The sequence below is a fragment of the Cryptomeria japonica genome, chromosome 8 (assembly GCF_030272615.1).
Source record: "Cryptomeria japonica chromosome 8, Sugi_1.0, whole genome shotgun sequence".
Lineage (NCBI taxonomy): Eukaryota > Viridiplantae > Streptophyta > Pinopsida > Cupressales > Cupressaceae > Cryptomeria > Cryptomeria japonica.
Genome location: NC_081412.1, coordinates 699,677,742 through 699,821,920, shown reverse-complemented (window position 1 = coordinate 699,821,920; position 144,179 = coordinate 699,677,742). Strand labels below are relative to the sequence as shown.

Here is a 144,179-nt window from a genome sequence, read left to right as displayed (position 1 = left end):
TGGTCTTTATCATTTGCGAGCATTGAGTCCTTCTTCTGCATTCCTCATTTTTCTCGCTTTTGAATTAGGTCTTATCGATAGCGATCTTCAGTCATGATTTTGGTCGATCTTATCTTGTCACATCATGGTGCGTGCTCATTTATCATCATTTTGGACATCGTCAATCCTAATTGATGATAGAATTAGGGTTTTGTCCTCTTATAAATCTTTCAATCATCTTTAGCTTGTTAGTAATCATTTGCGATTATCAACTTTTCAATCTCGTCATTTTGCAATCGATTTGTCATCGATCCTTGTCCTTGTCAACCTTGTCATTTTGTGATCGATTTGTCATCAATCCTTGTCCTTGTCAATCTTGTCATTTTGCGATCGATTCATCATCGATCCTTGTCCTTTTCAATCATGTCAATTTGGATCAATTAGTCATTGTTCCTCGTCAATTGGCGCCTATCAATTTGATCTCCTTGTCAATCTTGGTCAATTTGTCATTGATTTTTGTCAACCAATCTCAATCATTTATCAACATGGGTCCTTTGTCAATCAGAATCATGATCGAACCTACATTAATTTCTTGTTGTCTTGACCTAATTCCTTGTCCTCTTATTTCTAGGGTTTTATGATTTGTTCATTCAATCCTTTTCTTCTTCTTTGTGGGTTAAATAAATCTATTTATTTAGTCCTAAGTCTCTTTCATGAATTAATTAATGGATGAAAACCTATTAATTAATTCACCTAATTTATATTTCATCTTTTTCCTCAATTTTCTAATTTGCTAATTTCTCCTAATTCCTAATTTGTATTTCTCCTATTTTCTTTAATTTTTCTAATATTTCCCCTAATTTCATTCCCTCATTTTCTCCTATGTTTATGCTTCCATTTGTTGCAATCATGGAGGCTATTTTCTCTCTTCCCTTTTGTCATGGGAATGGCATTTCAATCTTGTCATAATTTGTCATACATCTTGCATAGCAACTTGCCATAATTTGTGCATAATTTGTCATACATCTTGCATAGCAACTTGCCATAATTTGAGCATAATTTGTCATACACCTTGCATAGAAATTGTCATACATTTGTCATAATTTTGCCATTCTTGATTTGAATTTCCTTTCAAATCTCTTCATGCTAATCTTATCCTCTCTCCAATTTGTCTATAAATTGGATGATTTTCTTCAATGAAAAGGGAATCAATCACATTTTTTAGTAACCTTATACTGCAAATTTCATCAATAACTTGCTTTCCACTTGCATTTTGCACTTGTAGGTGAGATCCACATCAAATTTGAAGGTTAAAGAAGAACAATGGAGCCACATGAAGGAGATATCTGCGTTGGTTTGCTTTGATTTCATTTGATTTGAATATCTTGTCTTTAGGTCTTCATTGATTGGATTGGGATTGCTTTCATAACAACTTTAGGTTTTGTGGTTGTCCTAATTGCTATTGTTTTGATGATTTTCAATTTCTTGATCTACAGTTACATGCATAACAAGTTACATTGTTTCTCTGAATAGCCTTTCCATAACCTTGACCGGTTTGAGTTATGAAATGATTAGATAAGTGTCCAAATCTACTACAAAAATAGAATTTCACATTCATTCTGCAATTGTCTGAGTTATGACCATTTTTATTGCATTTGGAATATTGACCAGTGGGTGATTTTGTATTCTGATTATTCCTAAATCTGCATTGATTTTCTCTATGACCAAATTTGTTGCAATTAAAACATTGCCCATTAAATTTATAAGCATTAGGCTGCCTTACCAATTTGCCATGATCATGATTGTTTGTAGTCCCAGAGCTTTCTCCATGTTCAAATCCAAGTCCAACTGTATCTCCATCAGGTTTCTAACTTTTCAGCATATCATCTAGATTATCTGAACTTTTCTTAAATTTGTCTTTGTATTCATTTGCACTGACCAACTCACCTTCCAAAGTGCTAACTTGTCTCATAAGCTCCTCTTTGTCATGTTGCATATGAATCAAAACAATTTTAAGCATATCATATTCATAACTAAACCTTAGAGATTCATCAGATGTTTCATTAAGTCTTCTGGCCAAATCTTCTTCATTCTTCTTTCTATCTTCAATATCCTTGCATAGTGTCATGGTTAAATCTTGCATCTCATTCTTCATGTTACTATTCTCTTGTCTCAATTTGTCTGCAATATCTCTAAGAGTTTCTTTTTCTTCATCATCTTGATTTTGCAATTGTACATGTAATTCTTTTCTCTTGTTCTTTGCTATAACCAGGTTATCTTGAAGTGCTTTGATAAATTCTCAAGCAGTTCTGAGTTCAACTTCCAATTTGATATTCTTCAAATTTTTTGCATCAAAATCTTCAAGAGCTCCTTCCAACTATTGTCTCAAGCTTCCCATTGATACCAATTTCAGACTCTTCCTCAAGCTTTTAGGATTTTGCAAATAGATGATGAAGCTCTGATACCAATTGTTAGATACTTGATCAGTCCCAAAGACACTTAGAGGGGTGGGGGGTGAATCAGTGTCTAACCAGTGGATGAAATGTTTAAAATTGTTTGCAACTTTACAACCCAAATTAATGTATCGTTAAACAAGCAATAAAGCAATAAAGAGAAATAAGAGAGACAACATCAATGCATACCATAACACAAGATATTTTGGTGAGGAAACCTGGTAGGGGAAAAACCTCGGTGGGATTTGTGACCCACAATATTTACTTACTGGCCAATATGAATAAATATTACTGATACAATAGGGGCTTGCACATGTAGGAAGGCCAACGGCCTAGAGCTCACTACTCAATACAAATTAGGAGTCACACTGACTACAAAATTGGATGATTAAATCCAATTACAATGTACTACTCAAAATAGCATCTGCAATGCTAGATTCAGTACTGGTTTAAGCTTTGTCAAATACCTATGCCATAAACCTTTCTTTGCTCTGCTCTACTCTTATTCACTCATCAATTTTTTTGCATAAACTTCTTCTTCACTTACATACCATACATACTACCCAAAAAAATGCCTTATAAGATCTCATACATGTATGAGTCTTTACAATACATCATGTCGACTACAAATAATTAATTATATTACAATAATTTGCATAAACAAAACTTTATCTTATGTCAGCCTAAGTGCCAGTATGGTTCATTGTCGGTGTAAACTCGATGCCAGTGTGAATGAACTTTGTGTAGCTGTCGGTGTCGGTATGCGAAGTTTGTTGCCGATAAAATCGATAGAATTTTGTAGAACCCTGTTACCAATTGGTTTCCATCAATGATAATATCAACCATTCTCATCTAAGTGTGTAATGCCAACAATGGATTGTTAGGGCTTCTAGCTCTCTCCTCAGATTTAGCTTTTCACCATTAAGTTTTTCAACTTCTTCAACCAATGCATCAATGTTGGCCTCATTTGAAGAACTATTATCATATATCTCCAATAGTTGCTCAGTCATCTCTCTCTTTTTAACTTGTGAAGCTTTAAATCTAACCCTCAGAGTTTCAATATCTTCCTTGGTTGCATCAAGCACTCTAGCCATCTTTAAATAACTCATATCTCCCATGGTGGCTTTAGGGTTTCCTTCCAAGAGATTAAGCCTTAAGAAAGTTAGGCTTTGATACCAATTGATAGACTTATAAAGCACTAAGAGGGGGGAGTGATTCAGTGACAACAAAATCAATACCACTGGAAACACAGATCGGTAAAGACAGTTAAACAGTTTACTTAATACTATGCATGCAATCCAAAGTGATATTAAAGCATGCACAACAAGTAAAACATCCACCATAACACAAGTGTTTATACATGGAAAACCCAACTGGGAAAAACCATGGTGAGATGGGACTCACAAGTTAACTATCTACAGTAATAGGTAATTGATCGGTTAAGGTCTACAAAAGTGCTCTGCTAGGAGCGAATCCTATTAAAGATCTCAAAGCCTTGTTAGGAGTTATATCCTATTAAAGGTAGTACCCTATTAGGAGTAACCTCGGTAGAGGATTTCAAACCCAAATTAATGGATCACCTGGTTAGAGGATCTGTACAATGAAGCTTGTTATAGCTTACCCGATTAGGGGATTTGACTGTTGTAGTGATTAGAAAACAACAGGCGGTGTGATCTAGAAGTAGCACATCTTGCTTGAATAGATACTTTTCTACTCACTCAGAACTACATCACTGACATAGTCTGCAACGCCTTCAGTAAATCGCAACAACTTAACACTTCTATCTCGCATCATAAAAATTCTTCATCACAATGTCATTATATAGACATTAGATTTCATGTCAACTCAGCAACCTCATCATAATTTCCTAGCTGTAGTGTATTTGGACAATCTAACATAACACATCATATATTTCCACCAAATCTATTGGTTGGAACACAATCATCATGATCAGTGATAACTCATCACACAATCAGTGAAACCAGTTGGAACACTGATACTAGTTAAGAGTTAACCTCTTCCAAGTCATAGACCGATTGTCCTCAATTTTCTCCTTTGCTGATCTCTGAAGTATCTCCAAACTAGTGTCATTCCATTCCTACATATACCGGTTGTCTACATATATCGGTTAGACACCCTCAAAACTGATTGGACTTCTCTATACATATAATACCAGTTTTGCAATACAAAAACTTAGGAGTAATACCAGTTTGTCTTAACTAAGATGACTATAAAAATGTGAACATATGTGTGTGTATACATGTTCTATCAATGATAATGCATGAAGTTGTCCATTACAAAAATCATCATCAAGCCAACATTCTAATGTTGCAATTTGATTAGATGAATTGGTGTAGCCTATGTAGTGTAGATGAGTTGATGCGATTTAAAGGATTTCTGGTATATTGTCTGTAGATGGTTCACTCCCATTTGCAAAGGTCTGCATGATGATTTGATCAAGTTATGAGATCCGATATTGAGGATTTTATGTAGTTGTTCATATTATTTGGTATTCTAGTGTGTGCTCCATATTGCTCCAAAATTTCTATATCTTTGGTTGTGGATGTTTGGGATGTATTCTAGACATTGTTGTGTATCCTTAGTTCGAGTGGTTCATCATTTGGAGGTCTACAATAAAATGTTTTAGTTTGACAGTCAGTTATGGTGATGTTCTTGTGCTTCATTAGAAAGATGATGATGATTCCAGTAATCTGAGTTGTTGCAGTTGTTTTGATGCAATTCAAGTTGCTTTTGAATGTCTCTAGATCATTTTCTATGCATATTGGTGGTCCACATTGATTATTGTGTGCGTTATTGAAGATTTTCACTGTTCGGTGATGTTCTTCATGTTATGCAATATTCTCAATGATTGTAGTATATTGTGGATGATCGAGGCATCATTATTGGAGGTGTTTCATATTTGTGGTATTGATTTGGGTCAAGACCATGTCTTAGCCAACATTGTTTTGGTTTGCATGTATTGTTGTAGCATGTGAAGATATAATTTTATAATTTGTATTGAGGGTTTGGTCGACCTCCATTTCATGGGTTGATGTCTTGTATAAATATATGTAATAATCATGTAAGATGTATGTCTGCAAGTGTCTGTGTTGTGTATGTGAGTGAAGAATTGAGTTGGATGTGCAAACAAGTGATTTGATCTTTCAAAAGTGTGAAGGAGAAGAGAAGTTTTGCAGACTAGACTATGTGCTTAACTGAAACTGTACTCAGGCATATGGAGATGCTATTTTCACAATTCAAATGATCTAGATTGTAGTCCAAATGTTTTTCTAAGTCAGTGAGACTTCTTGTAAGGTAGTGGGCCTTCCCTGAATGTTTTAGCCTTTCTGGGTTTCTTATTTTGAGTAGTGAGCTCTAGGAAGTGTGTCTAAATGCATGTGCACTCTAATTGTAATATTCACGTTTACTCCTAACAAGGTATTATCTCATTGTGGGTAGGTTCACACCGTGTTTTTTCCCTTAACTAGGTTTTTCATGTCAAAAATATTAGTGTTATGTGTGTTACTGATGTGGTGTTGTTTCTTGCTTTAACAGTCAATTAGCAGATCTAATTTGTGGTTTAAGTTGCAATAAGCTTTGGAGCAAACTAATTCACCCCCCCTCTTAGTTTGTTGCATTGTTGCCAATAAATGGTATCAGAGCTAGATCCTTCAGAAGAAGCTTGATTACTTGAGGAGATCCAGGATGAAAACCTTTACTTTCAAGAAGGATAGTTCAAGATTTGATGGAACAAACTACACTCTCTGGAAGAGCCGGACGCAAGTTCATTTGAGATACATTGGAGAACAGTACTAAAAGATTACTAAGAATGTCTATAATGTTCCTCAGAATGGTCTTACCACTTCAGATGAGATAAAGGAAGCATAATACAATATTAGAACCAAGGAAGCATTGTTGAATACCTTGTGAGACTCTAAAATGAATAATGTGATGGATCTTGAGACCGCTCATGAGATCTGGATAAAATTGGAGACCTTGCATGAAGTTGATAGTCATGTGAAAGTCGCTAAGTTACAGAGCTTAAAAGGAAAATATGAGAATCTAAAGATGGTTGAAGATGAGAATGCTACTTCTTTTATGTAGAAAGTGAATGAGCTTGTGTATGGAATCAGATGTATCAATGGATTTTTAGAAGAGTTTAAGATTGTTGCTAAGGTGTTGAGATCCTTGTCTCCTTCTTACAAACATAAAGTTGTTTCTATTGATGAGATCCAAACTGTGACAAATGTGACAAGAGATATGTTGTTTGGTAAGTTTGTTGTGTTTGAGCTGAGTGAGTTTGGAGACCCTCTTCCTAAGACTGGATCTACATTCAAAGCTACTATTTTTGGGAAGTAGAGATATGATTTGGGAGAAATTTCTACAAGGGTATCTAGATATGAGAAAGAGATGAAAGAGATGGGAGATGAAGAAAGAGAGATTGAGGAGATTCAAACACTTATTTCCAGAAGATTGTCTAAAGGTGTCAGTAAGTATGAAGGAAAATTACCTCTTAAACGTTTTTGATGTAACAAGATAGGACATTTTGCATCAAGGTGTCTAGAAAGAGATAAAAATCTTAAGAAGCCATTTAAGCCATATAAGCCTAAATATCAGAAGAAGTGTTATTATGCTACTAATGAAGGTGTGATATATGATGAGTCAGATAAGGGTAATTCAGGAGATGAATTTGTGTTCATTGCTATCAAGGAAGATGATCCTATAACTACAGATTCTACAAGCTACACTAATGGAGAGAAAGCTTCAGCTGCTAAAGTTGAGGAGAAAGACGAATGGGTAATTGATAGTGGTTTCTCACATCAAATGATAGGTGATAAGATTAAATTTGTGAACTTGGAAAGATATGATGTTGGTATAGTTATATTTGGAGATAACAAACCTTGTGTAATCTATGGTAGAGGTTCTATTTCTCTTGATGGTAAGCATAATATTGATTATGTGTTGTATGTTGTAGGTTTAAAGCATAATCTTTTGAGTGTTGGTCAGATGGTTGATAAGAGATATAACTTGCAATTCAAGAATGAGAAATGTGAGATCTTGAGTAGCTCTAGAATTGAGATTGCATTAGGGACAAAGAATAAAGGTAATATCTTTCACTTGAATGATGGTAGTAAAAGTTGTCTAATTGCTCAAAATTATGAAAGTTGATTATGACATAAAAGGATGTGTCATGTAAATTTTGATTGCATGGTTAAGATAAGTTCTACTCAAGTAGTGAGATATCTATAGAAGTTAATAAAGCCTTCTAATCTGATATGTAAGGAATTTCAATTAGGGAAGCAAACAAGAGTTACTTATAAGAGAAAATAGTATAATTCTAATGGATTGTTGGATATTGTGCATACTAATCTATGTGGTCCTTCTAGAGTGAGAAGCTTATAGGGTGATAGGTATTTCATGTTGTCTATTGATGACTATTCAAGGATGATGTGGGTTTGTTGGAATCAAGGAACACTAAGAGGGGGGATGAATTAGTGTTCTATCGGTAAATAAATCTTCAAACTTATTCTTAGACCACCAGACGAAAATATAAGAAAGTAAAATGTAGAAACACTAGATAATCAACCACAAAATCATAACACCAATACTTTTACGTGGAAACCCAGACAGGGAAAAAACATGGTGGGATTGGAACCCACAATATTCATATACTGTGAATAGGAGTACATAAATATTACAAAGGGGGAATGTACATGTATTCAGGCTCACTGCCTAGAGCTCACTACTCAGATTACAACATGGAAGTCTCATTGAATTACAGATCATTTACACTGAGAACTACAATTCTTGGATGAGTTCTAGTTAAGTGAAAAAAATTCTGACTGTGACACCTCTTCAACTTTGCTATGTTATGCTTCTCAGTCAGCTACTGGATCAAGAATGCGCATGTGAAACTTTACTAATTAGGTTTCTTGATCACTTCTTGCTTATACCATCCCTCAAAATGATCTTTCACATTGGTCATATATATTTGTAATCAAAAAATAAAATATTTGTCAAGTCGGCCAACCATAATATGCAATATAATGTGTAACAGGGTGTCAACTTAGACCAGATCTCTGAAACATATGTGGATCAACCAAATAAAGTCTAAATGATTTCTACATGTCATCCTTATCATCCCATGCATGAATCTCACCACTGCAATCACCACAAAGATTCCGAACCAAAATTGCTTTGCTTATCCTGAAATACCAGTGATAGATTATCAGACCACTTCCTCTACCGGTTACCAAAAACCATAACTATTGGATAGAACTTCTTAGGAGAGTTGCCATAAATGACAACCCTAATCCCTTATCCATGCACTAGAATCCATCGGATGAGTGTCAATTTCCAATAATCTCCCCATTTGGCATTGATGGAAACACTTGGGAAAAATGACTAAGTGTCAACCTGTATGCCGGATCAAAAATTTCTAAGGGCCCCCTTAGACCAAAAACTCAAAACTTATATCATCTCTGTATATTTTTCAGTCTACTCTCCCCCTTTGACAACAATGCCAAAGATGGGGTGTTGCACACAAAACTTATATACAGGGCTATATATTGGATATTCTATACATACTTGAAGATATCTGCAAAAATGGTCTTCAAAAATCCTAAGTGTGTATCCCACCCATTCTTCAAGTTTTCCAAAACTGTGATGAAAGCACTGAAAACATATGCATATATCTCTACATCTTTCAACTCAGTTGGAATTGGTTGTTCCATTGTCTTCATTCTATCAACTTTATGACTCAGTATGGTATCCATCCAAGGAGCAATAAGGTTCCATATCTCACCAATCTGCCTCAATATTCTCTCCTTTTATGATATTAGGCTCAATATTTGATCGATTGGAGCCATGACTTGCCCTTCTATGCTGCTGGTATGGGATACATTGGAGTCAAATGATTGAGATATATTATCAAGCTTACCCTAGCATACACTAATTTTCTTATCTATGTTTGATGTGAATTTAGGCAGTATAAGCCATGACGTCTATATCTTGTTGGCATTTGATATAACTGATATAGGTAAGGTGATGCAGTTGAAGATGGATGACTACACTGTAAAGGATAGTAGTCTCTTTGTGATAAAGAGATTGAGATTCTATGAATAGATGACATGATCAAGTGTTTGTTTTTTCATTGATGTTAATTGATGTTTCTAATGTTCCTAATGATTTGTTTTGTCATTTAAGTGATTTGGTTTACCGAAAGACAGAGTTTACGGGTAGTGAACCAAAGTCTGTGAAATAGAACTTTAATCGATAAAGCAGAGTTGTTTTGATTAGATCAGTTGATCGATGATGATTGGTGATTTGTGGTTTGGATTGTGAACTTGTATCATGGAAAGGTGTATATGACTAGAATCGGAACTTGTGGAGATTACCGAAAGGCGTGTTTTAAATTTATGATGAAGTTTTGCTAGGGTTTTAGTAGGCTTTAAGGACTGGTGAAAGAAATCATCAAGGTAACGATTTTTGTTATGATGATGATTGACAACGAGTCTACATCAAGTTAGTAACACGACACAACCCACATGAAATATTTAATTATTATTTTGGCACGATTCAAGGAATATTTTCTTGGGAATCAATGAAATGTTTAGTAGAGTGTTTTGAGGATACAGATCGGATTTCCATGATGGGATATGATCAACAAATGGTTGATATTGTATTGTAATTTTTTGTAATGATCTGTATAATGATCTATGATGATATCTTATTATTTGAATTATAAATTCATGATGTAATTAGGTTTTGTGGCTGACCTAGTTGAGATGGCTCTTTATGTTGACACAGTTGATGTTTATTGTGTCGGTGGTCTTAGAGAATGTGTTAAGTCATCCAAGTGAAGTGTGAGATCTTCCTAAGAGTTGCAGAGTGTCATGTGTATCTGGATCTGATCAAGCAAGTAGAGAAGTGCAAGTAATAGATAATTCTTTCACTGTTATTCCCTAACAATTGCAGCAAGTTAAATCCCTTAACTAGGTAGGTCCTAACAAGCCTTAAACATATAAGTCCCCTAACAAGGAAGCTCTCAAAAGACTATTAAATCCTCTCATAAGTTTGATCCTAATAGATCATCAAGCTCCTAATTGGGCTGCAAGGAAAATCCCCTAATCGGGTGACTCCTAACAAGGTTTGCTCCTAACTGGGCATATAGTAAGCTCCTAATAGGGCATACTTTGAAAGAGTACAAATATGTGTTGGTGCCAACTCCCATTGTGGTTTTTCCCTATTTGGGTTTCCACGTCAAAAACTTCTAGTGTTCATGTGTGGAATGATTTTCATGTGATGTTCTTGTTTATGTTTGATTTCATGCATTATTTTTGATACATCGGTTATGATGTTTAATCGGAATTTTATCAATGGTTACCAGTACTGATAAGAAGTTGTTTGATAAAGTTTTTGAACTGGTTGATAAGGTTATTGAGTTGGTAAATGATCAAGTTTATATGATTTCTTTGGTGGTGAAAGTATTGGTAAATTATTTGATTAATATGTTAAGAAAATCTGATAAAGAGGGTATTAGATCTGATTACACAAGTTGAGATATTTGTTAAATGGTTTTAGATCTAAGATAAGTTTGTTTTTGAGTTAAAGTTTCAATTGGTCTTAGTATTGATTCACCCCCCCTCTCAGTATTAACCAGGTCCTCATAGGATTAACATATCTTTCCTCCTTCACTCAATGCCTCAGAGATAGTCTACAGTCCTTTATTCAATCTCACTCGATCATCTTCAATCATCTTTTGGAAGGTCTGCATACGCAGCTCTTTGAATCTGTCAAATACTTTCTTGGTGGTTTCCTTCTCCAATGACTCAAAATTGGTACTGATATTGTTGATTAAATGTAAGAGCTTGTCGGAGGGGTTATAATTTGGATCTAGTTGCAGTTCTGGTACCACCTTTTGCAAAATGCCTATAGACATCTCAATTATCTTTTTGTTCTTAGTCTCTGATTTAACCAAGTCCTGACTAGCTTGAGCCTAGACTACTGTAACAACCATGAACCTTTTAGCTAGAGACATCTGACCAATATCAAGAGGTCTATCAAAATTGATGGAGATTTGCGGGAGAATTCTTTTCCCTTTGTCCTTAGGAGTGTCAATTGCCATGATTATCGAGACATCATCAGATTTCTACTTTTCCTTATTGACCTCTTCTCCCTTGTCCTCTACCTTGTCCTTCTCTATTTCACCTTTACCTACATCCTTTTCTTGTTCTACAACATGTGCACCGGTGTCACTATTTGGCATAGTCACTACTTGGCACAGTATCAACTTTTGGTGTCTCTTGGGCCTCGACAACTTTCCTTTCCATTATCTCTGGGTTGTCAACCAAAGAATTTTGACTGTCGATTACATCCTGGACTTCCAGATTAGTCTTTGTCTGAATTTCATCCTTTTGAGCACCTTCCTATACTTTTGGATGGGAAGTATCTTCCTTCTGAGATTCATCATCATACTTAGGGTTGACTGGAACCTGATTGTTCTTTAGAAACCTTTTCCATATCTCTACAGTTTTTTTTATCTTACTTCCTCAACTCTGCCAACCATAAGCATGTTTACTCTATTTTTGCTTCGGAATTCTTTCTTGTTGGCTAGCTCCAAGTGTCTATCAAATTCTTCTTGTGTGATACAAGAACTGATATTGATCAATTCATGCTCTTTCCTTTCCTTGTCTAATTGGCTTTTAGTTAGCCTTCTAGCATCAAGAATGTTATATAAATCTTTTGGAATACTGTGTTCTAACTCAATTAATGATTTGTTGAAGTTATGTAAATGCAACACAAAAACTTCCTCAATTTCCCTATGTTCATTCTTATCAGGATTTTCATAGTATGCACTAATGTTTTTGAGATTATTATCAATAAATATTTCATCAGTCCAATCTTTTGCAGTCAATGGGGGAATGATGGTATATTTACCTCCCACCTTTCCAGATTCAAGATCTTCATCAAGCTCTGTCCTTAGCCTTCTTCCTCTTTTAGGCCTGCTGGTTAGAGAAGGTTTTTATTTTATCTTTTTTCTTGGTTGTACACCACCAGACTGCGGTTTCCTAATTACTCTGACAAATTCTCCTTTCTTCTTTTCTTTCTCTGCTTCCTCATCTGACTTGGTTTCAGATGCAATGGGAGATACAACTACATAATTTCTTTTTGGTTTCTTCTTCTGCTTCAACACTCCTTTTTTTGATGAGCTTTGAGTTGTTAATGACTTCACCAGAGTAGGGGAAGATTTAGTCTCCTTAGGCTTTGACTTGGAGGGAACCGGTTTAGTTTTAGGCTTCTTTCATTCCATCTCTACCTCCATCTAAGCCTTCTTCTCCTTATCTTTCTTGATAGCTTCTTTGGCAAAGACCATCTGTTCAGCTACAGCCTCAACCATTTTTGTTACTTTCGTCTTCCTTTTAGGCTGAGCGAACTTCTTATGCAATTCCATATCTTTTTCCTTGAATGTGCCAATATTTTCTTCTTGAGGGTCAACTGGTTTTCTTAATAGATGTTGAGCATAGCTTTCAAGAGTTTGAGCATCAACCTCATAACACATTGGCATTATCCATAATTTTCTAGGCTCAACTCCCTCCATATGAAACTAGTCCTTGTCAACCATGAAATAAATAATATCTGCATATTTGTCCACCACTTATTTAGGGATCCTTTCCCTATTCTTCATTCTTCCTTAGAAGGTTTTGAAGAAACTCCAAAGGGCCGCTATCTAATTTTCTCTATTTCCCAATCTTTGCAAACCTTGATTTATCTGAGTGGCTACCAGTAAGTCATATGCCCATTGGACCCTACCTATCCCGGGGATCTCACTCATGAAGTATAGTGCTAGACAAACAATCAAAGAACTAAATTTGAAAATATTCTTCTTATCTGTTTTGATTTTCTTTAGATTTCTCAGGAGCTCTTCAAGAACGACTGTGCACAAATCATACCACATATCCTCTTTCACCATCTAATAAGTTGTATATATTGCAATATTAGAGATCAAATTCAATTTGCTAGAATGATAAACTCTGTATCCAATAATCATTGATGCAAATCTAACATAATGATCTAAGATATCATCAATCATCACTGGTCTACTATCAAATTGAGCACCTATTAGTTTTGTGATAGTTGGGTTTGTTACCTTCCTCAAATTAGGCTTTCCACCAGTTTGATGTAGACATGTGACTACATGAATTGCCTGCTTAGTTATCTTGTAGGGTTTTTCTAGCCATATGAATTCATCATGGACACGGCTCAAAATATACCTCACCCATTCATCCTCATCAAATGTCAAAAAATGAACAAACTGTGTGAAACCCTTCCTCTGTAACTATGCATATTCTATTTTCGGGTTTCCCACTTCATCCATTATCCGCTCAGTATACAAGGTTAGGATTGTTGGCCATTTGGTGAAATTGATTATGTATTGCATTGATGTTTTGTCATTGATGTCAACACTAGCTATTTGGATGCTATACCGACACCCTTCTAGTCCCTATAGGTTGAGTGGTTTCTAGTTGGTTTGGATCTGGTATGATCTGGTAGGCTCTGATATAGTTTGGTTATAGAATTTTCTTGTTCATGATACTCATGCTCATATTTAGTCAATTGGTTATAGTCAGGTGATCAGATGCTATCTTGTTTGCTTGGAAGCTTGGCTTGTGGTTCCGGTGAGGGTTTCACTAGCAGAGCTTTTGATGAAGATCTTTGGTGATATACATATGTGGTGTTGGTGCAACTTTTGGTGGAGTTTCAAGACGTTGTTGGTGATCATGTTCGTGACTTGGTGGATGAAGATCATTTTCATAATGTGTGGACCTATATTGAGTCCCGGTTGATCTAGGTTATGGATCGGCTTTAATATAACATGTGGATTGGACCCCTCGATGTGTTTCCAGGATGTCTTATGTGTTGGATATTATTTGTTTGGTCTAAGGCCGACATGTTTTGTAATTATGTAATTGGTTTATTGTCTGGTTTCTGACCTAATTGTTTATGGTCGAGGGTTTGCATATATATAGATGTAAGATCTCATTGTAGATAACATGGTAGAGATCAAGGGAATGGGATATGGATATGTAATGTGCAAATAATGTAATATCATTTAGGAAAAAGGATTTGGTCGATCATTGGAGATTGAATTGGGTTTATGTAAGAGGATTTAGTCCTCTAGTATTGAGCTTAATTAGAACTATACTCAGGCATAGGTGATGCTATCTTTGCAGTTCACCACTTCTCCGGATTGTAGTCTAGATTTCTATGTAGTCAGTGAGACTCCTTTTGTGATGAGCAGTGCGCTCTAGGTTGTTGGCCTTCCTATGGGTGTAGGCCGCTTGATTGCAATTCACATACTGCAGAAGTATTATCTGACTGTGGGTAGGCTTCCCAGCGTGGTTTTTCCCTTTATTGGGTTTTCCACATATAAATCTTGGTGTCATATGGATGGTATTTATTTTGTGATTATTGTTTATGCTTAATTGGTTTGACTACTATTCTAGTATTTGGTTTAAGCATTCTGGTATTTAAGTTTTAATTTCTTAAGATTTCGGTAATCTTTGACAACTGATTCACCCCCTTCCCCTCTCAGTTGTCTTCTAATTATTTGAATTGTCTAACAATTAGTATTAGAGCTTTGGTCCTCTCTGTAGAAAGCTTAACCGCTTGAGGAAGATCCTATCGCGACTAATAGTTGAAGTTCATCTAGTTCATCTGGAGCTATCTTTCAGAGAGATATTCCTAGGCTTGATGGAACAAATTACACAGTATGGAAGATTTGGATGGAGACTCACCTAAGATGTCTAAGCAAGGAGATTTGGGAGATCGCGTAGAATGGTGTTACACCTTATAATATGGCATCTTAAAATCCTCATTTGGCAAACCTGGATAAGGAGCTTGAGAATGATTGTAGAGAAAGAGAAGCCCTCTTGTGTGCACTTTTTGATAAGCAAATAATGGGATTAATTGACAAATAATCTAGAAAGGCTATATGGGATGAGTTGGAGACTCTTAATGAAGGTGACCCTATAGTCAAGATTCCTAAACTTGATGGTTACTGGGTGAGATATGAAAACCTAAAGATGGAAGATTATGAAAGGATTACTACATTCATAGAATGGGTAAATGAGATTGTTATAGGAATTCAATGTTGTGGTGGAACTTTGAGCGAAGATGAAATTGTTTCTAAAGTTTTGAGAGCCCTACCACTGTCTTACAAGATGAAGGCTACTTCTATTAATGAGTTGAGAACAATGGCTAATACATCTGTAAATAGAGATACCTTGTTTGGGAAACTATCTTCTTTTGAGCTTGAAGAATTTCGACCTTTTGGAGAAGTAAAGACTGAACCTTCTTTTCATGCATCTACATCTGCAATCGGTAAGAAAGATTGGAAAGCTTTGTATGCAAAAGAATTGGAAGATATTAAGAGAGAAGATGATGAGTTTGAGCAACTTGAAGCACTATTTGCTAGAAGAGTACCTAAAAGATCAATAGGAAGTAAGTATGAAGGAAAAGCACCTTTTAAATGTTTTGCATGTAATAAGATTGCTCATTTTGCATCTAGATGTCTTGAAAGGAATTCAAGATTTGAAGAAAGAGTTAGAAGATCTTTTAAGCCTAATCCTGGATATCAGAACAAGTATAATTACAAGAAAAATAGAGACAAATCATGCTACATAGCAGATGAGGAAGGCATTATTGATTCTGATAATGAACTGGCAGAAGACTTTGCTACTGGTTCCAACAATGGGAAGGAATGGGTGTTCCTAGCTATCAAGGATGATGTTTTGGTACTGAAAGAGAATGTACCTGAAGAGAAGGCACTTGCTGCTAAAATTAAAGACAAGGATGAATGGGTAATTGACAATGGTTGTTCACATCATATGACTAGAAACAAAGGGAAGTTTCTATCTTTGCAAGAATTTGGAGATGACAAAGCATGTATGATCAAAGGAAAAGGAACCATATTATTGGATGGTAAGAACAATACTGGCAATGTTTATTATGTTGAAGGTTTAAGGCATAATATTTTGAGTGTAGGACAATTGGTGGATAAGGGATTTCAATTACAGTTCAAGGATGGAATATGCAAAATCATTAATAGATTTGGTTTGGAGATCACAACTGGTACACAAAAAAAAGGTAATATATTTCATTTGAACTCCGGTGACAAGACATGTTTGACTAGAAAAGTTGATGAGAGTTGGCTAAGGCATAAAAGGCTTTGTCTTGTGAATTTTGATTACATTGTAAAGATCAGTTCAACTAAGGCAATTAGAGATATACCTAAGATTATGAAGCCCTATAATCCGGTATGTAAAGAATGTCAAATGGGGAAATAGGTCAGAACTTCTTTTAGGAGTATACAACATAAATCTAATGACGTTCTTGATCTTATTCATACTAATTTGTGTGGCCCTACTAGAGTTAGAAGTTTTCAAGGTGATAGATATTTCATGCTAATCATTGATGATTATTCTAGAATGATGTGGGTTACTTTTCTAAAAGAAAAAACTGAGGCATTTGAAAAGTTTAAAATCTTTAAGGCTAAAGTGGAAACGAATACATGATTGAAGATTAAATGTTTTAGGTTAGATCATGTTGGAGAATTCACATCCAATGAGTTTAATAACTTTTGTGAGAAATGTGGTATAAGAAGACAGTTTTCTGCTCCCTCGACACCTCAGCAGAATGGAGTTGTGGAAAGGAAGAACAAAACTATCTTGGATGTTGCTAGAACAATGATGATGGAAGCTAGTCTACCTCATATCTGCTACAAAGAAGAAGTAAGCACAATGGTTTATACATTCAATAGAATACATATCAAAGGAGAAACTAGTAAGACACCTTATGAATTGTGGTTTGGCAATACACCTACAGTTAAGTATTTTAGAATCTTTGGTAGTAAATGCTATATGAGGAGAGATGATATCATTGGCAAATTTGATCCTAGATGCAATGAAGGCATATTTCTTGGTTATTCTAATGAAAGAAAGGAATATAGATGTTATAACAAGAGATTGCAGAGAATTGTGGAGAGCACTAATGTTAATGTGGATGAGCTGAATAGAGGTCAAATTAGACTTTATGAGAAGGAACCGGCAGTGGAAATGATTATATTTGAACTGGTAGCACATTTACCAAAACAGAGTGTTGAGCTAGTTACTTTGGTAGAATCAAAAAATTCTACAGTAACTAAAGATCAAGCAAGAGGAACAGAGAGTCACAAGACTCCTAGGTATGTGAGATTGAATCATTCAGAAGATCAGATCATTGGGGATAAGAACAATGGAGTGATAACAATAAGATGACTGGAAACTAATGGGGTGTGTTTAATTTCACAAGTTGAACCGGTATCATTAATTGAGGCATGTAAAGATGAATATTGGTTGAAAGATATGGAAGAAGAATTAGATCAGATTGATAAAAATAGTACATGGACTTTTGTTCCCCGACCTAAAAATAAGAATGTTATTGGAACTGAATGGGTTTTTAGGAATAAATTGAATGAGGATGGTCAAGTTATAAGGAAAAAGGATAGATTTTTTTGTAAAGGATATTCTCAGAAGGAAGGAATTGATTATGGAGACACTTTTGCACCTGTAGCTAGGATTGAAGCTCTAAGATTATTTCTTACCTATGCTGCTTATAAAAACTACAAGGTTTATCACATGGATGTTAAATGTGCATTTTTAAATGGGGATCTTGATGAGGAAGTTTATATTGAGGAACCTAATGGTATTTCACTATTAGATGATACAAGAATGGTTTGCAGGTTAAGGAAAGATTTATATGAATTGAAACAAGCACCTAGAGCTTCATATGCAAGGTTGGATAAATATATTTTGAAGCTTGGTTTTGCTAAAGGTAATGTTGATAGTAATTTATATTATAAGATCACTGATGATCATATACTGATTATTGAAGTATTTGTTGTTGACATTATTTTTGGAGGTGAAGATAAGTTATGCATAGAATTTTCTAAGAATATGGAGAAAGAATTTGAAATGTCTATGATTGGGGAAATGAATTTTTTCTTAGGTTTGCAGATTACTCAAACTGACAAAGGTATTTTCATCTGTCAAACTAAGTATGCTAAGGAATTGTTGAAGAAATTTAGTATGGGAGATTCTAAACCGGTAAGTAATCCTATGGTTACAAGTGAGAAATTGACAAGGAAATATGTTTCTGCACTAGCAAATCCTACAAGATACAAATCTATGATTGGAGGTCTACTTTATTTGACTGGACTAGGTCTGACTTAATGAATATTGTTTGTATTGTATCAAGATTTCAGAGTGATCCTAGAGAGAATCATGATAGTGCAGTGAAAAGTATTTTTAAATACTTACAAGGTATATCATAATATGGTTTGTGGTATCCTTAGGATGATGACTTTACTTTATGTGTGTTAGACACAATGGACCACTAAGAGGGGGGGGTGAATCAATGGTTCTCAAACTTTTCCCTTAAACTATCCCTATGAAAGTATACCAATTAACAGTTCTAGCTAAATGCAAACTTACCAGTTAGTGAGGAGACTAAACACAAATGCATTCACACAAAGGGACATAATATAACACCAATATATACGAGCAAAACCAAAGATGGGAAAAACCTCAGTGAGAAATGTTGCTGGAGTCTACTTCTCCAATCCAACCTCACAATGAAATATGTTACAATGTTTAGGGATACAACCCAAGGAGCTACAACCCCTGATTTAGGGTACCAACCCAAGGAGTAGCAACCTCTGCTTTAGGGCACCAACCTAAGGAGCGCCAACCCCTGACTGATTTATGGGCTATAACCCAAAGGAGATACAACCCCTGCATTGAGCTACAACTCAGTGACCTCAATGATATCTTCAAATACAAAATTAATAATACTGTTACAAGCGAGTCTTGTAAACATTTCATATACCTCACTCTGCCGATGAGATACCTTCTTCACTGCACTGGCTCACTCTTCTGCTACTCTTATCTACTACTGTATTACCTATAAACTCTACCAGTTCACCTTTTCTCTTCTTCTTCTCTACCAGATCTCCTCCTTGCTACTCTGATCTTTAGTCTTCTCAACTATCTACCTGCTGGTACAAGATCCTACTGGTTATCTCTTCAGATGCACTCTAGTTGCTATACTAGTTGCTCAAACCATACTAGTTAACCCTTTGTTAAACACTATCACCAGTTTAACCTTCACTCCCTTAGTCCCTACCATCCTTAGTGATTTTCTTTGTGACTGATCTAGCTCTCTTATAAAGCACACACACACTTCACAACAACTCTATCTTATTCTATCCAGCAACACCCTTTAATAATTTTGGCTTCCTTATTTATAACTTGGTTTTCTTGCCAAAAGCCAATTCAAATTTCAAGCAGTTAGGGTTTCCTCATCAACCTTGAGTCAAACCAAATCTAATCAGATCCTATCCGATCTGATCGCCTGGATAGTTGTTTGCACATCACCACCATTGTCATGACTTCTAATACACACTTTCCAAATATAGAAAACACGCCCCTATATCTCAACCTGCATCTGTCAAAGCCCCATTAATACCTCTACTGTTTCCTTCTCAAGGTCTTCTCACAAACTGATTTTCTTGCTTCATTCTAGGTGCCAACAACTCTTTGATTTTTCTCTATCATTCATTCTTCCTCGAGGCACACTCCTCTGGTCCGATCCACAAATCATAGGTTCCATATTAAATGCACACCTGTAGAAACACCTATCACTACACGACACTTCACTGACCTCTGCAAGCTTACCACTTCATCTCTACGTGGCATCTACATCAACCAACTACTAGCTTGGATCTTCATGTTGGTCCAGATAGGATCACCGACCAAACACTTTACTGGTTCCTCTTTTCTATCGGTTTACTAACCTTGCCGGTATCTTACACTATAATGGTAATTCTTCATGTCTTCTCTTTTGATAAACTACTGGTGTAACATCTTAACTAGTCACCAGACATCTCTACCCATAGATGCTCATCTTCATCAGATGGGAGTCTTCTGTATCTACAACTTGTCTGTATTACCGGTGGACATACATACCGATAAATGCTCTTGATAATACTATGTCATCAACCTTCACTAGACTCCATCTTCAATCTGGCCATTTTCCTTTGACTACATTTGCATAGCCTTGCCTTCTCCCTAATCAACTCTGAGCATATCTCAACCAGTTTATCAAAGAGACAAACTCAACATACTTCAACTACATTGGCATCCCAACATGCCTTCTCTTTCGGTCCAGTGAATAACCCTGATTTCATGCACTTGAGGTATTCCTTTGTTTCACCGATAGATCTAGTGTGAGCCTTAAGACACTTGCCTTAAACTCTTCTTTCTTATCTGACAGAACTATAATGCACATTATGCATAATAGGAGATAATCTCCACTTAAGGGTGGAGTGACACCTTGTCATCTGCATCCTTCAATGTACTCCCATGGCTTCCCTGTTTGTGCAGCATATCTTCAAATAGGCACATGTGATCCGGTGTGGGCACATTCACTATCAGTCATCTCTTCACATGGTGACTACATCTTCATCTGGTGGGAGTCCTATTGATCTGCAACCTCTCAGTATATCGGTGACCTATACATTCTTCTCCTTTGGTGTTGATGTGATTAAGTTAACATTCTGTCTCTTCATCACAAACAACAACCAAGCATCATACCCATTGTCAACACTTTACTTATTAGTTGGAATGCTCTCCTTATAAGTGATACACTATACCAGTACTGGTAACCTTACCATTCCATCCACTTAAGGGTGGAGTGACACCTTGTCATCTACATCCTTCAATGTACTCCCATGGCTTCCCTATTTGTGCATCATATCTTCAAATAGGCACATGTGATCCGGTGTGGGCACATTCACTATCAGTCATCTCTTCACATGGTGACTGCATCTTCATCTGGTGGGAGTCCTATTGATCTGCAACCTCTCAGCATATCGGTGACCTATACATTCTTCTCCTTTGGTGTTGATGTGATTAAGTTAACATTCCGTCTCTTCATCACAAACAACAACCAAGCATCATGCCCATTGTCAACACTTTACTTATTAGTTGGAATGCTCTCCTTACGAGTGATACACTATACCAGTACTAGTAACCTTACCATTCCATCCATACAAGTCAGGCACTAACTTGTCTACCGATGACACCAGTGGTCATTACTCTGAATGACATTCTCTTCCTTACCTTACCTGTGTTCTACAACACAAGGTGATATCAAAGATATCTCATCCTGTACTCCTCCATGACAGTATTACACATACATCTCTCATATCGGTAGTTATCCCATATCGATTGACATCAATGACAACACAATGCCAACAATGTGCATATATAGATGTTGATTGGCCTGGAGATGTTGATGACCAGAAAAGTACTTCTGGTGGAGCTTTCTTTCTTGGAAAGAAAGTTGTTTCATGGATTAGAAAGAAATAGTCATGCACTTCTTTATATATTGTTGAAGCTGAGTATGTTGCTACTGCTACTAACTGTACAAAAGTTCTATGGATGAAGAAAATGTTGAAGGATATAAAGGTGGATTGTAATGCATTGGTAGTTATTCACTATGATAACTTTGTTGTTATTGACATATCAAAGAATCTGGTATTTCATTCTAAGAGAAAGCACATATCTATAAAATACAATTTTTTGAAGGAAAAGGTGGAAGCAAATGAAGTTAGACTAGTTTATGTGAACACTAAAGAGTTGATTGATGTGGTTTGGCATCAGTCCGGTATGCATTATCATAGATACTTTTTATTCCGGTATTGATGTGGGGATGCTACTTCTCAGGGGGAGTAGTCAGCTTTGTGATTCAGGGGTTTATGTTTTTGCTTTGATATTTTTGTCAAATTTCTGGCATTGATATCAAAGGAGGAGAGATATTGATGTGAAAAAGAAAAACTTAAGGATTTGTATACATCAGGGGGAGAGATATATGTATATTTCAGATCTTTACAAAGATATAATTCACAGGGGGAGTTTGGTCTTTGTTTTAGAACTTCATTGCTATATCTTTGAGTGGGAGATTGTTGGCTGTCTTCCAATGGGGGAGCCTTGTTTGGCATTTCTTGATACTTAGATGTTTTTCACATCTACTGTTTCCATCAATGCCAAAGAGGGAGATTGTTGGCCATTTGGTGGAATTGATTATGTGTTGCATTGATGTTTTTTCATTGATGTTAACACTAGTTGTTTGGATGCTTTACCTGTTGGCATATGGACACTCCAATGAGACATTGTGTGTGATTGAAGGTTTTGTCATTGATGGCGACCTTGCAATCCTATGGCACCAGCAAGACATTCTACCGGCAAAGCATTATTCAAGAAAGACAGTGCACCGGCATCAGCAAAACCACTTTACACCAGCACCGCCACCGGCACAGAAGAAAAGATGTATACCGGCATAAAGGCCGATAGGATTTTTGATACGTAATATTTTGATTATTATTGCAAGCCAACTTGGTAAATTGTAAAATGAAACTTGTATATAAAAGAGATCATTATAGACATTTGTAGGGATAGGTAAGAGAGCATAAAGAAAATTATTAGACAGACCTAATGTGTGAATTATAGGTCAAGGGTATATGTAAAGAACAGAGCAAGAATCGGTATTGAATCTAGCATTGGAGATGCTATTATAAAGCAGTACAATTTATTGGATTAGTTTAATCCTTATTGTAAGTCAGTGTGACTTCTCACTGAGCAGTGTGCTCTAGGCAATTGGCCTTCCTGCATGTGCAGGCCCCTATTATAAGTAATATTCTCTTATTGGCCAGTAAGTGAATATTGTGGGTCACAAATCCCACCAAGGTTTTTCCCACACCGGGTTTCCTCATTAAACATCTTGTGTTATGGTGTTCTTTTCATGTGGATGTTTTTGATCCTGTTTATTACATTAATTCTTACATACCGGTACACTATTACTTTATGTTTTGTATGTTTTATCACAAAGAAAATTTGAATACCGGTCAGATACTGATTCACCCCCCCGCCCTCTCAGTATCTGTGGGAACCCTAACAATTGGTATTAGAGCCTGGTCCTCTATTTTCAGTAGCCTAACAGCTTGAGGAAGATCTTAACACCGGTAAAGATGGAAAATCTGATGAAGCAACTTGAAGGAGCTCTTACTGACTATGATGCAAAGAAGTTGAAAAATATCAAATTAGAAGATGATTTAAAAGTAGTTCAGGATATCATTCAGGCACTTCAAGAAAATCTTACTGTTACAAGAAATAAGAGAAGAGAACATTGTGAAAAATTGCAAAATGAGAATGATGAAAAGGAATCACTTAATGATATGATAAGCAAGTTGAAACAAGAGATCATGACAACAAAAAATGAAATGCAGGATATGACTATGATATTTTGCAAAGAGATTGAGGATAGAAAGAAGAATGAAGAAGAATTGACCAGAAGACTAAGTGATGCAGCAAATGAGAACACAAGACTTAGCTATGAAAATGACATGTTGAAGACAGATCTGATGCATACTCAAAATGACTCAAATGAACTAATGAGACAAAAAGAAATCTTGGAAAGGGAATTGGAAATTGCAAATCAACACAAAGAAAAATTCAAGAAAAGCTCAGAAGAACTTGGTACCTTATTGAAGAATCAAAAACCCAAAGGTGACACTTCTGGAATTGGATTTGAAGTTGGAAAAAGCTTCGGTACTACAAATACTCAGGATCACAACAAAGCTGTAAGACCTCCTAATACTTATAAATTCAATGGAAAATGCTTTAACTGTAATAAATATGGTCATAGGACAAATGAATGTAGATCTAGGAATTATCAGAATATCAATCCTCCCACCAGTCAATGCTCCAAATGCAACAAAGTTGGTCATAACTCTGAAAACTGCAGAATGAATGTAAGATGTTATGTTTGTGGAAGATTTGGACATTTATCAAATCAATGCAGAACACAAACCGGCATAGGTTATGGGAAAGCTATTCAAAAAAATAATGTAACTTGTTATGCATGTAACAAGATTGGTCATATTGCTAAATTTTGTAGAAGTAAAGGTACACCGGTAGACAACAAAATTACTAGCTTGAAAGGTAAAGAAAAGGTTGAAGAGGTTAAGCAAGAATTCTCAAAGCAATGGATTAGAAAAGCTGATCTAAATATTGGGAATACTCCTCCACCAGTAGAACCAACAAATGCTCCACCGACAGGGCAATGTGATGCTCCACTGGCAGGAGAGAGTAGTGCTCCACCAGTAGGAAGTTCTTCATCTAATTGAAGAAAATTATCTTGAGGGTTTGGCAATCTAATGACACATGTGCTATTATTCCCTCGATTAGAGAAAAGAAGTTGAAAATCACTTATTACCGGCAAATAAAGTTAAGTGAATACATTACCGGCATGCAATTAATGTGGTAGGTAGCGAAAAAGACTTTATAAAATAAGGTTTTGGCTCCATTTCATTTCACCATGATTTCAAACTTTCAGAGAGAACGAAGATTTCCAAGCTAAGGCATTTCGAGCAAGAAGCAAGCACACTCCAAGCAATCATTCATCCAAGACAGAAAAAGGTATTTTATCATGGCATCCACCTCTGCAATTGAATACATAACAAACCCTATAGTTATGGAGGTAATTAAAAGACCTAGGCTTGTATTTCAGTTGGTCCCCAAAATAGCAAAGAAAGATGATACCTTAGGTGCATTCTCTCAAATCCCTAAAGGTGTTGTATATGCTGAAGACCCTAGAATGTATATTCACTGTAATATTGAAGTGCTAGGAGATGAGGAAATCAAAACTATATACAAAACCGAGATATGTGATGATACCAGCAATATCAAAGCTGAACACAAAATCATTGAAACCCTAGGATTCACAGAAATCCTTAGTATTCCTGAATTTCCTAAGGATGTGATTAGGATTGTATTAAATAGAGTTCATGGAGAATTTTTCTGGTTAGATACAATTCATAAGATCACCAAGCATGTGGTAAAGGTTGTCACAGGGTTATCGGCCACCGGTAAAAGACCAGATAAAAACAAGAAAGTTTCAAATGATTTAGTCATTGACCTAACAGGTGCAACATCTGATAAAAGATCTTTAAGGGTTAATGATGTAAAGGATACAAATGTGAGATTCATAAGCATGATATTAGGTTACAAAGCCACTCATGCCAATAGACTCAACTAAGTTTCAAGTTTATGCATCAAGAGTGCTTATGACATAATAACCAACAATGCAAAAATTGACATCTGTGAATGGCTAAAGGATGAACTGATAGACAGCCTTGGAAAGATAAAGAAGGATAAGAAAGGAACCTTCATATTTGGAAATCTATTAGTGTGTCTAATGCTTCATATAACAAAATAAGTTCCCTGTATAGGATATAAAGATTTTGGATATGACATACCAGTAGGAAAGCAACTGACAGAACTGTTCAATACCATGGGCGAGAATAACGAAAGCATCATTCATGACTTTTTCCAAGCACTAAAGACAAAAATGAAGAAAAGCACAAGGTTATCACAGAAGATTGTAGACAAATACAAAGATGATATATGCTTTGTTATCAAAAAGGATGAAATATGGATGGAAGCAGTCATCCCCAAGACAATCTGGGTAACAGAAATGGGCTATGAAACAGATGACCACATAGTTGAAACTTATGCCAAAGAACTTCTGAAAACCCCAATGAACCTAAAGAAGAAATATTTGGTAGTGTTGAAACCATAGAAAGCCAAATTCAATCAAAGAAAAGAGTGAAAAAGGTTGAGGCAGTTGTGAGGAAAGGATCCAGACAAGCAAAAGCCATTAAGGAAGATGTATTAAAGAAAACCGGCATAACTGAAGATGAGTTGGCAGCCCCACAACTTGAAGCTCATCTATCACCAGTAGGTACTTCCTTAGAAGGAGATATGCCAGCAACCTTTAAAAGAGTTGTTAGGAAAAGAGACCCCTCACCGGCAACCACTCCTTCACCTAGAAGGACAAGGTAGAAGCAACAAGCTATGAGATCTCTGGTCAGAAAGGTCATACCTAAAAGGAAGATGACCCCTAAGAAAAAGAAAGAGGCAAAAACTGACTTTGCACCTCTAGACATTTTGTTAAATGAGATCACAGAGGAAGGAAAACTGAAGAACATAAAGAAAAGTTATGACACCCTATCGGCTGGTGAGAAAGGGCAAGTTGAGGAGAGTGTAATACTACACATGGACATGTTTAAAAGGGTTTTGATGGAAGTCTTAAATGAAATTCCTGATGACTTATACAAAAGACTTGAGGCCAGAAGGCAAGGAGTAATTGAACTGGACAAGAAAATAAAAGTAGAAAAACTACTTGTTGTATATCCGGTAAATTCCCCAAAAGAAATTGATGATCTGATAGCTCAGGCCAACCAGATAGTTTTTTCCACTGCACACCGGCATATTTCACTAATGGCAGGTAGAGTTACAGAAGTTTTAGAGGAAACAAAAGATGGTTGGGACATATTTTTGGTTGAAAAAGAAAAACAAGAAGAATATCGGAATCCCAAGCCTATTAAGGTATATCAGAAGGATAAGGACAAAGGGAAAGGGAAAGTTGGTGGACCTCCAAGCATAAAGATTAAAGATAACCTACCTCCGCCTATAAAAATTGCAATCCCTGAAAACTAACCGGCAACTGAAAGCATGGATGCAAAGGATAGCAAAACAAATCCTGAAGTCTTATTCACTGTAAATGTTGATACCCAAAAGATCAACATAACAGTTGATAAAGACCCAAGTGAAAAATCAGATATAGCTAAAAAGCCTCCGGTAACAGGAAATACAGAGCAACCGATAGTGGATACAGGGGAAAAGATGGAATCTGAAGCACAAACAGAGAAACCAATAGAGCTAAAGGCTCCAGAACAGATGCCACCGGTAAGAAATGAAGCAGGAAAACTAGTGCTAAAGGAAATGCAGACACAAACTGACTTGCCAGAGGTCAATACAAGAATGGTCGCTTCCACCAGTACTTAGTTTTTTGGGTCACCATCAAAGTCAACAAATGTGACTGAGGTATTACTTGAATCCATCAAGAAAATAACTGACTATAGCTCACAAGCTTACAAAGCAATAGATGATTCAATACCAATTTTGAAAACAATAGCTCCTAATTGTAATATAGATAATAAAGATTCTTTAGGACAGTTGGATACACTATGTAAATACATTTCTGAAAATATTGAGCAAATAAAGGTAGAATTTGTAAAGGACATTGTAGAAAAGGAGAAACAGAAATTCTTTGAGGAAGAAATTAAGAAGTGTAACGAAGATTTTGACACACATCTACCGGAACTGTGTAGTTTGTTAAAAGAGTACAAAGACACATGCAAAACAAACTTCCTGACTATAGATATAGACAAGAAGATAAGCAAGACATAAGAAGAGATAAACAAGCTTGCAGACAATTTTGTCAACTCACCGGATTCATTATCTATTTTTGAAGATAAGTTAGCAAATTTTGAGGCAGAATTACTTAAATAGGAGAAATAGAAAGAGCCAATAATAAATAAGGAAAAATACTTGAGATCTAAACTGAGTCCAAGATTGGATTATCTAGCATCTCTACGGAAGGAAATCTCAGAGGCATTATCACCAGGAAGTAAAACACCGACAAAGCAATTGCAGCATCTCACTGGCACTGTGAAGAGAACTGAAACAACAATAAAAGATAGCAAAAAGTTTATGGACAGTATAAACTTAATTTTGGGCGATCTTTTTCAAATAATAACTACCCAACTACAAGGTTGAGGTCATGGACTGGTATAACTACAAACTCTACTAACACCTTGACAACCTTTGTCATTGATGCCAAAGGGGGAGTAGTAGGATGAGAAAATTCAAAACACAGGGATCATATGCTCAGGGGGAGTCCCTCATTTTTTTTGGTAAATTTTTTGTCTACAAATTTTTGGACATCTTTTTGAAATTTCTCATGAGTGTTGCCATCAATGCCAAAGGGGGAGATTGTTGGCATATGGACACTCCAATGAGACATTGTGTGTGATTGAAGGTTTTGTCATTGATGGCAACCTTGCAATCCTATGGCACTAGCAAGACATTCTACCGGCAAAGCATTATTCAAGCAAGACAGTGCACCGGCATCAACAAAACCACTTTACACCAGCACCACCACTGACACAGAAGAAAAGATGTATACTGTCATGCCCAAACTTTTGGGCACAAACAGAATAATTTTTTTTTAACAATACTTAACCAAGTACCATTAACCTATTAAAATAATGCAATAGTAGTTTAGTCTTAACTATGTTTTGAGTGAATCAGACAACTAAATTAATTCTCCAAAAGAGTTATTACTAACTTCCATTAATAAATAATTAAAATCTCAAACTTAACAAATAATCTCAAAATTAATTGATCAATAATCTCTTATAGTTCTTTAATTACCTAGGGTCTAAATAAATTGTCCTATTTATTAGATTAAACAAACCTATTAAATAAAATTTCCATAAATTAAAATACCTTATAATTTAAAATTTAAAAGGGCCAACTTGACCCTACATATATCATTTTATTTTTCCCAAGGGTTTATCCTACCCAAGAGTTTTAAAATCTTCTTATTAAAATGCTTCTACATTCATTTATTAATTAAAAGTGCATTACTTAATTTACAAATAACTATTTTGATTCCATATAAATATAGAATATATATATATATATATATTCCAAAGAGAAGGGGGGGGGAGTTTCTATTACCTTTTTTTTTTTTTTAAATTCTACAAAGTCACATGCTAACCCTAACCTCCTCTTTAACACTCTCCACACACATATCTTATTTTAAAATCTATGTGTGTTTGCCCTAACCCGAAATTAGGGTTAGGGCATGTGTGTTATAACATTCATTTTTTTTTTTTTGTACTGTGTGTGTGTGTGAATTTTCTCTTTTTATTTTTTTTTGTGAGTGTGTGTGTGCAGGTGTGGACGCGACGGCCCGAGCTCTATTTCTTGGCAGAGCCGAAGAGGGAAATGGCGGAGGGGGTGGCGTTTTCCACGGGGCTGCACCCGCAGGCTGGGGAGAGCTCTGCCCACGGCTGCGGGCTCCGCAGCCTGTGGACGTCGCCACCCACAGCTGCGGCTCCTGCAGACTGTGGACGTTTTTAGGGTTTTTTTTTTTTGTGTTTAAAATATGTTAAAAACATTTATATATATTTATATATATATATATAGATATATATTTGTATATATATATATATATATATATATATATATATATATCTACCTTTTTTTTTGTTTAAGAGTAATATGAGTTCCCAGAATAACATATTTAAATGAAAAAAAAAATATAAAGTTATATAATTATAAATATATATATATATTTCAATAACACACAAACAATCTATGATTTTTCCTTCTTTTTAAATAAATCTTAAAACACATATAGAAATTATTATTCTATCAGTTACAACAAGATAATGGGTGACATGTTACTTTCTATTAGGCTGAAAATATGAGATTTATATTCTGTTCTCCTTTTTTTTTAAAAGCATTCTGAAAACTATTATTTAATATACACCTAAAATAGCAACTTAAATGTAATCTTTTCTAGTAAACAAAATAAAACTAGGTCTATATGCTAATCTTTTCTTTGATAAAATAAGCTACTACAATAAGATTTATTTTCTGCATTAAATGGAAAAATAAATGACAGATTTATTTTATTTGCAGCAGCATAAATAAACATAATGAACATGTAGTAACAGAATTAATTTATTTGCAGAATACACATAAATGCAGCTACTTTATTTCTTTTTTTTTTAAATGAAGATTTAAATACAAGTTCATATATTTCATCTTCCCTTTTTTTTCAAAACTAACCAAATAGGAGAAATACATTTCTTTAGCAAATTAAAATACAAAGTAAATAATAATACAAATGGGTTTGATACCCCAACTAGAAATTTCCTTCCTTAGGACTATGAATAAATACATACACTTTTTTTTTTTTGGAAAATAAATACAACATTAGCTCTCATTTTTTTCTTTTTCTTGCTACAAAATAAATACATTCTTTTTTTTTTTTTGAACTATTTCTGCAACTTAGAACAACAACTAATCCCTTTATCCTTTCTTTTCCATCCCCAGCAACCTGCAATAAAACACAACTTGACCATGGAGAGCTCACCTCCCAGCCTAGGCTTACTAGAAGCCACCTCCGAGCTTGGAGAACCAAGCACTAGACGGGTCACAAACAAACAACAACACAACAAACAAAGGCAAACACTCAACATGCATTTTCCCATCCCAAGCTACACTCTCACCACAACTTGTGATGAACTTTCCACGAGTGGAAGTGGACCAAGTACCATTGGGGAGATTGCAAGCATAATACAACTCAAGCCACCTCATGGCAAAACAAAATACAACAAATTTCATCTCCACACCTTATGCCCCCCAAAGGCATAAAAGCCATATTTTCTCCCCTTATGGCCCCCAAATGCATACACAAGGCTATGTAGCAAGGGTCACAAAGGACACCCTTGAGATCACTCTCCATAAGGAGAGCCTCTCACCCAAGGTTGTCATACTTCTTCCACCCCAAGACCATCCTACTCTCCCAAGAGTAGGAGGCCTTGGACACTCCCAAAACAAGAACACATAAACAAAGAACAAGGAAATGAAAATTTATATTTATCTCCTACAAAACATTTTACATATACACATCTCCTCATACAAGCATTTCTTTCTTTCAAAACAACATAAACAACTTAACAAAAAAAAGTAAAACCAACCTTAATCTGCCAATAGGTATGTTAGACTTAGTTGGGGATGAGCTGCCCAAATCCACACAAACTTTCCACCAACACTTCACCAAAATTCTATCCTACAACTAATTTTAAAAAAAAATGCATAATCTCCAACAATGGAGAGTGGGTGATTACTCACTAAGTCCCTAATCCTTGCCTAAGAAGGCCTCTCTCACACTTCCCAACCCCTTGGGTAAGGTGAGAGTTCCCATTGGTTGCTTTTCCCAACCTCTTACATATTACTAAAACTGGAAAGGGAAAAGGTGAGAGAGGATGGGAAGAGAGTTTGACATCAAAAGGGAAGGTTGTCTATCCTAGGAGGAACCTTCTAAGTTGAATTTTCGCTCACCTTGGGAAAACCACTTTTTGAGGTGACTAAACAGTCACATGGGAGTAGTCACATGGTTAAAAATACCCCTAACCCATAGGTCTACCCTTTGAACCTTTGGAAAAGCCCTAAAAATGACCCTAGGAGTCCATTTGACCCCTTAGAAACCCAACTGAAGTTAACCTACGGGTCAAACCTGAGTTGACCACTCCCAAGACTCCCTACCCAAGGCAAATTTGGGACCACACTCATGTGTTTGAATGGCTTTGGTAGAAACAAAACTCCCTCCAAAAGACAAGTCAAAATCAATGACACTAATCAGCACGTGTTAAGTGACACAATAAAATACAATATAAAAATCACACATGGAATTTGTCTCTTCTAGATTTACACAATTACATAAAATCAAATTAACACACATGCATCATTTACTTTCACAAATAAAATACATTACAAATGGGGTGTTGTCTCTCCAAATAGGCAACCTCTGGCTTAACAAACGTACATTGGTCTAGGTTTGGTTCTCCATATTAATTCCATGGTCACATGGATAATTTTCCTGCACATCTCAATTAACACATTAGTAATTCCAAATAATCACAATTATATATAATTAAATACATGGATTTAATTGCACATCAAAAACTCATACATTTGACAATAATAATTCAATATCCCATTCATTCAAATTCGATTCCACATAAGCAATTATCATAATTCTCAAAATTGAACCATTCATAAAATAAGCATCCTTTTTCTATCATCAAAATGAAGTCCTGCAATTCCAATAATGGCATTCACCATTTCAAAGTAATTCTATTCTAGTAACATATAAAGTTTCATCATCATAATGCATAAAATGAAGCATCAATATACGTCAATGTGATCCAAATCATGGAATCATATAGGTTCTAAATCCATAATGCATAAAATAAAGCATCCATAATAGTCTCAATATGAAAATAATAGAAATGTCAAGATGAGTCGGGGTAGGGCCTCACATATACCGGCACAAAGGCCGACAGGATTTTTGATATGTAATATTTTGATTATTATTGCAAGTCGACTTGGCAAATTGTAAAATGACTCTTGTATATAAAAGAGATCATTATAGACATTTGTAGGGATAGGTAAGCGAGCATAAAGAAAATTATTAGACAGACCTAATGTGCAAATTATAGGTCAAGGGTATATGTAAACAACAGAGCAAGAACCGGTACTGAATCTGGCATTGGAGATGCTATTATAAAGTAGTACAGATTATTGGATTAGTTTAATCCTTATTGTAAGTCAGTGTGACTTCTCACTGAGCAATGTGCTCTAGGCAATTGGCCTTCCTACATGTGCAGACCCCTATTGTAAGTAATATTCTCTTATTGGCCAGTAAGTGAATATTGTGGGTCACAAATCTCACCGAGGTTTTTCCCACACCGGGTTTCCTCATTAAATATCTTGTGTTATGGTGTTCTTTTCATGTGGATGTTTTTGATTCTATTTATTACATTAATTCTTACATACCTGTACACTGTTACTTTATGTTTTGTATGTTTTATCACAAAGAAAAATTGAATACCGGTCAGATACTGATTCACCCCCCCCCTTCTCAGTATCTGTGGGAACCCTAACATTACCGACACCCTTCCAGTCTCGATAGGTTGAGTGGTTTCTGGTTGGTTTGGATCTAGCATGATCCCATAGGCTCTGGAATAGTTTGGTTATGGAATTGGCTTATTCATGATACTCATGATAATATTCAGTTAGTTGGTTTTGGTCTGGTGATCGGATGCTATCCTATTTTCTTGGAAGCTTGGCATGTGGTTCCAGCGAGGATTTTACTGGCAGATCTTTTGATGAAGATCTTTGGTGATATGCATAAGTGGTGTTAGTGCAACTTCTGGTGGAGTTTCAAGATGTTGTTGGTGATCATGTTCAAGACTTGGCAGATGGAGATCATTGTTGTAGCGTGTGGACCTATATTGGGTCCTAGTTGATCTAGGTTATGTACCGCCTTTAATGTAACGTCTGTATTGGACCTCTTGATGTGTTTCTGGGATGTCTTATGTGTTGGATAATATTTGTTTGGTCTAAGGCTGACCTATTTTGTAATTATGTAATTGCTTTATTGTCTGTTGGTTGACCTGATTGTTTATGGTCGAGGGTTTGTATATATATAGATGTAAGATCTCATTGTAGATAATATGGTAGAGATCAAGGGAATGGGATATGGATATGTAATGTGCGAATAATGTAATATCATTTAGGCAAGAGGATTTGGTCGATCATTGGAGATTGAATTGGGTTTATGTAAGAGGATTTATTCCTCTAGTATTGAGCTTAACTAGAACTGTACTCAAGCATAGGAGATGTTATCTTTGTAGTTCAACACTTCTCTGGATTGTAATCTATATTTCTATGTATTCAGTGAGACTCCTTTTGTGATGAGCAGTGTGTTCTAGGCTATTGGCCTTCCTGCAAGTGCAGGCCCCTCAATTGTAATTCACATAGTAACCCGAGAAATCTAATTGTGGGTAGGATTCTCACCATGATTTTTCCCGTTACGAGATTTTCCACATATAAATCTTGGTGTCGTATGGATGGTATTTATTCTATGATTATTGTTTATGTTTAATTAGTTTAACTACTATTCTAGTATTTTGTTTAAACATTCTGGTATTAAAGTTTTAATTGCTTAAGGTTCTAGTAATCTGTGACAATTGATTCACTCCCCCCATCTGAGTTGTCTTCCGATTATTTGAACTATCTAACAAGGATATCCTTACTTCTGGTTTCCTCAATTGTGCAATGAATGTATGCCCTAAAATAATCAACGTGCAAAACTCTATATGGAATGGATGGAAATGCACCACTGGGATCATCCTTAACAGACTTAAATGGATGTCTTTTAAATTGAGGCCTTTCTCGCTTAGAAATTTCTACTACCAGAGGATTATCTGTTGGAATACAATGAATCCAAGAACACTAAGAGGGGGGTGAATTGGTGTTATGTTGGTAATACAAGATTTTAACTTTTTATAACATACACATATAAACTGGTAAATGAAGAAACATATAACATGAAGTAAATAAACCACCCACATGAATGAACATCATAATACACTAAATCTATATGTGGAAAACCTCAAAGAGGAAAAACCACAGTGGGATTTGTGACCCACAATATCAATTCACTGGCCATATGAAAGGTATCACATAGCATGGGGGCCTACACATGCAAGAAGGCACACTACCTAGAGCACATTGCTCAACACAAAAGAGTCTCACTGACTACAAGCTTCTGCTAAGATAAAACAGTAATGGTGAACTCACAAAATGCATATGCAATGCCAAAAAGAGTTCCAGTTGTTTTGTACCGGTTCATAAACCCTAAACCCTTCTACCGGTATCTCCTTTCCTCCAAGAATTATTTACAAACTATCTACTGATCATAGCATGATATTACTTTCGCATACAAAATGACCTACATACATATCCTTTGCATCACCTTATTCTACTACCTAGTCATCTTTCAAAATGACCTAATAGATTGACTTATATACCCTTTACACATAATACACCTTATGTCAGCTTACAATACAAAGATATTCAATGTCAACCCTATACAATAATTACAAAATTATTTTACAAATAAAACCTTTCAGATCCCAGATTGATGTCGACTTCACTGAAGTGTTGGATGTCAGTGTCGATGCTGGTGATGACCTTGATTACTCCAATCCTGATATCTTCTGGTATATGCCTTAAATAGAATCTTGTTGCCATCAATGACAACATATGAATCCAATGAGTGTCAATTTCCAACAATCTCCCCCTTTGGAATTGATGGCAACACTCATGTGAAAAATGGATTCCCTACTGGTTCAACTGAAACATGCTCCCCCTGAGTTGATTGACTATGTTTGCAATATACTCTCCATCTAATATCCTCCCCCTAGGATTATATATTTTTCACATACATATACTCCCCCTTTGGCATCAATGCCAAAGACCGGTGAAAGAATTGAGAGAATTGTTACACATTATTTTACTGGAGCTTGACCAATTTCAAGATTTCTAGGTAAGCGTTCTCTAGAAACTATATATAGGTATCCCAACTAGTTTTGAATGTTTCAGATATGGATACAAGTCCACTCAGTAAATGTGCAAGTGTTTCTTTCTCAGTGACTTCTGTCAGTGTGGGATTTACAAGCATATCCATGCATTCCCTCTTATGTATACCAATTGAATCCAATCTTGGACTCACCAAACCTCTAAGAATCCTTGCTCTCTGAATAATCTTGTCTCTTTCATTTTCCAAAGAAAAAATTTGGTTCTCCAAAGTCAAAATTTGTTCATCAATGGACATTGTAAGTGAAGTTAGTCCATCAAAAGAATTAGCAATATTAGCAATCTATTCATGTAACTCCTTTATCCTCTTATCTACATTTGTTATAAGAATTTCTATATTACAACAAACCCTGTAGATGTTAGTACACTATTTCAAATAATTTTCAATAAGTATAAGTTTCTCTTCAACGTTCCTCTTTTTTGTCTCAATAATCTGGTCAAAAGTGACTTTCTTGGCTAAAGTAAATCTTTCAAGTGTTTTCCTGTCAGAAATTTGCTGCAATGATTGAAAGTTTTTAGATATGTGCTTTGCCAATGCCTTAAGCTTTCCAGAAGGGTTTGCTTCATTTTCAATCATACAATCAGGAATCAATCTATGCAAAACTGTTATTGATTGATCTATTATTCCTTTGTCTATAGATCCTTCCTTCATTAGCTTTTGAGTAGCCATCATCATTAACTCTATGGGACTCATCTCTGTGATTGATTTCTTCTCAAATTGAGAAGTGTCAATTGCCAATTTTTTTGCTAGGGAATCAACTGCCAGTATGGTACTGGGTGTCTTACTAGTCTCATTTTCCTTATCCTCTCTCGATGTATCCCTTTTCTCATCCTCTTTTGCACTAGTGGCTTCACCACTTGGTGTAGTATCTATTACTGTAGGTGGAGTATTATCCATAATGTTATCAATATCCTATACATTATCTATATTACCTTGCTCAGACTGTACAAATATAGTCTATGTCAATTTAGTCTGTACACTCTCATCAGTTTGAGGTTTAACTACCGATTCATTCAAAATTTGATCTGAACTTCCCAAAATTCCTTTCCCTTTAGATCTGTCTAGAATAGTGGGAGTTGTTTCCTTAGCAAATTCTTCTTGAGAAGTAAGGAAATTAGGATTCTTTTAGAAGAATTTAGCCCAACCATCTCTGGTCTCATTTATTATTTCATTGACTTTACCCATCATTAAGCTTATTTGTCGAGGTTTTCTGCTAAAGATTGTTCTATTTGTAACTTCTATACATCTTTTCATTTCCTCATTATTTATAGAACCACACATACTCAAAAGTTCAACTTCTTTAATATCTTTGTTCCTCCTGATTGCATCTAATCTCCTTGCATCTAACTTATTATACAATGATAAAGGAATTTCCTTCAAAATCTCTACCAAAGCCTTCTTATATATATATATATATATATATATATATATATATATATATATATATATATATATATATATATATATATATATATATATAACAAAATTGCTTCTTCCATTTCATTTTGCTCAATATCATTTAAATCTTAATATAAATTTGACACATTCTTCAAGATTCCATCTTTAGTTACCCCATCTATCAATTCTGCACAAGCCATTAGGGGGACGATGGTAACATTACTAGATTCAATTTCTTCATCTACCACACTCTTTCTCTTCTTTTTGGGGGTTGTAGGAGTGGATGGAGCAAGCTGCCTCTTCTGAGTTGGTTTCCTTATTGGAGGTGTGGATGTTGTTGTTACCTTTCTTACTAGCTTCCTCCATGGTTCCACCTTCTTCTCTTCTACCAGAGGCTTTTGAGATTTCTTCCTCTGTACCCTTCTAAATGCAAGAGGTTGATTATCCTCTAGATCAAAGTCATAAGTGATAGAATAAATGAAAGTATCAAGCCTCTTTACCTCAAGAGAACTAGCCACTATCAATTGATCTACCAGTTTAGATCCAAAACCTAGTTCTATATCTATCCTGTGAATTATACTTTGAGAAAATGCAGACATTTTGTCTATTTTATTTTCCCTCCTTTTCTTGTTGAAACCAAATTTAACCTCAAGAGCCTTCTCCTTTGTAGTGACAAAGTGTTTAGCCTTATCATCCAAAGGAGAAACAATCAACATTTTAGCATATAGATCCAAGATGTTGTCATCAACTTCATACCCCAATTCAGTGACCCATATTGTTATATGTTCCATTGCTTCCATGAGTGTCTCATCCATTTTTACCATGAAGAAAATATCAGTGGAGTATTTCTCCACAATGTGTTTTGAGATTCTCTCCCTTAGTCTTATATTCTCTTGAAAAGTTTTAAAGTAGCCCCAAAGCTTCTCATCCCTGTTACTACCAAGACCGGTGATTGTATCTTTGATCTGCATAGCTATTGGTATGTCATGAGCCCAACGTTTCTTTACCAAACCTGGTAGCTCATTCATGAAGTATAACATCAAGAAGATAATAAGATTGCCAAATTAGAATGTTCCTTTCTTAACACCTTTGATCTTGCCAAGATTTAAAATTATTTCACTCCTTAACCATTCACACAAGTCATACTTTTCATTATTCTTTATCATTTGATATGCAGCATGGATACAAGAACTAGCAACAAAGTTCAATCGACTTGATTGAGTTACCTTGTATCCGATGATCATGCTCTCAAATTTCAGATCTATATCTTTAATGGTGTTGACCCTCATCGACCTTCCATCATGGGTTGTGTCGGTGAGATTCTCAATTTCAGTGTTGGAGATCTTCTTTCCTGGTTCCTATCCAACTTTGGGTAAGTTAGTGACTGCCTGAATTGCTTCTTTGGTGATCATGTGAGGTTGGTCTAGCCAGATGAATTCATTATGGACCCTTCTTAGAACATATATGATCACTTCATCCTTGAATTTTGGTATATATAGGATTTCAATTAATCGTAGGTCTTCAATGATTTGATATTTTGGCTTGATTGTTTAAGATCTGTCTAGTATCACTGATTGATACATTCCCTTGATTTCCTCAGTGCCTAAATCCTCCAAGGTATAGTGAATGTAGGCCCCGACATCTTCCATATAAACCATGCCATCGGGAAACCTCAAAAATGTGCCAGTAGAGTCTTCCTTCATTGCAATTTGAGGAAATTCCTTGAAAATAGGTCTAAGTCTATCCTTAACCTCAACAACAGTGGGATTTGCAATTAAAGTAGGAGTAGATGATGATATGGATTCCATTTCAAAGAAATACCTGGATAACGATCGTCGATTGAAAGTTTTTGATTACTTCTCAGATAACTACTTGAAATTCTTTAGAATGCCTTTGCTCGCTCTTGATCGCCTGTAATTTTCCTTTTCTTCACTCTATTTTGCTCGAGTGTTGGGTCAATGAAAATGAGTCCATTTTCCCTTTTTATCAATGAGTAAACTCTAATCCTTCACTGTCATAAATGCTTAGTGATGTACCCTACCAGATGTCGGTTTCATAGTTTTATGTTAGATAAACCTCCATCAATGATCAATACCACTCTCCAAATATCTTTCTAGATGTCCTTCGGGGAATATGTAATATTTGAAATGAATTTTCCAACCCCTAAGGTGTATGCCTAAGTTACTAGTAGAATTTTCTGCTGGTGCAAGAATGCTTTGGTCTACCTATGGAGTTAACGGTGTAGATACCAGTGTAGTTGCATCTCCACTTGGTTCTTCATTTTTTCTAACCCATCTCTTGGTGTGGTCTTATTGTATTTCATCTACCTTATGCTTTCCTTTCTCATTTGCTTTGTCATCACTAACTGGTGTAGTCTTGCTTCTGCGGTACTTAGCAATATGACCAATTTTTTTGCATGCATAACATATAACATTGTTCTTTTGAATTTATTTGATATAACCGGTGTCATTCCTTGACCTACATTGATTAGAACCAAACTTTCCACATGCATGACATTTAACACTCATTTTGCAATTTTCTGACTTATGACCATATTTCTTGCAATTTGTGCATTGACTGGGAATTGAATTGTAGTTTTGATTTGCTCTATTTATACATTGTCTAGCCATATGCCCAAATTTATTACAAAGTATCTACCATTGAATTTGTAAGAATTAGATTTCCTTATCAGTTTCCTTTGGTCTGATGAGTTTTGCATACTAGTTGTCTGATCTTCATTTGCAATATCAGAGCTTTTGCCTTGTACAAATCCAGGTCCTCTAGAATTTGCTCTATGCCTTTGTCTTTCCAATAAATCATCCAACTGTGTAGCAATAATCCTAAATTTTCTTTATACTCACTTACAGTAGTCAGATCATCTCTCAGAGTCATTATTTGTCTCTCTAGCTCTTGTTCATTATTCTGGGATTTCAGTTCTCAACAGATTATTTTCATGAGTGAATCTGCCACATTCTTCAAATTTATTCTTCAAAAATATAAAAAGATTTTTCTTCCTTCTTCTTTCTGTCCTCAATATCTTTTGACATCCTCATAGTTAGGTCTTGGATTTCATTCTTCACGAGCATGTTTGCTTGACTCAATTTCTAACATTGTTCCTTAAGTACATTTTTATCTTTATCATCTTGGTTTTGCAAAAGTTCCTTCCTCTTAGCTTGAGAAGATGATAATCTTTCTTGCAGAACAAGAATGAATTCATTAGCAAAATTCAACTCATCTTGCAGTTTTAAGTTATTCATCCTTTCAGCATCATAATCCTCAAGTGCCATCTTAAGTTGCTTCTCCATAGCCATGTTCAAAGATTCCAGTTTCAGGATCTTCCTCATGCTATTAAACTTCCTCCGAGGTACTAGGCTCTAATACCAATTGTTGGAATACACTGCATCCAAGAACACTGAGAGGGGGGGTGAATCAGTGTTCTGCCAGTAATACAAGATTTTAACTTTTTATAAAATACACATTTAAACTGGTAAATGAAGAAACATATAACATGAAGTAAATAAACCACCCACATGAATGAATACCATAATACACTAAATTTATACATGGAAAACCTCAAAGAGGAAAAACCACGATGGAATTTGTGACCCACAATATCAATTCACTGGCCATATGAAAGATATTACATAGCATGGGGGCCTGCACATGCAAGAAGACACATTGCCTAGAGCACACTGCTCAACACAAAAGAGTCTCACTGACTACAAGATTTTGGTGAGATAAAACAATAATGGTGAACTCACAAAATGCATCTTCAATGCCAAAAAGAGTTCTGGTTAAAGCTTTGTTCTGTACCAGTTCATAAACCCTGAACCCTTCTACCAGTATCTCCTTTCCTCCAAGAATAATTTGCAAACCATCTACTGATCATAGCACGATATTACATTCGCATACAAAATAACCCACATACATATTCTTCACATCACCTTATTATACTACCTAGTCATCTTTCAAAATGACCTAATAGACTGACTTATATACCCTTTACAAACAATATGCCTTATGTCGCCTTACAATACACAAGATATTCAATGTCAGCCCTATACATTAATTGCAAAATGATTTTACAAATAAAACCTTTCGGATTCCAAATGGATGTTGGCTTCACTGAAGTACTAGTTGCCAGTGCCAGTGCCAGTGATGACCCCGATTACTCCAATGTCAGCATATGTCGGTGTATGTCTCCAAATGTCGGTATCTATCGGTATATGCCTTAAATAGAATCTTGTTTCCATTAATGATAATATATGAATCCAATAAGTGTGAATTTCCAACATTATCAACAAAATAAGATGCCATTTCCAAAAATTTAGGGTTTAAAGGATGAATGCACTTTGATAAATACCTTTTTCTTCTGTTAGATGCACAAGAAATTCTTTTCAGATCACCTCAAGCCTTCTAATCACCTTGAAATCTAGTTTGCCTTTCTCTACAGCTTCAACTCTTCACTTGCAATGTGAGAAATGATTCATATTTTGCCCCTTTTAACTTAGAAAACCCTAACTTTAAGTTGAAATAAATGCAACTATAAAGGTCAACCAAATGTCCTATTTAATATAATCTAATCAACTGGATTCTAAAATTGGCATGATGAATTCTGGATAATCATCTCCAAGCATCTGCAATTAACCTTGATTGATCACAGATCTCTTTAAGGGGGCTTTGCAAGATTGTGCATGAAGATGCCACCCCCTAAGGACACTTGCCTTAGTTACCAGATGAAGATCTTCCACTAGATTCAAGAGAAAATCCACTGTCTATTTGGGATTCATCTTTCTTGACCCACATCTTCTCATTGTTTTTCTTGATGTCTTTTACCTTCACCTTTCCCTTTTCATCAGCGTTGTTCTTGTCTATTGAAAATTCTTGCTTCTACAAAATTTTGCAATGTGACTGGTTTTGTTGCATGCACAGAAAAAAACATTTCTCTGAATAGGTCTAAAATTCATCTGATTTGGTCTCATCCTGCATTTGTTAGAGATATGTCCAAACATCCCACAAGCATAACATCTCTTGTTCTGAAAATTGCTCATTATTTCTCTGCACATGTTTGTGATGAATATTAAGAGGGGGGGTGAATTAATATTCATCAATTGGTATCAGAGCCAACCTTTCTATAAGTCTAACCACTTGGAAGGAGATATGGGGGAATACAGTGTGAGGGAACTTACTCATCATCTCACTTAGACTGAGAGAGCCTATGATGAACTCAAAGTCAAGTATAAAGCCTCTTTGGCCAAAAGAAGAGAGCATGCTAAGAAACTGGTGGAACTCATTGAAAATAGCTCTTCTGATGAAGCAGACATGGATGCTCTAGTTGAAGAAGTTGAAAAATTGAATGAATCTAAAGCCAATCTGAGAAAAGAGTTGGAAGGACTGACTATCAGAATGTGTCAAGAGCTTGAGAATAGAAGGAAAGCTAAAGATTGGGTAAGAGATAAAGATCATGAGATCTCCAAGCTAAAGAAAGAAATCAATACCCTTACCACTCATCTCCAATAGAGTAAAGTGGAAAAAGAAGAAATGAAAGGTGAACTAAACATGGCTATTTCTGAAAATGCAACCTTGATGGAATCCAATGCTACTATTTCCAAGGAACTTACTAAGTCAAAGGAGATACTTGCCAAATTCAATCAGAGTACTGCTAAGCTAGAGCAAAAGTTGGAATTGGCAAAACCAGTAAAGAATACCACTGGACTTGGTTTCTCTAGATATGAGGAAGGTGAGACCTCTGGAACAAAAGTTGAAGCATCAAAGAAGCAAGCAACATCCAAGGATAAAGGTAAGAAAAAATTTAAACCTATTTGCTTTAATTGTCTCAAAGAAGGACATACTGCCAATGTGTGCAGAAGCAAGGCCTACAACAATTTTCTTTATTTTCAAAACAATATGCCTAGATCCAATAGATTTAATGGAAACTGTTATGCATGCAACAAGTTTGGGCATATAGCATTTGAATATAGGTCTATTTTGCACAACACTGGGAGATATCCTCCAAGGACTCAAGGAGTTATCCTGGAACCTTCTATGAATCGGAATCCTAACCAGTACAATACCTATGATCATCGGTCAGGTGGTTATCAAGCAGCTACTAGTTGGAGAACAACTTGTTTGATCTATCGTGGTAGCGGTCACATTGCTGCAACATGCAGAAGGAAGAATGGTAGTATGAATAATGGACCATGGAGAACACCAGGGATGGTATGCTATCATTGCAACAAACCGAGACACACTGCCAAAACTTGCAGACTGAGAAAGAACCTATCAGATGATATACCGATCACTCCAGAAGGGAAGATTAATGTTGAAACTGTTCAAACCAAAATGAATAAAACTTGGAAAAATAAATCAGAAGAAGTGTCATATAATGAACTGGTTTCTACACCTAGTGTGGAAGTCTTTGAATTGGCAAACTGAGCTTCAGAAAAGCTTAGGGGGAACATATCAGTGAAATATTTTACCTTAACCGATATATGTTACCTTTCAGTCGGCAAAAGACGTGAAGTGGTAAAAGGCAAAACTAGGGTTTGAACCCTAGCAGTGATGCATTTATTGTGATTGGTAAGACTTGTTTAAAAGGGATTTTCATCATCATTTTCTCGTATCTATTTTTGAGAGAAGAATTTTCAAGAGCAAAGCAACAAAGAGCGATTCATCTAGCGATTCAAAGTGAATTCAAAAATCTTGTAGGGGAATCTAGAGATCTTTTTCAATCTATCAGTGAAGAACACCAAGCGGTGATCTAGCAACCGAAGAGGTGTATTGTGGGCAACATTGGCAAACCATAAATTTTGGATTGTAAAGGTATTTCTCAAATTTCTTTCTTATCATGGCTTCTACATCGCACTCTAGTTCTAGTGCACCTGTAGATTCAGCTGAATTCCTTCAAAAGAAAATGAAATACAATGCCCTATCCCAAATACCCGCCGGAGTTATTGTTGAGGGAGATATTTTAGGGTATATAGACTATAAATTGGAAGACCTAGGATCCCTAGTGATTCATTCCCAGCTAACTCTGTTCTATGGGGATGACGAGAAGATCAAACCTGAGTATAGTGTCCTTGAGAAGATGAAACTGCACAATGCGGTATATTTTTTGGAAGAGTTCATAGAAGATCATACTCAACAAAGTACATGGTGATAAGATGTATCTCATGTTGGAATTTTTGATGTTTATGGTGTGATTGTCATTGATGGACACACACTTGCATTGAGATCTCCTTTATATGTATGAGTTAGAGCTCAACCAAAATATGTTCCAACCGGTATGTTGTATTATAGTCTTTAGACTATTGGTATTTTGCAGAACATGTTTACCGGTCTAAAGCAACATTTTGACCCCAAGCGGTATGAGGGATTAAAGTAGCATAGCACATTTTTACCAGTCTTCATTTTTGTCAAACTGGCAACCGGCATTTTGCTTAAATCAGCATATTGTATGAACCGGTAATACTATGTGATGAGTTACCATCCACTGATTGTTTGACGGTGCCGACACGTTAACAGTGCTTTTTGTGTTGTGTTACCAGATATGTCCAGGTTCATTGAACCTAGGAAATTGTAATGTAATCCTATTGGACTGACATGAAATCAGATTCCTTTATAAGGACATCATGTCTAGGGTTTTAGGTTGTTGATGTGGATATAGGGAAAGTTTATGTTGTTGCTAGGGTTTAAGGTGATTGAGGAGTTGGAGAGAATATGAATGTGTAGAAGACTGAATTAATGCTAGAGTGCATTAGGAACGAGCTATCAAGGATCTAACCGAGCAGTCTATATTATTATCTAGATCAAATGCATGTTGATGACTCACATCTTTGACAAGTCTGTAGCCCTTAACCGGGTAGGCCCAAAAGCCTTTTGTAAATCCTCTAACAAGGTGGTTCACATCTGTGGATCTAAAATCCTCTAGCAAGCTAGTCTTTAATCGAACTTATCTCCTAATAGAGATTGAGATTCCTAACAGGATCTATTCTAGTAAAGAACATTGTAAGACCTTAATCGGTTTGACCTTAACCAGTCTGGTTCCTATTCTGTAGATAGTTACTTGTGAGTTCCATCTCACCGAGGTTTTTCCCATTTGGGTTTCCACGTCAAAATCTCTTGTGTTATGGTGTTTGTGCTTCTATGGGTGAATGCATTATTAGCTATTTGGTTTGCATGTTTGTTAACCAGTTTGTCTGCTAAATTGTTTTCCCTATTTACTGTCAATCTTGCAAAGTGTTTAAGTGCAAAGATTTTTGGCATACTAATTCACCCCCCCTCTTAGTAATCATCAATTGGTATCAGAGCCTACATTTCTATAAGTTTAACCACTTGGAAAGACATATGGGGGAATACACATTGAGGGAAATTCCTCATCAGCTCACTCAGTCTGAGCAAGCCTATGATGAACTTATGGCTAAATATAAGGTCTCTCAGGCAAAAAGGAGAGAACATGTTGAAAAGATAATGGAGCTATCTGAAAATAGTTATTCAGATGAAGCAAACATGGAAGCCCTAATTGCATAAGTAAAAAAGTTGAATTAATCAAACTCCAACCTGAGAAAGGAGTTGGAAGGACTGACTATCTGGATGAGTCAAGAGATTGAGAATCAGAGGAAAACTAAAGAGCTAATGAAAGACAAAGATAATGAGAACTTCAAGCTGAAGCAAGAGATCAGTGCATTAACTGCTCAACTCCATGCAAGCAAAGTGGAAAAGGAAGACATGCAAGGTGAAATGAACAGTGTCATCTCTAAGAATGAAAACCTGATGGAAACAAATGCTGCTATTTCCAAAGAACTCTTTGAGTCAAAGGAAATACTTGCTAAGTTCAACAAGGGTACTGTCAAGCTAGAGCAAAAGCTTGAATCTGCCAAACCTGTCAAGAATACCAATGGACTTGGTTATTCCGGTCATGAGGAAGGTGAGACCTCTGGTACAAATTTTGGAGCATCAAAGAAACAACCAGCATCAAAGGATAAAGGTAAGAAAAAGTTTAAACCTATTTTCTTTAACTGTCTTAAAGAAGGACATACTGCTAATGTGTGTAGGAGTAAGGCTTACAACAATTTTCCCTATTTTCTAAATGATAAGCCTAGATCCTATAGATTCAATGGTAACTGCTATGCATGCAACAAGTTTGGGCATAGAGCATCGAAATGCAGGTCAGTTATGAACAACATTGATAGATATCCTCAGAGGACCCAAGGAGCTGGTCCTGAACCTTTTGTGAACTGGAATCACAACCGGTTTAATGCCTTCAATCATCAGCCAAGAAGCGGTGGCTATCAAGCAGCAACCGGATGGAGAGAAAACTATTGGATTTATCATGGTCATGGTCATGCTGCTGCAACATGCAGAAGGAAGAATGGAAACATGAACAATGGAACCTGGAGAGCACCTGGAATGGTCTGCTAGCACCTGGAATGGTCTGCTATCACTGCAACAGACTGGGTCACATAGCCAGATTTTGTAGATCAAGGAAAAGTATATCTAATGATATACTGATCACTCTGGAAGGGAACATTGATGTTAACACTGTTCAAATAGACATTAACAAAATCTGGAAGAAGAAACCAGTGGTGTTACAAGAGGAACCAGTTTCTGCACCTAGTGTGGAAATCATGGAACCGACAAACTAAGCTTCAGAAAAGCTTAGGGGGAGCAAACGGTGAAATGCTTTCAAACCCCCAATTGACACCGGTAAAAGACCTTAACCAGTGTGTGATACCTGTCGTTTGACAGAAGACTGAAAATGGTAAAAAGGCAAATTAGGGTTTACACCCTAATGGAGGAGCATTAATGATTGTAGGTGAGGAAAATACTTAAAAGATTTTTAAAATCATTTCTCACTATCACTTTTCGAGTGAAGAAAAGTTTTTCAAAGAGCAGAGCAACGAAAAGGCGATTTGAGCTAAGATTTTGAGAAATTGAGAAACCACGAAGGAGATTCAAATTCAAACTGCAAACGGTCAAGCGGAGAACACAAAGTGGTGATTCAGCAACCGACGGAGTGTGAAGTGAAGGAGAATCTGCAAGCCCTAATTTCACAAGTTTCAAAAGGTATTTCTCGAGTTCTTAAAATTTCTATCATGGCTTCCACATCTCATACTAGTTCTAGTGCATCCGTCGAGTCTGCAAGTTTTATTCAGCGGAAGTCCAAGTATAATACCCTATCACAAGTTTTGGCTGGTGTGATAGTAGAAGAGGGAATTTCTAACTACATAGATTGCAAGATTGAAGACCTAGGGTCTCTAGCTATCCACTCCCAGGTAGGTTTATTTTGTGGAAATGATAAGAAGATCAAACCAGAGTATAGTATTCTGGAGAAGAAGAAGCTCCACAATGTTGTTTACTTCCTGGAGGATTTCACAGAGGATCATATAAGAATCATTCTGAGCAGAGTCCATGGTGACAAGATGTACCTAGAGTGAACGCATGATATTACGCCGTAGGCAATTCATGTCGTCACTGGTTTCTACAATACAGGGGAAGTGCCAGCCCAGAGGACGGTAAGCAAAACTGAAATGTCCAAGCTCACCAGTTCAGTGAGCAACTCACGAGGCATGACAAGAAATTCTATCAAGGATGACCTAGTAAAGTATGCATGCATGGTGATTGGATACCGAACATTCTCAGCCATCAAAATTAACTCTATATCTACTGCAGTGGTAAATGTTGCTTACCGGATGATAAAGGAGGATGCATCATTTGATCTGTGCACCGGTATGCAGAGACAACTCCTATTGAATCTAAAGTCGATCAAAGAGGATAATGCACTTAGGTTCAAGTTTGGACAACTACTGGTTAGGTTGTTCTTCTATTTCCAAGGCTACTTTCTAGGAGTAGGAGATGTCCAATGGTCTATTGACCAACCAGTGACTAAACAAATCAAGAAAAGCATTCAAGCAATTGGAACTGGCTACCCTAATGTTCTAAACAAGTATTTTGATGAGTTCAGATGGAAAATGAGCCAAAGGATGAGGATATCAGGTGACATCATCAAGAAATATGAAGGTGATATCTGTTTCACCATCAAGGTGGATCAATGCATAATGGAGGCTGTTGAGCCCAGATAGGAAGAAGTGGAGCCAATGGGCTATGAGGTGATGTACGATATGCTGGAAGGGTATGCCTCTACCCTTATTGCCTCACCTCATGATCCTAAGGCAAAGAGGAACGAAACCTATCTGGAAAGGGTTCCACCGGTCGAGGAACCCTCTACAAAGAAAGGAAAAGAATCGGCAGCAAAGAAGGCAAAGGCAGTGCCTGCAGCATCAGCATTGGTTACTCCTACAACTCCAAAAGTGACCAAGTGGTCACCTACCAAAAAGAAACTAGAAGCAACACCGGCTAAAGTGTTCAAGAGAAAGAGGAAGACAAGGAATACCTCTCCAGACTCAGAAGAAACTGTGTCTAAGGAGCAGCCCAAGAAGGCGAGACAGACAAGAAAGAAGACAAAGAATGAACTGGCATCATCTGCACCAGTAAATATAGATATCTCCTCCTATAAACCTTTGACACATTGTCAAAGAACAATAAAGAATATTAGGAGAAAAGTGCTAAATGATTTAATTGAGTATTTTGAAGACTTTAATGATGATGAAAAGGAAGCGGTTGAAAAGGAAATAATTCAATATTTATGTGTTAATGATCGGTCACCCTTAGAGATTAAATCTCAGACACCGGATTCTTTATACATGTTATTAGATAATAGATGGCACATTGCCATAGAAAAGGAACAGGAAATTAGGGAGAAATTTTTTGCACAGTACTTTCCCGACCTGTCAAACTCAGAATTATTTGATGTCATTGACCAAAATAAAGGACTCTTCTTCACTAGAAGAAGAAGACTCTAGCTGTTAGAAGGAAGAGTTGATGATATCGAAAAGGACACTCATCAACATATGGTAACCACTATCCAGACTCACAAAGTGCATCTAGCCAACTGGCAAGCTGAAAAAGAACCGGTTATATCCAAACCAGATGAAGTATTTGATGATGAAGGAAATTTGGTTGTTGAACCGATCGACACCATTGATGTCGATGCTCTAGATGTTGAGGATGTTACTCAAGAAACACCATCTGAGGCAATAGGGTAGAAGAAACAGGCTAAATAGGTTGATAAGCAAACTGAGGATAGACAAGAAGCGGCAAAGGAAGAGGCAGAGCAGAAGAAAAAGGATGAAGAAGAGAAGTGGAAAAGGGATGAAGAAGAGAAGAAGAAGAAAGATGAAGAAGAGAGAAAGAAGAAGGATGAAGAAGAGAAGAAGAAGAAATATGAAGAGGAGAAGAAGAAGAAGTATGAAGAAGAGAAAAAGAAGCAAGAAGATGAAAAGAAAAAGAAAGAAGAAGAAGATAATGAATAGGAGAAGAAGAAGGAAGTAGAGAAGAAGAAGAAGGAAGAGGAAGAAAAAGAAGAGGAAAAGAGGAGAGAAGCAGAGAAAAGGAAGAAGGAAGAGGAGGATAAGGAAGCAGAGAAGAGGAGAGAAGCGGAGAAGAAGAAAGAGGAAGAGGACAAGGCAGGAGAAGTGGAGAAGAGCACCTAGATGGAGACTCCGAAGGCAACCGAGAGTCAAGCCAAACTAGCCGATATCACCAGTCCTATCGATCTCCAGTTTGCAAGTGAAACAGAGCTAATGCGGAGCATCAAGGTAGCTCAAGAGCACCTTAAAATCATTCAAAGGAAGAAGGAGCAAGATGTAATTCAAGATGCTATGGAAACTCTTACTAGTTTGATACCTAGTACAAATCTTCCCAACACCAATTCATCACTAGCTAAATTCAAGCTCCTATGCACAGTAGTGGATGATCAGGTACAGAGCCTTGAAGAGGCAGCAGAGGCTAATGTCAAGAAGGAGCATCAAAAAGCTCTTTATATAGCTCTAGTGAAGAAGTTGAATGAGCTCCAGATTGAACTGAAGAAAGAACAAAAGGATATAAGGGATGCTCTAGATGAGGGGAATCTACTACTCAGCAAAATCTTCCAACCCCATATGTTCTATGCTGATGTGCTAGCTCAGAAGTAAAAACTTGAAACTGACTTGCAGTCCTACTTGAGCACATTCAAGCTGCCTTATGATTCCTTTACAACTTATGAGCAAACCATTCACAGGTTTCACATCCAATTAGCAAAAATGGAGCAAGAGATCAGCACTCGGTCTAGAGATTTGTAGGAGCTACAACTGGTTCTACTCCCACAACTACAAATTCTTCAGAAGTGCTATCTGAACCTGGATGCCTTGACAATTTCACAGGAGATGAGCACAATTGATGCCATGGAAGAACAGGTCTCCCAAATGTAGACAGAAAAAGAAGTAGCCACCTCCCTACTTGAGTCCTGGTCTTTGTCGATGAAACAATTCTTCTAGGACTTTAAATCCATTTTTGACAAGTATTATTCCTTATTGTCATAAACTCTTATTACTTTAATATCAAATGAAAATAGGGTTGTTCAACTATACTTTGTCATTGTTGGCAAAGGGGGAGAAGAATACTATTTGGGAGAAGTATCTGGTAATCAAAATTTTAATATATGCTCTGAATATCTCAATGTTTATGCTCTATATGCAAAAGTGTTATACATTATATTGTTAAAGGGATAGTATATATGCTTAGGGGGACCAATTTTGCTAATGGCATGATTTTGTTGTAAAACACTTAGATGTCAAAATTTTATTTTCCTAAGTGTTGCCATCAATGCTAAAGGGGGAGATTGTTGGCATTTTTTATGTTTATGTTGTGATTGTCATTGATGGACACACACTTGCATTGAGATCTCTTTTATATGTATGAGTTAGAGCTCAACCAGAATATGTTCCAACTAGTATGTTGTATTATAGTCTTTAGACTATTAGTATTTTGTAGAACATGTTTACCAGTCTGAAGTGGCATGTTGACCCCAAGCGGTATGAGGGATTAAAGCGGCATAACACATTTTTACCAGTCTTCATTTTTGTCAAACCAACAACCAGCATTTTGCTTGAACCGACATATTGTATGAACCAGTAATACTCTGTGATGAGTTACCAACTGGAATTTTGTGATGAGTTACCATCCACTGATTGTTTGATGGTGCCGACACCTTAACGGTGCTTTTTGTGTCGTGTTACCAGATATGTCCAGGTTCATTGAACCTAGGAAATTGTAATGTAATCCTATTGGACCGACATGAAATCATATTCCTTTATAAGGACATTATGTCTAGGGTTTTAGGTTGTTGATGTGGATATAGAGAAAGTTTATGTTGTTGCTAGGGTTTAAGGTGATTGAGGAGTTGGAGAGAATATGAATGTGTAGAAGACTGAAGTAATGCTAGAGTGCATTAGGAACGAGCTATCAAGGATCTAACCGAGCAGTCTATATTATTATCTAGATCAAATACATGTTGATGACTCACATCTTTGACAAGTCTGTAGCCCTTAACCGGGTAGGCCCAAAAGCCTTTTGTAAATCCTCTAACAAGGTGGTTCACATCTGTGGATCTAAAATCCTCTAGCAAGGTAGTCTTTAATTGGACTTATCTCCTAATAGAGATTGAGATTCCTAATAGGATCTATTCTGGTAAAGAACATTGTAAGACCTTAACCGATTTGACTTTAACTGGTCTGACCTTAACCGGTCTGGTTCCTATTCTGTAGATAGTTACTTGTGAGTTCCATCTCACTATGGTTTTTCCCATTTGGGTTTCCACATCAAAATCTCTTGTGTTATGGTGTTTGTGCTTCTATGGGTGAATGCATTATTAGCTATTCGGTTTGCATGTTTGTTAACTGGTTTGTCTGCTAAATTGTTTTACCAGTTTACTGTTAGTCTTGCAAAGAGTTTAAGTGCAAAGATTTTTGGCATACTAATTCACCCCCCCTCTTAGTATTCATCATCTCGAGTGGATGCATGACATCACATCGGAACCAATTCATGTCGTCACTGGTTTCTACAATATTGGAGAGGTACCAGCTCTACGAAAGGTCACCAAAACTGAAATGACAAAGCTCACTGGTTCTATGAGTGACCAATGAGAGATGACCATCAACACCATCAAAGATGATCTAGTGAAATATGCTTGCATGGTGATTGGTTACTGAATATTCTATGCTAGTAGAATGAATTTTGTCCCTACTGCTGCAGTGAATGCTTCTTACAGAATGATTAAAGAAGACACTACATTTGACCTATGTACCTATCTACAAAAGCAATTGTTGTTAAATATGAAGTCCATCAAACAAGATGATTCTCTAAGGTTCAAATTTGGCCAACTTCTAGTCGGTTTATTCTTCTACTTTCAAGGTTATTTCCCTAGAGTAGGTGATGTCAAATGGTTTGCTGACCTATCGGTTTCCAGGCAAATCAAGGAAAGTCTACAAGTAGTAGGAACTAGATATCCTGAGGTTCTAAACAAGTATTTTAATGAATTCAAGCAAAAATTGAACCAGAGAATGAGGATATGTGATCATATTATGAAGGAATATAAAGATGACATCTGCTTCACAATAAAGGTAGATGCCTACATAATGGAAGCGGTGGAACTGAGAAAGGAAGCAGTTGAACCTATGGGTTATGAAGTGGTGAATGACCTATTGATCGAGTATTCCTCTACCCTACTTGGCTCACCATTGGATGCAAAGAAAAAGAGAACCGGTACCTACTTGGAGAGGGTCACACCAGTTGAAGAACCAAAATAGAAAAAGGACAAAGCAGTGCCATCGATATCTGCACCAGTTACCTCTGCCAGTCTGAAAGTGACCAAGCGGTCACCAACTAAGAAGACACCTGAGGTTATTCTAGCAAAGGTATTTGAGAGGAAGTGGAAAACCAAAACCAACTCATTGGAGTCAAAGGACACTGAATGAGAAACTCAACCAAAGAAGACAAGGCAATCAAGAAAGAAGGCGAAGTCTACCGGTAATGTTCCTGCAACTTCAACACTAGTAAATATAGATATTTCCTCTTATAAGCCAGTGATACATTGTCAGAGGACTCTAAAGAATATTAAGAGGAAAGTGCTTGATGATTTAAAGGAGTATTTTGATGATTTTACTGATAGTGAGAAAAAATAAGTAGACTAGGAAGTCATCAAATATTTATGTGTTAATGATCAGTCACCATCTGAAATTAGATCGATTACACCAGATTCTTTGTATAATTATTTAGATAATAAATGGTGCATTGCCATTGAAAAGGAACAGGAGATCAGGGAGAAAATTTTTGCACAATACTTTCTTGATGCTTCTAATTCAGAATTATTTGAGATAATGGATAAGAACAAAGGCATCTTCTTCATGAGAAGGAGAAGACTTAGGCTAATAGAAGGTAGATCTTTTGAAGTGGAAAAGGACACACATACACATGCTAAAATTGTTGTCAGAATGCATCAAGTATCAAAAGTTGCTAAGCAAGCTGATCAAGCATCTGACCTATCCTCAGGTCAACCGGATGAGGCATTTGACAGTGAAGGTGAAAGAGAGACAGAGAAAATTGACACTATTGATGTTGATGCCTTAGATAATGAGGATGTCACTCCTGATAAGGAACAAGCTGAGAAAGAAAACCAGGACAAAGAACAAACGAAGAAAGAGTAAGAAGAAAAAGCAAGGTAGGAAGAAAACAAGAGAAAGGAGGAAGAGAAGAGGAAAGAAGAGGAGAAGAGGAGAAGAGGAAAGAAGAAGACAAGAAGAAAGAATAAGACAAGAAGAAAGAAGAAATGGAAAAGCAAGAAGAGGAGCAAAAGAAGAAAGAAGAGGATAAGAAAAAAGCAGAAGAGGAGAAGGAAGCAGAGAAGAACAAACAAGCAGAGACTCCTAAGGCAACTGGTGATCAAGCCAAATAGGTTGATACCACCAATCCTATTGATCTTCAATCAATAGATGAATCTGAGCTGCTTTGAGGCATCAAACTTGCACATGAAAGACTAGAAGAATTGTGAAGGAAGAAAGAAAAGGATGTCATACAAACTATGGTTGACACCCTTACCAGTCTAATTCTCAGTACCAACCTCTCAAGTACCGATTCCTCTCTCTCTAAGCTCAAACTTCTTTGTACCATAGTGGAGGACCAGGTAATATGCTTGGAAGATGTTGTTGAAGCCACTACAAAGAAGAATCATGAAAAGACACTCACACTTCCTTAGTCAAGAAAATGAATGAGCTTCAGACACAACTACTAAAACAACAGAAGGATATCAGTGTTTCTATGGATGAGGGAAAATCACTTTTGAATAAAATCTACCAGCCCCATCTATTTTGTGACAATGTGCTTAAACAAAAAGATAAACTCCAATCGGAGTTCCAAGCATATATCAACACCTTCAAGATACCCTATGATCTCTTAACTACATATGGGCAAATGGTTCATCACTTTCAGCGTCAAACAACCAAGATGGACTCAAAGATCAGCAACCGGACTAAAGATTTGCAGGAGCTTCAACTACTCTTATTGCCAAGACTACAGATTCTTCATAAATGTTTTCTCAACCTGGAAGCTATCACGGTAACTCAAGTGATGATTACCATTGATGCAATGGAAGAACTGGCATTCCAGATGAAGATTGAAAGTGAGGTTGCTACCTCATTACTTGAGGCATGGACATTGGTCATGAAAACTTTTATGTAGGACTTTAAATTTGTTTTTGATAAATTTCATTCCTTATTGTCATGAACATTTACTCTATTTTTTGTATAAGGAAACAGGGGTTATTTTGCATTACATTGTCATTGTTTGCAAATGGGAAGTAGTGTACATTAAAGTTTTGGTGAATGTTACCATTTCATGTATACTTTCATGTTACCATTTTGGGTTGTAGTGTACATTGTAATTTCTGCAAAAGGGATAGTGTATATGCTTAGGGGGGGTAATTTTGATTGTAGCATCATTTTGTTATTGTTGTAAAAACACTTAGATGTCAAAATTTTCCTAAGTGTTGCCATCAATACCAAAGGGGGAGATTGTTGGCATTTTGATTATGTTTTGATTGTCATTGATGGACACACACTTTCTTGATGTATGAGTTTGTAACGTCTTAAAATTGTGACACTTACAATTTCGACTGCATTTGGGTCTTCACGATGGCGATGCAACGTTAAACCTGAATGGAGACCCCAAAACCTGCTTGTGACACCAAAAACTGCATTTTTCTGCACCTTGGCATGATCCCTCCTTGTACCCTGTTGTCCCGGGAGGTGGGACCATGGCACCCAGCGCCCTGGTCCCTGGCCCTATTTTGGGCTCGGTCTCCTTTTGGGCATCGGGTCTTGAAGTTTGCAAATTGGAAAATATTGTTTCTAGGTTGGCCTAAAGTCAGGAAAATCAGTCTATCAGCCCTAATTGACAGGTATATAAACTACATTTCCCCTCTCAAAAAGGAGGACATATGTGTGCAAAAAGGCGGAAGCGATATTCAAACATTCAAGCATTCAAGCATTCCTTCAAGCAATTGAGCATTCTAAGTCTCCATTCAAGGCTAAGTGTTGCATTCAAGACAAGGATTCAACCATTGAAGAGGAGATCACTTACAACACATTACATACAACATACATTACACCTTCGCATGTAAGAATACAAACATTCTTACAACAAGGTATCAGTACTTGTTTACATTACAAACATTTACATTTACAGCATTCTCATTTCTTGGTTAATTCCAAAACTGGGGTTTGACCTAAAGGCAAACCCCTAATCCCTAACCCCCCAATCGTCCTCTCTTTTCTGTGTGTAGGTTGTAGGTACGCAGCTGTAATTGAAGATCTGGAATCCTTGTGCAGAGACGAACAGATCCACCTTCGTTTCGTGGATTTTTCGGAGGACCGTGTGCACGCCGGGCACCATCGTCCCGTCAACTTTCGCTCAAATTTGCAAAACAGCACCGTCTCGACATTTTACTACTAATTCCAAGTCCGCAGCTTCATCCCGTATCCCTATCTCTGTTTATAAGTGAATCTTTCTTACTTTACATACATTCCTAGTTCAATCATTCTATCTACATTTCTTTACAAAAGAGGGTATCCTTGATGTCTTAACCCTTGAAACTCATTTAGAATCCAATCCTACATGGTGTGGGATTGGATCTTGTGGGTTTCAACCCCTCTTTTGAATGTAAAGTCTTTCCCAAGTGAAAACCATCAACCCTAGTGACCTCCCTTCTCTCTCCTTGGAGTTGGGGAGGGGAGAACAACTAGGGTTTGATTTTTCCGCTTTACAGAGTTATGACTCAATCGGTAATTGTTCCAACTGGTACTGTGTATTATTGAATGTATAGTCTTTAGACTATCAGTGCTTTGCAGAAAATAGTTTACTGGTCACAGTTTGACTAAAGACCCCAAGCGGTATGAGGAGCTCAAGCGGTATGGAGATCCCAAGTGGTTCGAGGATCACAAGTAGTACGAAGGAACCAAGTGGTAGTCAACTTTTGATCGGAAAAATTTGATCTACCAGTATTCTTTTTATACAATTGGTAATTGGTATATTGTATTAATCAGTATTCCTCTATGATGAGTTACCAACTAAAATTTTTGTAATGTGTGATGAGTTATTATCCACCGACACTTTGGTGGTGATTTTGTGTCGTGTTACCAAATGTGTCTAGATGCACTAAACCTAGGAACTTGTAGTCTAGTTCTATTGGACCAACATGAAATCAATTTCCTTTATAAAGACTTCATGTCTAGGCTTTGTATGAGAGATATGTGTGATAGAAAGTGTTATGTGCGATCATTGTAGAGAAGATTAGGTCTATGTGAAGAGATAGAGTGTGGAGATATTGAAGACCGAAGTAATGTTGAAATGCACTAACAATGAGCTGTCAAGGATCTAATTAAGAAGACTATGCTATTAGCTAGATCACTCACTTGTTGATTACTCACATCTTCGACAAGTCTAAAACCCTTAACAGGGCAGGCCCATCAAAGCCTTTGTAAATCCTCTAACAAGGTGGTTCACAACTGTGGATCTGAACTCCTCTAACAAGGTAGTCTTTAATAGGACTTATCTCCTAACAAAGATCTGTTCTGGTGAAGAACATTATATGACCTTAACCGGTCTGGTTTCTATTCTGCAGATAGTTACTTGTGAGTTTCTGCTCACCGTGGTTTTTCACATTTAGGTTTCCACATCAAACATCTTGTGTTATGGTGATTGTGCTTTTGTGGGTGAATGCATTGTTTTCTATTTGGTTTGCATTTATCTTAACCGGTTTATTAGTGAATCTTTTGTACCGGTTATCTGCTAAACTATTTAAAAGTTTGTTTACAGTATTTTTTGGTATACTAATTCACCCCCCCCTCTTAGTATTCATCAGTTTGACTTGTGACCAAAGTTATTACATATAAAACACTAACCAGTAAAGGTAGGACCATTGTTCATATTATCCATTTCATTGTTCATCCTACTTCTATATTGATTCTCCATATGACCAAATTTATTGCAAGTAAAACATCTACCATTGAATTTATAAGCATTAGGTTGTCTTACCGAAGGATTCTTTCTTTTCTTATGATTTACATTGCTCTTTCTAGAACTGGAGGATTCTCCTTTCTCAAATCAAAGTCCTCTCATGTCCTTTCCATGTCTCTGATTATCCAGCATCACATCAAGCCTTGCTAAACTATCATTGAATTTTTATTTGTATTCATTTGCAGTAGAAAGTTCATCTCTTAGGGAAACAATTTTTCTTTCAAGTTATTGTCCATTATTCCTTGATTGTGTCAACTCAAGATTCAACTGATCATTCTCATAGGTGAGTCTAAAGCATTCATTTGATCTTTCTTTTAATTATCAAGACAAACTTTCTTCATTCTTCTTCTGGTCTTCAATCTCCTTAGATAGCTTCATCACAATGGATTGCATCTCATTCTTCAATACAACAATCTTTCTAGCAAGCTTATCACATTCATCAGCTTTGTCCTGATTTTCCATGTTTTGTTCTTCTTTCTCCTTCATCTCATCCATTAGCTCTTTCCTCTTGTCTCTTGAAGTGTTCACTTGATCCTTTAAATCTTTAATGAAGTCTTCTACTGCATTCGAGTTTCTCTTTAAGGAACTTATTTTATTTCTTGTTGCATCAAGATCCTCAAGTACCACACAAAGTTGTCTCTACAAACCGAAATCCATTGATTCAATCTCTTAGACCTTCCTCAAGCAGTTAGGCTTCCTCAGAGGAACTAGGCTCTAATACCAATTGTTGGAATAGAGGAACACTAAGAGGGGGGGTGAATCAGTGTTCTACTGATAAATAAATCTTCAAACTTATTCTCAGACCATTGGAAGAAAATGTCAGAAAGTAAAATGTAGAAACACAAGATAATCAATCACAAAATCATAACACCAAGATTTTTTACGTGGAAAACCAGCAAGGGAAAAACCACAATGGGATTGGAACCCACAATATTCTTATATTTTGATCAAGAGTACATAAATATTATAAAGGGGGAATGCACATCCATTAAGGCTCATTGCCTAGAGTTCATGCTCAAATTACAATGTGGAAGTCTCACTAACTTACAAATCATTTACATTGAGAACTACAATGATTGAACTCCAAGATAGCATCAAACAATGCCTGGATGAGTTTCAGTTAAGTGTAAAAAAGTCTGACTATAACACCTCTGCAACTCTGCTTTGTTCTGCTTCTCAATCAGCTACCGAATCAAGAATGTGCACGTGAAACTGCACCAAATAGCATTATTGATCACTACTCATTCATACCATCCCTCAAAATGATCTTCTACATCGGTCATATCTAACCACAATCACAAAATAAAACATTTGTCAAGTCAGCCAACCATAATATGCAACGTAACATGTAATCGGGTGTCATCTTAGACTGAATCTCCAAAACATATGCAGATCAACGAGATAAAGTCTAAATGATTTTTACATGTCAGCCCTATCAACCCATGCACAAATCTCACCACTGCAAAGATTCTGGATCAGAAGTGCTTTGCTTATCCTAAAATACAGGTGACAAATTACCGAACCACTTCCGCTATCGGTTACCAAAAACCATAACTACCAAATAGAATTTCTGAGGAGAGTTGTCATCATTGACAACCATAATCCATTATCCATGCACTAGAGTCCACCGAATGAGTGTCAATTGCCAATAGGGTTACCTTCTTAAGGGAGAAGTCTAAAGCATTGGAGAAGTTCAAGATTTTCAAGGCTAGAGTTGAAACCAAGACTAGATTGAAGCTAAAGTGTTTGAGATCTGATAGAGGTGGAGAATTCACTTTTGGTGAGTTTAATGCATACTGTTAAGAGCATGGAGTTAAGAGACAGTTATCTTCTCCTAGAACTCCACAAAAAAATGGTGTTGTACAAAGGAAGAATAGAATAGTTCAAGAAGTTGCTAGAACCATGATGATTGAAGGAAATGTCTCGCATGTATTTTGGAGAGAAGTTGTGAGTACTGCAGTATATACTCTTAACCAGGTAAATGTCAAAAGTGATATTGGTAAGACTCCTTATGAGTTATGGTTTGGTTATGCTCCTATTATTAGATATTTAAATTTTTTGGGTTGTCAATGCTATATCAAAAGAGATGAAGATCTTGTAAAGTTTGATGCTAGATGTGATGAAGGAATCTTTCTTGGTTATTCAACTAAAAGTAAGGCCTACAAGTGTTATAATAAAACAATGAGAAAATGGTCGAAAGTGATAATGTGAAGGTTGATGAAAGTAATGTGAGAAAGATTAAATCTTGTAGATAATATGATTATGATGATCAAGATGCTAGTTTAGATAAAGGAAAATCGGTGCAGAATCATGTTCAGGTTGATCTGGAAAAGACAAAAAATCAATGAGAAGTTGCAAAAATAAATACAGAAGAAAGAGTTCAAGAACCTGAAATTCAAGAGAATCCTAAAACTCCTAGGTATGTGAGATTGATTCATTATTCAGAAAATGAGATTATTGGAGATAAGAATAAAAGTGTGATGACTAGAAGAAAACTTGTTGAAGAAACTTGTTTGATTTTTAATATTGAGCCTAAGAATGTTGATGAAGCCTCCAAAGATGAAAATTGGATTAAATCTATGGAAGAAGAATCGAATCAAATTGAGAAAAATGATACATGGATTCTTGTTCATAGACCTTAGAATAAAAATGTAATTGGAACTAAATGGGTATTTTGGAATAAGTTGAATGAATAGGGTGAAGTTGTGTGCTTGATGATTATTGTAATGTATTCATCACTTGTTGTCATTGATGAAACACTCTCACACACACATGTTATTACATTGATTACCAGTGTAACTTCATTGATTTACACTGTTAACTGATATGTTTAAGGTCTATCTCTAATCGGTACTCTGTGTCAACCGGTATGTGCCTAAGAGATAACCCGTGGTTACATTAACTCAGCATCAAAATGAAGATCAAGATCAAGATCAAGCAGAAGATTCCAGGACAATGGTTCACATATTTTGTTCCAACCGGTATTGACTATTCTAACTAGTATCCATTTTTTGTGATGAGTTACCAGTACCATTTGTTTGGCAGTCATTTTTGTGATGAGTTATGTTTAATTGTCTAGATATGTTGTACCTAGGAAATTGTGTTCCTATGACTGACATAAGATTTGTATGTCTATTTAAAGAAATCTTAGTGAATCATTTAAAGAGACAGAACTGATATAGAAGAGGAGATTTATGTGAATATTGATATGCATAAAGAGTGAAATCTTTTGTTGAAGAGAGATAAGTGTTAAGATGAAGAGAAGTGTTGAATGTACTTAGAATGATCTAATCGAGAAAGTCTTGTGCTACTCAGAACATATCAAACCTTTCTTGTTGTTTTCTAATCATTACAACATAATCAAATCCGCTAATCGGGTAAGCTCTAACAAGCTTCATTGTACAAATCCTCTAACAAGGTGATCCATTAGTTTGGATTCTCAAATCCTCCAGCAAGGTTACTCTTAACAATGTAGTACTCTTAACAGGGTATAAGATTCTAATCAATATTGGGATCTCTAACAAGATTCTCTCCTAGCAGAGTGCTTTGTAAGACCTTAACCGATCATTTATCTATTACTGCAGATAGTTAACTTGTGAGTTCCATCTCACCGTGGTTTTTACCTATTTGGGTTTTCCACGTATAAACACTTGTGTTATGGTGGATGTTGTTATTTCATTTTGGATGGCATGTATTTTGTTTAAATGCTTGGTTAAGTTCATCTACCGGTTAGTGTTTGAAGTTGTGTTTGTTTTGGTGTCACTAATTCAGCCCCCCCTCTCAGTGCTTTTCAAGACAATCAATTGGTATCAGAGCCTAACTTCTTTGAATCCTAACTGCTTAGAAGGGTATCTTGAAACTACCATGGGGGACAAGAGCTACTTTGAGATGGTTAGAGAGATAGAAGCTAGCAAAAATGAAATTGAATCCCTTAGGGGCAAACTAAAAGTTTCTCAAGTTAAAAGGAGAGAGCTATCTGAAAAATTGCTGGAAATATTTGATAATAGTTCTTTAGGTGAAGCCAACATTGAAGCTTTAGCTGATGAAGTTGAAAAGGTGAACGATGAAAAATTGAATCTAAGGAGAGAGCTAGAAGGTCTCACTATCCACATGAGTCAAGAACTGGAAGCTAGAAGAGTTGTTGAAGATCTTATCAAGGTAAGAGATCAAGAGATCATAAAGATCAAATGGGAAAAGGATACTATACATGAGGACTCGATTGCTAAAACAGAAGAAAAGGAGAACCTAAAGCTAGATCTTGAGTTGGCATTGTCTCTGAAAGAGAATCTGTCTAAGTATAATGAAGATCTTGTCAAAAAGCTTATTGAAGCCAATGATAAATTGGAGAAGTTTGTCAAAAGTTATATCATGCTAAAAGAACAAATTCAATCATAGAGAATGAAGGGTAATATCTCTGGACTTGGTTTTCATACAATTAAAAAAGGTGAATCCTTCGGTACAAAGAACAAAAATACTTCTAAAGTTAATAAGACTACTGGTAAGAAGGTTTTTAAACCTATCTGCTTTGTTTGTCACAAGCCTAGTCATACTACAAATGTTTGTAGAAACAAACCTAACAAGATTGCAAATTACAATACTAATGCTAGGTATGTGTCTATAAAGTTTGAAGGTCATTGCTACACATGTGGAATGTATGGGCATAGACATATTAAGTGTAGATATGAATCAAACAATCCTATACCACACATGCATCCTAGACCAAAAGGTGACCGGATAAGGAATTTTGATAACCGGGTAAACCGGAACTGGCAAAGATCTTATGGAAACTAGTTTAGTCCATTCAAAATGGAAAAGGAAACAAATGTTGTTTGCACCTTTTGTAATAACTTTGGTCATGTGGCTATGAACTACAAAAGAAGAACAAGAAGAGGAAATACAAGACCCTAGAGATCATCTGGTATGTTCTGTTACCATTGCAACAAACTAGGGCACTTAGCAAAGTTTTGCAGATCAAGAAATAATAGACCAGTCAACTCCTTTAAGGATCAGAAAGGCAAATAGAAAGTTGATATCGAGGAAACCAGAGAAGATATGAATCAAATTTGGAAAAAGAAAGGCGATGACTCACCTGGAGAAGAAATTGTTCCTTCACCCAGTGAAGAGAACCCAACACCGGTGACTTAAGCCTATCTAACACGGCTAGGGGGAGCTTAATGGTAAAACATCTCCAGACCCCTTGTAAAATGAGCGGGAAAGAATTTTTGAATTATAAATTTTTTATGACTTTTTGTTAAACTGTTATCAACTGGTATTTCACTTAAGCGGTAAATAAAATTAGGGTTTGTAACCTAAAGTGCGAGGATTTATTACAGTTGATAAAGAGGATAAAAACAATTTTTACTTTATCATTTTTACCCTAACTCTTTTGAAAAAGAAATTTGAAGCAATTGTAGAGCAAAACAAGATTGTCTTCTTATCAATTGGAAAGTTGTTTCTCGTTTAGAGAAATAAAGTTGAATCAAAAGTTATAGAGAGGGGAATGGGTGTGCATTTGAACATTTCAACTGGGAAACGGAGCGACGTGCAAGATACAAGGTATTTCTTTGTATACCGCTTTGAAACTTGTTTATCTAGAATGACATCTACTTCTAAGCCTATAGAGAGGTTGATGATTATTGTTGAGCCTAAGGAAGATATAAAGGAAGATGAAATTATGTCTTATAATGCATTATCACAAGTCCTGAGCGGTGTAATGGTCAAAGGTGACTTGTCTAGCTATATAGATTGCAAAATAGAAGATTTAGGAACTCTACACATCTATACTCAGCTCAAATCACTTTGTGATAAGAGCGGAAAGATTGAAACCAAATATGCTAGGGTTTTTGAAAAAGGATTTCATAATGCCGCATATTTTCTTGAATATTTTGAGGATGAACACATAAGAATCATCTTGAGTTGAGTCCATAGAGAGAATATGTATTTGGAAAGGACCCATACAATAACCAAGGAGGCTATTAGGGTTGTAATGGGTTATTGTTCAACCGATGAAATTCCTATTTTAAGGAGAATTTCAAAAGATATTGTCTTCAAGTTAACTGGTTTTACATTTGATAAGCGTGCTTCCTCTATCAACACTATTAGAGACCCTGTAGTGGAACTTGCAGCAATGGTGATAGGCTACCAGGTATTTGTGATAATGTAGACTATGATATTTTTGAAGCTATCAGAGACCAATTATTTCAAAATTTGAAATCCATTAAGAAGGACAACACACAAAAGTTCAAATATGGTCAGCTATTAGCCAGATTATTTTTCTATTTTCAGAACTTCCTACCGGGTATTAGAGATATTGAATGGTCCAAGGAACAACCAGTCAATGCATAGATCAAGAACAACATTAAGGATGTGAAGAATAATTTTTTAGCTACCATGAACAAGTATTTTAAAGAATTTCAGAAAAAGATGAGCATGAGAATGTGGTTACCTGAAGATGTGGTAAATCACTTTGCAAAGGACATAATCTTCACTGTTACCACTAACTTTTTCTTGATGCAAGCAATTGAACCCAGAGAGGAAGAGATGGAAGATATGAGCTATGAGGTTAATCATGATTTACTGGTCATCTATGCTAATACCCTATTAGCATCGCCTAAAGATAAAAAGAAGGCAAAATTGGACATTGTGGTAGTCCAAGTTTGCATCAATTGAAACCGGTACTACACCTGTAGCTAAAGTGAAAGGAAAGAAAAAGAAGTATGATAAAAAATCTCCTATGAAAAAGACCACAAGGGTGACTTGGAGTGTCCTAACCAAGAAGGAACCAGCACCTAAAGTATATATAAAGAAGGAGAATGCACCAAAGAAGACAAATCAGAAACTGATTTTGTAACCATAGTCTGAGGGTACAAATTATGAAGAAGAACCAAAGAAGGAAAAAGGAACTAGCAAGAATACCTAAGAAGGTAAAGGTAGTGCCAAAGGAAACTACACCTATAGATATTTCTACCTACAAACCTAACACAACCTTTGAGAGGACAATGAAGTCATTAGGAAGAAATAGGTTTGATAATGTCAAAGAACATTTTGATTCTTTTACTAAAGATGAGTAGAAGAAAGTAATCCAACAAGTAATTACTTATTTGGGTCATTACAATAGATTTTTGCATGATTTGGAGAAAGATATTTCAATCTCTTTATATAATACTTTGTTAGATAAAAAGGAGGAAGCAATTCAATTGGAAAAGAAAATTTTTGATGAAATATTTGTACAGTATTTTCCCAATCTATCATCGGATGGAATTAGTGCTCTAATTGAGAAATACAAAGAATATTTTGATTTTAAAGTGAGAAGATTGAAGCTTCTTAATGCAAAAAAGTCAGTGGTTGAGTCTGAGACACATCACCTAGCCTATGTAGTTAAGCAGAGGGAAGAAGTCTTCCACTCTAGCAATAAGGATAATACTACAGATGATGTTCCTCAACCGGAAATAGATGAAGAGAAAATTGTTCAAGTTGACATAGTCTATCCAACCAAGAAGAAGGATGATTCCATTATTCTTGTTCATGAAGATATTCAGGACATAGTAGACCTATCTGGAGACATTACTACATCAGATATGGATCCTCCTACAATCACTGCAGTACAGGTTACATTACTTGAACAATTGGGCATTCAACTCACAATGGATAATGAACCGACAACAGAACAACTGGAGAAACCCCAATCTCCACCAATCATTGAGACTACTCAAAATGAGTCTACTGAGGAAGCTATTACTCAGCAAACTAGAGATACCAAAGAGAAGAACACAAGAAGAGCCACCATTAAGAGTGTATCCCCTGAACCGACGAAGCAGAAACTACTTGATGATGATGAAGATTATTCAAGTATCTCAGGACCCATTGACATGAACACCTTGAGTGCATCAAAAATGATGAAGATTTCTAATTCTATGCAATCTCGAGCATACAAGAAGTGACTGAAAGAGAAAAGGATTGAAGCAGAGACAATCTAGAATGCAATAGAAATTTTGTCTAGTTTACTACCGGAAACAGTTGTTGCACATCTTCCCACTCCCATTAGAAAACTTGGTCAGTTAGTTGTATATGCATCTGATCAAATCAAATCACTTGAAGATGCTTCTCAAATGTTTGCTGAGAAGAGCCACAAGAAGATATATGGAGATGAACTAGCTAAGAACATTGAAAGTGGCAAAATGGCTTTATCTCATAATGGAAGTCTGTTGAAGAAAGCTATTGAATTTGGAGGGAAGTATCTTGCCTCTACCTCCAATGTTACATTCTTTTATTCTGATATTTCTAAGAGTCAAGTTGAAACTAGGCAGGAAATTGAAAGGTTATGCAAGGCATATGTCCCACTCTAGGACTCCATTCATGCCTTTAACCAGTCTATAGATGATTTGCATGAAAGATTAAATAGGAATGATAATGAGAAGGCTAAGAGATTCTGATCTCTAAGAGAGATCAAGAGTCAGCTCACCTCACAGGTCGACATTCTTCAGAGAGCCTACTCCAATGCAGAAGCTATTCTTGCTACTCCTGAAACCTGCATGCTAGACTCAATGGAAGAATTCTATTCCCAATTGATGTCTACCTTTAAGTATACGGATAACATACTGGAATCATGGGAAAATGTTCTATCCCAGATGAAGTAGAGTTTCAATGATATTTTTATGCGACTAGCCAATGCATGAACTTGTTTAAAATTGTAATATATGATGAACACTTTGATACAAATTTTCTATATATATGTATATATTTTACTTTATCATTTTGGCATTGTTGTCAAAGGGGGAGTAATAGTATGTATGTGTTTTTTTGAAAATTTTGTATTTATGCATGCATTAAGGGGGAGTGTTGCATTAAAAAAGGGGGAATATGAGTACATATGTATATATGTTGTGTATGCACACTTAGTGGTATTGTATTACTTTGAATTTTTTTTCTAAGTGTTGCCATCAATGCCAAAGGGGGAGATTGTTGGCTTGATGATGATTGTAATGTATTCATCACTTGTTCTCATTGATGAAACACTCTCACACACACATGTGATTACATTGACTACCAGTGTAACTTCATTGATTTACACTGTTAACTGGTATGTTTTAGGTCTATCTCTAGTTGGTACTCTGTGTCAACTAGTATGTGCCTAAGAGATAACCTGTGGTTACATTAAGTCGGCATCAAAATGAAGATAAAGATGAAGATGAAGATCAAGTAGAAGATTCCAGGACAACGGTTCACATATTTTGTTCCAACCTGTATTGAATGTTCTAACCGGTATCCATTTTTTGTGATGAGTTACCAGCACCATCTATTTGGCAATCTTTTTTGTGATGAGTTATGTTTAATTGTCTAGATACAGTGTAGCGAGGAAATTGTGTTCCTATGGCCGACATAAGATTTGTATGTCTATTTAAAGACATCTTAGTGAATCATTTAAAGAGAGAGAACTAATATAGAAGAGGAGATTTATGCAAATATGGATATGCATAAAGAGTGAAATCTTTTGTTGAAGAGAGATAAGTGTTAAGATGAAGAGTAGTGTTGAATCAACTTAGAATGATCTGATCAAGCAAGTCTTGTGCTACTTAGAATAGATCAAAGCTTTCTTGTTGTTTTCTAATCATTACAACATAATCAAATCCCTTAACCGGGTAAGCTCTAACAAGCTTCATTGTACGAATCCTCTAACAAGGTGATCCATTAGTTTGGATTCTCAAATCCTCTAGCAAGGTTACTCTTAACAAGGTATAATCTTCTAATCAAGCCTAGGATCTCTAACAAGATTCACTCCTAGTAGAGCACTTTGTAAGACATTAACCGGTTACTTATCTATTACTATAGATAGTTAACTTGTGAGTTTCATCTCATTGTGGTTTTTACCTATTTGGGTTTTCCACGTATAAACACTTGTGTTATGGTGGATGTTCTACTTTATGTGGATGTTGTTATTTCATTTTGGATAGCATGTATTTTGTTTAAATGCTTGGTTAAGTTCATCTACCGGTTAGTGTTTGAAGTTGTGTTTGTTTTGGTGTCATTGATTCACCCCCCCCCCCCCCCCCTCTCTCAGTGCTTTTCAAGACCATTAGAAGTTGTCCAAAATAAAACTAGACTTGTTTGTAAAGGTTATTCACAGATGGAGGGTATTGACTATGAGGAGAATTTTGCTCCGATGGCTAGAATTGAAGTTGTTAGATTATTTCTTGCCTAGGTTGCTCATAAGGATTTCAAGGTTTATCAGATTGATGTCAAATCATGTTTTCTTAATGGAGAATTGGAAGAAGTCTACATTGAGCAATTGGATGGATTTCAGTTGACAGATGAAAAAGACACAGTTTGTCAGTTGAAGAAAGCATTGTATGGATTAAGCAAGCCCCTAGATCCTGGTATGACATATTGGATAAGTATTTGATGAAGCTTGGATTCAATGAAAGGTATTGCTGACAGTAATATTTACTTCAAGATTGATCAGAATAATATCTTGATTATTGAATTTTTTGTTGATGGCATTATCTTTCGAGGAAATTATTGCCTATGTAAGAAATTTGTTGAAGAGATGCAAAATAAATTTGAAATATCTATGATTGGTGAAATGAAATTATTTCTAGGATTGTAAAGTAATCAGTTGGATAAAGGTATTTTTATATCTTAGTCTAAATATGTGAAGGAATTGTTGAATAAATTTGGTTTTGAAGACTCTAAACCTATTGGTACACCTATGGTGACCAGATGTAAGCTGACAAAGGATGATGATTCTCTGAAAGCTCATTTGACCAAATATAGATCTATGATTTGTGGTTTGTTGTATTTAACTCAAACTAGAACTGATATAATGAATGTTGTGTGTCGTGTTTCTATATTTCAACCTAACCCTAAGGAATCTCATGCTACTACTATAAAGAGGATATTCAAATATTTGAAACGGATAGTTGATTTTGGTTTGCACACTATTCTAAGAACGGTGACTTTACTTTGAATGCATTTATAGATGCTGATTGGGCAGGTGATGTTGATGATCAGAAAAGTAATATAGGTGGTGCATTCATTTTGGGAAATAATTTAGTTTCTTGGACAAGTAAGAAGCAAAATGTTATTTCCTTATCTACTACAGAAGTTGAATACATTAATGGTACTAGCAATTGTACTCAGGTAGTTTGGATGAAGTAGATGTTGAAGGATATAGGAGTTATTTATGATGAGCCTATTTCTATCTATTGTGATAATTCAAGTACTATCAATATTTTAAATAATGTAGTGTTACACTCCAAGACAAAACATATATCAATTAAGTTTCATTTCTTGAGAGAGAAAGTTAATGAGAAAGAAGTCGGATTAGAGTATGTATCTACAAAGGAAGAGATTGTAGATATCTTTATGAAACCTTTGCCTAAAGATACTTTTGAGTATCTTAGAGATAAGTTAGGGGTAATTGCCCTTCCTAATGAGAGCTAAGGTGCAAGGATTTGCATCAGTCCGGTGAATTTCACATAGGTATTTTATGCTCTGGATTAGTGAATGAGTGTGGTACTTAGGGGGAGTAGTCAGTGCTAGTGTTGGTGGTTTAGATGTATAGATTTGTGAAGATAATTAAAGTGGGGAGAGAAGCCTAATTCTTGAACCTTTGTCATGGATACCAAAGGGGGAGAGAAGCATGTGAAAAACTATGTAAGAGAGCAGAGCATTTTGAGATTTAAGTTGTTTGTCAAAAGGGGAAATTGTTGAGAGTTGATTTCTTTCTTTGCATTGATTGTTTTTCACATTCATATGTTGCCATCAATGACAAAGGGGGATATTGTTGGATATTGGCTGATATGTTTTCATTGATGTGTTGTCATTGATGTCACCATAGGTGGATATTGTTAATGAGGAGTGATGAGTTGAGATATTATCTCCTTTTATTCCTAGAACTCATAAGGTTTTTTCATGTTTTAACTTGTATAATGGGACAGTAATGATGTATTTAATTTTGACTATATGCATTTCATATGTTAGATGAACCCATTAAATCATGTTTTGCCTTTGCCAATTAATCATGTTGCCATGCCAGTTATTCCTGTAGCCATGTGATTTGTTCGTGTTGTCATATGGATTGTCATAGGTGATATTATGTGTGAAATGAACAATTTTTATGATTAATTAAAATAGATATGTATATGCTTGTATGTTCTCTCTTTTTGATTGTAGGAATAAATGAGATGTTGTGGTGAAGGTTGTCCTGTCACGTCAAGAAGGAAGCTTGTGTTATTCAAGGGGTGACTAAGAGTTAAAATCAATGAAGAGGATAATGGGCATGTAGAACGACAAAGGAGTAGTAGGGCGTACAAGATTCATTTATTTCTGACTTTAGTGAGCATCAATCTTGTAATACCACCACGCTATATTCTTGGTTGTGGTTTGGTGTAGATCCACATTTTTAGTGGTTGAACTCCGACTGTTCTCCTTCATGAATGATATCCACCTCTTCTCATCGGCGTGATCTTAATCGTAGGAAGTTATTGTAATTTTATTTAAATAGGTTTCTTTGTCTCTTCTCTGGGGTTAGAAAGAAAGAGAGGGACAAACAAGAAGAAGATTTAGAAATAAAGTTGCAGAGTGTTTTAGTTTTCTTTCATTCCGAATGATGTATTGACTTTTGAAAAACAATGAATAAAGTTATGTTATTCTGAGCACTTAGAGTTATTTTGGAAGCCTGGATACACTCATCCAAGGGGCCCCACTTGGTGAGTGATCTTGTGCCTTTGTTAAATTTAGTTTTCTTTTTTTGCCATAGTAGACATCCTAGCATTGACTATTCCTACAACCACTGGAAACATATCCATTGATTGTTCCTACAGCCAAAGCAAATAGAGTAGTTCTTGTTTGACAGCTCTGGGCTTAGTTAATATTTCTTTAAGTGAGTTTTACATTATTGCAAATTTTTCCTGTAGCCATTCAATTGTTTTAATTCTTGCTTTCTTTTCCCAAATAGATTTTAGTTGCTGCAGTGATGTAGGATAGCTATCGCAGGAACTTAGTGCATATATAATGCAGACCCATTTCAAGTAATACATCCCTGGGTTGACAATCAAATGAACTTCAGTTATGGAGATAATAACTTCACATCGTGAATGTCCAAACTTCAGGTTGACACTTTAACTATAGTTATTATTCTTATTAGTGGAGCGAACAAGGAGATTGTTGGAAAGTTTTATGTGTATTCCAGTGTTGTAGTTTGATTGGATGAGTTGGTTTAGCTTGTGTATTATAGATGAGTTGATGTGGTTTAAAGGGTTTCTAGCATATTATCTATAGATAGTTCAATCTCGTTTGTGGAGGTCCACATGATGATTAATTGAGTTATAAGATCTAGTATTGAGGATGTTATGTAGTTGTTTGTGTTATTCAGTATTCTAGTTTGTGCTCAGTATTGCTCTGGAATTGATATATATTTGGTTGTAGATGTTTGGGATGTGTTCCATATGTTGATATGTATCCTCAATTTGAGTGGTTCATGATTTGGAAGACCACAAGCAAATATTTTAGTTTGATAGTCAGTTATGGTGATGTTCTTGTGCTCTATTAGAAAGATGATGATGCTTCTAGTAATCCGAGTTGTTGCAGTTGTTGTGATGCAATTCATGTTTCTTGTGAATGTATCTAGATCATGTTCTATGCATATAGGTCATCTACATTGATTATTGTGTGTTATATTGAATGTTTTTCTTGTTCAGTGATGTTCTTCGTGTTGTGACATTCTCGATGATTGTAGTGTGTTTTGGATGATCGAGGCATAATTATTGGAGATGTTTCATATTTGTGGTATTGATTTGGGTCCAGACTATGTCTTAGCTGCCATTTTTTTGATCTACATATATTGTTGTAGCGTGTGAGGATATTATTTTTTAATTTGTATTGAGGATTTGGCCGACCTCCATTTCATGGCTTGATGTCCTATATAAATATATGTAATAATCATGTAAGATTTATCTTTGCGAGTGTCTACATTGTGTACGCGAGTGAATAATTGAGTTGGATGTGCGAACAAGTGATTTGATCTTTCAGAAGTGTGAAGGAGAAGAGAAGTGTTGCAAAGCAAACTGTGTGCTTAACCAAAACTGTACTCGGGAATATGGATATGTTATTTTCATAGTTTATATGATCTGGATTGTAGTCCAAATGCTTGTGTAAGTCAATGAGATTTCCTATAAGGTAGTGAGCCTTCACTTAAGGTTGTAGCCTTTCTAGGTTTCTTATTTTGAGTAGTGAGCTCTAGGCAGTGTGCCTGAATGCATGTGCATTCCCATTGTAATATTCACATTTACTTCTAATAGGGTATTATATCATTGTGCGTAAGTTCCCACCATGTTTTTTCCCTTAACTGAGTTTTCCATATCAAAAAACTTGGTGTTATGTGTGTTATTGATGTGGCATTTTTCATGCTTTAACTATTAATTATCAGATTTGATTTGTAGTTTAAGTTGCAATAAGTTTTGGTGCAAACTGATTCACCCTCCCCCTCTTAGTTTGCTACATTATTGCCAACACGAAAAGAGGTTGAAGCTTTTGCAAAAAGCATGGGAAACCAAAAGAGGTAGTCTGGAAATCTAGAAGTACTACTCCTATTTCTCAGCCTTCCAAGCCCAGATCATCAGTTAAGCCATCCGGTGGAGTTCAAGGGAAGAAATCAATCAGATTTATGGTAGTTGATGAGGAAGAAACTGAATCAGATGAGGTAGTAAGAGAAGTAAAGGTAAAATATCCTAAGGCCACCAAGGTCACTAAGGAGAAACCATTCGACAAAACAAGATCCAGCAAGAAACCAAAATTTGAGCTTGATGAGGCATTGAAGTTACGATAACTTCAAGGTAATTACACTATTGTGCCCCCTATTACATTAGAATGGATGGTTAATTTAGTTGTCAAGAACAGTAATTTGAAACCACTATCTGAGTGTTATGATTTTTTTAATGAAAGTGGGATGAGGACATTATAAGAAGCTATAGTTAAATATATGAATGTATATAGTAAAGCCTTGATATAGTTATTATCTGTAATTCCAAAGATTTTGTATGACATTTTGGATTCTTGGAGACTAACAACAAATAAAGAAGATGAAAAATTGAAGGAATATATATTAGTCAATTTAAGTTCTTTTATTTCTAAGGAGGAGATAGTTAGATTACTCCAGTTGGCCGAGGATAAGTTTCGAAGTAAGCACAGAGTAAATAAGATCATGTTCGGTAAAATTGATGAAAATACTAAGAAAACAAAGAAAATTTGGAGAAAAGTTTTAGAAGAATCAATATGAAGTCAATCCGGCAAAGGAACAAGATGACACTCATCTAGAAATAGAGTAGCCCAAGGTGGATATACCTTCAATTCTTGAAGTGCAGTTAGTTAAATAGATAGTGGGTGATACTTTTTTTCTAGAAGATCAATCAGCAAAACATGTAGAAGTCAATTCTTTGGGAGAAAGTAGAATGAAGAGTGATGTAGGTGTGGGTAAAGCTGATATAAAAGATAAAGTTGAGATCCCTCTGGTGCCTGAAAAGGAAGTAGTTGCAGAAGAAAATGTGGGGAAGAAAGAGATCAAGGTTGACGTTGGAACTGAACCAAGAGATACTATAGAGAATATGAAAGGTAAGCAAGTCATTGATGGCCCATAATTTATACAAGGACCAATCAATCTTGCTTCTCTTTCTCCCATATAGAGACTTCAGTTGGCATCTTTTACTCAAGCCAAAGCCAATGAAGATCTTCTAAAATCTCACACTTAAGATATCTTTTTAATGAGCATGGCATTCATTACTTTGGAGAATTTAATGCCCTCATTCGAATAGGATATATCTAATACTTCATTCAGGCAATTGAAAAGTCAAAAATCTTTTGAGAAATCTACAAAGGTAAAGGTCTGAAATGAATTTGATGCTAAAAGGCTTCACACCTTGAAGAAAATAATCTCAAATGATAGACCCACATTAAGAAATTGTGTGAAAAGCATGAAGGATGAAATAGTAACTTATATAAATCATGCTTATCCCTGAACAAATTCACTGTGGATATTGAGAAGAAATCTCATGATTACAAGGTTCAGTTGGAAAGGTTATCTTAGTTAGTTGATCCTTCATCAAATTCATTAAGACAACATGAAAATCAAGTAATTTCATTGCTTGAGAAGATTTAGAGTCTAAGCTATGATCAGGAAAGGTTAATTGGCAAAGTTGGAGAACTTAGGAGTCATATTGTCCCTAAGTTGGATGTAATGCTAAATGCTCTTCAAAATGCTCAAAGTTCTCTCAAGACAAATGATTTGGTTGATCTCAAGACCGCAAAGCATAGTCTTATCTTCTCAGTGGGTTTATAACAGTTTTTGAGAATCTACAAAAGGGTTGGGATAGTCACTTGGACTCTTTGAAGAATTTGTATGCAAATATTTTCAAGTTTTTGTGAAGTCTGTATAGCATTTTTGGCCTCAATTCTTGATTTTTGGTATCTTGCCTTTGTCATTGATATCAAAGGGGGAGTGTATAGGAGTGAAAAATATTGATCTAAGGGGGGGATCTTTAATTCTTTGATTATTTGGAATCCAGTGATTAGATTTTTGGTTGTGGTGTATATATTTTGGTCTCGGTCTGACACTTAGTCATTTTTCACTAAGTGTTACCATCAATGCCAAAGGGCAAGATTGTTAGCAAGAGAAACTGCATGTATGTTGAGATGTGTCATTTATGGAAAATCATATAAAAATTGGCATATGTACTTCATTTTTCATCATTCTGGAAGATTGATTGAAGATTGATCAAGTATTGGTGAGGTTCGGTAAGAACAATGTATCTGACAGAGTGTATGGTGTTATGGATCTAGGAGATGTATTGTGGATATGCAATTTACCTTATTCCAATTTTGTGGTCTCCAGTGATAAGTTTTGTGTAAGTTAGAAGATACGATAATCATGTTTTGGCTAGAACAATGGTTATCAGTGGTAACGTGTGATAATTCATTTTGTGGATCTTGCGGATCAATTTTGGTGATTGATTATGTGTTTGAGGTTGATGAATTGACATGTGGGAAGTGTGTGGACATTTTGTTTTAGTCCTCCTAGTTGTTTATGATTAGATTGAGCCGACTTGTGTACACATTTCATCTTTTGTAACGTGTTCTTGAAGTGGACATGGTGGTGACCTAAATTGGTGATGCAGATATATAAGACAAGTTTATTTGTTCATTTTGGTAATAGGTGATTATGTGAGATATGTGTATGAGAGATTTTGTACACTTTCACATACACAAGGTAAAGATTGGTGTTCTGGTATGTTGCAAAATATTAGAATAGAGTAGTATTCCAAAGTAGAGTAAGAATATGTTTTGTGCTTAACCAGAACCTGTTGGAATCCAAGAACACTAAGAGGGGGCGGTGAATTAGTGTTCTGTCGGTTTCTGTATTTTTAGCCGTATTAAAAAATCCACTTATTAACCAGTATGCATAAAAGAGAGGAACAACAAGTAGAAGTGATGCAACCACAAGAACATACACCATAACATAGAGATATATACGTGGAAAACCTCAAAGAGGAAAAACCACAATGGGATTGGTAACCCACAATATCTATCCACTAGCCAAATGAATAAATATTACAAATAGGGGCCTGCACATGCAGGAAGGAAAATAGCCTAGAGCACATTTCTCATCACAAAAGGAGCATCATTGACTACAAACACCAAATATGGAGTAACATACAAAATTCTTAATTCAAGAAATGCATCTACTATGTTGGATGAGTTCCGATTTAAGCACTGTCTGTACCAGTTTTCACTATGCCCTCCCTTACTAGTAACTTACTTCACTTCCCAAACCTCTAAACCAATAATCAAGACCGACTAAAAAATATTGCATTCGCAATCTGTCAATCAAGATCACTCACACAATATCACTTCGCCTATATCACATGTATATTAAAATAACCTAACCTAACTAACTTAAATACCCTTCCCAAACATAAACATAAATGCCTTATGTTGGCTTACAATGATATTAAAAGTTATTTTCATGTCGGCCTGGACAAAAATAAATGCATTAAACTTTGTGACTGATGTTGTTGATCATTGTTGTGTAAACCTATCGGATCAATTTCCTATGTCGGCCTCATGTACCGGTTCCTAGTTTGTCGGTTTCCCTTATTTGTCGGTTGCCAGTTCCTTTGTATGTCAATTGCCAAACAATGAATACCAGTGAGTGTCAGTTAAGTGTCCAACCCAAAATGATGTGTTTTTCCATCAATGGCAATACTGGAGACACCTAAAATTAATATTTAATTAATTTAAGCCTATCAACATAATTAATTAACTTAATTGTGTTATCCTTATTCCTCTCAGAATCAATTAAATCTAATTTAATTAATCCTGACACTATTGTCCAATAATTAATTTATCAAATAAATTAATTATTCCCCTATTCTTCTAAAGTCATCTCAATAATTATTTCCTCTAAAACCACTTAGTTAATTAATTCTAATTAATTAACCTAGTCATGTGATTCCTACAAATCACTTTTCCTAATCCCACTCAACCTAATTAATTCTTTTGGAATCTCTCATAATCATGTTTATCATTATCCCTCAATTTTTAATTCCCACTCATATCACATCAACATTGAGCCTCTCAAAGAAATTCACATTTCTTTGAATCCCTCAATGCATCCTTATTTTGGAATTTTTAATTCCTCAAATTTGAAATTTAAATTTCTCCCCCATTTTTCCAAAGGAATTTTATATTCCTGTTTATTTTCCCAAGGCATCCTTGATCCATGCCTTCTATCTAAAATCAATCTCAACCCTTCATAATCAAATCAATCTTGGCCCTCCATTGGCCTTCTCCAATCTATAAATTGGAGCATATTATCCTCACAAAGGGATCTACTTCTCAGGCATTGTCATGTTGCTCTTTTCTTATCTCTTCTTATTCCTCTTTCAAATCCATGCATCCTTAATCTTCTAATCCAAATCCCCCTATCCATCACTCAAAATCCAATCCAATAATCCATTTACCTTTTTGAGCATTTGGAGAGCATTTCACATCCATCAAGAAGGAGCCCATCCAATCAAGTTAAAGAGAGGCGCTATTCAACTTCAACAAAGGCTCAATCCAAAGGAGAAGGTAAAATAGCAAGGTATAAATGGTTTTGTTTGCATTTTGAATGTTTCTTTGAATTTCTAACCATATAATCTCACCTTGCATTTTTTCCCCTCTTCATTTTGGCATGCCCAGTGGGACTCACATCTCTGAATTTAACCTCTTTTTGCAAGTTTTGTCAATTTTTTTCGCAGGTTCTACTTCAGCGCGAAATCTCTTATGAGTTTCTATCTAACTGAGAACGACTCTATTTCATTTGTCATATGGGCCTCTGAGATTTTTCATATAGGCGACTGAGAAAACTCATACGAGTTTATGTATATATGTTGTGTTCATTCTTTTCTTTCTACTTTTTTCCCTCTCTACTGAAACTCGTATGAGTTTCAGTCTTACATAGTATGAGTTTCTGTGTTTTGTTGTATGGTTTTTTGGGATTTTTCATATGAGCCTATCGAATAACTCATATGAGTTTATGTTTTTGTTTACTCGTATAAAAAACAGAGATTTTTTTTTAGGAGTTTTATATATGGAATATAACATTTAAGTATAAGTTACATTTTCCTCTTTTCTTTTCTCTTTCTTATACTTTAAGTTATATTCCATATATATTGTTAGGATGTTTGAGAGGGGTTTAAGACTTCTAGGAGTTATAATGTAAAATCTAGTTTTTGGAGGTTTTTCCAAATTTCAAACTTAGTCAAATTTTAGGGCTTTTTCAGGATCAGGAGTTTTTGGATGTTTTGGTAGTCTAACAAGTGTTTGCAGATCTCATTTGTCAAAGGAATCATCAATCAAACCTACACTTGTCAAAGACTTCATTTTGAAACTAGTGACCAAGTGGTTTTGCAAGTTGCCTAGGAGGTTCAAGCAAACATTTTGTTTCTTTTATTAAGCACCTAGATCTAATTAGGGGGTAAATAAACCATTATCTTTTGTGTTTGTGAAAAGCGTAAAGGTAGGAGAGTATGCTCTTGTATATCTAGATGATCAAAAATCTAGACCCTCCAAGCTTTTCATGTTTGTTGCATGCTTACCTTTAGCTGGCCTACCCTCCCAACTTTCTTTTTGAGAAGGTAAGAGGGGAACGACCCAAGTGAGTACACCCGGACTTGGGGTTCCCAACTCACTATAATAAATAGGCCATTGATTATGAAAGGGTCAATGGCTGGGGCTATATGAGAGTTCACTCTCGCATTGGGTGCTTAGTAGGATCCTAGAGATCTCAATCACGCTTGCATGATTACTAAGTTCTTGGTGCTTCGTTGGGCTATAGGCCTCAATTGCGCTTGTGAAACTATGAAGGGTAGCTCCTAACAGGAAGCCATACTAAACACCTTGTGTATAGTGGCCAAAAACCTTCTAGTCATTGGTGTAGGAGGTCGGACCTCCAAAGCCGCCCATATTTTTACAACCCTTAGTAGAGACAAAAAGTTCATCATGAGGATTTTTCATGGGAATTGATGCTTGGCTGCCCTGGAGAAGTGAATTTCGTGGAGGGGAGCCAGTGGGGTCAAGCATCTAAGTGTCCACTCTGGGTAAGCATAGCTAGGAAACCAATTGGGATCCATTGACTATTGTCCTTTCTCGGTATAGGTTATGTTGTGAAGGAGCATGAGTGTCTTTTGAGTCTAACATCTTTTGACCATTATGTTTTCTTTACTTGACATCTCTTGCCAAGTCCATCCCCCACAACCAATCAATCATGCCTCTTTCAAAATTCCATCTTGCCATCATCAAATATTTAATCCATTTCTATCTATCCAAGAAATTCTCCAATCTCCAATCCACTTTCATCCATTCAAACAATCATCCTTCCTCAACTAATATTCATTCTTCCTCTAATCCAATCAAATCTCCAAAATTCCAAATCCATCCATCTTTCTAATCCAGTTATCCAATTCCAATCCAAACCAATCCAATCCAATTCCAATCCAATCCAATTCCAATCCAAACCAATCCAATCCAATTCCAATCCAATCCAATCCAATCCAATCCAATTCCAATCCAATCCAATCCAATTATAATCCAATCCAATTCTAATCCAATTCAATCCAATCTAATCCAATTCAATCCAATACATTCAATCAATCAACCAATCCAATAAAATCAAGTCCTAATCAAAGGACTAATCCAATCAAGTCCTAATCAAAGGACCAATCCAATCAAGTCCTAATCCAAGGACCAATCCAATCAAGCCAAATCCTAATCCAAGGACTCATCCAATTCCAATCCAAATCAAATCCAATCCAAATAAAAATCCAATCCAAATCTAATCAAATCTAATCCATCATCTTTACAAGACAAGTCCTAATCCTTATCTTCATTTAACATTATCTTCATAATATTTCCCCTCCAAAACATATTCATCCCATTCCAATCTAATCCTTCACTCTCAACATGACTACCCAAAATTTCAAAGCTTGGTATGATAAGATGCTCATGCAAATTCACAAACCTTCCTACCAAGTTAATCCCATGATCACCCACTCTCCTATCATACCTTCATCCATCCCATCTCAACACATTACACCCAATCCCAATCTATACCATATCTCCTATCCTTCCTCTACCTTCGACAAGGGAAATCCTTCTTATTCCCCATCCATATCTTCATATTATCCCTCATCCACATACTCCTCTAATCCAATATGTATACCTCCATCTCCCCCCCATCTACATTCCAATCCCCATCCTTCTACAATGCATTCATTACCTCTACTCCCCATCTAAATCCTTTACTCCATAGTCCTCCAATCATTAATCATAATTCCCCAATCCATTATCCTAATCCTCCATCCAATCCTAATCCTCCATCTAATCCTAATCCTCCAAAATCCATATTATCCACGTCTTCCAAATCCATCATCCATAATCTTATCCAAGACATGCTAGCAAAGGAGACAAAACCCTCATCTCAAAGCAAAGTGGCCAAGTCTCCTCAAGTCCTCCATCCACCCCAATCACCTACACCTCAAAATAAATCCCAATCCCCCACACTTAATGATACCCCCATTTCCCCATCTACTCACATCAAATCTTCCATACCTTCCTCCATCACACAATCCCCACAACTCCAAACATGCCAAAAACTTCTTCCAAAGCATGCTAGCATAGAAATCCCTCCATCTCATGATGCATCTCCCTCCAATCCATCTAATGATCCCATCCCCTCCACTTCCTCTCATGATCATATGATTCCTCTATCATTGCATGATCCTCTTCCATCTCATGATCCAATCACCCCTCCCACTCCATCTCATGATAGCCTCCCTATTCAAGATCAAAGTATCCCTTCATCTCCATGTCATGATCCCAATCCATCTAAAGATCCTAATCTTCCTTCCATATCTCATCCCCCTCAAAATGGACTCACATCTTGTTTCTAAAATAATAAGGGTCCTCAAGATAATGCTCCAGATGTTGATGCATCCTCTATTCCTCCTAAATCCAAATTTCCCTCATACAAATCAAAATCCCATTATCCCTCATCTTCCACATCCATTTTGGGACCCTATGTTCCAAAGTTAAACCCTTCATTCCTTCCATCCATTTTGGGCCCCTATGTTCCAATGCTCAATCCTCCATCCCTTCCATCCATATTGGGTCCTTAGATCCCTCCATCCACCACTCCATCACCTCAAATAATCGTTAAGCAAGATCAACAAAGGCACACATCCTTGAATTCCTCTCAACATTCTCTTTCCACCATCCCATCCATAAACTCCATCAATCCTTCATCCTCATGCACCCATCCCGTTGCTATTGGAAGCAATTTGGATGGCCAATCGAAAAAGCTTAAAGCTCAAAATCCACAAAAATCAAAGAATCAACATGTCCCCTCAAAACAACATGCTCAAAAGAAAAATTTGATCCGAAAGAAAGAAAAATCAAAAAGGCCACAAAGGCCCCAAAAGAAAAAATCAAAAACTATGTGGATTCCCAAAGAAGCAATGCATCCCAAAGAAAAATCAAAATTGGCATCCAAACTTGTTAATCCAAAAGCACCATCCAGTCATAAGTCTCCTAATCCTCCATCTAGTACTCCTCCATCTTCAAAATCCATTTTGGGTCCTTATGTCCCAAAATCCACCATCCCAACTCCATCACTCCCTTCCTCTATTTTGGGTTCTCATTTCCCAAAATCTAAATATAATCCAAAATCCTCTCCTCCACTACTCCAACACCCTTCAAAGCCTGTGCCAATGTTGATCTTCCACAAATTCTTCAAAACCCCATCCATTTCTCACAATCCCATTCCATTAGTCCAATCCTTTCCAAATCCTTATCTTCCATTCCCTATCTATTTCATCTCCCCAATTATTATTATCAACATCTATGAGCATACCTCTAGTTCAAAGAAATACTAAGGGATACCATCTATGGAACTAGATTCTTGAGTCCTCCCTTCCTCCTTCACGTGTCCACTATCTTCCATATCCACTCATCCTCATCCTTATCCATCCAAACTATTCCAAAAATTCAAAAAAATCAAAAAATCAAAAAATCAAGAAAAATGCAAAAAAAAAAAAATCAAAAAAAAAAGTAAAGAAAAATCATTTCATCCAATGGTGAAAACCACTTCTTGTGGTGCCTTGGGTAAGTACCATGATGAAAACTTGGCAAACAAGAGTCATGTGTAATCCCCTCATCCCCTTTCACTCTACACTTGGGGGCAAGCTTCATCCACACAATCCTCCCATCCATCTACATATCTAAGTCCATTCTCCTATCCTATCTTTGATCTTGACTATCCTATTCATATCCTCCATCTCATATCCCTCATCCTATCAAAATAAATCCTCCATTCCCACATTTCATCTTGATCATATAAGAGACAAAATAATGTATATGCGTGCATTCTTTGGAGCATTCAAGCCTTAAATCCTCTACCATCCATATCCATTACACATTATCTTTCAAAACTCATATATCTTTATCCACCATCCTTACATCCTTAATTCCACTACCTCTAGTGTGGGGCATTGCACTCCTTTGCAGCATAGTCCTTGGATCTTCGTCACCCTACCCTCAATCCTTTATTCCTCCATTTCCTATCCATATCAATCCACCTCCTATCCAAACAAATCCCTCATCCATCTATCCTCTTATCAATCCTTGGCTCTCCCTTGTCATTGGTTCCATTCAATTCTATCCACCAATCCACCCCATCCAATCCAATTTCTAATTCAATCGTATCTTATCCAATCATACTCTCCATCTCTTCCAATTCAATCATTAATCCCATCCCCAATTCAATCCTATTCAATCAGCCATCCCCCTTCTCATCCTATATAATCATTTATCCTTCTTCCAATCCTATCCAATCCATCAAATTGAGCTTTCCCCATCTACCTGAGCTTGCACTGACTTGTGCCCAATCCAAGTACCCATCCATGCTCAACTAATCAAATCCAAGTGAAAATCCTCTCATTTGCAGATCTTTCCCATACAACTTATCTTTTGTCATCCATCAACCAATCCATCACACTGCCCATCGGGATGCATCCTTCCCTAGTCTGGTAGCTTATCCAAATCCATATCCTACTCTTGGCAAGAGATATCAGTTGGTCATATGCATGTTGTTTGCATACTTGATCTTTTTGCTTTGTTTTCATCTTGTGTCCTAGGCCTATACCTTTTCAGGACTTCCTTGATCATCCTATATCTTGGTATGTCTTGGCTGGTGTATAATGGGGCATAGTTTTCATTGCATGGTGTGTTTGAAGGTCTTCCTTGTATGAACTGGCAACCTTGCATTAGTGTTTACCAACACTTGCATGATTGTGTGCAAGGAATTCCTGTTTGATTGAGCATCAGTCCACACCTCAAATCTTCATATCATCCTGGTTCTTATAATTAGTGGTGTAGACTATCCATGGCAATATCAAATCTAGGTTTGCTCTCTATACTTGCTCAACAAGAAATTCAATCCATTTATCATTTCTTTGTCTCATTTCATTCACAACACTCCAACCCATCCTACTTCCCTCTTTCATTATCTTCATCCTTTCATCACTTATTCTTCTAATTCCTTTCGAGACCACACACGTGTTCTTTGAAACCACATGTTCTCTCGAGGGGCATACCACTACTTCCTCATCATCCTTCCTCCTTATCCTTTTCCTCATCTCATGACTGGGGCATCATGCTACAAGTTGTTGGCTTTCCAATTACAATGAGAAATTGTTGGCATTTCAATAAGGATATTGAGAAGGTTGTTGATGACTATGGATATAACTGATTAAGGATGATTACTGTCTTAATATTATTATTTTGTCATTGATGTCAAGAAATTGATTTTCTAATTCAGTATGATGTTGCCATATCTTAAGAAGTATGATTTGATGAGTATAAAGATGTCGATAAAAGACACAGAAAGAATATGATGAATAAGGGGATAAGTTATTCAATGGGCTACTATTACCGAGTTAGACAATGATGAGATCATGATGTTTAGATTGTTTTAATATTGTAGACACCTAAAAATGGTCAATGCTTGCAGAATCGTACTTTAACATTTGCGCATTGCCTCATTTTAGGTTTTTGCATCGCATTAACATTTCTCCTATGTCATGCACTTGGTCTTTATCATTTGCGAGCATTGAGTCCTTCTTCTTCATTCTTCATTTGTCTCACTTTCGAATTTGGTCTTGTCGATAACAATCTTTAATCATGATTTTGGTCGATCTTGTCAATCTCTTATCAACTTGTCAATCTCGTCATTTTATGATCGATTTGTCATCGATCCGTGTCCTCTTCAATCATGTCAATTTGGATCAATTTGTCATTGTTCCTCGGTGCATTTATCAATCAAATCATTTATCAATCCAAAATCATGATCAAATTGATATCAATTATCCTTTGTCAAGACCTAATTGTCATTTTTGCATTTCTAATTCATCTTCCAAGGTTTTATGATTTATTCATTTAATCTTGTTTGGCATTTTCCCTCTAGGTTAAATAATTTATTTATTTATCCTAGGTCTTCTTGTCACAATTAAATGTTTATTTAATTGGCTAATTAATTCCTCCTATTTTTGTAAATTAATTAATTAATTAATTTACCTAATTTGCATCAATTTTCTAATTTCCAAGTCATCATTTCTAACCTAATTTTCTAATTTCTCCTAAATTCCTAAATGTCTATTTCTATTTCAAAATCTTGTCATAAATCCTTGCATAGCAATTTGTCATAAATTGTCATAAATCCTTGCATAGCAATTTGTCATACACATGTCATAATTTTGCTATTCTTGATTTGAATTTCCATTCGAATCATTTTCATGCTAGTCTTGTCTTTTCTCCAATTTGTCTATAAATTGGATGAATTTCTTCAATCTCAATCTAATAATCATATGATCTAATCACATTATCGATCTAATAATCGCTTGTTTTGAATTATTTTGTCGAATCAATCACGCTTCGAGTACTCTTGAGCAATCATCTTGTCTACTTGCTTTCATATCATGATCATGCACTAGTAGGTGAGATCCACAACAAAGCTATTTGGAGAAGAAAGAAGGACAATGGAGCCGCATGAAGGAAGCATTCAGATCTACCTTTGGTTTGCATAGTCTTTAGTTTTGAATGTTTCATTTCCATGTCTTTATTGAGTGTGTTTAGGATAGATCATTGCAATTTGCTTTCGTGATTGAGCTAATGATTAATATTACTTGCTTTGATGATTTCTGATTTCCTATGCTACATTAATTGGTGAACCTGACGTGAACACTAACCATATAACCCCTTAACTGTGTTTTTGAGTGCTTTTGAGTTGATTTGCAGGTCAAAAAACCCAAAAACAGGGTAGTGCAGGGTTTTCTGGGCACTTCTGCGCCTGTGTAAGACAACTTGTGCATGTGTTAAGCATTCTATGCTTGTGTTAAAGACATTCTGCACTTGTGTCATGAGTTCTGCGCCTTTGTCATGAGTTCTGCGCCTGTGTAAAGTCCAGAAACAGAGGTAAAAATGCAGTGTTTTACTTGAAAATTGTTTGTTTTGCATTTTGTTTTCTGCTTTTTGGTTTTTGGTACTAATTCTCTGTGCAGAACCTTGGCATATGCATGACAAAGGCAATAAATGAAACTACTAACACGTTTTGTGCAGGTTCGATAGTCAAAGACTAAGCATATCAAACTTCTGACTTGGGTTTTATAGGTTGCCTTGGAATACAACTAAACTTTGTGTTTGAAATTAATGTTTAGGCACCTAGTGATTTCTAAATTGGATGGAATGAATCTATGCTTGATTGGTGATCAGAAATCCAGATCTTCAATACTACGCTCATGTATTTGATTGTTTGTCACCCTTAGAGGGCCTACCTTCCCGACCATTTGCTTTTGCAAGCAAGTGATAATCATGAGAAGGGAATGACCCAAAGTGAGTACGGATAGAATACCTTGGCATTCTAACTCACTATAAACAAATACCAGATGGGCGAAAGCTTTGAAGGAAGGGTTACGTGGGAATTGCAGTTACTTGGGAAGTGATGACCCTTGAACTCTTTCTCATATCAACATCTAAGTAGGACCTCATGGTCTAAATCATGCTTGCGCGACTACATTTGTTTGGTATCTTGATGGGCTTAATGTCTCAATCACACTTGTGTGACATCGAGGAGTAATGCTTAACAGAAATCCTTACTAAACACCTTGTTTTTAGAGGCCAAAAACCCTTCTAGTTGCTTGTGAAGGACAAGTTCAGATACTTGGAAGAGATACTAAGTTCGCCATGGGGAGATTTCCATGGGGACTGATGCTTGGCTGCCTTGAGAAGTGAGTGCCGTGGAGGGGAGCCCGTGGGGTCAAGCATCTATGTATTCTCCTTGAATCCCATAATGAGTCTACCTCTCAAGTACCTAATGTCCTTGCCTACCATAAGAAATGTGTGAATGAGCATGATTGTCTTGAGTCTAAGTTGAAGTATCTTGTCTTCTTTGCTTGTCAAAAGTTGAATTGCATCTCATTTCAAAGAACAAGGCAAATTGATTCAAAACAAGGTTAAACATAAGAGAATTTCATCCAACAAACTTCAAAACACCTTCAAACATGGTTGTCAAACATTGTTCAAAATCTTGTCTCAACATTCATGTCACTTAGGTTTAGGTTCATCCTAGGTTGCATTTTGCAAAGTTCATTGTCAACTACCAAGGTTAGGTTTCACCAAAGTCATACTCCTTTGCATATCAATAAGGGTCATCCATTTGCATGTGTCCTCTTGCATTAGAGTAATACCATTATCATACATTTGCATTTGCATACCCTAGGTCTCTTCATCAAGCTTAGGTCATTATCATATCATATTAGGGTCACTTGCATAGTAATTGTCCCTTAGCATATAGTGTCAAAACTAGGTTTTGTCATACTTGAGTAATCCAAATCTTTGATAAACCCTAAGTCATTGTTAAGAAGTCTAGACCTTATCAAACCTTTTCTCTTTTTGTCATTATTGTCATTTGGTCAAACCTAGCTTAGTATCCAAGCATATAGGGGAGACTTTGTCATTTGTCCTTTTGTCACTTGGTCCTTTTGTCCTTTGAGGTCTAGACATCATTTCAATTTCCTAAGGGTCCCTTTTTAGATTTGCATTTCATAAGTTTGTCAAAATCTTCAAAAAACAACAAAAGCAATAGGTTGTACTCTTGCCATAGATTTCATTTTCATCTATTTAGTTTGCATTTAGTTGTATATCATACATTATCCTTGAAAAATTCCAAAAATATTGCATTTGCATAGTGACATGTCTATTGAAACAAGGTTCCAAGCACCAATGATGCAACAAATTTTGACATATCAATCGACAATGCAATCACAATTCTATCCAACCCAACAACAAAGCAACATTGATCAAACTTTTTATGATGAAACAAATGTCCAAATACAAAAACTAGAGGAGAAACTAGCTCAAGAAAATGAGATTTTGGAACAAAGAGTGAAAAACATTGAGAAGAATAGATCACAAATGTCCAAAATGTTTCAAAAATTTCCAAGTCGAAATCCAAAGATTGAGCCAATTGATGTAAGATCTCTTCTTGAACGATCAGACATACCAGCTCTCCTCTCACAAATAGAGATGATGAAACAATTTCAAAAAAAGAGACAACATCAATTTCAACATTACGTGCCTTCACAACAAGAACAAGAAGGTGTTTACTATCAATCAGATTTTCAACCAATACAACCAATGGTTCAACCAATTGTTCAACATATACAACCAACACAACCAATGGTCCAATTTCAACAATATGTCCAACCAACTATACAATGTCAACAAATGGTTCAATTGATGGTGGAATATCAACAAGTTCAATTAACATATCAATGTCAACAACCACAACCAAACATTCAAAAACAAAGGTTGCAGCACACACCAACCCAAGTTTCAAACATGTCAGAACAATTGAACCAAGTCCAATATCAAAACATGACATCAAATCAGAACCAAATTCTTGCCAAACAAGTTCAAATTCTAGATATAACTATTTCAAAACCTCGAAAGAAAGGTGGCTTTATTGCAATGATCTTAAGGAAATTACCAAGTGAGTTCTTTGAGGAAGATCAAAATAATACAATTATGTCTAGCAATGCCTCATCCCCCCGCAAACAAATTGACTCTCCAGTGGCATCTATCCCTACACCTCTAGAAGTTTCACAAGAACCTTCCATATTATCCTCATCAAACAATACACCCAAGGATGCAATTATCCAAGGGCTATCCATAATTGATTGCCAAGATAATCCAATTCATGATGCACATCCTTGTCATGTTTCAGAAATACAAGACCCAATGCCACCATGCACTTTATTGCCATTACCTGTTTTAGAGGACCCCATTCGAAGTCCCTCTTCCTCATGTTCAAGCATTGATTCCTTGCCAACATCCATCACAAATGTTCAAAGTGCATTTCCTTAATGCCAAAACATTGATTCATTGTCAAAATCCTCCATGCATATCCAAAGTCCAACCTCATGTCAAGAGGATAATTTAGAGCACGAAGAAATGAGTCCTAAAGAAAATCAAGATCAAGATCTTGAAACCTTATCATCCCATCCAATTGTTGACCAGGACCCTATGTTCCTAGATGCTCATGATGATTCCCCTATTCTTGTCCATCCTATTCAAAGCCCTATTGACACTCCATTCCCTGGGCAAGATCAAGATATCCCAGTTCATCCAATCCCAAACGATCCCCTTCCATTTCATGAAAACAATGTCCTTTCAAATCCCATTGACATTCCACTTCTTGAGAAAGATCAAGATATCCTTTCCATCCTTTATGATGATCCCATTGAAAGTCAAGAGCAAAGCACCTTTAAAGAGGATTCCAATGATCTTCCTCCTTGTCAAGATCAAATTATTCATTCAGATCCTCCACAAGATCCACTTGTTCCTCCATCTCCTTGTCCTAATGCTCCATATACACTCCAAGATCGCATTTCTTTTGATGATCCCATTATTTTTCGCATTCCATCTCTTGAAGAGCCTGTCATTGAACCATGTCCACTACACAATCCTAGTCCCCCTAGTGATCCTAATCCCCCTCATGATTCTAATGTGTCAGTGCAAGATGTTCATGAACCCTCGACATGCATAATGGGTTCTTCCACTTTGGTGAAATCTGATCCACTTCAAGATCTCATTATTTCTCTCATATCATATCCACCTCATAATGGACTCGCGTCTTCTTCCCAAAGAAAAGAGTATCCTACAAGTCAAGATATTCATAAAGGCAAAGGAGTAGACCTTCATGAGAAAGAACTTCTCAATATGAAAGAAAATCTTAAGGGTCATGTATACACAACTCACTCTCAAGACGTTGGTATCCCTCCATCAAAATCAAAACATACACCTTCCCCATCATACCTTCCATCCATCTCAGGTCCTTATATTCCTTCGTCCTCTATGCAAGGTCAGCAAAGGTACACATCCTTGAGTAGATTTCATCAATCCAAAAGAACTCCACTTCATTCCTATCCATCCATGCATTCATTTCCTCCTCCAAGCAATTTGGATGCCAAGTATAAAATTCATAAGTCTAGCAATCCACATGTATTCAAGGATCAACATGTCCAATATAATCGACATGTCAAAAGAAAGCAAAATATGATCTCTAAAGAAAAAGAAATATCCAAAAGGCCACAAAGGCCCATTTCTCAAAAAAAAAAGTTAAAATCTATATGGGTTCCTAAATCCCTTGTGCAAGCAATGCACTCCAAGGAACCACAAAAGCATGAAAAATCAAAAACCATGTGGATCCCTAAGCGGCTCCATGAAGCACAAAAGCTTAAAGAAATATCCAACTTGGCATCCAAAATCGCTATTCCTCCATCCAAACCTTCCAATTCTATTCCTTCATCACCTTCTTTATCCATTTTGGGCCCTTATGTCCCAAAATCCCAAGCTATTCCTCCATCCAAATCTCACAATCTGAAGTCCATTCTTCCTCCATCAATCCATCACCCCTCAAGGTGTGTGCCAATGTTAATCTTGCCAACATTTCCATCCACTCAAGCCCAATTATTCCAATACCCTATCCATTATCCAATGCATATTTTCCATCCTTCGATCCCTTTGATCCCATCCTTTGCATAAATCCTTGCCTTAGTTTCATCTCATTTTCCATGTCCTTATCCTACCAACGTCTTTGAGCATACTTTTAAAGGTCATGGTCCATTTTTGTTTCAAGGCTACCATCCAAACAAAAAGATGCTTGAGTCCTTCTTCCATCCCCTATCATGTGTCCATCTTCTATTGAAAAAGTCAAAAAATACAAAAAAAAAAAAAAGTGAGAAAAAAAGAGAAAAAAGACAAAAGAAAAAAAGTAAAGCAAAAATAATTCGTCCACTGGTGAAAACCTAGCAAACAGGCGCCTTGGGCAAGTACCATGATGAAAACCTGGCAAACAGGCATCATGCGTAATCTATGAACTTCTTGCACACCGTACTTGGGGATAGGTTTTATCCTATCATATCCTTTTTTTCCCTCATTGTTTCATTACCTTGTCATTACCCTTCATATCATATTGTCCCTCATGTCCATTTCCTCTTTCCACCTTTGATCTTGACAAGGCTGACAATCTTCATGAGCATCATGTATCTTGATTGCAGCTTTTAGTCCATCATAGCTTTTGGTCATTTATCCATTTGCTTATTACAACCTTTCATCCATATTCCCTGTCTTATTGCAACTTTCTGCCACTATCCCTTAGCCAATCCCGACCTTCAATCCGTGTCCCTTATCCATTCTTGGTCTTGCTTATCCTATCCATGTCTTATCACTATCCATACACTCATTTTCATTCCTTGATCTTGATCTGACATAAGGACGCAAAATTTAAATATGGTTTCAAAAAACCTCTTGACATGTCCCTCATGCCACATCACTGCTTTACATTGTCATATCCAATCTTTTGTCCCATCACGCAATAGCCCTTGGAAATTGCATCTGTATTGTCTCCATGATAGCAGGCCTTTGTCTTCCCTCTATACACCATTATTTCAGCAAGCCTATTTATTCACCTATCATATTCCTTGCCTTGCTAGACACTGGGGGCAAAATCATAAAAAATTAAAAAATGTCCTGAAATAATTCAAAAAAATTGAAAACTATCCTAAAAAAATCTCATAAAAAAATTGAAAAATGTCTTGAAATAATCCAAAAAAATAATATAATGTCCTGAAAAAAATCCAAAAAACTCAAATAATGTCCTGAAAAAATCCAAAAAACTCAATTAATGTCCTGAAAAAATGAACAAAAAAAAAAATTCAAAACATTCAAATTCCAAAAACAATTCCTTTAGCATTTTGCAAAAAAAAAATATCCCCTTTGTGCATAAGACAGATCACTGAGCATCCCTCCAACAACACGCAATCATACACTATGCTTTAATGAAATCATGCGTAAACAGATGAACTCTTTCAATCAAACCAGACATTCAAACTGATCACAATTGTCATATCAATCGAATGTCGGCATCAATATCATTTGACTTTGTCACTTCTATCATGGGTTTTATACAGGGTGTGGTATACTCAAAACCAGACTGTGTCCTGTCTTAGACGGGGTACCTCATTCCCTGAAACCAGATAGCATGATCGTCCTATCAGTACTTTCAACTTTTGACAATGAAGCTCAAGATGTTTGTTTGATTTGTTGGAATTTGTGCATCTTATCATTTATTGATTTATCTTCGATCATGTTCCTATGTTGCTCGATGATGTCACTGAGTGATTTAGAGTGACTAGGATGGCTCATGGCCCCTTTCTTTTTGTTTTGATTGCTATTTGTCTGCGATATGTCTGTCTTTTGCAAAAAGGGTTGCATTTCAACTCTGGCTTTCAATGCCATGATGCTACGCATCCATTTTGCTACATTAAAATAAAGGTTCTCACCTACAAAGTGCATTACTAAAAGCAAGTTTTTCTTCATCTCTAACTGTCCTTTGTCTAATTTCTTCTTACTAACATTTCTTCCATCAGTCTTAGCAGTCCGTTTGATCCTATCATGTTCTATCATTTTTATCGATCAATTGGCCTCTTTTTTGCATGTTTTCGGCCAATTCCTCGAGGGGGCATGCATATGTCATTGTCATGGTCTAGGGCATTTTCATTATTGTTATTTGAAACAATGCTTAAAATCGCATTGTCTCAAAGAGGGGCAAAATGTAGACACCTAAAAATGGTCAATGCTTGCAGAATCGTACTTTAACATTTGTGCATTGCCTCATTTTAGGTTTTTCCATCGCATTAACATTTCTCCTATGTCACGCACTTGGTCTTTATCATTTGCGAGCATCAAGTTCTTCTTCTTCGTTCTTCATTTGTCTCGCTTTCGAATTTGGTCTTGTCGATAACAATCTTTAATCATGATTTTGGTCGATCTTGTCAATCTCGTCGTTTTACGATCGATTTGTCATCGATCCTTGTCCTCTTCAATCATGTCAATTTGGATCAATTTGTCATTGTTCCTCGGCACATTTATCAATCAAATCATTTATCAATCCAAAATCATGATCGAATCGATATCAATTATCCTTTGTCAAGACCTAATTGTCGTTTTTGCATTTCTAATTCATCTTCCAAGGTTTTATGATTTATTCATTTAATCTTGTTTGGCATTTTCCCTCTAGGTTAAATAATTTATTTATTTATCCTAGGTCTTCTTGTCACAATTAAATGTTTATTTAATTGGCTAATTAATTCCTCCTATTTTTGTAAATTAATTGATTAATGAGAAATTATTAATTAATTTACCTAATTTGCATCAATTTTCTAATTTCCAAGTCATCATTTCTAACCTAATTTTCTAATTTCTCCTAAATTCCTAAATGTCTATTTCTATTTCAAAATCTTGTCATAAATCCTTGCATAGCAATTTGTCATAGATTGTCATAAATCCTTGCATAGCAATTTGTCATACACATGTCATAATTTTGCTATTCTTGATTTGAATTTCCATTTGAATCATTTTCATGCTAATCTTGTCTTTTCTCCAATTTATCTATAAATTGGATGAATTTCTTCAATCTTAATCTAATAATCATATGATCTAATCACATTATCGATCTAATAATCGCTTGTTTTGAATTATTTTGTCGAATCAATCACGCTTCGAGTACTCTTGAGCAATCATCTTGTCTACTTGCTTTCATATCATGATCATGCACTAGTAGGTGAGATCCACAACAAAGCTATTTGGAGAAGAAAGAAGGACAATGGAGCCGCATGAAGGAAGCATTCAGATCTACCTTTGGTTTGCATAGTCTTTAGTTTTGAATGTTTCATTTTCATGTCTTTATTGAGTGTGTTTAGGATAGATCATTGCAATTTGCTTTCGTGATTGAGCTAATGATTAATATTACTTGCTTTGATGATTTCTGATTTCCTATGCTACAGATATCCTACATATGCTATTGTTTGAAAGGTTAATACTATACTATGTTACCGAGCAAAGAACCTAGTCGGTAAACCCTAAGGTTATCGCTATCGGTTAATGAAGGCAGAACATCTACCGAGTGAAGTTTAGTATTTACCGAGTTACAACCGAGCTATAACAGAATGCATTAAATGAAGGAAGCTGATGAGCTGGAGTGGATTAAATGATTGGTAAGCCGTGTATGAAGATTGTTAAAAAATCTATGGTAAAGAAAGATCGGCGGGAAGATCTACAGCTCAGATTGAACCGCAATACCCTAACACAAGTTCCAAGGTGGGGTAAAATCTTTTCAGATCGAAGGATACATTGAACCTGGACAAGATTGAAGATCTGATGGCTATGATTGATCATGGGAAATGTGATCTAGGAGATTAAGTGGTTGGAAGATTATTTATAGGTAGGAAACTGTTGATAAACAATGTATGCGGGCAAGTGTATGCACAGGGATGCTACATAGTGATTACCGAGCATAGAAGCTTGAAGACTTGTTTTGATAACAGAGTATAGAGCCCAACAGAGGGACAAGATAAGTCCTATGAATTGACTGTATTGAGTAAATAAGAATCTGCTTAAGCATTTTTAGATGTGAAGTTGCAGACATATTTTTGTTACTGTTATTTTGAGAAGTAGCAGAAAATCTCTTAACCGAGTGGACTTAACAGTCTTATTTGTAAAATCCTCTAGCAAGGTGACATTCTTATTGAGTGTTTGAAATCCTTTAACAAGGTCACTTCTAACAAGGTGAAGATCCTAACAGATCTGAGGGAAATCCCTTAACCGGGTCACATCTAGTAATGTGTTTGTAATCTTTAATAGGATTTTCTTTTAACCGAGCATACTCTAGAAGAGTATATTTCTTAGTGGGTCCAAAATCCCACAGTGGTTTTTCCCTATTTGGGTTTCCATGTTAAATCTGGTATTATATGTTTGTGATCTTATCTATTTATGGGTCTGCATGCATTACTGTTTTTCTGATAAGGTTACCGAGGTTGAATCTATTGTTTTTATTGAAGATTAAGTTTGAATGATTCACCCCCCCTCTCATATTGTTAGCTTGGCATCTATACTAATCATATTTAGTATCAAAACTATCAATTGGTATCAGAGCTTTGGACTCCGGAAGAAAATTTTAGAGGCACTTGAGTTAAAGATCCAAAAGATGTATAAGAGGGATGCACTGAAGCTGAATAAGTCAAGTTTCTCTACATGGCAGAAAAGGATGAAGCTGCATCTATCAAGAATTGGAGAATATGTTGTCTATTATCTGGAGAATGATTTCATCACACCAAGCACCTATCCATTGAAAATGGAATAGATAAAGGCAAAGAAAGAACATATTCAAGCAATGATTGAAATAACATCTACATTGAGTGACTCAGAGTTTAACGATCTAGAAGGATGTACTAATGCAAAGGAAATGTGGACTAAGCTCATATCTGTGTATGGTGGAGATGAACATGTTCAAAGAGCACAAGTGGATAGTCTAAGAGGACAACTTGAATCTATGAGGATGAATGAAGGTGAGAACATAACCCAATATAGTACAAGACTAAATGAGATTGTAAATCAAATCAAAGGAGTAGGAGGAACTATTGAAGAAAAGGATGTAACAAGTAAGATGTTGAGAACCCTTCTACCTGCCTATGCAATCTGAGTCTTTGCAATCAATGAATTGAGGTCTATACCCAATATGCCAGTTTCTTTAGATGCTACTATTGGTAAGCTACATGCATTTGAGTTAAGTAACTTTGATAATAGTGGGTCATCAGTAAATAAAGTTGAATCTACATTCAATTCTTTTCATATTGATGAAACTGATGATTACAATGATAGAAAGTATAAGTACTCTGAAGGGAATCACAGTGGAGCAAGTGAAAGATTTCACAAAAACATGGAGGAGGTACACAAACTGTATGAGGAAATCAGAAAGCAAGAAGAGTTTTATTAGCTAGAAGGCTACCGAGAGGAAAAGGTAAGTATAAAGGAAAGCTACCTTTAAAATGTTTCAATTGTGATAAGATAGGACATATGGCTTCTAACTGTCCTGACAAAGAATCTAGTGAAAAGAGAGATTACCGAGATGACAAACAGAAAGATAATCTTTACAAAGGACACCGAGACTTCAGGAGAAGAGATAAAAAGACATGCCTAATAGCTGATGAGGAATCTAATGATGATAAATCAGATGAAACTGATACAGAGGAAGTTGTTTATGTGGCTATCAAAGATGGATTAGATGAAGAAAGATATGAAGAAAAAGCTTTAATATCTCATATAAATACTAATGATTCTTGGATCATAGATAGTGGTTGCTCACATCACATGACAGGTGATAAACACAAGTTTATCAAATTAGATGATTATGATGGAGGCTATGTAAGATTTGGTAATGATGCACCATGTCCAGTAAGAGGTAAAGGATCCATAACACTTCTTGACAATTCTAAATGTAATGATGTTTATTGGGTTGTAGGTTTGAAATACAATTTGTTGAGTGTAGCATAGCTAAACAACACAGGTTGCTGAATAGAGTTTGAAAAAGGAATTGTCAAAGTTCATGACAAGCATGGAAAGTTAGCTGCTACCAGGACACAAACAAGAGGTAATACATTTCATCTTGACTCAACTCGGAATAAATGTCTATATGCAAGTATAGATGATACCTGGTTATGGCATAAAAGTTTTTTGTCATGTTAATTTTGATAATCTGATCAAAATAAGTAAGAAGCACCAAGTAAGAGGTCTATCGAGTCTTGAAAAACCTGAGAATGCTATGTGCCGAGGATGCAAGATGGGTAAGATGACAAGATCAATCTTTACAAGTAAGTCCTACACTTCTAAGGGAATTTTAGATCTTGTGCATACCGATCTTTGTGGTCCTATGAAAGTTTAGAGTTATTATGGTGATAAATATTTCATATTATTTGTGGATGATTACTCAAGGATGATGTCAGTAATGTTTTTAAAAGAAAAATCAGAAGCTTTTCAAATGTTTAAATGGTACAAGGCTAGAGCTGAAAATGAAACAGGAAGACAACTGAATTGTCTCAGATCAGATAGAGGAGGAGAGTTTACTTCTGATGAGTTCAACTTATTTTGCAATGATCATGGTATAAAAAGACAGGTCTTTGCATTGAGAACTCCATAGCAGAATGGGATAGCTGAGAGAAGGAATAGATCTATTGTGGATTGTGCCAGAACCTTGATGATTGAAAAGAAAGTTCCACAAACATTTTGGAGAGAAGCAATAAGCATAGTAGTTTACACCCTGAACCGAGTACAACTGAAGAAAGGAACTTTGAAGACACCTTATGAAATCCTTGTATGACAAGAAACCTAATGTAAGTTATTTTAAAATCTTTGGGAGTAGATGCTATGTTCACAAAGATGATAGAAATGGTAAGTTTGATCAGAAAAGTGAAGAAGGAACATTTCTAGGTTATTCTTCTTCTAGAAGCAAAGCATTTAAATGTCTGATCAAATCATCTAACAAAATAGTAGAAAGTGCAAATGTGAAAATTGATGAATTTGCAGAAAGAAATGATAAAGGAAACTCCAAAGAACCAGAAGATTATGAAGGATTTGTCTATATTCAACCAAGAAGTCCTACCGAGAAGACTGCTGAAGAAAATGAAGAGAATATCCAATTACCGAGTGATGAAGAAGATCATACAGAGCCTACCGAGCTTGTATTAGCCAAGTATGTCAGAAGGAATCATGCACCAAGTCAGATTATAGGAGATAAGGATGATCCAGTGATGACAAGGAACAAACTGAGACAGAACACATGTTTGATATCTGAATTTGAACCGAGAATAGTGAAAGACGCATTTAACAGTGAAGATTGGATAAATGCTATGACAGAAGAGATTGACCAAATCAAGAAGAATGACACATGGACACTAGTCCCAAGACCAAAGGACAAAAATGTAATCGGTACAAAGTGGATCTTTAGAAACAAGCTAAATGAAAAAGGTGAGGTCATTCGGAATAAAGCAAGACTAGTTTGCAAAGGTTATGCCCAAGAAGAAGGAATTGATTATGGTGAGACTTTTGCACCTGTGGCAAGACTTGAAGGAGTAAGAACATTGTTGGCATATGTTGCTTACAAGAATTTCAAGGTATATAAAATGGATGTCAAATCTACATTTCTGAATGGTATATTAGAAGAAGTTTTCATTGAACAACCTAAAGGATTTGTTGAAGGAGAAAATAATGATCAGGTATGTAAATTGAACAAAGCTTTATATGGTCTGAAACAAGCACCTAGAGCATGGTATGAGAGATTGCACTCATATTTGATCAAAATTGGTTTTATAAGAACAAGTGAAAACAACAATATGTACATGAAGAATGATGAAAATAGAATACTGATCTCAGCCATATTTGTTGATGATATTATCTTTAGTGGAATGACTCTCTATGCAAGAACTTTGGAAATGAAATGAGTAGAGAATTTGAGATGTCATTAATTGGTGAGATAAAATATTTTATAGGTCTGCAGATACTGCAAATGAAAGATGAGATTTTCATTACCCAATCCAAGTACATAAAGGAAATCTTGAAGAAATTTGGAATGGAGGATTCAAAACCAGTAAGTACTCCTATGACTACCAATTGTAAACTATCAAAGAATGATGAATCTGCATCTGTTGATGAGACACTTTACCGATCTATGATTGGAAAGTTGCAATATGTTGTTCACAGTAGGCTAGATATAGCACATGCAGTAGGTATTGTTGCAAGATTTTCCGCAGATCCTAAGGAAACACACATGATGGCAATCAAAAGAATTTTCAGATACTTAAAAGGCACTGAAGATTATGGCTTAGTATATCGGAAAGGAAATGTTTTTGATTTAAAAGTTTATACTGATGTTGATTGGGCAGGTAACATTGATGACAGGAAAAGCACAAGTGGAGGAGCTTTCTTTTTAGGAGAAAGACTAGTGAGTTGGCTTAGCAAGAAACAAGGATGTGTTTCTCAGTCAATAGCAGAAGCTGAATATGTTGCTGCAGCACTGAATTGCACCAATATAGCATTCATCAAACAACTGTTGGAAGGTATAAATGAGCAAGTTACCAAGCCAGTAACTATATTCTGTGATAACACTAGTGCCATTAACATTTCAAAGAATCCTGTTATGCACTCTAAGACAAAGCACATCTCTATCAAATATCATTATCTTAGAGAAGAAGTTCAAGAGAAGAAAGTGGTTTTGGAGTATGTTAGCACAAAGGAACAAATTGCAGACATCTTCACCAAGCCACTGCCAAAGGACACTTTTGAGTATCTCAAAAGTTAGTTAGGGGTCCTACCCCTATCTTCCATTCACTGACCGAGTTCGGTGAAAGAATCAATTTGATGACTCTACAAAATATCTTTTAGGAGTTGATGTTGATTTACACACTTTAGGAGGTTTTCTAAAGGTGTGCAGGAAACAATAAACAGGGAACAAGAATTGAAGACAAAATGCCCTGACCGAGACTGAATTGATACATAACAGCATGGAATTCACTTCTCAGAGGAAGAAATTATGTTTTTAGTTCTTTTCATTTTTGGCATTGTTGTCAAAGGGGGAGAAGACTAATGTATGGGGGAGAAGTCTACTGACCGAAGGAGAAGACTACATTTCAGAACTGGGGAGAAGACTAATGACAGAGGGAGAGCATTTCATAATTTCATAGCAATCTGAATCCGAATCAATAAAGTCAAATCAATTGGTTTTGCCATCAATGCCAAAGGGGGAGATTGTTGGCATTATAACAGACAAGAAGAAGGTTGGCATTCCAATTACAATGAGAAATTGTTGGCATTTCCATAAGGATATTGAGAAGATTGTTGATGACTATGGATATAACTGATTAAGGATGATTACTGTCTTAATATTATTATTTTGTCATTGATGTCAAGAAATTGATTTTCTAATTCAGTATGATGTTGCCATATCTTAAGAAGTATGATTTGATGAGTATAAAGATGTCGGTAAAAGACACAAAAAGAATATGATGAATAAGGGGATAAGTTATTTAATGGGCTACTATTATCGAGTTAGACAATGATGAGATCATGATGTTTAGATTGTTTTGATATCCTTCATATGCTATTGTTTGAAAGGTTAATACTAAACTATGTTACCGAGCAAAGAACCTAGTTGGTAAACCCTAAGGAACCTAGTCAGTAAACCCTAAGGTTATCACTATCAGTTAATGAAGGCAGAATGTCTACCGAGTGAAGTTTAGTATTTACCGAGTTACAATCGAGCTATAACAGAATGCATTAAATGTTTACATGTGATATTTAATGAAGGAAGCTGATGAGCTAGAGTGGATTAAATGATTGGTAAGCCGTGTATGAAGATTGTTAAAGAATCTATGGTAAAGAAAGATCGGCAGGAAGATCTACAGCTCAGATTGAACTGCAATACCCTAACACAAGTTTCAAGGTGGGGTAAAATATTTTCAGATCGAAGGATACATTGAACCTGGACAAGATTGAAGATCTGATGGCTATGATTGATCATGGGAAATGTGATCAAGGAGATTAAGCAGTTGGAAGATTGTTTATAAATAGGAAACTATTGATAAACAATGGGATGCCCTACAAAGTGGACAAGGTTAGTCTAAGAGAAACAACACAAAACACACAAGAAACCGTTAGTGTTAGTCAACCAAAAACTAATCTAAACAGGCATATCAAGAGAGACACTAAAATCATGCTAATATCTCTAACTAATGAAACAAAGATAATGAGGCATCTCCAAATGCCTCTTAGCATGCTCTTCGCTCCTTCTCCCTTGTTCCTCTCCTCTCCAAGTTCCAAAATAGTGTAGCTCTCAGCAGCTTTTTTCACTATGGATGCTTATGGAGGATTGAGATTGAAATATTGCTCTAAATGTAAATAAAGAAGCTAATATTAAAAATGATTGATTTCATCCAAAATGACAAGATATTAGTTAATTATGCTAAAATGCTCTCTTAAAATGCCTATAGCTTAAATGCATTCAAGTTTTCAGGATCTGGATTATGAAGAAATGGGCTCTATTTATAGGAAAAATGGAGCAATGGATGGTTGAGATTGAGCAATCTCAACAAGGGTCGGGATTGAATGATTTCAAATCCATGTGAGGGCTTTCAACCCAATCCCAGGATGACAAGTGTCAATGTGAGATAGGTTGAGAGGGGAGGGAATAAGCATTAAATGCTTGACATGACTTTGGAAGTTAAAGTCAAGGTTAGTTGAATGAATAAACTCTTTATTCAAAGAATAAAGCTTTTATCCAATGGATAAATTCTTGTGCAAATGTGAAATGGATGAATATGATCAAAACAATAAATGTTTGGGGAGACAAGTTTGAAATAACCATAAATGGTTATGTAAGAGCCATAAATGGTCATGTAAGAGCCATTAGTGGTTTTGGAAGACTTTGGGGGTTAATTTGTTGAACACACAAAGCATTAAATGCTTTTCAAAGACTTTGGAGTCTTTGAGAAGTGACTCCATTTTGCTTAGGAATGTGACAATAATTAGGGGATGGATTAGGCTAATTAGGAAGGGGTTAGAAGAATCTAGAAGGGGTTTAGATTTTGCAATTGGATTTGGTGGGTGAGGGAAAATAGGATTTTATTTAAAATAAAAATTCATTTATTTCAATAAATGTGTGCAAGTTGCATTTGTAGGAAAATGCAAGTGGGGTGGGGATAATGATTTAAATAAATATTTTATTTAATTTATTTAAAAGAGGAATAGGGGGATTTTAATTAAATAAATAGATTTTATTTATTTAATTGATGGGAATTTGATTTAATGAATTAATTAAAATAAATTGAATAATTTATTTAATTAATAGAAGAATGTTTGGGGATGAATTAATTAAATATTAATTTAATTAACTAGTGGCTAGTGGATTTTTAATCAAATAAATAGCGAATATTTATTTAATTAAGCTGGACAGATTTGTGTGACTACACAATGTATGAAGGCAAGTGTATGCACGGGGATGCTACATAGTGATTACCGAGCATAGAAGCTTGAAGACCTATTTTGATAACAGAGTATAGAGCCCAGTAGAGGGACAAGAAAAGTCCTATGAATTGATTGTATTGAGCAAATAAGAATCTGCTTAAGCATTTTTAGATGTGAAGTTGCAGACATATTTTTATTACTGTTATTTTGAGAAGTAGCAGAAAATCTCTTAACCGAGTGGACTTAACAATCTTATTTGTAAAATCCTCTAGCAAGGTGACATTCTTATTGAGTGTTTGAAATCCTTTAACAAGGTCACTTCTAACAAGGTGAAGATCCTAGCAGATCTGAGGGAAATCCCTTAACCGAGTAACATCTAGCAATGTGTTTGTAATCTTTAATAGGATTTGCTTTTAACTGAGCATACTCTAGAAGAGTATATTTCTTAGTGGCTTTGAAATCCCAAAGTGGTTTTTCCCTATTTGGGTTTCCACGTTAAATCTGGTGTTATATGTTTGTGATCTTATCTATTTATGGGTCTGCATGCATTATTGTTTTTTTGATAAGGTTATCGAGGTTGAATCTGTTGTTTTTATTGAAGATTAAGTTTGAATGATTCACAACCCCCCCCTCTCATATTGTTAGCTTGGCATCTGTACTAATCATATTTAGTATCAGAACTATCACTAGTCCTTATCCTTTTCTTCATCTCATGACTAGGGCATCATGCTACTAGTCCTTATCCTTTTCTTCATCTCATGACTAGGGCATTGTGCTACTAGTCCTTATCCTTTTCTTCCATTATGTTTTACTCTTCTTTGATATAACATCATTTCACGATGCTATATCAAAGAGGGACAAAATGTAGACATCTAAAATTAATATTTAATTAATTTAAGCCTATCAACATAATTAATTAACTTAATTGTGTTATCGTTATTCCTCTTAGAATCAATTAAATCTAATTTAATTAATCCTGTCACTATTGTCCAATAATTAATTTATCAAATAAATTAATTATTCCCCTATTCTTCTAAAGTCATCTCAATAATTATTTCCTCTAAACCCACTCAATTAATTAATTCTAATTAATTAACCTAGTCATGTGATTCCTACAAATCACTTTTCCTAATCCCACTCAAACTAATTAATTCTTCTGGAATCTCTCATAATCATGCTTATCATTATCCCTCAATTTTTAATTCCCACTCATGTCACATCAACATTGAGCCTCTCAAAGAAATTCAAATTTCTTTGAATCCCTCAATGCATCCTTATTTTGGAATTTTTAATTCCTCAAATTTGAAATTCAAATTTCTCCCCCTTTTTCCAAAGGAATTTTATATTCCTATTTATTTTCCCAAGGCATCGTTGATCCATGCCTTCTATCTAAAATTAATCTCAACCCTTCATAATCAAATCAATATTGGCCCTCCATTGGCCTTCTCCAATCTATAAATTGGAGCATATTATCCCCACAAAGGGATCTACTTCTCAGGCATTGTCATGTTGCTCTTTTCTTCTCTCTTCTCATTCCTCTTTCAAATCCATGCATCCTTAATCTTCTAATCCAAATCCTCCTATCCATCACTCAAAATCCAATCCAATAATTCACTTACCTTGTTGAGCATTTGGAGAGCATTCCACATCCATCAAGAAGGAGCCCATCCAATCAAGTTGAAGAGAGGCGCTATTCAACTTCACCAAAGGCTCAATCCAAAGGAGAAGGTAAAATAGAAAGGTATAAATGGTTTTGTTTGCATTTTGAATGTTTCTTTAGATTTATAACAATATAATCTCACCTTGCATGTTTTCCCCTCTTCAAATATTACTAAACCGAATGAGTGTCAATTGCCAACAATCTCCCCCTTTGGCATTGATGGCAACACTCGTGTGAAAAATGGATCGTTGAAGTCTTGTTTTGGTTCCTCCCAAGAACTGATGACCAGAAATGACAAAGTCGAGGTACATAAATAATGAAAGAATGAAAGAAAAACTATGATTATCGGATCTGTATATGCTTGAAAATGTCTGGATAAGCACCCTTCAAATATGCCAAGTGTCCTAGCCAGATTTCAAGGTACTCAAAATTGATACTAGCCCATTCAACAAATAAGCATGAATTTCTAACTCATCTAGGTCTATTGGTGTGGGATTTATCATCTGTTCTATACACTCTCTCTTATGAAGTAGTAAGGTATTTAACTGGGGACTAAACAATCCTCTCAACTCTCTAGCTTGTCAAATGATTCTATCCTTATCTTTCTCCAGGGTTGAAATCTCAGATTCAAAAAGAAAAATTTGACCATCAATGAAGCTGGTCAATGACTCAGTACCATCAAAATTGATTAGTGGTTGTTCAATTTTCTCCTTATCCTCCTTTATTTTACTATCTAGGTCTGTTGTTAAATGTGATGTGTTAGAGAAAGATCGGTATATATGACTACACTGAATGAGAGAATGATCAATCATTTTTAAATCTTCAGTCAGACTAGTCTTATCAGATGCAATCATATTATTACAAGTTACCAATCTGCCTGCATTGTAACTCTCTATTAATTTCTGGTTTGATACCTGTTGAATAGTTTTAAACTCTTTATAAATGTGCTTTGTCAAACGTTTCAATTTGTCAGATAGGCTTCCAATCTGATCTACCATATACTCTGGTGCAAGCTACTACAAAATAGGGATGGCCTGCTCAATGACTTGCTTGTCTTGTGATCCTTCCTTTCTTAACTTCTGAGCTGCAACAAACATCAATTCAAAATTGCTCAGTTTCTTAATATTCTTCTATCCAAAATCAACTTGATCGGATGAGTCAAGTGCCAACAATGAATGAATGGACTCTCCAACTTGCTGACTGCCATTGGTGGCTTCACCACTTGGTGCAGTAACCTACCCAAACTTAGCCTCTTCTATATGTACATTTTTTGTCAGAGGTTCAATATCCTCATCCTGTTTATTTTCTGTATCCAAATCAATGACCTCTACATCTAGAATGTTTTGTTTCGATGTATCCTTCTTATCCTGTACAGTTTCAATGTTATCTACCAATTTCTCTATATTATGTATACGTGGTTCCATTGGAGGAATATCCTATGTTAGTTTTAGTTCCAAAACCAATGTATCCATACCTAATATACCCTTTCCCTTTCCATCAACTGATATGTCTGGAAAACCATACTTAGGAGAGAATAGCGGTGGAGTAAAGAAATCAAGTTTATTTACAAATAATTTTACCCATGCCTCATGGGTATCCTTAAAAATTTCATTAACTCAGTACCAAAAAACCTTTAGACTCACTTCTCCAAGATCTGAACCAAGCTTTTAGACCGCTACTAGGGTTAATGCAAGATCTTTCATTAATTTGCCTCTCCCAAAGGCTAATGCCTTAGTTACCAAATGAGTTTTTTGTCGATGCAGGAATGTCTTGCTCTACCAGTTGACTAACTGGGTTTTTGTCTCTATCAGTTGATCTTTAGATTTCCTAACCTATTTATTCTCATGCTCCATCATGATATCTTCAACCTTTTGTTTTCCTTTCTCATCATTTCTTACTGGATTGTTCTTGCTTCTACAAAATTTAGCAATGTGTCCTATTTTGTTGCATTCATAGCAAGTGACATTATTTTTTTGAATTGCTTTGTTGTATCCTTGATCATTCCTTTACCTACATTGATTAGCCATATGTCCAAACTTTCCACATGCATGACATTTCACATTCATTCTATAATCTTCTATCATATGACCATACTTATTACAATTTGAACACTAATCGGGAACTAAATTATTACTCTAATTTGCTCTATCTCTACAATGTCTTGCCATATGACCAAATTTATTGCAAATAGAACATCTACCATTTAATTTATGTCCATTGTCTTGCCTTACCGGTGATTTCATATTTTGGTTGATAGGTGGATTATTCTAATTGTTCTTTTGATCGATTGCTTCACCTTCATTTGTAGTACTGGAGCTTTCTCCATTCTCAAATCCAAGACCTCTAGTGTCTCCCTTGCACCTTTGATCCTTCAATAGCTCATCAAGATTTGCAAAACTGGCCTTAAACTTGTCTATGTATTCATTAGCAGTATCCAAATTTCCCAGGTTAGGACTATTATTAATCTTTCCAACTGTTGCTCATTATTCTGAGATTGCATAAATTCAGTTCTCAACATATCATTCTCATGTGCCAGCCTAATGCATTTTTCAAATCTATCTTTTAGATATTTGCCAAGATTTTCTTCATTCTTCTTCCAGTATTCAATCTCCTTAGACATTCTCATAGTTAGGGATAGCATTTCACTCGTCATGACACTATTCTTCTGACTCAGCTTCTGACATTATTCTTTAAGGACATTCTTCTTTTCATCATCCTAATTTTTTAAAAGTTCCTTCCTTCTAGCTTAAATAGATGATAGCCTTTCCTATAGGATAAGAATGATTTCCTTTGCAAAGTTCAATTCATCTTGTAACTTCAAGTTCTTCATCCTTTCAACATCATAGTCTTCAAGTGCTACTTCAAGTTGTTTCTCCATACTCATCTCCATGGATTCTAGATTCAGGATCTTCCTCAAGCTGTTAGACTTACTCCAAGGCACCAAGCTCCGATACCAATTGTTGGAATCCAAGAACACTAAGATGGGGGGGTGAATTAGTGTTTTGTTGGTTTCTGTATTTTAAGCCTTATTAACAAATCCACTTATTAATCGGTATGCATAAAAGAGAGTAATAACAAGTAGAAATGATGCAACCACAAGAACACACCATAACACATAGATTTATACGTGGAAAACCTGAAAGAGGAAAAACCATGGTGGGATTGGAAACCTACAATATCTATCCACTAGCCAAATGAATAAATATTACAATAGGGGCCTGCATATGCAGGAAGGCCAATAGCCTAGAGTGTAATGCTCATCACAAAAGGAGCCTCACTAACTACACAAATGAAATATGGAGTTACAAACAAAATTCTCAACTCAGGAAATGCATCTATATGCTAGATGAGTTCTAGTTTAAGCATTGTCTATACCATTTTTTAGTGTGTCATCCCTTACGGGTAACTTACTTCGCTTCCCAAACCTCTAAACCAATAATGAAGATCAACTATAGAATATTACATTTACAATCTGTTAATCAAGATCACTCATACAATATCACTTTGCCTATATCACGTATGTATATCAAAATAAACTAACTGGACTGACCTAAATACCCTTCCCAAACATAAAAATAAATGCCTTATGTCAGCTTACAATGATATTACAAGTTATTTGCATGTCGACCTAGACAAAAAATAAATGCATTAAACTTCATGACTGATGTCATTGATCGCTGCCATGTAAACCTACAAGATCAATTTCCTATGTCAGCCTCATGTATCGGTTCCTAGTTTGTCGATTTCCCTTGTCTATCGGTTGTCGGTTCCTTTGTATGTTGGTTGCCAAATAATGAATATCAGTGAGTGCCGGTTAAGTGACCAACCCAAAATGATGTGTTTTGCCATCAATGACAACACTACTAAACTGGGTGAGTGTCAATTGCCAACAATCTCCCCCATTGGAATTGATGGCAACACTCATGTGAAAAATGGATCACTGAAGCAATAAGGTATTTAATCGGGGACTAACCAATCCTCTCATTTCTCTAGCCCACTAGATGATTTTGTTCTTATCCCTCTCTAGGGCTGAAATTTCATATTCAAAAAGAAAAATTTGACCATCAAGAGAGTTGGTCAATGACTCGGTACCATCAAAACGGATTAGTAGTTGTTCAATTTTCTCCTTATCCTCCTTTATTTTACTATCTAGGTCTATTTTTAAATGTGATGTGTTAGAGAAAGACCGATATATATGACTACACTAAATGAGAGCCTCATCAATCCTTTTTAATTATTCATTCAGACTAGTCTTATCAGATGCAATCATATTATTATAAGTTACCAATCTGCCTGCATTGTACCTCTTTATTAACTATCGGTTTGATACCTATTGAAGAGTTTTAAACTCTTTGGAAATATGCTCTATCAAACCTTTCAATTTTTCAGATGGGCTTCCAATCTAATTTACCTTATACTTTGGTGCAAGCTCCTGCAAAATAGGAATGGCCTTCTCAATGACTTGCTTGTCTTGTGATCCTTCCTTCCTTAACTTCTAAGATGCAAGAAACATTAATTCAAAACTTATCAATTTCTCAATATCCTTTTGTCCAAAATCAACTTGACCTGATGAGCCAAGTGCCAACAATGAATGACTGTACTCTCCAACCTGCTGACTGGCACTGGTGGCTTCACCACTTGCTACAGTAACCTACTCAACCTTAGCCTCTTTTATATGTACATTTTTTGTCAGATATTCAATATCCTCATCCTATTTATTTTATGTATCCACATCAATGACCTCTACATCCAGAATGTTTTGTTTCGGTGTATCTTGCTTATCCTGTACAGTTTCAATGTTATCTATCGGTTTCTCTATATTATGTACAAGTGGTTCTGTCGAAGGAATATCCTCTGTTAGTTTTAGTTCCAAAAATAGTGTATCCATACCTAATATACCCTTGCCCTTGCCATCAATTGATATGTCTTGAAAACCAAACTTAGGAGAGAATACCAGTGGAGTAAAGAAATCGGGTTTATCTACAAAGAATTTTACCCATTACTTGTGCATCTCCTTAAAAAATTTATTAACTCACTACTAGAAAATCTTTATATTGACTTCTCCAAGATCTGAACCAAATTTCAGACCTCTACTAGGGGTAATGCAAGATCTTTCATTAATTTGCCTCCCCCTAATGCTAATACCTTAGTTACCGAGTGAGTTTTTGTCAGTGTAGGAATGTTCTAATCTATCGGTTGAGTAACCGAATTTTTTTTCTCTATCAGTGATCTTCAGATTTCCTAACCATTTATTCTCATTCTCATTCCTAATCTCTTCAACCTTCTATTTTCCTTTCTCATCATTTCCTACCGGATTGTTGTTGCTTCAGCAAAATTTAGGAATATGTCCTATTTTGTTGCACGTATAGCAAGTGACATTATTTTTATGAATTGCTTTGTTGTATCCTTGATCATTCCTTGACCTACATTGATTAGCCATATGTCCAAAATTTCCACATGCATGACATTTTACATTCATTCTACAATATTTTGTCCTATGATCATACTTCTTACAATTTGAACACTGACCAGGAACTAAATTATTACTCATAATTGCTCTATCTCTACAATGTCTTTCCATATGACTAAATTTATTGCAAACAAAACATCTACCATTGAATTTATGTGCATTGGTTTTCCTTACTGTTGATTTAAGATTTCGGTTGACAGGTGAATTCTCCTGATTGTTCTTCTGACCAGTTGCTTCACCTTCATTTGTAGTAGCAGAGCTTTCTCCATGCTCAAATCCAAGACCTATAGTGTCTCCCTTGCACCTTTGATCCTTCGATAGCTCATCAAGCTTTGCAAAACTGGCCTTAAACTTGTCTCTATATTCATTAGAAATATCCAAATTTCCCCTTAGGACTATTATTAATCTTTCCAACTCTTGCTCATTATTCTGAGATTGCACCAATTTAGTTCTCAACATATCATTCTCATGTGCTAGCCTAATGCATTCTTCAGATTTGTCTTTCAGAGATTTGCTAATATTTTCTTCATTCTTCTTCCAGTCTTCAATCTCCTTAGACATTCTCATAGTTCGGGCTTGCATTTCATTCTTCATGGCATTATTCTCCTGACTCAGCTTCTGAGATTGTTCTTTAAGAACATTCTTCTCTTCATCATCCTGATTTTGTTAAAGTTCCTTCCTTCTAGCTTCAACAAATGATAGCCTTTCTTGTAGGATAAGAATGAATTCCTTTGTAGAGTTTAATTCATCTTGTAACTTCAAGTTATTCATCCTTTCAACATCATAGTCTTCAAGTGCTACTTCAAGTTGTTTCTCCATACTCATCTCCATGGATTCTGGATTCAGGATCTTCCTCAAGTTGTTACACTTACTCCAAGGCACCAAACTCTAATACTAATTGTTGGAATCCAAGAACACTAAGATGGGGCAGTGAATCATTTTTCTTCCACTTTCTGTATTTTTATCCTTATTAGCAAATCCACTTATTAACCGATATGCATAAAAGAGAGTAACAACAAGTAGAAATGATGCAACCACAAGAACATACACCATAACACATAGATTTATACATGGAAAACCTCAAAGAGGAAAAACCACGATGGGATTGGTAACCCACAATAACTATCCACTAGCCAAATGAATAAATATTACAATGGGCGCCTACACATGTAGGATGGCCAACAACCTAGAGTACACTGCTCATCACAAAAGGAGCCTCACTTACTACAAACACCAAATATGGAGTTACAAACAAAATTTTGAACTCAGGAAATGCATCTGCTATGTTGGATGAGTTCCAGTTTAAGCATTGTTTGTACTAGTTTTCACTGTGTCCTCCCTTACCGGTAACTTACTTTGCTTCCCAACCCTCTAAACCAATAATCAAGAATGACTATAGAATATTACATTCACAATCTGTCGAACAAGATCGCTTAGACAATATCACTTTGCCTATATCACTTATGTATATCAAAATAATCTAATTGGACTGACTTAAATACCCTTCCCAAACATAAACATAAATGCCTTATGTCAGCTTACAATGATATTATAATTTATTTTCATGTCGGCCTAGAAAAAAATAAATGCATTAAACTTTGTGACCGATGTCGTTTATCACTGACGTGTAAACCTATTGGATCAATTTCCTATCTCAGCCTCATGTACTGGTTCCTAGTTTGTCAATTTCCCTTGTCTGTCAGTTGCGGGTTCCTTTGTATGTCAGTTGCCAAACAATGAATACCAGTGAGTGTCGGTTAAGTGTCCAACCCAAAATGATGGTGTTTGCCATCAATGGCAACACTGCTAAACTAGATGAGTGTCAATTGCCAACAAAACCATATCCAGACATTTGTTTATGCTATTTCATAGTTCAAAATACATTATAATCTCTTACAAACATTTTGAAAGGAAATGAGCCTTCCGGGTTGTAGCCCTTACTTGTAATTTGAGTAGTGAGCTCTAGGTAGTGTGCATGAATGAATGTGCATTCTTCTTTTGTAATATTTTTATACTTTTAGTAGAGTATATTAATATTGTGGGTTAGAATCTCACTATGGTTTTTTCCTTAACCAAGTTTCCACGTAAAAATATTGGTGTTATGGTGTTGTTGATCTTTGCCTTATGGTTCTCCACTTTAATTTATTTCATATGCATTAAGTGGTTTAAAGGAGAGATTGTCAAAGTTAAAAATTCCAAAATACTAATTCACCCCCCGCTCTCAGTGTTCATAAATTCTAAAACAGGGCATTTAAAGAACATACAAGTGCATATGCTTAACTCTACAACACTTTTGCTCAATCAAATAGCGCACTCAGGTGACAGAACAATGCATTCAAGGTTCATAATAACACATATATATAATTAAGTAGCGCATATACCCATTATTCTAGCACATATATCCAAACAAGTAGGACATTCATGGCAGAGAGGAAAATAGACTTAGATACAAAGATGAAATACGTGGCTAAGTATAAGGAGTAACTCAAATGATTAAAATGTCACCCAAAATGACAACATGGGCATAATTCCATAGGAAGCCAAAGTATTAACACAAAACAAGTAATAAATGAGCCATTCCAATTGTTGGCATTGTGTTGTCATTGATGTCAATCGGTATAGGATGGTGTATAGAAAATGCATGGGAAACATTGTCATTGATGCATACTGGAAATGGTGTCATTGATGTCAACTAGCAAGGCAGGTCACCAGTAAAGAAGAGAATTTCATCCAGCATAATGATCATTGGAGTCACCCATACACAAGTTAGTGTTGACTTGTGTTGAAGACATGTATTGGAGACCGATGTGGTATAACAACCGATAAATGATATGTTGGTAGTGCATTTGATGTAGTTAAGGGAGGGAGATCCAATGAAGGACATTCCAACCTTGCAGATAAACACATGAATCATGCAAAACATATCAGTAACCGGTAACAAGATGCTAGAAACAGCAGAAAGAACAACCGGTAACAAGACAAAACACATAACCGGTGAACAATTTGAATATATCTTATTACAATCTGAAGAGTTACACATGCCACATGTTGGATCGCAGTTGAGGATGCAAACAATGCTTACAACACAATTACAAGATCTTCAGATCATCCTCATATCAAATCAGCTTTCGGGAACAGTCTGCTGGTTCAACCCTAATCTAGACCTCAGCCTTCCGGCCTCAGTCCTACCGGATCAGAATCTAGTCGGATCTACATCTTCGCTTGATCTCACAACTTTGTCTTCTATCTTCTGACTTCTATCTCCCTAAATGATTTGCAAACCTCTGTATATATACCGCCCACAAATAATTACAACTTAATCAAATCGGCCCAAAGACCAACTGGTTCATGAAACATGCAAAGGTAACATGTCGGCTCAAATCACTAAGAATAAACATGAAAACATAAAATGATGCGCGGACCTCTGGGAATACTGACCACGACCCAAAACAATATCTCCAATGATCCGCAAGTCACAGAGATCAACGGCAACCTGAAATCATCTTCGCTCAACACACTGCCAGACTAACCGGTAAGAACACATCAACTGGGCCAATAGCAGAATCCACATCTCACCGGAAATGAAGCCAAATGCTATGAAACTCGAACATAACAAAGACCACAAACACAAGGGGATAAACCCAAAACCACAATGCTAAATGTGTGCATGTAAAATTCATCTTAAAAAACAAATATTCTAACAAACAGACAATGAAATAATACAATATCAAACAAATATGAATTAAAGTCATTCAATGAAACTCCCTATTCCAAGATTGCATATAGCTTCCATTGCTCTTCTCTTCTTTGTGGTGTGATGGCTCTCAGATATTGTGTTGGCAACCTGCAAGTGACACAAAGATTCAAAGTTCGTGATTATTGAAAATGGAGATTGGATGCTCAATTTATAGATTTTTTGGAGAAGATTGATTGAAAGGTGGAACAGATTGATCAATAGGTGGATCTCAGGTGAGCTCACATGTTGATTGATAGTTGAACTGCTGATTTAGAGGTGAAACTCAATAGATTGAATAGATCAAAGGAGTCAACTGATTGAGAAAAAGCTAACTGAGGGAAGAAAAAGGACAATTGGAGGAAATAAAGAAGATGAAATAGTTAACTAGAAGATGCAACTAGAGATTGGAGAGATAAATGATTTAATTGATTGATTGATTGAATTAATTAATAGTCAACTGATTGAGAAAAAGCTAACTGAGGGAAGAAAAAGGATGATTGGAGGAAATAAAGAGGATGAAATAGTTAACTAGAAGATGGAACTAGAGATTGGAGAGATAAATGATTTAATTGATTGATTGATTGAATTAATTAATTTAGCATGTGCTTGTACTTTGACTTAGATTTTGAATTCAATCTTTGCATGAGATTTTAATTCAAATAATTGAATTTACTTAAAATTCAATTTAGTATTTGAATATATTTAGAACTTGACTTTGATTTTCAATTTGGTTTTTGAAATCATGCACATGTATTTGAATTTAGAAGAAATTAAAAGAAATACGAAATTAAATAAAATTAAAATTTAGGGTTTTGGAAATGGAATAATTAATTAGCTAATTAAATAATTTAAAGAAACTATTTAATTATGTAGAAATGGAATTTAATTAAATAATAAAGATTATTTAAATTAAGGGAATTAAATCACAATTAATTAAATAATAAATATTTAATTAATATTTAGAAGAGGGTTGAATGATTAGATGATTAGAGATAGAAATTGAGAATTAATTTATTTAAATAATAAAGATTATTTAAATTTGGGAATTAATTAGAATTAATTAAATAATAAATATTTAATTAATATTTAGAAAATGATTAAATGATGAAAGAATAAGAAATAGAATAATTAGTAAGATTATGAGGAAATATGAAATTAGAAGAATATGATTAATTAACTTAATTAAAGAATTATTTAAGTAACTAGAGGAATAATTAGTACATGATCAATGAGACATTTTTAGGTGTCTACATTTGCCCCTCTTTGAGACAAAGTCGGAACAACATTGTTTCAAAGAAAATGAAAAATTCTACCCGAGTATGCCTTGGTACTGTTGTATAGTGTAATCATGCCCCCTCAGAAAAGGTGGTCGGAAAATTCAAAAATTGAGACCATGTTTTCAATACTAGTGTAATGAGCAAGCGTGTGAAATTTCGTGCAATTTTGAGATCGTTTGAGTAGGCTACAAGTTGTTTGAAGCTGGCGGGGACCAAGGGTGTCGAGGTGTCCAAAAACCCTAATTTGAAGTTATAAGTAGAGATTTTAGGTTTTCATTTGCTCATTTAGTATTTGGTAAATTCTTGGTTTTCTCTGCACTTTATGTCCTTTCTTTCAAGTTTTTTGATCATCATGGCTAGTTATAGAGCTTGATTGCACCTACCTGACCGAGTACATTCATATCAGAGACCTCCTGGGACTGGCGACATGGTATTTATCCAAAATTTTCTTGATATTTTTGCTTGTTTTGTGCTATTTTCAAAAAAAATTTAGTGATCAATTTTTTCCTTTTCTTCACGCATTAGCATATCATTTTTCACACATTCGCATTAAATGTACCGCAAACACTTTAATAGTTACGCATTAGCCTTAACTGTTACGCATTAGTGTAGAATGTTCCGCATTTGTGCATATCATCATGCATAAGTGCTTAGTGTTATGCATGTGCTCATATCATTACGCATTAGCTCTTAATGTCACGCAAAAGCTATAAGCATATCGCATTAGTAATAACTATCACGCATTCATTGTATGTGTAATTTTTGTCATGAGTTTGAATTTTTTTTTGTTTTTTGTGATTCGATATCTGATATTTTCAACATTTTCTCATTGCAGGAGAACATTGGAGTGTCATACTATCGACATAGGAGACCTAGTGGACTTGATCTTCGTGCAGACTTACTTGATGAGGAGATTGAGCATATCCACCAGCTTGGTTTATATCATGTATTACACTTACCAGAGGTTACGACCAATAGGGCCATGATTACAGCTTTGATAGAGTGGTGGCATTCTGAGACTTGTTCATCCCATCTTCCGACTGGGGAAGCATCCATTATGTTAGAGGATGTATGGCGTATACTACGTATTTCGATTCATGGTGAGAGAGTTGTGTACGACCATGATGATGGCATTGCTAGATTGTGTGCACTTTTCGAGTGTGAGATACAGGACTTACAAATCAGTGGCCAATATGACATTCCTTGGGCTCGATTAGATTATGATGACATGACTATTGTACTATGTGGTGTTGTTGGCAGTTTGTTGATACCGGACAGACGAGGTCACGGATTTCCAGTTAGATGGGGTAGAGTGCTCCATGATATGATTGTTTATCATTGACTATATGCATGGGTTCCATGTCTAGGATATCAGTCTATCAGTTGTGGTGTGACATTGCTCCAGACTTGGGCATGGGAGCATATTTCTATCTCTAGGCCTATTATTCATGTTGATTTGCAGCTTGGTGAACCTTATTCTTTTAGGTATACAAGAGGTATTAGACATAGGGGTTTAGGTAACACCTTGTATTGGAGACATCAGTTGGACATACTGCAACATTTTATTTGGAGATCGTACTTAGATTTCCCCGGTTGGGCGGATGACACAGTACACTTGCCTTTTTGTCAACAATAGAGATATCTGATCGGTAGGACTTTCAAGACCTAGCAGATTATTGAGATGTATCTTCCAGGGCAGGTACTGAGATAGTTTGGTGAGGTACATGTGATACCAGTGGTTACCACTTATTTTGCTTGTGTATCTTGGGAGGTATCTGATTGGGGTGTTTGCATTCAGCCACATGTTGCTTCTACTAAGTTTGATGCTCTGTAGCCATTACTCTGGGGTTGGGATAGAGGTGCAGCAGATCCAGGGATGACGCTAGAGTATGATGCATGGTTTGCTAGTCACGAGCCAGTGCCACTTACTGATCATGTTGTTCTTGTCATGCCCAAAATTTAGGGCAAAAACGGAACAAATTTTTTTTTAAAAACATACTAATTAATTAACAAGTCCACTCACACGACAAGCGTTATAGAAATTTTCATAATTAAATTCGAGCTAGTCCTGAGGTGAACCAAGCATCGATAGATTGTTAAATTCAAAATTGCGGAAAAACTAACTGGTTTAATTTTATCTCCACGAGATACCTAGTCATTAGGTTTATTAAATCAATCACGTTAAAGAAAAATAAGAGAGAAAAATTAATTTAATCTCCAATATGACTATATAGCCTAACCAACCATTTTTAAATTTCTCTTTATTACTTGCTTCAAAATTATAACCAGAATTATATAAATATATATATATATATATATATATTTATAATTAAATACTTAATCCAAATTATGACCAGAATTTATATATATACATACATATATATATATAGATACATATATATATATATTACATATATTTTAAATATTTTAATTCTAATTCAAAAGCACAATAACTTTCTAAATATTAATTCATATTTCTCCACCCTAATTAGGGTTCTATTTTCTCATATTATAATATCAAACCTAATTATCATATTATTTTTAAAATCCATTTGCCCTAGCCCCACCCGGGCTAGGGTTTAACCCATATCTTTTTTAACAGAAAATTTTATGCTGGGCCGAAGACCCCAAGGCGGCCATGTCTATTTTTTTGTGCAGGTTTCGGATGTTGGAGGCGGGGAGAGCCGTGGCGCCACTGTGTGGGCGCACAGTGGGCGCCGCGGCACCACTGTGTGTCCACACAGTGGGCGCCGCTAGCGGCTCCCCACCGTGTGGCCACACAGTGGCGGCCGCGGCCATCCACTGTGTGTCCACACAGTGGCGGCCACGGCCATCCACTGTGTGTCCACACAGTGGGAGCCAAAGCGGCTCCACTATGTGTGCACACAGTGGGCGCCGCGCGGCCCTCACTGTGCGTACACACAGTGGGGTCCGCATGGACCCAAAAACATTTCCCCATGTTTTTTAAAAAAAAATTTAATATTATTATTATTTTTTTAAATAAATATATATATATATTTATATATATGTATATATATTTATATTTATATTAAATTTATAATCATAGTTTAAAAAGGGTGAAATTATTCCAATAAATACATTTAAAAAAAAAAAAAAAGATTTACATGCAACAATCTTAAATTAATATACAAAGGAAAAGCAATATATGTTAATTCAAATATATATATATATATATATAGACTTAAGTTTCTTTTTTTAATTATTTGTTTCTAATTGCTGAGAGGAATGAAGCAAATTCAATTGTTAAGCTTTTTAACCAACACTAATTAGAAATACAATCTAGAAAAACTTTTCAGGAAAAACAATATACTTCTCCTTAATAAATATATTCATTGATTTTTCAACTAATTAAGCAATAACTTAAAGCATTCCTTTTTTTTTTAAATACATAAGATTTTTCAGTAAAATAAATTCGTATTTTGCCACAAGTAAAATATAGATAAAATTTAAATGAAATCTATTCTTTTTCTCCATAATACAAAGAAGCTTTTGCATGCAACTCAAAATAACTTTTCTTTTACTACAAATGAGAAGTAGAAATAAAACAAGCTTTTCTTCTTACAACTCTAAGATATTCTGCAAATTGTACTGGATGTTTCTTTGTTTAACCACAACAATAACCCCAAGTCAAATTTCAAGAATTACATCTTGCCTCTCATTTCTAAGAATGAGGGCTTGCTTCTATAATAACTTTAAACAATTATTTGCAAATGAAATAAAGTATCTTCAACAATAATCTTCTGTATCTTTTCATGTTTCCTATTCTCTTTCTCCTGACTTTCCTGCATAATAGAAAAACACAAAAATGACCACGGAGTGCTCACCTCCCAGCCTAGGCTAACTGGTAGCCACCCCCGAGCTCGGAGAACCAAATCCTAGACGGGTAACAAACAGGCAAACACATAGAAAGCATTGCATACAGATTTTCTAGACACATTCCCAACTTGGCTTTCACAGCACCACACTTTGGTGATGAACATTTTCAAAGGGTGGTAGTGGACCAATTCCCTAAGGAGAACTGCAAGTATGAATTAAACAAGAAGCCACCTCATGGCACAATAATAATATCAAGAATCTCAACCCCTTATTCCTTATGCCCCCCAAAGGCATTCTAGCCTTATATCCCTCCTTATGACCCCCATTGCACAAACAGGCCATGCAGCAAGGGTCACACAAAGATCCCTTGTGATCGCTCTCAAAGAGAGTCTCTCACTCGAGGGTTGTCACTGCTACCACCCTCAAGATCCTCTTCTCTCCCAATAGTAAGAGATCTTGAGAAAACTCCCAAAACACAACAATTCATAAAGCAAAAATACCAAAAGATTTTCTAACACAAACTTTCAAGAACACAGATTTCTTACACCACAACTTCCAGACATAAACAAGAAGAAGACAATAAAAAGAATAACTGAAACCAACCTTAATCTGCCAAAGGTATTATGATATTTGATGAAGAGCTGCCCAATCCACAAATCTTTTTCCTTCTACCCTTAATCAATTTTTCTATTCCATAACATTATTTTCTTTTCAAATTTTCTTCTGTCTCCAAAAATGGAGAGTGGGTGATTACCCTCCAAATCTCAAAAATCTTGCTTAAGAAGCTCACTCTCAGAGTTCTCACAAGTTTCTAAAAACCAAAAAGGAAAGAAAGCAAAAATGCAAAAAGACTCTCATTCCAAAAGGAAAAATCTTGATTAGATTTAACTTCTAATTTTCAATTTTCGCTCAACTCAAAAAAACCAATTTTTAAAGCGTTAAAAAGATCATTATAAAGTAGAAACTTGCCTAAAATTACCCCTAACCCCTAGGTATACCTTATGGGCTTTAGGAAACCCTATTAAACTACCCCTAGGTGTTCATTTAACCCATTTTAAACCCCTCTGAAGTTTATTTTCGGGTCAAACATAAGTTGACCACCCCAAATATTATACTCCCAAAGTATTTATGACAACACATTATTTTATTTAAGAAGAACTATAATTAAACACTTTCCCACCAAGAGACAAAATAAAACATTTAAATTTAAATCCACACATGTGTCAAGTGACACAAATAAAACACTTTTACAAAAATAAAACATGAAATTGTCTCTTGTGGTTTTTACACAATAATTTTAAATAACACTTAACACTCATGCAGTATATACTGTTATGAATAAAATACAACACAAATGGGGTGTTGTCTCTCCAAATAGACAAACCCTGGCTTACGAGCATACATAAGTCTAGGTTTGATTCTCCGTAATTTTCCATGGTCACATGGTAAATTTTCCTGCGCATCTCAATTTACACATTAGTACTTCCAAATATCCATATATAATATAATTCAATAATATAACAATGCACATCATAACTTGCATACAATTTTCATTTGCACAGATCAAATACAACTTTTACCAAGCAATTTTACATAAGCAATTTCATCCCAATTCACATAAACTAAACATACATCATAGTTCTATATTCAGAGTAAAGTCCTGCAAATTCAATAACGACATCTATCATTGCAATATCATCCTATCTAACAATCATGTAGTGTTTTATCTCATAAAGCATATAAGTAAATCATCAAATCATAGCAATGTTATCCAAATCCTGAAATCATATAAGTTCTAAGTCTCAAAATGCATCAAAATAAAGTATCCATAATAGTCTAAATGCAAAATCCACTGAATGTCAGACTGAGTCGAGGTGAGGCCTCACAGTTCTAATTACAGCACAATAGATTCACCATCCTAGAAGGTGGTTGAGGATAGACGTAGGGGAGAGAGTCAGTCGAGGAGGGGAGGGTGGAGTCAAGGAAGGAGGTGAGGGAGATGAGAAAGGAGGTGAGGGAGATGAGGGAGCAAAGGGAGAGGATGTAGACATTGGTGGAGACACTGAGTCTATCAGCAATGCGGATAGTGATGATTCCTCAAAGTCATCTAGCAGTGAGGATGGAGATGATGATGAGGATATGCCAAAGCTGGAGGATGTACCTATTGCAGAGGGTGGGAGAGGACAAGTGGGTGATGAGGACGATCCGTAGATTCTTAGGGCGCGGATCCAAAGTTTGGAGGAGGAGGTCGCTAGACAAGATGTCAAGTGGGAGACCTACCATGCATATTATGGTGCGCTTGAGGCTGAGAGGGATCATCTCCAGAGGGAGAGAGATGAGGCAGTCTGGAGAGGTCAAATTAGCATGGATGCATTTGATCATCTATTTAGACCAGGTACAGATGCACACGACTAGGTAGATAGGTATTTCACTGTTGCGTAGGAGACTATATACTACCAGCAGGCATATGAGAGAGTTGTCCCTGAGGATTAGAGAGAGCCTATTTTTAGTGCCTTTATGGGGAGGAGATCGAGTAGATCTACTTCATGACGAACTAGCAGTGGTGGTTTTATGGGACCACCTCGACATCATGGGGTAGGATCTAGTGGATAGGATCCACCTGCTAAGAGAGGTAGTGTTGGTTGAGACATTTTTGATCTTGTTATCTAAGCCTTCTTGCCTGTTTATTGTATTCGTACACAATATCATTTTTGAGTTATATATATGATATGCAGGTTTTGGCAGTGATCTATTTATGTTTTGTTTTCCATGTATGCTTATATGATGCTATGAGTTTTATGATGCATATCTATTTGATTCTATATGATTAATAAATGCAATGGTAGTATATGTATGTATTAATGATGTTATATGAATGCATATTAACTGATATTTATGAATGTAATGGAATCTATATGAAATCTATTTTTTTCTTTTGTATGATAATGGATGAACAAATTTTTAGCTCAGATACACCGTGAAGAAATGTTAGTGAGATGATAGAGAGAAGAGATTGATAATAGAAAGAATGTTAGAAAGAATGTGATTTAGTGAAAAGATGAGAAATCAACAAAATATCAATAAGCAAATGAGATGAGAATGAAATTGAAAGAATCACGAACCCGTGTCACATATTTTATTGTGCAATATATATTCATCACTGAGCCTTATTATTGAACAATGAAGCTTAGCACATCAGGGTATAAGGAACCAAGATGTAAAGATGTCTCATTGTATAAACCAACACGTAGTAGACAAGGAGTGAACCCTCCATTCTGGGAATTACACTAGGGGTCGAGTTATGTGTGGCATCCAATAGCTGAATGCTCCTATCATAGACACCCACTAGAGAAATTTTCATAGAATTTCATCGGTTCACACCACAAACAGCAAACAAAGAAAAAGATAATGCCCATGATAGCTCCTCTAGTCACTTGTGGACATCCCTAAGTATCATAGGAACATAATCTATCACCAATTGATAAAAGATAAAGACTGACCCAAACAAAATTCAGCAGCTATATTGACCTTGTGCCTTCATTCTTAGTTGCTTGATGTGATGGTTGATAATGTTTGATCTCAGAAAGTTGCGGACCCCGTTTAAGACTGACCTGTCTAATTTCGAGTGTGTCCTCTTTTTTTTAAGACAAGATAATGATCACTTCATATGGATATGATACAATTGATAAGACGGTTTGATCAGTTGATTGCAGATGTTTGATAGGATAGTCGTATCCTTTGTTAACTTCGTGTGAAGTGTTTGTTGGATATCTGCTAGGGTATTTGTTTCTCGCAAGACATTTTATTGCAAGTTTTTTTATTGATTGATTATTGATTTTTAGTTCTTTTCCAAGAGCTTTTTTGATGTTTTTGGATTATGTAGATAGATATTTGAATGTTTGTGGATTGATTTTTTTAGGACATTTTGTAGATATTTTTTATTTTTGAAGGATTGTTTTGCAGATGCTATGTTTTCCATATTTGAATGTTTTTGAATGATTTTTTTAGGACTTTATATAGATGTTTTTGGTATTTTTTATGGTTTTCACTATTTTTGGATTTTAAGTTTTTCAATTGTTTTTGGATTTTTTCAAGACTTTATATGATTTTTAGGATTTTTTCAGTTATGCCCCCAGTGTGTAGACCTGTATGACATAATGATCTGCAGAATGCATGTGGAGACAATTAATTTTTGACATGATCTATGTTAATGCAATATGCATGATAAAGATGCATTTCCTATTCGAACAAGGTTGACTATGTTTGTTGTATCATTTGAAATATACCAATTGAATTGGAGGTGCAAAATGTTTTATAGATAAGCGATCAATCAATCCCTAAGGCCCTTTGGAACATTCAACTCAACACACTTAGTTGCTAGGATTTACAAATGGAGACGCGGAAAACTTCTCCATTGGTTCTTGAAACTTTGATCTTATTTTGCCCATGTGTGTGTAGATGAGTTAATTCCTGTTCTTGTGTTCACTAAAGATCCTTAACATCCTATATGACTAGCTACTTGGATTATCCTAACTAAAAAAGTATCCTGAATAAAGCCTCACTGCTAGCAAGCCTTGAGAGCTCTGACGAGGTTATAGACTATAATTTCTCAAATATTGTTCCATTGTCACTAGGCATCCATAGCCCTGATGGAGTTACTTGCACATTCCCATAGTCAATCTTTTTATCGCACTTGTATGCATGATATTTTAGTTATATATCATTGCTCTTTTGCCTTGAGATGAATTTGACATAGCTCTATCTTTTTATTTTCTTGGCTTGACTTGTAAGTAATGAAACCTACTTGGGTGTGATAATTACAATGGCGCTGAAGTAGAATTTTAGATTTTTCACTAGTCATATGATCAACTAGGTGTCTAGAATGAATTAGAGATTTATTGTGTTTGAGATATAGCAATTGATAGATTTTGGGTTAACAAGTCTCAAGTAGTGAAATCACTACCCAACCATAATTAAAGTGTCATCACAGGGTAATGTTGAAAATGAATGACCTTAGAACCTCAAATACTTCATGTCCGAATATCTAAGAAAGGAGATGACCCTTGCTTCTCTTGAATGCAAACGAATGATAAACTTGGACAGTTGCCTTGTTTTATTGGTGTTGCTATATGAAAATATAGAAACTTGGTGAATGTGATGCATTTTAATAAAAGGAAACTATATGTAATGCAATGTTTTGAATAATATGATATGCAATGTGGAAAGTAAAACCTAAACTAACCCAGTGCTTAGGTATAATATCGTTTAAGGTGTATGATGTTCATAGGGTCAGAGAGTGGATCTCCCTCCATGGTAGCCAAATTATATGCTCCATTGCCTATAACCCTTGTTATGATGAAAGGACCTAGCCAGTTAGGTTCGAATTTCCCTGGTTTTTCTCATTTTGCTAAATTCCTTTGATTCTCTTTAAGAACAAGATCTCCCATTTCAAAAGTTCATGGCAAACCCATTTATTATAACTCTATCTCAGTTTGTTTTAATATCCTTGTATATGATTGAACATTGTTTGTCTTTTTTCATCAAGCATTTCTAGTTCTTGTAACCTTGCTACTCAGTAATCTTCCTCTGATATGATGTTTTGTAAGGAGACTCTTAGAGATGGTATTTCTATTTCAATAGGGAGTATTGCTTATGTACCATAGACCAAGGAATATGGTGTTTCTCTTGTAGGTGTCTGTACTCCTGTTCTGTAAGCCCAAAGAGCGGGATTTAACTAGAGTTGTCAGTCCCATCCTATGTCAGTGACAACTTTCTTAAGAATTTTCAATATTGTTTTATTTGTTGCCTCTTCTTGTCCATTGCTTTGTAGATAATATGGTGTGGCAAATCTCTGTTGTATGTGAAATTTGTCATAAAACTCTTTCACTTCCTATTTTTTAAATGGATGTCCATTATCTGTAACGAAGCATACTGAAATCTCGTATCTACATATAATGTAGTTGAGCATGAATTTTGCTATCTGTTTTCCAGTAGTTTATGTAAGAGGAATTGCCTCAACCCATTTGGTAAAGTACTCAGTGGCCATTAAAATGAACTTGTGCCCATTGGAAGAAGTAGGGTTGATTTTACCCACTAGCTCTAATCCCCATTGTGAAAATGGCCATGGTGATGTAATGGGTTGAAGATCTTGTGTTGGTGCATGATTGAGGTCTCCATGTATTTGGCATTGTTTACATTTTTGTACATACTTATAAGCGTCCTTTTCCATAGTTGGCCAGTAGTAACATGTTCTCAACAATTTCTTTGACAATGGTGGACCACTTTGGTGAGTCCCGCAAATTCCATCATGGACTTCCTTTAAAGCAAGATGTGCTTCATTCTCATCAAGACATCAAAGAAGAGTTCCATCGAAGCCCTTTCTGTACAAAGTATCAGCTATAATGGTGTATCTAGATGCCTAATGAATAAAGGTCTTCTTTTGATTTCTGGATAGATCTGGTGACATGTACTGGTGACATGTACTGAGTATGTAAATATGTATATATTTCTTTGTACCAAGGTGATCTTGGATCCACAATTGCACATACATATTTTTATAGGGGAGTCTCATATGCTAGTAGCATCAACTGTTCTATGATGAACTCAAATTGAGTTTCGTTAGCAGGCATATTCAGAAGAGATCCTATGGTAGCCATTGCATCTACTACCTTGTTTTGTATCCTTGGGATCTATTCAAAGGTAATTTTGCTGAAGTGCTCCTTGTAATCTTCTACTAGCTTCTTATAAGGCATGAGTTTGTCATCCTTCATGTTGTAATCATCATTGACCTGGTTTACAATCAACTGTGAATCACCATAGACCTGTAATTCTTGTATTCTCCACTGTACATCTGTATGAAGCCCTATGAGAAGAGCTTCATATTCAACTATATTGTTTGTGCATTAGAAATTTATCCTAAATGACTTAGGTATAGCATCCCATTGAGGGGTGATGAAAAGAATCCTTGCTCTAGATCCATGACTTGTATATGACCCATCAAAATATAATTTTCACATTATAGATGCAGTTAATGTAAACACAGATTTGTCTGGAAAGTCTATCAGCAATGGGTGACTGTCCTGTAAAGGAGCCCCTACTAATTGATCTACTATAATTTGTCCTTTGATGACTTTTCTGTCTATGTATTCTATATCAAACTCACTCAGGATCATAACCCACTTAGCCAATTGCTCGGTCAATGTTGCTCTGCTCAATAGGTACTTCAGTGGGTCAAAGCATGCAATGAGTTGTACCTTATGACTCAGTATGTAATGTCTGAGCTTTTGGGATGCAAAGATTATTGCTAAGAATGCTCACTCAATAGGGGTATAATTAAGCTCATAGCCGATCAGAGTCCTACTTATATAATAAATGGCTCTTTCTTTTCCTTTTTCATCATGATGTGCTAATAGAGCTCCTAGAGATGAATTTGTTGCTGATATGTATAACAATAGAGGTTTTCCTAGAGTAGGGGATATTAACACTAGTGTGTTTAAAAGATAATCTTTCAAAGCCTCAAAAGCTTCTTGGCATTGTTTTGTCCATTTAAAGGTATCTCCTTTTCTGAGTAAATGCTGGAATGGGTGACACTTATCTGCCAATTGCGCTATGAATCTCCTTATGGATTGCAATGTTCCTCGTAACCCACTTAGTTGTTTAAGTGTTAACGGAGGTTGCATATCAATGATTGCCTTGACCTTGGCAGAGTCTATTTCAATTCCTCTTTTTGACACTATAAACCCTAATAGTTTACCTGTTGTCATGCCAAACACACACTTCTTCAGGTTTAGTCTGACATTATACTGCTCCAACTGATCAAATATCTATGCATGGACATCAAGGTGACCTTCTCTTGTTTGTGATTTAGCCAATATATCATCCACATAATATTCCATTATGTTGTGGATCATGTCATGAAACAACGTTGTCATGGCTCTTTGGTATGTTGCTCCGACATTTTTGAGACCAAATGGCATCACATTCTAGCAGTATGTTCCCCATGGGCATGTAAAGGTTGTTTTATGTTGATCTTCTGGTGCAATTTTAATGTGGTTGTATCCTGAAAAACCATCCATTAAGGATAGCATTTCATTTCCAGCTATTAGGTCAACTATCATATCGATATTGGGTAGCGGGAAGTCATCCTTAGGACAAGCTTTATTTAGATCCTAGAAATACATGCAAATTCTTATGCCTCCTATGGGCTTAGTCACAAGTACCAAGTTGGATATCCATTCTGCATAGTCAATAGGTCTAATGAAACCTACATCCAGCAGCTTTTGTAACTCTATTTTAACTAGTAATGAAATACTTGGATGCATTTTTCTCTATTTTTGCTTGTAGGGTTTAACTCCCGGTATCAAAGGTAAGTGATACAACACTAATTCAGAGTCTAAGCCTAGCATATTTGCATAGGACCAAGAAAAATTGATAGGTTGTTGCTTGAAAAAATGAATGAATCTATCTTTTTCTTCTTTGCTTAGTGATTTTGCCAAATGGATGTTATGTACAACCTCCCCTTCTGCTATGTTTACTTCTTATGTTTCTTCTATAAGAAATATTGAAGTTTCTCTTTCAATAGGAAGGTTACCCAACTCGCTCTTGCCATTATGGGTGTTTTGATCTTTATCTTCTATTATAAAGGTACTTTCTTCTCCAAAGTATGTTGTTCTATCTAGGTCTACAACAAACCCTACTTTGTGATCACCTTGTGGAAGCCCCTCTCTGACTCTAAGAAATTATGCAATTGCTTCATCGTTTTCAAACCAATCCAGCGTTGGCTTTCCTTCTTTCCCCCAATCAATCAAGTGTGAATGTACTAGGGGTAAATCATTACTCCCTTCTATAGTAGACTCTGATCATATGAAGACTTGATTGTTTGAATGACTTTGTGTATTTTCATCTTGTATAGGCTTTATTTGATACCTTAATATTACACTTGCTGGTGGGCTAGAATCATGGAGTGATAAGAACTCATAGTCATGTAAGTTTGTCTCACTTTCAATAAATGTTTCATCATGTGAGCTATCATCACTTATTTCTTCTTGTTCTTGTCGTTGATTCTAGTGTAGATTGACTGGTCTTCTTTGAACATTAGTTACCCTTCTTAAGCCTAGTATAAGCCTTTGCAATCTTTCTTCATTTGATTTGTTAGGTTGAGCATGAGTCATTTCTCATGTTAGAAGTAGTGACAATAACCATTGATGAGATTCAGCTGGTGGTGGTAAACCTACCTCTATTGCAACATTAGCCTATACCATTGTATCAATGACTGCATCATTTTGTGATTCAGTGCTAGGTTCTTGCAAGAGTTGTCTCATGTCTTCCCCATCTGATTTTGCACTAGGTGATGTGGGTACTTGATTACTTCTTTGAGATGAAGATAGAAGCACCTGCGTGGAAAATCCCCTTTGTGGTATGTAGTCTGACAGTTTCATTGGTTGATTTAGTATATCAAGGGTACGTTGTCTTGCCTCTGTGATATGTGGTACATGCTTATACCCCAATCCTTGATTCCCTGGATTATCATTAGGAACAATAGGCTCTAGTCTTCCTTGTTTCTGTAACCCAAGTCCTATGGTACCATCATATCCATGTCTCTGGAGGATTTTGAATCCATTGCTATACTGATCTGTGGGTATTTTGGGTATCGTCATGTGATCTTCTTCTCTATATATCCAATGGTTAACATCTTCGTTCAGGGATTCTTCTTGTAAGTCACCCCATCTAATGAAAGAGAATGAGTCTATGTATATAACAATTTCTTTTCCTTTGTCTTGTTTTTTTATTGTATTGTGAGGTTTCCCAAAAGACTTAGGAGATAGAGACAATTGTTTCCCACTTAAATTATTTGCAATAGAATACTCTCCACAACCCATATCTTGTATTGTAAGGTTGATGTTGAAGGCATATCCTTTTTTGTTTATGTGATTGTTAATGCCTCCATTTGTGTAGTGAGAGGTGCTACTTGATTAGTGGGTATCTAATTATCCACACTTTCTTTCAAGTAATTGAAATATTGGAAGGAATTTGGATCACCCTTTATGGTGATTTCAATACCATTATATGTGAATTTGACACACTGATGAAATGTGGATGGTACTGCTTGCATGGTGTGGATCCATGGGCAGACCAATAACATTTTATATCCCAATTCTCTATCCAAGACTTGAAAAGTGACCTCCATTATTATAGGTCCTACTTGTACGGGTAATGTTACAATACCTTTTGATGGACGTTCTTCATCATCGTATACCTTGATATTTATCCTCTTGGATGAATCAACGTGAAGTTCAGAATATCCTAGTGCCTTAACCAGTTTTAAAGTACAAATGTTGAGACCGGCTCCTCCATCTATGAGTACTCTTTTGATTCTTCTCTTATGAATGTAAGCTTCCAGATGTAATGGGTCATTATGAAGCAGTCTATCACTAGGAATATCTTGTTCTATAAATGTAATACGTGTGCCTTGTGTCAAATTTCCTACCATAGACTAGAAGGCATTTTCATCTATATCTTTGTCTGCTACTGAATCTTGAAGTGCTTTGTCCAGTATAGCTCTATGAGTGGGTGAAATACGCAAAAGTTCGAATAATGATATATGTGCTAGAGTTTTCTTAAGTTTCTCAACAACATTATAGGTCCCTACTACTGGTGGTTGATTTTGTGGTATTCCTTGTAAAGTTACCTTTGATCTGTGAGTAACTATTGCACAATCTCTGTCTCTAGGAGTTATGGTGATCATAGCCACTATATCATATGACTTATAGGTTTTGTCGGTATCATATGATGTGTTATCAAGATTTATGTTAAATCCCTCTTCATAGTTTTTATGTGTATGTTTGACATCCATGATGTGTTCTATGAGTCCATCTTCAAACCAACTTGAATGAGATGGTTGATCATGCCCATAGTCTCTAAGACAAATATTTCTATCATCGTCGTATTTTGGTGCCTCTGATATCATACAAATTTGGTTATCATCTATGTGAGTGACTAGTTATTTCTCATCTTGATCAATTGTTTCTTGTGAATCCTTGTTTACTATATCTCCTGAGCTAATGGCATGAATAGTGTAGTCGTATGAGACCTTTGTGTAGTTAGCTGTATTGTCTTGAGTACCTAATGTGGTAGATTTCCCTGTGTCATGTTTAACAAATGGATCCTTAAAAATTGTATGATTTGTGTTTGCTGAGGTTTTATCGGTATCGATTGTGATGTCCCCTTGGTCTATCATATCTTGGACCAAGTTTTTCAATTTGTAGCAACTTGCTGTTTTGTGACCTTTAGTCTGATGATAATCATAGAAATCATTATCATTCCACCATGTGGGTTTGAAAGGACTTGGTTCATATACTCTTATTTCTGGTAAAGTGATCATGTTTGTCTGTATTAACTTTTTGAGAGCTGACTCAATAGGTTCTCCTAAAGGTGTGTAATTTCTTCTTGGAGCATTTACCTTGGGGTACCTTGTGTTCATGTTTTGTGTAGCATTTACATTTGTTGAGGTTGTGTTATTCCCTATATGTAGATTAGATGTCTGACTTGTTCCCAAAGATAAAACCAATTGAGTTATGTTTATCGTTCTGGCATCTACAATACCATCATTGGTCACATTTCTGTTTTTCAACCAAAACTTGGACTTGTCATTGTTGTTGGTGTTGCCATACTTAATAAGACCTTGTTCCACTAGTCCCTTCTCACATTTTAGAGCTTTTCCTATGATTTGTTTGAATGTGGTTAAACATTACATTTGTATTGGATATTTAATCTTGGGAATAAAGTTTTCTATGAACATGTCCACTTGCTCTGTTTTTGGGATAACTATCTTGCACCTCCTATAGAGAGCCCTCCATTGTTGTATGAAGGATGCGAATGTTTCATTCTCATATTGTTTAGCGGCACACAAGTCCATCAAAGTAACTGAGGTTTCAATGTTATGCGAGAAGTTTGCAATAAATTGTTCAACTAATTCTCCCCATGATGTGATGGTTGGTGGTAAATGTGAAAACACTCTAAAGCTGAACCCCCAGACTTTTAGAAAATAGTCTGATTAAGTATCTTCTATTGCAACCTCTATACATGTAAAAAAATCTCTAATATGGTCTCTAGGATCACCCTTCCCTCGATATCTGTCAAATTTAGGTGTTTCAAAATGTTGTGGGAAAGGCGGCATGTATAATGTGTGATCGAATGGATAAGGACGTAAGTCATGCATTGTGTAGCTATTTTTATCGTTACCGGTCTGCATGGTCGTCATTTGTTGTTGCAAATTCTGTAATTGTTGTGTTAGAATATCTGTTTGGGTCAAAGGTACACCTTGTGTTTGTGTATGTCCCACAAAAGGATTTGTGGTTGTATAGCTAGGAGCTTGTTGGAAGGTACCATGATTATAATTTTGTGTGTTGTGCATTCCACTAGTTACTGTGAAATAGGTGATATGCAAACCAATGTTTGGTTGAGTTGCACTTGTTGTATTGGTAAGACCTAGATTTGCATTTTGGTGACTATATGTTGATACTATAGAATAGGAAACTGGAGGTTGGGTTGTACTTGTTGCTTGTGTTTGAATAGGTGTTGAGACACTTGATATTATCGCTATGCTTTGCGTTGGTATACTAACATTGATCACCGAAGATGATGCACTTGTTTGAAAGTTTGCATTCGTGTTGACATTTGTTTGGATAGGTACGTTTTGAGGAAAACTGGAGGTCATTGCTTGCATTTGTGTTATGGGTGGTGTTTGACTATTATTTTGAACTAAAGTTTTTCCTAGTGGTAAGATCTTTGTGACATCAAAATCTTTAGGTAGTTTTGCACCATTTTGTAATAACAACAAGAGTTATTTATCCCTATCACTATGTATAAGTGCATCTAAGATCATAATGACATGTGGATCTTGTTGAGCTAACCCATTGATTTATTCTTTTGTTAAATGTTGTTGTAATTTGTTTAGGGTAGACATTGTCTGAGAACCTGATTGTTGACCAGTTGATATGTCCATATTCCAAGTTGGGTTTATAGACTAGGCGTTGTTTGGGTCCATTATACCTTTTGCCTTTTGTGACCTTGTGATGGGCATTTAAGACTACTATATGAGGGTGGTTTTATGCAAGACGATGACTAATGCTAGACTGTAGATGTAAGTATGAGGTATGCAAAACTAGACTAGACTCTCTATTGAGGATTTTGATATGAGACTTGTTAAGTATTTCAGGATTTCTCTAATGCAAGTTTTTCCATGTGTTCTCTTAGACGTTCCACAAGAATTTCTCTATCAATCCTATGGGAAATTTTATACTCAATATTAATCTCAAACTTGAATCCTATATATTGAAGTGTGTTTCTCCTTGAGTCCCAAGCTAAGTTAGCTAGACCATCAATGATTTCTCACTGACTGTCGTTTGGCACTAGATTAGGTTGCTCGAAGGGGATCAAACCATCACCTAGGAGACCCATTACGACACATGCTATGACTCTAAAACTGGCAATGGACTAAGACAGACACCTATGAAATCTTGATGAAGATGTATATGAGGATGATAATGCTGACTCAAAATTAGGACTATGCAATGACTATGGATGATAATGAAGATGTGAATGAGGACTATGCAAGTACTTTAGGATGATAATGAGGATGTAAGTGGGGACTATGCAAGGACTTGGGATGATAATGAGGGCGTAAGTGGGGACTATGCAAAGACTTCCTAGGGTCACAAGTATGTAAAACTTTGAGTTTTTGTTTTCAAAATGGACCTTGTTTTCAATAACTCTAGGTGTGGGACAAGTTTTGTAGTTTTCCAAATCTGAGAACAATTGCTTGGAGGTAGGTATAGCTGACTGACTCGATTTTCACACAATCTCATAAAATTTAGAGATACGTAGGATAGGGCCTGAAATAGCCCAAAGGGCTGACTCAATACCGTTCTGACACAATGATACATAAAAAAGCATAAAATACAATCTTAGGCTGGAAAGTGGATACCATTCAATGAGACCCCCACAGCAAAATACTGAAACAAGATGGATAGACAGAGAGTCTAGCAACACTGGCTCCACTCCATGGGACACACTTTTTAGGCATGCCAATCTCTCTTACCCTGAAGATCCGAAGATCTTATCACTGAGGGATTTTTGTATCATAATGTAAGGTACATGAGGGGTAACTCTGGGGTACGATCTGCACTCCTGGAATCATTGAATGTAGAATTTTGGGCAGCTAAATTGGTTCGTAGTATAAGGTTTTGAGGGGTCCCGATCCAACAATGAATTCTCAGAGAAAGCCACTTAAGACTTTAGTTGAGCTTATCGGTGCAGAGAAGGCCCCCACATACGTCGAATTCACTCAATACTCTAGCCACCTGAACAGTATATTTATATAGCAGCTCGAAAAACCCGCTCGAGAGTACACTGGGATAGATGATATCCCCAACGCATCCCAATTCGAAGTACCTCTGTGGGGTGATGAAATCCCCAGTTAAAGATACCCCTCACTACGTGGAATAAAACTAAATTGGGTGTCGTTGTCACCTCCTTCCTTTCTCCCAAGACCCCGAAGGTGGGTGGAAAGTTAGTTAATGCAATAGTAGGTCCACCCCAAACACGATAAAAGTTATTTACCTTAAGAAAACCAAATATGATTTAATCTAATGCAGCCTGATTCACGTCCATTTTATAGCCCAGTTTAGGTGTTGAATACACATGTACATGTCCATTTTAAACACCAAATTGAAATATGAAGGCATGCATGTCAATTTTAACCATTGTTGATTTTAAGCCCAAATCAAAGTGTTATACATGCATGTCAATTTTAGCCAATGTTAATTTTAAGCACCAAAAGATGAAGTGTGAGATTATGCATGCATGCCCATTTTAACTGTTGTTGATTTTAAGCACCAAAAGATGAAGTGTGAGATTACGAGTGCAATTGATCTAATACTAATCTGATCCTTTCTATAAATTTGCCACAGGCTGTAAACAGAAGATTAGTAGTAAAATCAAATCAACAGAAGATAGACAATCAAAATCTAACAAAATCGAATGCATGACAATACCTACATGATTGCATGATGATGATAGATCCAATGCATAAACATAACATAACGTATGCATAATCCTGACAGCTCGAATGCGTGGCAATAATAGATCGATTGTGTAATACTAATAGGGCGATTGTGTGATAAACAGGCAGACAACAAAATAAAAATAAAAGAAATAAAGCTAAACCCGATCAGAAACCTGCAAAGCCAATTGTGAGGCCCTAGACAAATCTCTCATCATCCGTTCAATATTGATTAGATCATATTTAACTTGATAAGAAAGAACTAAGTTTTTATATCTATCAAAGGCTAGTTGATCTTCTAAATCTTGTATTTTCTTTTCTGCTTGGAGAACCCTTTGATAGTGTTTGGCCTGTCTTCTTTGTTCCTTTGTCCTTCTTGCACCTGAAATCCAAAATTGTACCTTTCATTCCATAAACTATTATAATAAAATCATGCAATAGAAGTAACCTGTTTCCAGATTAACTCAATTTCAGAAAGAATTAAACAGATCAAAGAACATAAAGGATATGAAAATAAAAACAATCAAACAACAATTTTCCTTGCAAATGCGTGACCTGGAAAGGGCGATTGCGTGACCTTGACAGATTGAATGCATGACCCCGAGGGCTCAAATGCGTAGCACTATCTATGTGATTGTGTGACGATATAAGCACGATTGCATGATGAAAAATTTGTTCTCAAAATCCATGCAAAATCTGTGAAAAAATGAAAGATCCGTACGACCTACAAAAATTACACAAAGAACAGAGAAGGTAAATTAGTTGTTGTTCACATCGGGTTCACCAAAATGTGTGCATGTAAAATTCATCTTAAAAACAAGTATTCTAACAAACAGACAATGAAATAATGCAATATCAAACAAATAGGAATTAAAATCATTCAATAAAACTCCCTATTCCAAGATCGCATATAGCATTCATTTCTCTTTTCTTCTATGTGGTATGATGGCTCTCAGATATTGCGTTGGTACCATGCAAGTGACACAAAGATTCAAAGTTTATGATTATTGAAAATGGAGATTGGATGCTCAATTTATAGATTTTTGGAGAAAATTGATTGAATGGTGGAACAGATTGATCAAGAAGTGGATCTCAGGTGAGCTCACATGCTGATTGATAGTTGAACTACTGATTTAGATGTGAAACTCAATAGATTGAATAGATCAAAGGAGTCAACTGATTGAGAAAAAGCTAACTAAGGGAAGAAAAAGGACGATTGGAGGAAATAAAGAGGATGAAATAGTTAACTAGAAGATGGAAATAGAGATTGGAGAGATAAATGATTTAATTAATTAATTGATTGAATTAATTAATTTAGCATGTGATTGCACTTTGACTTAGATTTTGAATTTAATCTTTGCATGAGATTTTAATTCAAATAATTAAATTTATTTAAAATTCAATTTAGTATTTGAATATATTTAAAACTTGACTTTGATTTTCAATTTGGTTTTTTAAATCATGCACATGTATTTGAATTTGGAAGAAATTAGAAGAAATAAGAAATTAAATAAAATTAGAATTTGGGGATTTGGAAATGGAAGAATTAATTAGCTAATTAAATAATTTAAAGAAACTATTTAATTATGTAGAAATGGAATTTAATTAAATAAGAAAGATTATTTAAATTAAGGGAATTAATTCACAATTAATTAAATAATAAATATTTAATTAATATTTAGAAGAGGGTTGAATGATTAGATGATTAGAGATAGAAATTGAGAATTAATTTATTTAAATAATAAAGATTATTTAAATTGGGGAATTAATTAGAATTAATTAAATAATAAATATTAATTAATATTTAGAAAATTATTAAAATGATTAAATGATGAGAGAATAAGAAATGGAATAATTAGTAAGATTATGAGGAAATATGAAATTAGAAGAATATGATTAATTAACTTAATTAAAGAATTATTTAACTAACTAGAGGAATAATTAGTACATGATCAATGAGACATTTTTAGGTGTCTACACTAAACACTCACACATGAAGAAATGTCATGCTCTCAAGAAACTCCATTGAAAACTGCTCAACCGGTAAGAACAAGATTGGTGCTCCTGCATCAGCATTGTTGCCAACTGGCAAGTGGGCAAGTAGGGTGAGCTTATGCAAAAGTTCCAATCAGTATGCTATTGGACTTTGGATGATTGGATGTGAAACAACAAGACTCCCACCAGATAAAGATGCAGTCACTAGATGAAGAGAAGACTAACAGAGAGTGTGCCCACCAGGATCATATGTGCATGTTTGAAGATGTGCCTTCTTAAACAGGGAAGCCATATTGGTGAAATATCAAAAGCTGAATGAGATGACAAAGATCCACTCCCATCGGTAAGTGGAGCTTATCCCCTAACATGTATGGAATGCATTACATCTCTTCGAGATAGGTTGCCAAGAGTTAAAATCAGGGGATTGAAGGCCCACACTAGATGAACCGTTGAAACACTAAGTTGCCTCAGATGCATGAAATCAGAGTTGTGCACCGGATCAAAAAGGGCATAAATGATGAGTTGTTGGTATAGAGAAGGAAGAATGGGTTTGTCACCTTAAATGAAGAAAAAGGGAATGGTGAACAGCTACAAACAAAGAATGTTGTAGGAATGTAGATGGAGTTTGGTGCCACCAGTATGCATGGTATGTTACCTGTATATATGTAGAAGATATCACCAGTATAGATGTCCACCGGTAAGTGAGCAAAAGAGAATAAGTGAAAGGCTCTTGTTTGATAAATATGAGCACGCTATGCTTTGGCATGTGAAGTGACTAGTAAGGGTGTTCCAGTGGAAGAGCAACAAGTACAAGGCATGCAGGTTAATCGGCTAGGGTATAACCAACAGGGTATGTGAACTGAAAGATGTACCTAGTTGTGTGGTTGGTTGGTAATCTTGTCTAGACTAACATAAAAGACTTAACAAAGGTGGATGTTGACAATATGACACGTAGGAGACATGTTTCATGCATGCGGTGGTCAGTGAAGTGTTGTCGATGAGGTAGGTGGTGACTGATCGACATTAATGTCGATAGCGTGTTTCACGGGTCAAGTGCAAAAGGGTGTGTCTCGATACTGATCAGAGGACAAAGAACTGATTCACTGGCTTCATGATCGAGGTTGAGTGTCTAGGTGTTGATCAGGGTAGGTGAAGCTATCTGCGTGATCACTTCATAGGTGTTTGACAAGTGCAGACTGGAAGAGGTGTTGTGTTTGCCAAATATGGCAAACGTGTTCTAGACGCATCAGTATTGGCAAAGTCTGATTGATCCATTGTAGGTGGTCAATCTCTAGAAGGAGATCTGATTGAATTTGGTTTTCCTCGGGATCGATGAAGGAACCCTAGCATGCTAGAAGTTTAAATATCATTTTGATGGGAAGGCTTCGTATAAATATGCAAATCGAAGTCCAGATGTGTTGCTACTACACAAGAGAGAGTGAGGCCAATGAAAGGAGTAAAAACTAGAGAGTTAATCAGTCAAGTGCTCATCGACAGTCATAGAGGAGATCGAGTGCTTGAGAGAGAACCGATTGGAAGAGTTCAACCGACAAGATTAAGGTAACCGGTAGACTTTCATTGAGTCTAACAATGGTGTGAACCAATGGTGGTTGAATTGGTAGAGAAGAGAAGAGAAGAGTGAGAATCAATGAAGATCTGACAAGTTGAGAACAGATAGTGATTGAAGAATAGTGAGCAGAGAGAAGAGTATCGGCAAATAAGAAGCATAGGCTTAACCGGTAAGGTTGCAGCAGGAGATAAGGTTGCAGCAAAGAGAAGGTAAGTAGAGAACTGACAAAGAACTGGATAAAGGTGAACCAGTGGAGAGACATGTGTATGAGTTACAAAGCTCTTTTGTAACAACGATATTACTTTTATATTTATTATATGATCTTGTAATCACTGAGTTGGATCTCAATTTAGGGGTTGGTGCTCCTTGGGTTGGTGCCCTAAAATTAGGGGTTGGTGCTCCTTGGGTTGGTTCCCTAAAGCAGGGGTGGTGCTCCTTGGGTTGGTGCCCTAAATGTTGTAACTGAATGTTTCATTGTGAGGCTGGATTGGAGCAGTAGACTCCAACAACATTTCTCACCGAGGTTTTTGCCATGTTGGGTTTTCCTCATACACCAATGAATGCATCCAAAACACAAAATCAACTTCCAACAATTCACAAGAGAAATATAGAAATCTCTACTGCTCACACAGAAAGATAGCAAGGCCCTCAAGACCAACACGATAACTAACCAAACATGATACTTAGGAAAACACAATAAGAGCAAGGACAACAGAGACTTCAAGGACTGGCAAAAACATCATACAGAGATTTACGACAATGCGTAGAAACGAGATCTAAACTCTATTAAAATTAAAACCATAGAAACATAATAGTCCCAAGTTTAATATTTATTCACACACCAAGGCCAAATTTTCATATGCAGACACAAAGAATACATTCTTTTCAAAATTAAAATACAAAGGATAAAATCTCCAATCTGGTAAATTGAAGTTATAGACAAATAATTTGAAGAAGCGCAAAATCCATGATCCAACAAGATCCAAGCTAGGTGCCAATCCGATTCCAAAATCAAAATCTTCAGACAATATGTAAATTTTCTCCATCCAAAAGAACCCCCAGACATACTCAGAAAACCAAATTTATAAAAATTATTCAAAACTATACAATCTCCCAACCAATCAAAATAATCCAAAATATAATAATCTCTACCAACCACCTCGAAAATCAATACAAAGATAGTGTAAAATATTATCTCAATTCCCAAATCGCACAACCAACAATAAAAGAGGGTAAGATAAATAATAAATAAATAAATGTGTAAAAGGTTAAACAATAATAAATAATAAATAATCTAATTAACGAATAAATAAAATAGAAAGGGCTAATAAATAAAATAAATAAATCAAAAGCCCAATAAATATTAATCCACAAAAATAATATAAATAAATAATTAATTAATTAATTAATTAATTAATATTATCTCACAAACACAACTCCCAAAAAGACCAATCATAACAAGGGGTGAGTAAATAAATAATAACAAATAAATAAATAGATAAGCCAACAACAAATAAATGAACAATAAACAAATAATTAAATGCACTGACAAATATAAATGCTCTAGCCAATATAATTTAAATTCAATACCATAAATATCTCCCACATACATATAAAATATAATAAATAAATAAATAATCTTTCATGCATAATTATAAATGTCAAATATTATGATCCACTAAAGAATATTAATAAATAATAACCCTCAATAATTAAATATGCAATTATATTTAAATATCAATGTCATCAATTAATTTAATTTAATATCAATAAACCATATAAACCAATTAATTTATTAATAATTTAATTAATAACCTCAACTCCTCAAGGCAACCCAACATAAGGTAAAACAAAATAACACATGGCGTTAAACAAAGCAACTCTAGCCAAGACACCAAAACTGTCAAGATACCAGCTAAACCTACAGTGTAGAATAGGATCTCATGTCACCTTTGATCAACTTGTCATTAGGATAAAGACAAGCGCAGATTTGTTGAACCAAGTGGATTTGATGTCTAGTACTTACAAACCTGTCACCACTAATGTAGGTGAAAGAGAATTGCAACATCATATCATGTTCATGATGAGTGGTATGACATCATCTCTTTCATCGAGTAGTAAAACAATCATGACAAACATAATATCATCTTTGTCATCATTACCCTCACTAGTACATTCGGGTCAAAATTTTGACGGCAAATCGTTGGAATTCTGACGAAATTTCATCGCAACACCGACAAAAAAAGACATTGAAAACTTTTTGTCGGAAGTTCCGACTATCCTTGTGGTCATCGCAATTCCAACATCACCTCCAACCTTTCTGACGACCGCCATGGATGCTCATACCCAGAAATAATATGGTCACGATCTCGGCCTATCATCAAAATTTTGACTCCAAAGGGTAAATACGACGACCTCCAGGAGAGTTCTGACGAGGATGTTGTGCATCCGATGGCACTCCTCTGTCGGAATTTTACCCTGTGGAGTCAGAATTCTGATGATAGGCCGAGTTCTTGGAAAAAAAAAATTTATAGAAAAAGATTGACATTGGTATCTCTCTTCTATCTCTCTTCTCTATCCCTCTCTACTATCTCTCTTCTCTCTACCCTCTCTAGGTCTCTTTCTCCATCCCTCTCTTCTTATCTCCCTCTCTACTTCTCTTTCTCTACCCTCTCCAGGTCATTATCTCTTCCTCTCACCCTCTCTCTCTCTCTCACCTCTATAGGTCTCACCTTCCATTCCTCCATCATTACCCATGTTGTCAAGTTGCAAGATATTTCCCAAAGTACTTGGTTGCTAGGGTTGATTTGCTTAAGTGTTGGAGTCGGAGTTAGATGAGACCTGCATGATTAAGTTGTATTAAGTGATCAAGTCACCAAGATCTCAATTGTAAACATGACTAGGTTCTAGGGTTTTAGGGTAGCATAGGTCAAGATTGAGGTATGGTGGTCAAGAATTACCTTCCAATGACAAAAGACATCCAAATGATGAAGAATGAAGCTGATGAACTCATAGAAGTTTGGAGGAGATAATTTGACTAAGTTAAAATTTTGTTTAAGTCATGGTCATGATACTAGCTTGCTCATCAAGGGCAATTTGTGTGAATGAACCCTAGAAATGTGCCCATGCTAGAGAAGCAAGAATTCCAATAAAACCTAAGGCAATGCTAGTAAGGGGTCAAAATTAAAGAATTAGGGTACAAAAAACAAAATTTGGCTAAGTCGAGATGTTGCTCAAGGATGACCTAAATCATGGAGTGTAAATCAATCATGAAACATGAGAATGGATAGGTCTTGACCCAAGCAACGTAAGTCCCCCTTGTGATTCCAGAAGATATCACATCACAATCATTGAGTCTATCTGCAATATAAAGTCAAGACCTGACTATTGGAATCTTGGAGTCATCCCATTTGATCATGTAGTTTAGCACTTGGGAGGATTTTGTTCAAGAGAGGATAGAATACTTAGTATTTTATTTTGTGTTGCATAGTGCATAAAAAATGCATTGAAAGGTTTGGTTAAAGCCTTCGAATCACAATCTCTACGAGAAGCTATCAAGAGTGCCCAAAATTTGGAAACTTTAGTATCCAAGAACATAATTCATAAGGCACCACTTTTAGAGCAACCAAAGAAGCCTATCAATGTAATATTTTATTTACCTTGGATATGTTTTATCCTAAGTGTGATATTCCACTATTAAAAAGCTTAATTAGGTAATATTTTTACTTAGGTAGAATAAGATAATGAGTTGCACATTCTCCTTCTTTGATTGAGATTCTAGTTTTTCCTTGTCACAAATTTGGAAACTTGGATAAGCAATTTCTTTTTTTAGTTTTCTACCTCTTCATGATCCTCATGGGTTTGGAATCTTGGAAGCTATATATTGTAGGTTTTTCCTTGATTAACATATCAAATGAAACTATTGTGAGCTTTCATATCTTAACATACCAAGGGCTTAAGTTTGGGGACGACAGGGGGATGACAAAGGGGGTGGGGTGGGATGCAAATATATATATAACTTAAAAAATTAATTATAAAAGGATGTGTATAGAATAAGTATAACAACTGTAAATAAAACTTTGCCACACTATGTAAATTTTAAAATAAACATTAAAAATATGTCAATGATTGCATTGAAATTTGAACATTAACAATGGTGGTAGAGTTTTGGAACTTTGGGAACAAACTAAGAATAAGTATAAGAACTGCAGATGAAACTTTGGCATACTAAGTGTTTAAACTAGTCAACATAAAAAAAAAATGGAAATGATTGCATTAACAATAAGAATGGTGGGTAGAAGTTTGGGGTCAATGGGTAGTGCCCCTTGTGGGGGGTTTGGGGCAGAGCCCCCATCAAGGTTAGGGGGCATTGCCAAACCTTTAATACGGATGACATTTTCACAATAATTTCACCATTTTTGTTTAGAATTGGAGTTTCTAATTGGGGGCCATTGGAGACTCATAGGCATCCTCAAGATGGACAAGAGACTCCTTGAAGTCCCTAGGATGTCCCTAAGTGATGCGGCAATGGGATGTTTCCCCTAAGTATTGCATCCTGAAAAAATAGGGATTTTGGAGGGGGGGAAGGGGTCCCCATGTTTCAATGGTTTCAAAAGATTTTAAGTTTTTTTTTTTATCTTGTCATAACAAAATATACTCCTCTTGCATCCTTGGATGATTTGAAAATTGAAAACAATTTGACAAGAAAAAACTAACTTCTAAAGTTTAGACTTAGTTTTCTTTTTTTATCCAAGTCACTACAATATTTCAATGATCAAAGTAGCTTTTTTTTGGTGGTTTCAAAGCATCCAAAAGGCTTGATAAATTCAATATTATCTTTCATTCCACCAAAATTGGAGATCAAGAAGCATGCTTGCAAACAAGGATTTGTTTGTAACTTAAGCAATCGACTAGTTTTTGGGGCATTTTCAAGTCTAAAGAACCTACCATTATGTCAAAAAGGCCCATAAGACCCCATTTTCATCTAAAACTTGTCTCTTTTGGTCATAGAAGCATTTAAGGAAAAAAAAATCACACAACCAATGATATGCCTATACCATACATATTTGAGTTAAAATAAAAATAAAAAATTGACAAGGTTTGGAGACCATTGAACAATTTGGGAGATTGCTAATACATACACTCAATTTATAAAGTCTCAATTTGATGTACTTAATCTTTGAGAGGCCTATACAAAAGCATTTTGTAATTACGAACTAAGATAAATTTCCATTTTTGGTAGTTTTCATCATGGATTATGGTATTAAATTCTGACATTCTATTGTCAAGATAAATTCAGATAAATTCCGACATTCTATTGTCAAGATAAATCACATCACCTCAATAATTGAATTGTAACAATAAGATTGCATACAAAGTGCAGGTTTGCTATGAAACATGTTAAAAGGGTTAAACTGTTTCAATTAATACAAACACTGGAACTATTAAACAACAATAGCTTATTGGTAATCAAGATTTTGGACTATACCCACATTTTACACCTTTTCATACAGTTACAAAGAACATAGAAAACATGTACGTGGAACTACAGATTCCAACATATGTAAAAATACAACAATCTAAATAAGAATGGGAAGCATGTGGAGAATGGTTAAGACATGCATAAATAAAAGGAAAACAAAAATCTCTCAATGTGTATCACAAACAAATCAAGGAAAAAAGCTTTTAGGCAGGGGACTGATATGATCATAAAAATTTTAAAACTTCCAAAGTATAGAGCATTTGAGATTTTACACAGAATGCGCTAATTCAGCTTTATTCATGATGAGGTATATTCACAACTTTTGTAGTCGCACCATGGTGTTGTTCATGTTGGCTCTGTTGGACCCTGCAATTGAGATTCATTATACGTACATTATTCAATAAGATTAACTGTGCAACATAATGAAATATTGAAAAGTGTGTTATCTTATTGAGCTTTGCTTTGTTTCGAGAATAGTTTAATATTCTCTAATTAACAGGGCCAACCATGTGAAGGTGGAAGCTCATTTGGCCCCTCCCCCCCCCTAACATCACTCTAAATTCCCTGTTAACATCTAACATTCATTTATTCTTTCATTCATTCTTTCATCTATTATTAAAATATAACATTCATTCATTATCACATAACGTTCATTAACACATAAAACTCATTAACTTTCATTAAAACGCAACATTCATCAATAATCATCAACACATATCATTCATGAACATTCATTACCACATAATTACATTCATTAACACATAAAAATTAGTCATTATCAAATAAGGTAGATTACAATCATTTCTTTCTTTGTTTTTTCTTTGAAGCTATGAAAAGACTAAGTGGAACATCGGTTTCTTCATCATTTCCCCCATCTTCGGATGTTCTGCCCTCTTCTCGTGCTCTTGATGTATGCCTAGTCCTATACAAAGGACGAGGATGCTGAACCAAAGGGGGGTCCTCTGCAATAACAAAGAATTGGGTTAAATTCAAAACATTTTTTTATTATTGTTACAAGTATTTCATTAATTTAAAGAACACAACTGTTACACTCTTTACCTAATGGGGCCACATCATCTTCCACATCATTTTGTCTAACCTCAACCTCGACATGCTGAACACCCTCTAGATCCTCTGGAGTTGAAATACGAAACGTTACATTAATCAATACACCAATTGCAATTAAAATTGTTTAAAGGAATAATAGTGGTTCTCTTTACCTAATTGGGGAACATCACGTTCTTGATGTTGTCTACCTGGATCATGCTCCACTTGGTCACCACCGACTACATGCTCTAAAATATTAACAATAAAGGTTACATTAATTACTACACTAATTTTCAATTTAAGATGTTTAATTGTATTAATAATTACATAAAAAAATTTGAATAGCAAATGAATACCTCCACTACTAGGATGCACATCCGGACCTTCATGTATAGGTTTTGTTCCACGATTATCATGTTGCATTCCAATGTCACGCACAGTGTTATCATTGCTTGCTTATTTAAAAAAAATATAGTCACTTTATGCTGAAACTTAACATCAAATAGATTATTGGTTAAGTATTCAATTTGAAATAATTTTCATTTAGCTTATTTACCATTGTGACAGATGCATCAGAATCTCATGTTTGCCCACTCAATTCTCGTAGCCGTTCAGCCATGGCTATATAGCCTTGCTGGTAGCCGATTCTCTTGTCATCTTTCGTGGGCGCTCTATTTAATTCAGAGCCCTGCATTTTTGCTTAGTATTGTGAATTTTGCTTGTATTGTTTGATCAAAAAAAATTGTTTACAATTTATAAATATTTTGATGTGATACTTAATTTACTAATTCTTACAATTCATGCGGCAAGTTTCATATAACCACCAGAGCCGAGTTTGTGTTGCCCATGCTTTTCTTGTCTTGCCTTGGTTGCCTTTGACGTGTCACTCAATCTATGAAAAGTTTGAAATATGTTAGATTATATAAATATAATGAATAATTAGTACATATTCACATTCTTAATAGTATCACATACCTTCTTCTGGCGTCTGGTGGTGTATTTCCTTTTTTCCTTTCAATTCTCTCCTTTGCATCCAAAATCAGGTCCTTCCACTCCCTCTCTGGAATCATGGGGGGATGTTCATACCTTACATTCTTCTCTAAATGTGTCCTGTATTGGTCCCTCACATACATTAGATATGTGCCAGCTTTTTCCAGGAGCTTAGTCTTGTCGAATGTGTTATTTCCAAACAACCCTACCATACGGTTTGTGAGTTCATCTTTCAACTTTTTTTCTTGGTCATTCCACCTTTAAAGCAAAAACAAACCTGTTAGATTTAGAAAGAAACTGAAGCTACCTTTGATATAGTTCAAGAAATGGATAAAAGGAAAACTATTCTAGCAATGATATGAAATCAAAATAGTGGATAAGGGTTAGTTCACGTATGATGTTCCACCTTTTACATATGGTGGGCCCAAATATCTACAATGTAATGTCATTAAGATTTTTATAAAAAATATCATTTCCTGCAAAAAAAACATGGGATCATTAGTCCAACATGAGTGATCAATAAGTAAATTACAATTAGACTATATATAATAATAATTTTAAAGTACCTGGAACCTTCTGTATCTTCAAGGGAATCAATTCTTTGTTGCTCACCACCAATGTGGCCTGCAATGTTCTCGTACTAACAATACGGGAAGATCCAGGAAATGATGGTATGTTATCACCAGTACTCACCTCTGGTGCATCCTCATGTGCATCTCCTGCCACAGTAAATGAATCCACTATGAAATGCCTCCAAGAAAGAACACTTCAAGGGTAATAAACACGTAACGAAAGAGAGAAAAAGAGGGATCTACCACCAGTGGGCGGGTCAACACAAGCCAAAGCAACAGATGATGTCTGCATGCTACGTGTTGCCGACATTGCAATTGGCAATACAGTTGGGGTCGACCTCGGACCCATGTCAGCACCTGAAGAGTAATACATTAAATATGTAAAACATTAAAAAAGCAAGTTCACAAGTCCAAAGGAGTGGTTTTAATATATAGAACATGGTCATCACCTGAACTACCCGCAATACCCTGATCATTGCCACCAGGATGATGAGGCCCTATAAATTTATGTAAAAACAACACATAAATATTTTAGTTAATGACATAAAAGAGAAAAAAATATAAACCATTATTGAACTTTTGTTATGATTAAAGCTTTCATTACTGCTTACTTGCAAGTTTTCCATTGTCTGCAACAATAGTTGCACCCTCTCTATTATCTCATTAGTCTGAGGGCTTATGGTTGCCAAATCAACAATCTCTTGTCTAATTTTTCTAATATTCTTTTGTACAAATTGTATAGGGTTTGCGCTAAGTGCGATGTCATCAGCGCATAACACTGTCGAGTGCCCCACATCCCTATGGAGGTGCTGAGGTATTGCAGGTTCCTTTCCCTTATCCTGAACATCCGTCTATGACAAGAATATAATTAACACTATCAAAATTACTTCAAAACACTCAAGAAAAGATCATAATGTAATAGTTTGCTTCTATCTATTTTGTACAATTACAATGAGGTTTACCTG

At 35.8% G+C, this 144,179-nt stretch overlaps 1 protein-coding gene across 1 annotated transcript; it reads left to right on the top strand.

Moving 5' to 3' along the window:
* Nucleotides 1-65,101: 65,101 nt before the first annotated feature.
* On the top strand, nucleotides 65,102-118,708 carry LOC131857921 (spore wall protein 2-like). The gene is made up of 3 exons (XM_059210710.1): nucleotides 65,102-65,372; nucleotides 72,921-73,130; nucleotides 118,437-118,708. Exons 1-3 carry the CDS (start codon nucleotides 65,102-65,104, stop codon nucleotides 118,706-118,708), a joined length of 753 nt encoding a protein of 250 aa, XP_059066693.1.
* The last annotated feature ends 25,471 nt before the right edge of the window (nucleotides 118,709-144,179 follow it).

Excerpts from the sequence above, each read along its gene's own strand:
- LOC131857921 (XM_059210710.1), top strand. The coding sequence starts at position 65,102 with ATGGATCCTCCTACAATCACTGCAGTACAGGTTACATTACTTGAACAA. Across the intron at positions 65,373-72,920 it reads TGATGATGAAGATTATTCAA|AAGATCAATCAGCAAAACAT; the intron begins GTATCTCAGGAC and ends CTTTTTTTCTAG. Across the intron at positions 73,131-118,436 it reads TACTATAGAGAATATGAAAG|ACGTAGGGGAGAGAGTCAGT; the intron begins GTAAGCAAGTCA and ends GGTTGAGGATAG.